This window comes from Vigna umbellata, chromosome 5 (genome assembly GCF_029865625.1).
Source record: "Vigna umbellata cultivar VRB3 chromosome 5, Vumbellata_1.0, whole genome shotgun sequence".
In the NCBI taxonomy this organism is placed as follows: Eukaryota; Viridiplantae; Streptophyta; class Magnoliopsida; order Fabales; family Fabaceae; genus Vigna; species Vigna umbellata.
The window spans coordinates 65,964,803-66,075,517 of NC_142169.1; the positions used below are offsets into that span (position 1 = coordinate 65,964,803).

The 110,715-nt window shown below is 30.4% G+C and overlaps 10 protein-coding genes across 16 annotated transcripts; 5 read left to right on the forward strand and 5 right to left on the reverse strand.

Moving 5' to 3' along the window:
* Positions 1–3,740: 3,740 nt before the first annotated feature.
* On the forward strand, positions 3,741–7,117 carry LOC124847567 (uncharacterized protein At4g15545-like). The gene is made up of 9 exons (XM_047325081.2): positions 3,741–4,181; positions 4,275–4,343; positions 4,597–4,653; positions 5,255–5,324; positions 5,408–5,503; positions 5,579–5,782; positions 5,873–5,915; positions 6,695–6,773; positions 6,854–7,117. Exons 1-9 carry the CDS (start codon positions 3,903–3,905, stop codon positions 6,944–6,946), a joined length of 990 nt encoding a protein of 329 aa, XP_047181037.1. The 5' UTR covers positions 3,741–3,902; the 3' UTR covers positions 6,947–7,117.
* Positions 7,118–8,665: 1,548 nt separating this feature from the next.
* Positions 8,666–12,442, forward strand: LOC124847569 (Protein kinase superfamily protein). Of its 3 annotated transcripts, none has more exons than XM_088115485.1 (9): positions 8,666–9,119; positions 9,403–9,527; positions 9,655–10,047; positions 10,227–10,454; positions 10,582–10,736; positions 10,928–11,007; positions 11,131–11,266; positions 11,458–11,607; positions 11,810–12,442. In XM_088115485.1, exons 1-9 carry the CDS (start codon positions 9,085–9,087, stop codon positions 11,990–11,992), a joined length of 1,485 nt encoding a protein of 494 aa, XP_087971611.1. In that variant the 5' UTR covers positions 8,666–9,084; the 3' UTR covers positions 11,993–12,442. The 3 variants fall into 3 exon arrangements, with proteins under 3 accessions (XP_087971611.1, XP_047181039.1, XP_047181040.1); XM_047325083.2 differs by having other exon boundaries at positions 8,669–9,119; positions 10,227–10,478; XM_047325084.2 differs by having other exon boundaries at positions 8,670–9,119; positions 9,421–9,527; positions 10,227–10,478.
* Positions 12,443–13,358: 916 nt separating this feature from the next.
* On the forward strand, positions 13,359–17,697 carry LOC124847570 (putative prolyl 4-hydroxylase 4). Its single transcript, XM_088115486.1, has 7 exons — positions 13,359–13,563; positions 13,642–13,804; positions 14,585–14,642; positions 16,044–16,219; positions 16,871–16,940; positions 17,072–17,397; positions 17,525–17,697. Exons 1-6 carry the CDS (start codon positions 13,427–13,429, stop codon positions 17,359–17,361), a joined length of 894 nt encoding a protein of 297 aa, XP_087971612.1. The 5' UTR covers positions 13,359–13,426; the 3' UTR covers positions 17,362–17,397; positions 17,525–17,697.
* Positions 17,698–20,401: 2,704 nt separating this feature from the next.
* Positions 20,402–22,348, forward strand: LOC124847571 (histidine-containing phosphotransfer protein 1-like). The gene is made up of 7 exons (XM_047325087.2): positions 20,402–20,575; positions 20,754–20,840; positions 20,972–21,102; positions 21,415–21,483; positions 21,740–21,811; positions 21,962–22,034; positions 22,129–22,348. The coding sequence occupies exons 2-7, from the start codon at positions 20,781–20,783 to the stop codon at positions 22,189–22,191; spliced, it is 468 nt and encodes a 155-aa protein (XP_047181043.1). The 5' UTR covers positions 20,402–20,575; positions 20,754–20,780; the 3' UTR covers positions 22,192–22,348.
* Positions 22,349–23,466: 1,118 nt separating this feature from the next.
* On the reverse strand, positions 23,467–30,755 carry LOC124847568 (nucleoside hydrolase 3). Of its 4 annotated transcripts, none has more exons than XM_088092058.1 (13): positions 30,577–30,755; positions 29,708–29,900; positions 29,129–29,308; positions 28,880–28,990; positions 28,380–28,712; positions 28,024–28,209; positions 27,645–27,920; positions 27,425–27,547; positions 26,330–26,527; positions 25,906–26,159; positions 25,461–25,662; positions 24,407–24,712; positions 23,467–23,917 (listed from the first exon to the last, which is right to left on the reverse strand). In XM_088092058.1, exons 2-13 carry the CDS (start codon positions 29,867–29,869, stop codon positions 23,624–23,626), a joined length of 2,625 nt encoding a protein of 874 aa, XP_087948184.1. In that variant the 5' UTR covers positions 29,870–29,900; positions 30,577–30,755; the 3' UTR covers positions 23,467–23,623. The 4 variants fall into 4 exon arrangements, 3 of the variants coding, with proteins under 3 accessions (XP_087948184.1, XP_087948183.1, XP_047181038.2); XR_015779913.1 differs by lacking the exon at positions 30,577–30,755 and having other exon boundaries at positions 23,881–23,917; positions 24,407–24,497; positions 24,659–24,712; positions 29,708–30,322; XM_088092057.1 differs by lacking the exon at positions 30,577–30,755 and having other exon boundaries at positions 25,461–25,599; positions 29,708–30,317.
* A 6,125-nt stretch (positions 30,756–36,880) lies between these two features.
* LOC124847577 (LEC14B homolog) lies at positions 36,881–43,313 on the reverse strand. 2 transcript variants are annotated; one of them, XM_047325099.2, is made up of 10 exons: positions 43,118–43,313; positions 42,263–42,658; positions 41,995–42,114; positions 41,550–41,627; positions 40,817–40,990; positions 40,394–40,471; positions 38,771–38,946; positions 38,158–38,313; positions 37,387–37,447; positions 36,881–37,304 (listed from the first exon to the last, which is right to left on the reverse strand). In XM_047325099.2, the coding sequence occupies exons 2-10, from the start codon at positions 42,641–42,643 to the stop codon at positions 37,101–37,103; spliced, it is 1,428 nt and encodes a 475-aa protein (XP_047181055.1). In that variant the 5' UTR covers positions 42,644–42,658; positions 43,118–43,313; the 3' UTR covers positions 36,881–37,100. The 2 variants fall into 2 exon arrangements, with proteins under 2 accessions (XP_047181055.1, XP_047181054.1); XM_047325098.2 differs by having other exon boundaries at positions 43,089–43,313.
* Positions 43,314–44,893: 1,580 nt separating this feature from the next.
* Positions 44,894–48,824, reverse strand: LOC124847576 (Major facilitator superfamily protein). The gene is made up of 18 exons (XM_088116114.1): positions 48,633–48,824; positions 48,352–48,414; positions 48,179–48,268; positions 47,931–47,990; positions 47,777–47,842; positions 47,577–47,642; positions 47,396–47,471; positions 47,232–47,296; positions 47,050–47,142; positions 46,872–46,952; positions 46,699–46,783; positions 46,574–46,620; positions 46,423–46,485; positions 46,268–46,327; positions 45,933–45,986; positions 45,769–45,828; positions 45,456–45,570; positions 44,894–45,369 (listed from the first exon to the last, which is right to left on the reverse strand). The coding sequence occupies exons 1-18, from the start codon at positions 48,789–48,791 to the stop codon at positions 45,254–45,256; spliced, it is 1,419 nt and encodes a 472-aa protein (XP_087972240.1). The 5' UTR covers positions 48,792–48,824; the 3' UTR covers positions 44,894–45,253.
* An 8,712-nt stretch (positions 48,825–57,536) lies between these two features.
* On the reverse strand, positions 57,537–67,700 carry SPL7 (squamosa promoter binding protein-like 7). The gene is made up of 10 exons (XM_047325078.2): positions 67,044–67,700; positions 66,716–66,891; positions 66,204–66,418; positions 66,033–66,107; positions 65,820–65,927; positions 65,350–65,464; positions 64,792–64,927; positions 60,746–60,908; positions 59,510–60,073; positions 57,537–58,078 (listed from the first exon to the last, which is right to left on the reverse strand). Exons 1-10 carry the CDS (start codon positions 67,496–67,498, stop codon positions 57,791–57,793), a joined length of 2,295 nt encoding a protein of 764 aa, XP_047181034.2. The 5' UTR covers positions 67,499–67,700; the 3' UTR covers positions 57,537–57,790.
* Positions 67,701–84,451: 16,751 nt separating this feature from the next.
* On the reverse strand, positions 84,452–86,856 carry LOC148198827 (uncharacterized). The gene is made up of 3 exons (XM_088115925.1): positions 85,146–86,856; positions 84,727–84,957; positions 84,452–84,662 (listed from the first exon to the last, which is right to left on the reverse strand). Exons 1-3 carry the CDS (start codon positions 86,282–86,284, stop codon positions 84,452–84,454), a joined length of 1,581 nt encoding a protein of 526 aa, XP_087972051.1. The 5' UTR covers positions 86,285–86,856.
* Positions 86,857–101,732: 14,876 nt separating this feature from the next.
* LOC124828850 (putative 1-deoxy-D-xylulose-5-phosphate synthase, chloroplastic) lies at positions 101,733–105,930 on the forward strand. Its single transcript, XM_047302240.2, has 10 exons — positions 101,733–102,055; positions 102,316–102,444; positions 102,568–102,732; positions 102,810–102,960; positions 103,459–103,730; positions 103,821–104,094; positions 104,224–104,531; positions 104,691–104,972; positions 105,065–105,349; positions 105,443–105,930. Exons 1-10 carry the CDS (start codon positions 101,909–101,911, stop codon positions 105,590–105,592), a joined length of 2,163 nt encoding a protein of 720 aa, XP_047158196.1. The 5' UTR covers positions 101,733–101,908; the 3' UTR covers positions 105,593–105,930.
* Positions 105,931–110,715: the final 4,785 nt, after the last annotated feature.

Here is a 110,715-nt window from a genome sequence, read left to right on the forward strand (position 1 = left end):
CTCAAGTTGGTTGTTCCCTGCCACCCATTTATTTATTTTCTAACCTATGATCATTCTCTAACCTATTTTATATTATTGTTATAATATTCTTTAAAACGTCTTTCGTCTTATTATTTTATACTTGTTTCTCTTAATCTGTCTCACGATGGTAACAATTTCATTGTACTAAAAACATATGTCAATCGTATAAGAATAATCCATAAAATCAAAGCCAATCTTTGTAAAATATAATAAAAAGAGGTTAGTCATGAAAAAATGGTATAAAGCAAGGGCTGAAATGGACATTTCATCTTCTTGATGGGTATGAGTGTTTGAATGATGTAGGCGCACTTGGTCAATGGTTTCCATTGCTTACTCAAACAGAAACATTTGCACATTTAATGGCCGTGGTCTCAGAATTTTTTATTTAAAAATATCTTTTAAAATATAATTTCACTTTAAAAATAAAGTTATTGAGTAATCATCAACTCAAAAATCAATACAATAATTGTTTAGTCACAATTTTATGGATTAACATCTTAATGACAAAAAGCATGAGATTATATTTATGTTTTAACTTCCTTGTTTATTTAGTCACTTTTTCTTTTATTTTATTTTAGTTTATGCGACCCTTCTTCTGAATTGTGTTATGTTCTACTGCTATAAATTGTGGTAGTTGTAGCAATTATGTCAGTCTTTTACCACCGCAGCTATCAATAGTTGACATAGAGAAAATCGAATTATAAGTCGTAAGAGATAAAAATAATAATTTCAAATTAAAAAATTTAAGAAAATAAACTAAAATAAAGTGTTGATTTATCTATTTTTAATAAATGAATGAATTTCTATTTTTCATGAGTTCAAAAAATAAGTTAAAAAACTGATGGTTGTAAAATAATTGTTTTCTCGTTTGTATTTTTCTCTTTATTTGGATATATTTTTAGTAGCGTCACTTGAAGTAAAAATAAGTTTCACAGTTACATAAAATAAACTTAACTATAGTTTTTTTAATATATATATATATATATATATATATATATATATATATATATATATATCTTCATTATAGTTGAATAAAATTCCACCTCACTAGCTTCCACAAAAAAAATGTATGACAATATTTAGAATTTTATAAAAATGAAATCATTTTTGTAAAAATAACAAGTCAACGATTACAATTTTAGAAAAATATTTGATAAACTTCATAAACACTAATATGGTTTTTCATCTCTAAACAGACAACCTTTGAAAAATAGTAATAACTATTAATTTGTTCGTATATTTTATTCTGAAATCTAATTTAGTAATAAAATATGTTAACATATGTTGCATATAACAAAGGAGTTTTCTTTATAGAACTGCACGTCTTTCTATCTTCTTTTTCCTTTTCTTTTATAACGCCTTTCCGTCTTTTCTTTTTTTTTTGTACCTGGCTCCTTTTATTTAGAGTTTATTTGGTAAAAAAAATTCATGAAATTTTTTATGAGAAAAAATATTCTAAAAAATAGGATTATTTGTATAAACTAAATAGTAAAAAGTTCTTTTAATAATTTTTCCAAATTTAAACTTTTTCAACTTATGGTAACCTTAACTTATGAAAGAAATTTATCTAGTTATTTATATTTTTTTTGTCTTAAAAATAACTATGGAAAAAGTGTCTACAAATTAACCTTTTCTGAGATCTATATGAATGCAGGGTTTTTATATTTTTTTTTCTTGAATAATTAATACTAGTAATGATATAAATGATTCTCTATTCCCCACCTGTCTGTTTCAATATTTTATACTCCAATATTTAATGAAAAATAAAGCGAAAATGCAGTATGGTTTTGAGTTTTGTATATAAGGTGTGGGGGGTGGAATAAAGGTTTTGGAGAGTAGTTAATTAATTAAATAAAAACATGGTGTGTGTTTAGTCTCCTTTTCCCTGTGCAGTTTAGAGACATGGAATGATAAAAGGTAATAGAAAAATTGGAAATATGGAAAGAAAAGACAGGTGGGTTGAAAGGAACGTGGTATGATTCAAAGGATGGGTTCTGCTCATTTGTCAATTCATTTGCTCATTCTTTTCATTATTATGCTAACTTGTTTATTTAAGGTGGGGCGGTCCATTTTTCATTTTTTTAATGTAATAATGTTTAAGTTATTGGATTAAGACAAAACATGTAATTGTTCTTCATGTGCCTTCAAATGAAAAGAAGTGGTCAATAATTATAGAAACAAGAGCTTGAAGAAGAGAGCTAAGAGAAAATCTACTTGTACATCATTCGTGTTTCTGGCTCTAAATGATCCACCAAAAGTTATGCTCATCGACAAGCTCATGAGCAACCAGGCCCATTCAGTAATTAACGATGTGAAATTGCAGCAGAAATATCAACTTTTCCTTTTCTATGTTATTAAGCTCAATCAATTATTACAAGGCTAATCAATTATTGTATTTATATATGAGGCATTGAAAATTTTGAATTTAGATTTTATCTTTAAAATGTGTATAAGAATAGAGAAAATCTATTTAAATTGTTTTCTGTATCATCATGTGAGACTAGTAGACGTACAAAAACAAGTTTACAATTATAGATTTAAAGAAAACTAGTCATCTTTTATTAGAATCATCCAACAAAATTGTAAAATCATATATATATATATATATATATATATATATATATATATATATTTAAATTATCGGTACATCAACGGTTTAATTTTTGAATGAATGGATTCAGATCAAATAAAACCTAAATCTAATTAAAAGTTAATGCAATTAAAATTCACTTCATGAAATGAATATCGAAACCCAAAAAACTTAATGGTGAGTTAACATTGTCCTTGCGGGTATATAAAATATGCCCAACATAGTGACGTTTTAATAAACTTTTGCATTATGATAATTCATTAAATTTTTAACTCTATTTTTAATATGGTTTTATATTTAAAAGGTGCATTGGAAGGTTAAGAAAATAATGTATTGAAATTATTTTTTGCATTATAGTCCGAGAGTATTGTTCTTTATTGTCCCTTAAGTCAGATATGAATGATGTTTTTACCTAGACATTAATCCTATATTTATAGGGCTTATAACAATCAAACTCATTAATTCATATTTGATAAGATAATAAATCCAATAATACTTGCTAATATACTTAATACCATATTCTTGTGCAATATAACCTGTCAATCACTCATAAATAGCGTATATTCGCATTTAATATGATCATTAAACATATTAATTGGCCATTAATGATATTTATCTTTATTGATTAGTGTTTGTCTGACAGCCGGTTGTCTGTTTTGGCTCAGGATTCTCCTTAGCCGAAGGGTCACCAGGTATACTACATGTTTATTTTTATGTGATTTGAAAATATTAGTTCCATGAATAAATATTCTAATTTAGGTATAAAGAAATGAGTATTTACTTTTAAAATTTATTTTCATTCCGCAAACCGTGTTAATGGCATGGTGTTCTAGTTTAATATCTAAATGAGTTTTGTACGTGAGAATTTTACAGGAATCTAATTCGTATGAATCTAAATTTAATCTTACCAAGATAACATGTAAAAAGAATGTCATGAGTTATGAATTTTATCCAATCTGTTTAATTACAGTAATTCACATCCTCACAGAAAAAAGTGACGTTAATAAATTATTTGATTGGGAGTTTTGGGTCACAGAAATTACAGAGCCAATATCGACCACAGTGTCTCCTTAAAGTCCTATCCTCACTCAAACGTTACCAAGCCACATGTTTTGACAACAAACAAAGACAGACCAATTCATAAGATCAAACCACACTGTCGTCTCACTATCCAAACCTCTGCCATTCCTTCTCATTCGTCAACAAAACATCATACCGCATAAATAAAATCCTAAAAATATAAATTAAACAAAAAATTCTACTACATTATACAACCAGCCACGAAACTAAAATGTTGCCTCTTGAATCCAGTGCTTCCAGTGTCGATCTTCCGGATGAGTTGCTACAACTTCTGCCGTCTGATCCTTACGAGCAGCTTGACGTGGCCCGCAAAATCACCTCCGTTGCGCTATCCACACGTGTCAATGCGCTCCAATCAGAGTCTTCCACTCTGCGCGCCGAACTCGCCGATAGGGAGCGGCTCATCGAGGAGCTTCAGGCTCAGGTGGACTCCTTCGACGCCGCTCTCTCCGAAGCCGCCGATAAGCTAGCCAGAGCCGACCGAGACAAGGTCCGAACCGGTCCCTCAACCCGGTTCAATTTTCAATGACCAATTATTTTATTTATTTTATCTGTTTGTTTCGCTTGGGATTATTAATTACAGGAGAGTTTGGTGAAGGAGAATGCTTATCTTTCCAATTCGGTGAGAAAGCTCACCAGAGATGTCTCTAAGGTGCAAATTCTGAATTTTGATTCTAACTTTCTTTCAGCTATTCTCACGAAGTTTGGTTATAATCTAAAATTAGAATAATAGATACATATTTATATTCATTTTTTACACACGTTATAAAAATAAAATAGTTATAAAAAAGTATATATTTTTTATATATTTAAAAAAATATGTTAAACGAGTGTGAAAGTAACGGACGGAATGAGGATAGAATTATTGGGCTAATGGATTCTCAATATAATTGCATGCATTGCAGTTGGAGAGTTTCAGAAGGACGCTTATGAAATCACTTCACGAGGATGAAGATACTTCTGTACGTTACTTCTATTTATTAATATTAATATTAACTATATTGTAATTATGAGATGGTCTCAAGTGCTGTTAAGGTTTTAACAAAAATATATTTTTTTCATAAATTATATATTTATTAAAATTTTTAATTAGTTTCTCTTTACTAGTATTGCATTGTTTCGTGTGAACATGTTTTTTTTTTCTTTGGTTGGCTTAATTGATCAGTTTAGCAAATATGCGACTACAGTGTAATACTAATCGGTTTATAGTCACCGTCCTGTTAAATGGGGAGAAATAATTAGGTGGTTCTCAACAACGTTAATTCATGGTTCAGATAACTTTGTGGTATATAACTAAATATTATTAATTAAATTTAAAAATTTAAATACTTCTTTTTTATAATAATACCTCTAACAAGATTTTTTAAAACAATAACCTCTTAGATTTATCAAAATTTTTATATACTTTACAATCAATACAATGTGTATGTGTGACTTAAAATAACTTTTTCTATAAACTTAAAATTTCATGTTGGATAAAAGTTTATGAAAACCATAAACAAACCATTACCTAATTAATAGGATCGATTACGAAGTTATGGTTTGCATTTGAGTTTGGCACAGGGAGGAGCAGCAGACCTTGCCGCTAAGTTGCAGAGTCAAGCAAGTATCACTTCCTCGTCGCAATTTGGAGGTATTTTCAAAGTATAATTATTTGTGAGTTCACCACCATGGTTGGCAGTAATTTTCTGATTCTGGGTTGTGATTTGAATGCAGACGAAGATGCTTCAACGCCTTCTTCTAGATCTTCTTCAATGCGATTAAACACTTTCGACACGTCAAATTACATTGCGGAGGATCGTGAGTCCGATGGTGTGTGATGGATTGATAAAAAAAGTGTACATATATTTGTGCATGCATCACCAAAACATGTTATGTTGTGTGCAGGTTCACGATCTGGAGCATCCCATAATGTCGTGTTAGCATCGCAAAGTAGCACCCCTCGCATTACTCCTCCAGGTTCCCCTCCCAGTAAGTCTGCACTGGCATCCCCGACAAGAACATCATCTAAACCTGTGTCTCCAAGGCGCCATGCAATGTCCTTTTCGACCTCAAGAGGAATGTTTGATGATAGGTCTTCCTCACAAACTGGTGACTCCCTTCAAATCCATGCCTTTCTTGCATTTCTTCCACGTTTTTTAAATTAATGCTTTCATTAACTACTTTTTTTCATTCTTTCAGGTCGAACACGAGTGGATGGAAAAGAGTTTTTTCGCCAAGTTAGGTCAGTGAGTTTTGCTTGTTTTCCTAACTATAATTTAACTATAAAAGATTTGCAAATTAACATGACATTTATGAAATGAATTCAAACATGGAAGAAAAAATAATTCAACTTTCATGTCCTTAATCACGATGAACCAACAAAGATTTTTTTAAAGTTTTTTTTTCTTTTATTAGCTGATTGCTAGTATTTTTATTAATGAAAAAGTTGAATTCACTCACGTCTATATTATGAAAAAAAATTCAAAATCTATATTAAATCTATTAAAAAAATATTACTTTCCTTAATATGTATGGAGGAAAAGTCGAATCTCATCATCTCGCTTGTGGAGATAATTAATGTATATAAGACGACGAAAATTAATATTCACTGTCGAAATAGTTATTACACCTCAATTTAAATTTTAGAAAAGTATTTTACTTCTTAAATAAAAATTATATCACTCAGTTTTTAAGGCATTATGTATTGAAATTAATATACATCACAAAATTTTGTAGATAATATTGTATATTTTCTTTTAGTTTTTAGAGTACACTTTTAATATTAATCTTATATAATACACAGTTTTTGAACTTTTTTTTGGAGGGGTTAATCATGCTGAACTGAATCTAACATTTTGTAAAGTTATATAATATAACTTTTATCTTTTGATGTTTCCCTCCTGTCTTTGAATTTGAAGCAATTGTAAGCAACGGTAGTTTAATTTATTAGCAAATTAAATTGTATTTGATATTAATTAAGTAGCAATTATTCTTCATTGAATTGGTGTTTGTTATTATTAGGAGTCGTTTATCCTATGAGCAGTTTGGTGCATTTTTAGCAAATGTGAAGGAACTGAATTCTCATAAACAAACCAAAGAGGTAATAATAGGCTTTCTTCTCTTTTCCAAGCTTCCCTAATTTTAATTAATTAATTAATTGGCACTCGTGTGAAATTGCAGGAAACACTGCAGAATGCTAATGAGATTTTTGGGGCTGAAAACAAAGACCTTTATACTATATTTGAGGGATTGATAACGCGCAAAGTCCATTAACTTTGCCTTAACTTTATCACTAAACTTTTTTTTGTTTCAACTTTGTAACAATTCATGATATTTCTTCTACTTTAGCAACTTGTTCCCACAATAAATTTCATGTTGCTTGATAAAGTTTTCTTTAAATTCTACAATTTTATTTATTTATTTAAAGGATTTGATTACATGTCATGCTCTAAAATTTTTTATGCCAAGCTTTGGAAAGTAATCTATATATATTAAGTATATAAAGTCAGATTTTAGAGCTTGGATTTTAAAAAATGCTTCATGCTCAAATCTTATAAGCCTATCTTCGACCACATTTTCTTTCCTAATATTGAATAATTTATTATCATTTTAATTTTAAAACAACTGTGTGTTTTTCAAAATGAATGATTTCATGTTCTAAATAAAATTTTTTAATATTTACTAAGTACATTAGTTCCTCTTCTTCATTAAATAATGCATTTATTATTAAATAAACATAATTTGTCTTGATTATCTTATTTATGAAAAATGATCATTTAATTTTATCAGACTCTTAATTTTTTTTTGAATAAAACATCAAGCAATCATTAAAATGTTAAAAGCAATGGTTTTTACAATAAAAAAAATGGGTTCAAAAATTCCCTGCAGATTTTTTATGAAGAAGAAATCAACATGCTTAAAAAGTAATCAACTTTTCACGATATTTGGAATCGATCACGTGCATATGAATCTTTTGTAATTAACTTGTGAGTTCCAAAAGAAGGAAGCCAAAGCTGGGAATGTAGACCTTATAATGAACAACGATCGTGATTGATTTTCCTTCAATTTTTTTTTTCACTCAGAGTTGCTTCAAACCCACGCATTTTCTCTCCTTTCTGCATCTCAAAGCGAGGTTTGATTAAGGAAAAATGGTTTTCTAACAATTTTTTTTACAATTATTTTACAAAATCTATGTGTTGACTTATAATTAGTTTCATTTTAAATATTTTTTTGAAAATAAATTCAAACGGATTAATAAAATATTTATTATAAAAAAATTGTTATGGAAAATTATTAAGAGATCGATAAATATAATTTTTTTTTACAAGTAGATTTTATCCTATACTTGAAATATATATATTGATTTGAAGAATATTGGGTATTGAAAATCACGTGCCCCTCGTGAGAGTAATTTCATATGGTAAGTTGAAATATCTGAGATGAAAGTGAATAATAATAGGTGTGGTGAACGAGGGTTGCATATATATCTTGAAAAATGAAGGGACATTAAATATAAATTCTTGAAATATTTATACACTAACTTATTAAAAAAATTAATTAAATAAGTCGCACGGGCTAGGATGAGTTGAAAATATTATTTTAGGTCCAAATAATCAAGATAAATAATGTATATATTAAATGGTTGGAGGTTGAATAAACTTTAAGAAAATTTGAAGGTTGAAAATGATGTAAGATTGATCAAAACGGAATATCTCTATATTATTTTCTTTTTTGGAAGAACTCCCAGCGTTGTATTCATTTGCAAGCTTCAATTTCTTTGGAATGGAGGAACCTAATATGGAAAAATGGAAAAAAACAGATTTCCAAAGAGATAAAAGAACTTGAAACGTACATATTAAAAGATAATATTAGTTAAAAGGACACCTGATAAGGGAAACTAACAAAATGGCTAAATTGGGTAACTATCCTTTTCATTCCAAGCTATATAATCAATTAAAGTCATTTGTTATTATGGCAAAGAAAAAAAGTGGCATGATGGGTTGGGTTGACCTCTACGTGCATGTTCATACATAAGCCTTTCTCAAACAGCCACAACATTTTTATTAAATTCTACAAGTATATTAATTTCTAACACAAATTTATTCATTTAATTAGTAATCTATATTTCTTTGTCATCGGAGAGTTCAGATTTGCATTCAGAAGAAAGGAGGAATGAGCATCTAAGCAAAGCCGTATTTTGGGCATAAAAAAACGGTTTGAAATAATGACAACGTTGTAGTGTAATCACAGGATGTAGGAAAACAGAAAAATCATGCCAACCGCTACTTTCATGTCTTTCCATCTCTCTTTCTCTTTCTCTTCTCTTCCTTTCTGACTCTACATGCGTGCACGTCATTCCCGTGGCTACCCTTTTGGTTCTCGGAAACTCGTTTTGCTCAGCCGTGGCCACCATGAACGATGAACGAGAACCAACAGCTTCCTCGAGGTACTATCATCTTTCATGCACGTGCTTTTTTGCTTCCTTCTTCAACGTTCGTATTACCTTTGCTTTCTGTTTGTTTTTCCATGCAACGTTTGCTTTTCATCTCATTCATGGTTTCTCAATATTTGTCTTGGTAATGTTTCACGTGCCAATGGCTTCTAAATTATCATATTTTTTAAACTCTGCTTCCAAGTTTTCAACCATGTTCCGATTGATGTTGTGTTGATATTTTTGGCCATATTCTTGCGTTGCAATTTAGTCTCTTTGTGTGGTTTTTTTCTGACAGAGAATTTTATGTTGGCAGCAATGGCGTCCCAAAGACAGAAAGAAAACAAGTAGTTGAAAGGGATAAATCTATTTTTAGAGGCAGGCGTCCACGAACTGGGTTTTCTGATTCATTCTCAAGTATTGGTAATTAAATTTTCCTTTTTTTTTCCTGTTTCCGACAAGTGTTAGTTTGGTTCAAACGTGTTGAATTGAATTATAGGACCTTGTTCTTTAATTTGTGTACTAATGCTGAAAATGAATACCATGTTAGAATTGGAAGCATTAGACAATGAAGAGGGAGGAGCACCTGAGCACTCTCCTAGGAGTCAAGGGTCTGAAACCCCAAGTTCAAGGACCAGCACTTCAGATTCGGAGGGTCAGGGGTCTTTAGTAGGCAATTCACCTAATGCTAATAATCAATGGCGTGGTTTCTTCAAGTTACTGAAGAAAGGATCCCAAATGCCTTTCCAAACTTTTCATCCACTTAAAAATGTTCCAAAACTCACAAGAAGAAAAAGCAAGAGAATCAGGGAGGACATGTGTCCATCTTTGAATTCTCCAGCTCTTCGCTCATCTTTTGACAGTGAGTTTGGCTACTTAAAATCTTCATGGAAAAACTTCACTCTCGCAGAGATCTTGACTGCAACAAACGACTTTAGCGAAGGTATGCAATTCTCTTATCAGGAAAAAAAGGGATGAAAAAGAATTGCTTTCTGATTGAAGAATCCAAGAATCTCTGAAAGAAACCCTTTGTTTTCGTTTTTTTCGTTTATGATGACATGTTCGCATCGTGTTTGCTAAATTGCTAGGCTGATAAGCTGTTTTAATTGTTTAATTTTGAAGCTAATTTGATTGGGGAGGGAGGCTATGCGGAGGTTTATTTAGGAAAATTGGAAGATGGAAACTTTGTTGCCATTAAACGGTTGACAAGAGGGAACCAAGAAGAAATGACCGCAGATTTCTTGTCTGAGCTTGGCATTATAGTGCATGTGGATCATCCCAATATAGCTAGATTGATCGGATATGGTGTTGAAGGAGGAATGTTTCTTGTTCTTCAATTGTCTCCACATGGTAGCTTGTCATCTATACTTTATGGTATAAATGCTAACTAACTAACATTTTGAGTGTTTCTGCAATGCCTTGCAAATTTTGGTAAAGTAGATGGTATGGTTATTTTTTTTACTTTGCATGATTTCAGGACCTAGAGAGAAGCTGAATTGGAGCCTCAGATATAAGATTATTCTGGGGACTGCTGAGGGACTCCGCTATCTGCATGAGGGTTGTCAAAGAAGGATCATTCACAAAGACATTAAGGCTTCTAATATTTTGCTCTCAGAGGATTTTGAGCCACAGGTGCCTACTTAGCCTCAATTCTTCTGTTCTAAATCAATTCGCCATCTTAGGACGTGTTTTTGTAAGAGCTAATATGAATGTAACTGACGTTTACTCCAATAAGACAAAAAATGTTACCACTCTTTCCTGTACTGGACTGTGCAAATGTCCATTTCACAACACTTAATTCTTTCATGCCAATATTATACCAGATATCTGATTTTGGGCTTGCAAAGTGGTTACCTGACCAATGGACTCATCATACTGTCTCCAAAGTGGAAGGCACATTCGGGTTTGTATATTTAACATCTTCACAAGTTTTCCATGTGTGTATTTTTTTCATTCCACATATCAATTAACACTATTATTTTCTGTTTTTTTTTTTCTTTTGCACTGACCATGGATGCCACAACAGCTACCTTCCTCCTGAATTCTTCATGCATGGTATAGTAGATGAAAAAACAGATGTGTATGCTTATGGTGTGCTATTATTGGAGCTCATTACTGGTCGACAAGCTTTGGATAGCTCACAGAGAAGTCTGGTGATGTGGGTATGTCTGTCTTTTCCAAACTGTTTGTTAAGCACTTTGAGATGGAAAATGCTTAGTTTTAATAGAGTATAGTTTATGCACTTAACAATGTAAAGCATTATTACACTGCGATCCAATCAGAATTGTCATAAGTGATGAATAAAAATTAAACTCAAATTTTGATATGCCCTTTTAAAAAATAATTGTTGCAGGCAAAACCTCTGCTATCTGCAAATAATATCAAAGCCCTAGTAGATCCAGTTTTGGCTGATGCTTACAATGAAGAGCAGATGGAACTTGTAACCTTAACAGCTTCTCTATGTGTAGACCAGTCTTCGATTCAGCGACCAGATATGAGTCAGGCATGTGCTTAATATATTCAGTAGATTACTAGAGCAGGTGGAAATGAATTAGATCTTGTTAGGCATTGATCCTGTGTCTGGATTTTTGGAAAAGAAAATAAGAAACAAAGAAAAGCTTTTAATGCTGCGAGTAATGTTTTAATGCTGTTACAATGTTGGGAGCTGATATAGAGCATGTGTGTTTTATGGTGATTGGATGCAGGTGTTGGAGATACTAAGAGGGGAAGAAGATATCCTGAGAATCATGAAAGAACGGACCAAGGTAAAACTTCAGAGGACATACTCTGAAGAACTGTTTGATGCAGAAGAGTACAACTCAACCAAGTTTTTGAATGAGAGGGATCGACATATGGAGACTATTCTAGGCTCAGTTACAGATGAATGAGATAAAGTCTAGTATATATGGCCTGTACTTGAGATAGTGAGTGTACATGAAACTTGAGAGTTGAAACTGTAGAGCTGAGATTTATTTTCAGAACATGAAAACTGATTCTGACTCTACAAGAGGATTCAGAGCTGGCGGGACATTGTTGTTGAAAGGGTTAACAAAGACAGAAAGAAAGGTAGTGGCAGAACCTCGTGTGATTATGTACCATGATGTTTGTCAATAGTTTATTTAGCTGAAATGATGGTGAAATTGCGGTATGATTTGTGAAGCCAAATTCAATCTTCAGGATGGTTGTTTTCCATTTTATCCACACACATTCAATGATCATCAGCAATTGGAAATACCATTTTCAGCAAATTCTTTTATTTTCTATTGTAACCATAAGCAGATTGTCCGACAAATTTTCTTTAATTTCTTCCATTTGTGCTAAGTGAGTTTTATGTCTCACCTCAAGTGTTGCCTTGCCACTGGGACTTGGATTCGGATGTAAATTGTTAGCTTTTAGTTTTCAAATACAGATTTCAAACATCAAAACAAACTGTCTGCTTAAAATATGAATCAATCCCTTTCAAAACACATCTAACCATCAAAGTGATTCATTAAACTATACTTCTAATTCTAATTTGTGTTTGAATGAATATTTTGCAGTAATAGAAAATAATGCCCATGTGTAAAAAGGCTCCAAATTAAATTTTCTTACTTTTGTTGTAATATGAAAACTACATCTATCATCAATCTCCAAACATGCAACAAGGCGGAAATTTTTTATTTGTATTTATTATTGGTGAGCAACATCTTTATCATTCCTACCGTCACTGTTATTTTTAATAAACCTTCAATATTATTATTGAAATAATACCTTTAACTCCAAATAGTCTTAAAATATTTTATTGAAATATTACCTTCATCGTTATACAATTAATTATTCAAATATTAACTAATTCTTCAAAAATTAGAAAACTCTTACTAGTTTAATGCACTCACAAAATTAAGCAGGAACTTTAGAAAGTTGAAAAATAAATTGATAATTAACATTTTCATGATATTCATATCCATATCCGTAGTTGGACATACATGATACACTTGATAATGTTGATCGGCAGGTAGAAGAGGTAAGAATAGCTTATCTGACATATGTTAGTCACTGATTAAGTAAATCAATATGATATATAGTAAAAAGAAATTGATATTTAATACTAAAAAGTTACTTAGATAATTATGCCTATAGAAACTCCCTTAAAAAGAGAATAGTTTATTTGTTAGATGAAATCACTAATATTTCTTTTTAACAATAGGAACAATAATGATAATAATTGATTTAAAAACGAAATTAATAATGACAAAAAGGATTCAAAAAGTCAAACTGTCTTTAATGATGGTGTAAAGGCGAAGTACAGAGAAAGTTAGTTAGGAATTGAAAGGGAAAGGAAGATGAGTAGGGTTTGGTGTGTCGTGGCATCAGCGTTGGCGTTGATGATGCAATGGCACGGAGCGTGGGGTTCCTACGCCGGGACCGCTAGTGCCATCATAGACCCTTCCAAGGTCAAACAAATTTCGTGGAAACCGAGGTCTGTTTGTGTTTCTGCACGTGTTTTTCTTATCAAACACAAGTTGGTATGATGATTGCATTGATTTGGATGGTGCAGAGCTTTCGTTTACGAGGGTTTCCTGACGGAATTGGAATGCGACCACTTGATTTCCATCGCCAAATCGGAGCTCAAGAGATCCGCGGTTGCAGATAATTTGTCCGGTGAGAGCAAGTTGAGTGATGTCAGAACCAGCTCCGGCATGTTCATTTCCAAGAATAAGGTTCCTTATCTTCATTTACTGCTATTAATTGCTTTTATAGAATTTGGTTTTTTATGCTAGTGGTAGATCCAATGTGAATCTTATGCGCGCTGTATGTGGGGCTGTAATGTAACGACAGAGGAACATATGCTTATTGTCTTTAGCTTGAATTTTTTGTGAGTGAAAATGGTAGAATGGAGAGACACTCTCAATGCTATCTGGTAGGTCCCAATAATTTGGTGGGACTACCAACAGAAGTCCATTTAAAGGATTACAACACTTGTCTAAATTGCAAATAGTTTATTCCAACTATAGACTACTCAATTGGTCTTTTCTTTAAGTGATAGCGGATCTCTATAGAGAAGTTTGCCCAGCAAGTAAGCTCTTAATGGTGTCAAGGAAAATTGAACCCGCGTCCATGGGGAAGATGAGACTTAAAAAATTGCACTGAATAATTTGGATAGTCATTTCCACCCATGAGATAGAGAACAACCTCTGGTGACTTGGAAATTCTGTTCCACCTGTGATTTGGAAAGTCACGAGTTAGGGAATAACGATGAGAACTGTTTTATAGAAGTATAACACGGAGAGTTAGGGAGATTATTCTGGTTGGTGTTTGTTAGTTGTCCTAGTTTTGAAAGGTTTTCTAGACATTATGGCGGGGGGGTTGGGCGGGAGGGTTTAGGTTTGTTATGTTGGTTGAACTTTGGTGGGTTCCTCTTTTAATTCGTATTATAAAAAAGAAAACTGTGCCGAGAACTTTCTATGAACTGTTTTTTACTCTGTTCAGTTATTTTATAGGATCCCATTATTGCTGGTATTGAGGATAGGATTTCGGCATGGACCTTTCTTCCAAAAGGTACGGTATATATAAAATCAGGATTGAAGTCTGCATGGTATTACTGTAACCTGTGGAACTTATATCTTAACTGTTGATACTTGTTATCGCGTAAGGCTTTTACTCGCACTTGATTGGTACAATTGTACTTATATGATTGTCATTTGTTATTGATTTTTTCCTCTGCTCCTATGATGTCTGGATTACTCACAATCAATTTAGTTTTTAGCCTGAAACACTAACATTACAAGTGAATGAGAAGCCATTCTTGCTATTAAAGGAAGTCTATCAAACAAGTCTCACTTGTGTAGTTATGGTAACGCAGTCTTTGGCTTTAAAGGAAGCCTTTCAAACAAGGACTTTAAAAAACATAGGAAGAAATCAGTTCTATACCAATCATGAATATGTTTACTTGTTGAATAGAACATAAGGACATTTTTCAGGACTGAGCTGTGATGCTAATTTTGGGTTTTCGAGCTATTAAGATTCACAGTTTTTTAAAGTTTTAGGCAACCCATTCTTTCTCTTCCATGTATAACATGGCCCTCCAAAGTTTCCTTTCCGGTCTCATGCTGCATGTCAGGCCAATTGTGACTGTGATGTGTGGAATTGTTTATTGCAATTCTCATTCCACTAAAATGGCAGATTGAACTTTAAACTTGTCCCAATTAAATATCGGAATCTATTATCATTTAGTAGTTGAAACAAGGAAACTGTTGGTTGCATTTAGTGACATCTTATGTGTTCAGTTCGCTTTTATTTAAATATCAGTTTAGGACATTTAAACTAACTCCACTAAATCATTCTTTGCAAATTTCTCATTTTGGCATGGAATTCTGTTTTCAAACAGTCCTACATTACTTTATTTCCTGATAAAATTTTCCACTTTTATATTCTTCCACTAAATCATTCTCTGCAAATTTCTCATTTTTAGCATGAAATTCTGTTTTCAAACAGTCCCACATTACTTTATTTCCTGATAAAAACTTTCCACTCTTTCATCCGCCTTTTTTCCTGTGTATGGTACCCATGAAGCATTCAATTGGCTGCTGCTTATATTTAATAGTCATAAACATTTGATACACCATCAATAGTCAATAAATGCTTGACAACTCTTCATACGTACCTATCCATTTGGAAGCAGCTAAAGAAACAATTTAAAGCATTCAAAATTTACCGGAGAAAATTAGAAATATAGGGACCAAAGAGTAGTTAGTGCGAATCACAAGTATCTAGTGCAAATTGTCTTCATAAAACCACGAGCCAAAAAATTTGTCTTCATAAATTAAGTTATTGTCTAATCAGTTAAATGATAGAAGTGCATTTCCAGCTTCTCTTCCCCTCCCTTAACCCACGAGACGAAAATGTTAAAATAAGGAAGCAGTAGTCAATTCCTTACAGTATTTGATTATTGAATTTCAGAAAATGGAGAAGACATACAAGTATTAAGATACGAGCACGGGCAGAAATACGACCCTCATTATGATTACTTTTCTGATCAAGTTAATATTGCTCGGGGTGGACACCGAGTTGCCACGGTTCTCATGTATCTCTCTGATGTAACCAAAGGAGGTGAAACAGTGTTCCCTAATGCAGAGGTTTGTCCACTATTTCACATATTTCCTTTGAATAAAAATACAAGGGTGGTAAGTCATTGCTGTTATTGTTTTTTGTCAAAATATTTTTCATGGTATCTCCATAATTATAATTGGCCTTCTGTTCTAGCTCAGATGCTTATTTAGTTCTACATTTTTTGAGTGTCAACTGAACCTATCTCTGAGAACTAATCAATATTTAAGTTACCCAACATGCCTTGTGAGATTATATTAACCTCAGAGTTTCACTCATCTTTTCACTAGTTGCTCATAGTTATTCTAACGATAAGCCTAGAGACTGCGCAAAAGCTTTGGTTTTAAAAGTTTGTACTAGATTGGGGCCTCTTCGGATATACTCAAATCGGTACTACTATATATTTTGATCTTACTTCTAGAAAAGGCATGCTAAGAACATTTCAGTTTTTGATACTGGTAGAGGTAGAGGGGAATAGCAGATGCAATAGTTTCTGCGATATCACATTCTGATTTTTTTTTTCCACGCCAAGAATCCCCCTCTTTTGTCTCTCCTGTTTTTTTCCACGTCATGTGGCAAGTTTCACAGAAGAGTCTGAACATTTAGTTAAGGAAATTGTTTTTTCCTTTTGTATCTGGTACCTAAATTCAAATAAGATAACTTTATAATTCTGGTTACAGGAATCTTCACATCACAAAGGTTTGGGAACAAATGATGATCTCTCTGAGTGTGCCCAAAAAGGAATAGCAGGTGGGCAATTGTACAAATAGTTATTTTCTTCAACGGTTTTTCTTCTCCACTAATGTCTTGTGCCACATTTTCTGTCTGTCAAGTTATCTAGAATAACTATTCTGTTTCCTTCTCGTCCGAACAATTTACAGTGAAACCAAAACGAGGTGATGCACTTCTTTTCTTTAGTCTCTTCCCAAATGCTATCCCAGACACCAGAAGTCTGCATGCAGGGTGCCCTGTACTTGAAGGTGAGAAATGGTCAGCTACAAAATGGATTCATGTGGACTCATTTGATACCGTGGTTGGAGGGGAGTGCAGTGATCAGAATGAAAACTGTGAGAAATGGGCTAACCTTGGAGAATGCACCAGTAATCCCGAATATATGGTTGGATCTCCAGCTCTTCCTGGCTACTGCATGAAAAGTTGCAAGGCATGTTAGAACAAGTGTTGTTGAATGCTTTCCAGATTCCACTTGGTATTATTCATTTTTTCGTGAATTGTAATGTATTATCTCTCATCATATTGACTAGCTCCCTGATAGTGTTCTATTGCTTGGTCAACTTCAAGAGGTACATTACTGAGTTATGAAGTTGTAATGGCAGGTAAAGCGGGATTCACCATTTTTTTTCTCGGATACTTTTTGTACGTAAAACAACAAAGAGAGAAATGGAAATGTACGTTATTTTCCCTATTATAATGTTTTGACAATTTTGTTATCTTCTGTTGTTGCTTTCGTGGAATGAGAATATATCCAGAACTGGAGTTAAAAACTGAACCAAGAGAAGCAAAATATTTTGTTATATACGAGTGAGAAACCTAACTGGTGATTACAAAACATAATTTGCTGAATTTTATATTGGACTTTTCTCTGCATCATTATACATTTATAGGAACTATTCGTGAACCTTATTTTAAGGAGAAGCACTTTTGGCACGAAGAAAGTAATAGTAACTAATATCGGGCAGTGAGAAATATTTAGGAGGCCTTTACTAATTTTTAATACGAAATTCTTAGAGGTATTACTAACTGGCAAGTATAAAGATAATTAAAATCGTAATTTAATTCATCACAATTAACTCTGAAAGGATGATTATAAAGAAAATATGAAATATTTTTCATGTTTTGAAAATGTTATTGTTTAATATATTCTTTGTGAAATATTAAAAACCAAAATAAAAAGACATGACATTATTGAAAGGTAGTAATTAACACCTTTTCGTAAATGAAGGAAAGAGAATATTGTTGTGGGGCAACCTCCTTGATGGTGTCCAATAATTTGTGAATAAATTGATAAAGTGCCTTTGATTAGGGTTTCCGTCATGTGAACGTGGATGAACTTGAGGCAAAATTATTTACTTGTACGTCATTACTGAAATCTGGTCATTATTATATTGGAAAAAGTGGACCAGGATTGAGGTCCAAACAAGCAATTAGATTACTAATCTTTTCTCAAAAAGTGTGTCATGTTAGAATAATTGAAAATGGTAAAGGCACTTTGTTGTTTTGTGCATAAACTGCTTCTTTTAACTGATTTTCTTACCGGGTCAATTCAAGTTTTGCTTTTGAAGGCCTGTGTTTTATTTACTAGGAAGTGCTTTTGGACATATTTAGGTGGTTAAAACATGGTATTGTATTATGGATGTGATGAGAAAAGTGTTATGGAAAGTATAAGAAAAGAGAATCACAGAAATGAGAAAATGGCCATTTTTTGTGGTCCTTCTCTTCCAAACAGATTCCACACTCACAAATTAATTACATTCTTTTTTCCTCTCTCATCTTCCTTCCTAATGCAACCCACAATTTTAAATCCATTATATCAAATTATTAAGATCCCATTTGTTTTTTCTCTAATTATCAGCTTTGTAAATTCCTATAAACCCAAATAATAATATTTTAAAAAGCTTGAAAGGCCAAAATATATATTAAAACTTTAAATAACTATATATATATATATATATATATATATATTATAGAAAATAGAGAAAATAAAAAAATATATCCATATGGATAAATGAGCTTATTTTCAAAACCAAAAGCTCAATTCATTAGTTAAACTGGTTAGTCCATGTAAATTCACACTTAAATGAGTTAATCCTAACTAAGTTTTAATCAATGGAAATTCTGAGTCACATACAACAAATTAACTCATTTATCTAACTTTAACGTCATCAAGCAATTCCTATGACTCGATAATACGTATAATCTGGACCAACAACGAACTATAGAAATATTCTCACCTATTTATGGATCACAATTTTCAAACAACTAATTTATCAATAATCTGTGAAAACATTCTTCATAATAATTTTGTCTCTTATGAATAATGTTTCACGGGAATGTCATGAATATATTTAATATATCTAAAATGTTGGTAGAGTGAGAAACATAATTATGCCTTTTTATTAAAAAATAATTTTCTACTTTTAAATTATATTGATTTTGATATTTTAAAATATGTTAACTTTTTATATTAAAATTAATGTATTTTGAAAACACGTAATAAAAAACAAAAAAGAACGGACCACAAAATTTTGCTACTGTACATGATTAAAAAATATTCCATAAATTGTTAGGTTCTGGTAATGATTTTTAAAATTGTCGTATTAAATATAATAAAATATTCCCAGTCTAAGATTCTTGGAAAACTCAAAAGAAATCCTATTCCAAAACTTTGTAGGCAAGATTACTATGAGATGTGATTAATTGGTAGATTCTTCTCTTATTTTTTTTTATAAATGATAATTTCGGATATGGGTGAATATCTTCGATCAAGTTAAATACATAAAAATATATTCCAAAATATAATATATCAAAGTTATCAATATTAATAAAAGTAAAATTATGTTATTTGCTTTTTCATACACTCACTCTTTTTTTCTTTATATCATTGCTTCATTAGTTGAATGAAACATGTTACTTTTTTTTTTCATTTAACATTAACAAAATAATATTTCTATTTTAAATACAAAATAATTCAGAAGAAAACAAATAAAAAAGTTTAAAAAAATATCAAGAGTTAAATAGAAATAATAAAAAAAAGAGAGATGTACATGAAATTTTTTCCTAATTAAACAGGATGTATTTCCATGAAAAGGTTAAATAAATAGTAAAGACATTATAACACATGACGATAATTCAAATTATCAATATTAGTAGAATCAAAATTAACTGTTTTATTTTTCTTTCTTTTTATACATCTCACAACCTTTGTTGTATAGACCTACAAATAAATTATTTTAAAGAGAAAGATAATCAATTTTGTATAGTAATGGAATTAAAAAGAAAACATAATTACATTTTTAGTGTGGAATGATAAACATGTTCAAGTACTAATATTTATTTACCTATTTTTCATCTGCTTTATTTCTCATTCCAAGAAGATGATAAAATTTGAGATTAGAGTAGAGAAGAAGCGGGAAAGAGTAATGTGGAAGGAAATGTTAGGAAGAAATGAATGAAAATGGTATAAATAAGAGAGAGAGAGGGAAAGTGGGGTCCCAAGTGCAGTGCAGAGCAGAGCAAAGAAAGCAAAGGCCAAACCTACATAACTGAAGAGAAGAGAAGAGAATAGGAAAGAGTATTAGAACAGACACAAACCTTAAAATATTTTGCCTTCTGTTTTTCTCTCTCTGTTTCTGTCTCTCTCATTCAAGGTACTATCTATCCCCTTCATTTCATTTTTTCACACTCTTTCATTCACCAATAATAAATAAATAAAGATATTTGGCTCACTCAGAAATTCACTGCTTCTTTTGTAACACAACATAATATAACATAACAACCACCACTGTCTTCCTGTTTTGTTTTGTGTTGTGTTGTGTTGTGTGACAGACAACAGAAGAGCACGCCCAATAAACCATGGACGTGGGTCAGATGCAGAGACAGTGGATCGACTACACCAAATCCCTTTTCCTCGAGGTAACCCCTCCACTCCATGCACACTTTCTTTGTCTTCTTTTATGTTCTTTTCAGCCTTTTTAAATTGCCAGTAGTAGATCTGTTGTTGGGTTGCTTTCAATTTTTGATTTTTTTTTTTTGTTTTCGAAAAGGGGTTCTTGGATGGTCAGTTTCTGCAACTTCAGCAGCTTCAAGACGAGAACAACCCTGACTTTGTCGTCGAAGTCGTCTCTCTCTTCTTCGAAGATTCTGAAAGGCTTCTCAAAGATCTCACCTTTGCCCTGTCAGTACCGTTTCCTTCCACGCTCAATTTTGTGTTAATAAACCACAATTAAAAATGGACCATGCATTTAAATAAAAGAACTTCCATAGGTATATGATTTTTTGAATTACGTTTTTTTTTATTATTATAATTTAATGGGTTGGATTTCATGCCGTCACCTTTTGTTACCTCGGAAAATCCACACTTGGTTGTGAAAGCATTGATTGGATGAATATGTGAGAAACTTTCTGCAATGTTGTTTGTTAGTATGTTTAAGTGATGAATTTGGGAAAGTGCATGATCTTCCATGTTCTTGGGGCTTTTCCTGTGCAGAGATCAGAATGGCGTTGACTTCAAAAAGGTTGATGCCCATGTTCACCAGTTAAAGGGTAGCAGTTCAAGGTATGGGGTTCTATTTAAAGCCAGCCAAAAACTGTAAAATACCGTGCAATCCGAATACGTTGGACTTTTGTGTCATTAAGCTATGTTGGTTGGGTCTGTCCTTCCAATGCTTGTGTAACTCCTCTTCCTATACAGGTTGAATTTTATTGTTTAACACTCGGGATAAAAAGACTAATTAGGCTTAATTAGGACAAACCAGTATTATGCTATGCTGTCTTCTCTTAGGCAAATTTGTTTTTGTTTGTGTGGTTCACAGCATAGGTGCACAAAGGGTGAAAAATTGCTGTATTGCTTTCCGCAACTTCTGTGAGGAGCAGAACACTGATGCGTGAGTTGTTAATCTTCAGAAAGTTGTTCAATAGTTTTTGGCGTCTCCAACGATAAGCGCACAAGTTTGAATGAATAAGCTACTCGTGCTTTAAGTGCTTAGTTTGGCTGATTTCATGGTCTCATCATTGAAAGTTTCTGATTATCGCAGGTGTCTCCGATGTCTGCAACAAGTGAAGCAAGAGTACTGCCTTGTTAAGAATAAGCTTGAAACACTGTTCAGGGTATTAACTAGATGAAAAACTTAAAAAGCTGAATATCATTCTATTTACATTCTGGATTTGTAATTTATATTTCTTTTATGGATTCTTGATGCAGCTTGAGCAACAGATTGTGGCAGCTGGTGGGTCAATCCCTACGGAATTGAGTTTCAGTGGGTGACTGGGTGGGTTTGTAGAGATGCATGTGTTATGATTCTCATCTTTGTTAAAGATTATCCTTTGTCTTAGTTCATGGTGAATGTATGGTTTTTGTGAAGATATAAGATTCCATCTAATGTACCTTTTTCTCCACAAAAAGCTCTTCATAATTTATAATCTCTTGCATGCGTTAATGAAGGATGATAGCACACCATCAAATGAACTTTGCCTCTTGAATTTCTCTTTCGAACAAGAAAGAAAACTAGTGGTGAGAGCACAACGCAATCCTTTGAACACCAGATGCCTTTGAACACAGTGCAATCCTTTGAACATACGAATAAATTGCAAGAATGAATGATGCCTGAATAATACCTTAATTGCATAAATACTTATTTCACATTTTATACTTTTCTCCGTCTGTCTCATTTTGTTACATCATACAGCGTGTCTATATTTACCTGTCAATGGACGTACACAAAACTTAACTGAACAAAATGATTCTTTATTTACCTGAAGTGAGATGGGGTGGACTAGGGATGGTGATGGAATGATCCTATAAATGACAGTATTTAGGGTGAAAGAATAATATAGTGATATAAGCCAGTTGTCACCCCATGGCTGAAAGAATGTAGGGGTATCAGCTAATGGAGTTGTAAAGTCACTTTATTTTGGAATAAGAAACTGGCAAGGACGGCAAAAAAAGTATTAAAAATTGGTGTGGAAGATAAGAGAATCTTGAGGAGATATGATTCCTTAGATGTCAAATCATGATGAGTGGCGTTGTCCCTTTTTGTCTACTCGTTAGTGGAGTAAATCACAGAAGGAAATGAATGCTCAACATGACCATATGCCTTGTTACCAAACAAAATCGTATTTGAAATTTGATGTTGATATTCTTAGGATGCCTATCTCAAACCTTAGACATGCTATCCCCACTGCTCTGTCAACTCACCAATGCCACGCTCACGCACATGCAGTGAAGATTTATCCTCGTTTCTGTTCATTGATACAATCAAACATGCCAAATAAATAACCATAACCTACATACCCGCCATATATTTTTATTTTTGTTTTGGTAGAGACAACTGCTACTCATGACAGAATCTTTAAACTTTGAATATTATACTATTCGAAAGTTTATGGTCGTTACTCGTGTTTGATACATAACATTTTTTAAGTTTAGGCATTGTAGTACACTGTTTGATCTAAAGTTGATACAATTGTCATAGTAATTACAAGATGATAGCCAAAATCAGTATAGGTTAATCTGTTATATTTTGCTTTGAAGTATTTATCGTATCCTAAGTTACTTTATTTCTTTTCCTATATATGAAACTTAAAAGTGTATACATTAAGGCTTGAATAATATCAACCACAGCAAAAACTCCAGTGTATAGAATAAGAAAACATGTTCTTTCAGAGGGGAACCATGAGGCAGTTCCCTCAAGGTTTTGTCATGAGGAATGTGGATGACTCCATTTCCTTCTCTGATCTTCAAAGCTTCCTACCTTAGCCGATTGGTTCCAGTCACCAAGCCTGTTTGCATACATCTTATGATAAGCCTTGGCATTCACATGGCTTAAAATTCTGACTAATTTTCCATCTTCCTCATCCACCACCATTTTTCCATCCATGGACACATCTCCTTCGGCCAAGACTTTAACCGGCTTCATCTCAAATTTTTCACTTAGACCTGAATACTTGTCAGCTAGGACAACAGCACCCAGAATTTCTCCTAAGAATGTATCCTATGACATTGCAAACACAAAACGTAAGTAGCAGAAACAGTATACAAAACCAAACGATAATAGTAACATAGTATCATAGTGTCATATTAAACTCAATATATTGACATTGACATTCATGACGAATGTGGTGAATTTTGCAAAAGCAACTTAAAAAAGTCATTATTAGTATGTTCTGTTGTGGATGGTGCGAATATTTTTACTATAGATTGCATGAAGATTAAATTAAACCTATAGTTTGTACTGTAAAGGGTTATTCGTTCATAAATTGATTTGTGTGAAGAGTGTATAGACTTTTAAAATAGCTTCCTTAAAAGTCATACTTATCAAATTTATGGTTTGTTGACAGTGGAAAACTCTTTAACGTTGACATAAAAACTAAGCTTGAAACCTATATGCTTTTGGTGATATTATTTTAAACGATTCTAGAGCTGATCCAATTTCCTTTCGTTTCAGTCTCAAAATATAAAGTTTTTAACATTGAAGTTATACCATATGCTGATATCTGTGGTGGCTTTTCTTCAGACGTTGTAGCCTTAAAAGCACACGATTGGAAAAAACAACTTCAGGTGTCTGTTCAATCCTACGCAACCAACATAAAATGTGTGAAAACGAACTTGCTTTATGCTGGACATTGAGTGGAATGAGTGTGATGTTAACTTCTGATTGAAACACTATTTTGGCTGCTAAAGGATCTAGGAACATATTAAATTCTGCATAGTGGTTGGAAGGAACAGAAAATACATTTCCTTTGTCATAGACATTCTTGTTGATGTGTCCTCCCACTACATAAACCTCCTGAAACATTGAAAATTCTTCTGTCATGTCTTTACTGCAAATTATAACCATCTTAGCTACAATTTTGACTTTACATGACAGAATGCTAAGGCAAAATGAAGTTAAAATATTCAGTTCTAGGATTTACTTTGGACTAATATCTATGTTTCATCCAAATGACAGCAAAAATTCCAATTTTAAGGGATTACTCTAACATATGTTTTAGTTATCTAATGTCCCAAGTTGCTTTCATAAAATTACAGCTTAATTACATCCACGAGACTTTAATTTGACTCGTGTGAAGGAAGTTAAATTTATAGATTTTTCAAAATTTGGTGAATTTGGTTTATTCATTGGTTTTCTTCTATTTAAAATCATTAAATTATCATTTTCAACAAAAGCTTAATAAATTAAATTATTTCAAACATTTTTCCACTTAAAAGTTACCACCTAAAAAATAAATTTCATTCAAAAATTACAAATTAAAAAATTCCCTATCCAAAAGACCCCAGCATTAAATCCACCAAACTTGATCTAAATTTCACTAAATTTGTTACTTAAAAACAAGTAAAATCATTTCATATCTCAATCCCTCATCAAGTTGAAAAAATTACTAGAAGAAAAATGATAAGGAAATTAAACTTTCTAATATTTAACAATGTAAAAGCTTTAGTTGACCACAATATATCAAAAGGCTGAAATCATGCACAACTTAAATTGAAAAGACTAAATTACTGATATTCTGAGATGATTGTAAAATATAACTTACCTCAATTCTTGAGCTAATGTTTTTCAGTGATACAACCTTTGCCAAAGTAGTCAAGGGTCCATTGGTTAATACTGTAATCTTAGATCTAGGTTCCATTGTTTGCAATACAGACTCCCAAATTTCCATTGCCAATGGTTGTCTGAAATTAAGGTGATCAGTATCTTGAGGAGCTTCAAACTTCATAGAATTTATAGGTGTATACCTAATCAGTCACATATCAAATTGTTAGTGTATATATTGTGTGTAACGTCTTAATAAATTTCCCACTTATCATGCACATGTTTATCTTTTAACAGATTTAAGCCATACAAACCTACCTCTTTACCATATATTTCTAATTCATTCTTCAAACAATTTTTAATTTTACAGAACAAATTTCATCGTTTTATTGACAGTAATAACTTGATCTCCCTTGTAAGCACCAAGAACATAACAACAAAAGCACCTTTTGGGACTACGTGGCAAATCACGAGCAAGTCCATAAAGAGTGTCAGAGTCCAAAAGTCCACCATTTCCATGGGGAATTGCTTTAGCATAGTTGCAATCTCCAACAAGTGGAAATTGTGGGTCTGATTCATTCACTGCAAAAACTTCACCAAGACCAACTGGGATATCATCACGACCCATCATGTGTAGTAAGTCATAAATCACATCTATTGTTGCAGCATTTGTCCACCCAGTTGGACTCACAATTATTGCCTGAACCAAAACCCAATATGAGTTTATGTCTTTTTAATTAAGTTGTTAAAAAAGGTATAATCTTTGGTTTTAAGGCTCATATAACAAGTAACAGTTAATTTTGTAACTATACCAGTTAGATAAAGCATTTATGTGGGCACCTTAAATGAATGAAATAGCATTTAAAATACCTTAAGATTTATAACTTGAACATCAACTTTAAGGAGGTAGAATAGAGCAAGAAAATCTCCTATGCTCATGTCCATATCAAACACAACAGGTTTCCCCAGTGTTTTGTTTTGAAAATTTGGCACGTAAGTTACTTCTTTGTAGTGAGGAAACTGTGTACTGAAGTTGAACCTCCCAGAATTTTGTGGTTGCTTTAAAACCTGACAACAACCATAACCAAAACAAAATTTCGATCATCATTCATTTATGAGATTTTGTCTACTCAGTGATGAGAGCATTTAAGACTTGTCAAATAGAACATGAAAGGTTGAAAAGTTTGATAATGTCATCAAATGTAAAATAAATGACAATCTTAATAATTGATTTTTCAATCAGTAATTATTGTTGCACTGTTTAAAGTAAAATATAAGCTAAATCTAATTCTATATATCCAGTAATAGTCAATATACAATTAACTCAGTGATGCGATTCATTTTTTAAATAAATTAATTAGCGATTTATTGTACATAAATATCAAATAACTGTTAGAAAAATTAAAAGTAATAATTGTGATAGAAGAAAATTTCTCGAATTGCAGCAATATTTGTGACGGATCATAATCATTGCGACAACATTCAATTAATCTAATTTGTAATAGGTTCTATGATAAAATATTTTCCATTACTATGATGATGTTCGTTATATATAATATTGATTACTTTTTATATTTTATAATTGAATAAAAATATTATTAATAAATATAAAGATTAAAGGTGTCTACAATAACTAAATAATAAATTTAATAAACACTCTGGCATAATATAAAGTTATCTTTTTATTCATGCATTCTTTCTAACAAACAAATCCTTCACAATTTGTTGGGAAAGTATATATTCGTTATCATTTGTGAAGGAATATAACATATTAAATAGGTGTTTTTATAGGTTATCTCTCACAAAAATGTTTGTGATGACTTTTTTTTCTGTCACAACTTTGGTTACTAATTGTTTTTTAAAGGAATTTTGTTTATTTTATGATGACTTTATTCCTCACCAAAGTTGGTCTTTTAGTAATAAAACAAAATTAAATAGGTTAAAGTAAAATAAAAGCAAACTTACATTTAAGAAGCTTTTGAAATATTGCTTGTCAAGTGGACTCCTAACATCTTGGTTAGGCTTTGCTTTAGTGGCAATAAGTACTTTGACTGAGTTAGGACCATCCACCTCAGATGTATAACCATCCTACATAGCACATTTTGTAATCAATAAACAAAACATAACCATTTTGCTTAAGTATTTGTATAATCTCAAAGTTGAAACAAAAGATAAAAGGAAGTACCTGACATCTACCTTTCCCATTCTTGACAAGGCAAAATTGATCTTTAAGCCCTTGTTGAACATGACCACTGTGCACTCCACCTTTCTTTAGATTGAATTTAGGTACTTTGAGGCCATCAAAGAATGGATTAGAGCCATCACATTTTCCAAATGGTTTGTTAGAAGTGATTACAGTTATGTTTCTGTACTCCATCTCAGCAAATTCATTTTTTTTATTGGAGTTTCTCATGCTTGAGATTGCTACACCAGATGTGAAAGAATCCCACATAAAATAACTCTGTTAACAATGAGTCATTATCAGTATAAACTCCTTTTTACCTTACCAAACAAAATGTATGTTTAATATGAAAAATCATAGGCACATACTATTGAGATGTTACCGTGTAAAATTGGTTGTCAAGCCAAGTATCACGAGCCATTTTGGCCATTTTCAAGGACTTGAAACAGTATTGTGCCTCGTATGTGTCTTGACTTTTCTCAAATTCATTAAAGAATTCTTCAGTGATGGGAATTGTGTTTGTTGCATCAAGAGGGACAAGTGTAATAGGTATACCAGAATGAATAACCTAAAACAACATTCACAATGAGGACAAAACTTCACATACAGTTCTGCTACAAGTGTCATTCTTCCATCAAAATTGAAAATTTATCTAAATAATTTGTATAATCCTTTACTGCAACCAACATACTTTAACTTTTCAATAATTAATGTTTGTGCATACAGTTTGAGACTAACCTGATATGCTGCAAAAGGGTCACCAAATATATTGAACTCTGCATAAGGGTTTGCTTTATAATTTGTGAATAAATTGCCTCGGTCACCACATTGCTTAGGAACACAGGAAGAGGAAGCATTTTGGGGGCAACAAGTTGGGTTTCTTGACCTTACACCACCACCCATGATGTAAATATGTTCCACATTTTTCTTCAAGTGTGGATTATTCATAAGAAAAATAGCAATGTTTGTTTGCACCCCTATCACAATCAAACTTATTGGACCTGCAGATATTTTCTCAATCAGCACTTGCTGAGCAGTTGCTTGTTGTAAGGGAGTGTATTTTCTTCTCCCCTAATTCCATTATGGAATCAACAAGAAAATCAGTATTAGTATACAGATTATAAAATACTCCAACAAATGTAATTATCCTAAGCACTTTATAGTCAAAGGCAAGTTGCTATAGGAACATCATTAATCAGCAAAGGAGCATGTTGAAATTAACAATGTTTATTATATACCTGTGGAAGGAAAGCTTTTCGTATGCCATAATTAGTATCAATATCTAAGAGCCCTCTTCGGCCCTTAGGAATGGCTTGCCTGTATCTGCAACCTCCTGTTGTTGTCATTCCCTAATTCAATGAAATTTCATTTGATCCAACATTTCAATCATGAACATGAATATAATGTTGCATAAAACTTAAATGCACTTTCATAAGTTTAGTCTTATGATGTGTTTGGAAAAGAAAAAGAAAAGCTCAGACACATACCTGTTCTATAATTGAAAGATATCCACCTACATTTGGGAGTATGGTACCGTTTGGGAGTATTCCACCCTCACCTCCCATTCCAACAGCTATGTCATCTCGTCCCATCATGTAAAGTATGTCATAAACTTGATTCACAGCATGTCCCACATTAGTCCAGGCATTTGCACTAATTGTCACTCCCTATAGTTACATGTATATGCAGACTTAAAACATCACAAAATTCCATATCTAAAATGGTAAAATAATTCTCAGAATGGTGCATGACATAATCATCCTTTCCATCATGCCATACATGCAATGTTATCTTCATTAGATCAAATTCAGCCAGTTTTACAACACATGAAATACTGCTTATGGCTTATCCAGTAAAAAGAAAAAAAAGTACACACTTTTTACCATGACAGATCCTTTATTAAGTTAATAGGAACATCAAACAGATTCTCTAAAAAGTAAAAATGATTTCAACCGAGGAGTAAATTATCCTACTTAGTCGATCAAAGCAATGACAGCAGAACAAAAATGAGAAAACAAATAAAGGAAATACACCATATGTTGCTGAATTTGCTTTGGTATACTAACCTCCAATCGAAACTCTGATCTATTGAGCTTCAAAAGGTAGAGCAGAGCAAATACATCATCAGTATCAACATCTGTATCCAAAAGAATTCGATGATGTTGGCCTTCCGTAGTAGTTGCAAACAAAAACAATACCACAGCTACACAAAACTTCATTGGAGACATTCTCTCTCTACTTTTGGAGTAGCCTAGAATTCTGTCGCATACAAAATATGCAGTTGGAATGTCAGAGTCAAAAGGAGGAAGTGAAAGGAACATAAAGAAAGAAGAAAATTCATGTAAAGAAGAGAGAATTCATTTATTCTATGGAGGAAGTGAAAGGAACGTAAATAAATTATAAGGGGGTAGAAGAAAAGGTCAGATACACCTGTTAGAAATGTAGAATTGAAAAACAACTTAATTTAGGTGTTCATTGGCTTTGTAATGCATGAAATAGCATACATGTAATATTAATCTATTCTGGCAATCCAGGGAGAAGAGAAGGATAAAGAAGAAGCTTAATTTTGAAAAGTAACTAAATGCTAAAAGAGTATAGTAGGATTGGGGTGACTCATGATCTTACTTGTGGTTACCTTTAAAGATCTGTTATTCCATTTCTTTCATGAATAGCATAGTTACAAGTGTACTTGTTTCTGTTTGGTCTACACCAAAAGACAACAACGAAAATGATTTAAAAATACATTTTTTTTAGGGTTGATTTTTACCTTTTCATTAATCTTGTTGAGTTAAGCTAGAGGGTGATTTTGACTTATTGGTAAAACAGAAAAGACAAACAAAATAAACAGTGAGAAATTAAAAAGTGTAATATATGATATAGATAAAAGAAAAGAAAAGAAAAGAGGATGATGAGAAGTGAAGGCAGATAACAGTACCAACACATGCACAGATAGAACTATGGTGCTGTAAAGGTTGATACAGAGAGCTTGTTTTGTGGTATGAGAGATGAGAGAAGGAGATGAGAGAATGGTATTGGTAATTGTTGAAGAATAATTTGGTGAGTGTTGAAGAATAATTGAGAGAATATGGATATATTAAGTTAATATGCATGTTTTGGTGTACAGAAAAGAGTGTTCCTCTGTGCACTTCACAGAGAAAGACAGAGAATGCCATTGGTGCGTGCTGCTGCAGAAATTCTGAACTCATGTTGTATTAATTTTCTTATGTAAGTGATTAATTAATTTTTGTTTTATTAATTATAAAAATTTAAATGTCTTGAAATCGGATAGATGTCATATTCTTTAATAGTTAAAAAAAATATTATTGTGTTAGAGATTAAATATACAGTTTTTAATTCAAATTCAAGTAAATGGTGTTGATATTGTTTTTATTATATGAATGAATGAAGGAATGGCTTTTTCCACTGCATGTTGGCTTAATCACCTTCACGAATATATGCCTCACACAGAAAGTCAAATTGTAGTAATACAAATAGTATAATTCTAAAAAAGTTTAAAACTTAAAGCATTTATTTTTTCATGTGTTATAAAACTTATTTAATTAAAAAAATTTATAAAATTTCAACTTATGTTACATGATTCATCATAAAGTAAACGTAGCAAAATAGGATTGGAGTAAGTTTATAAAATTTTATGTTGTATCGACTCATAGGGCAATAACTATATTCCTATTGAGCGACTATAAAATTCTATGCTATAAATATGGTTTTAAAAAGAAAATGCCTTTTCCGAAAGAGGAAATGTGTATAATTTTTCAAGTGAGAAAAGAAAAAGAAAAGTGTATTATAATTTGGTCAAAAAGTTAAGTATTTTCATAGCCACTACTTAGCATATTCTCGCCACTATATTTAGAAATTTCTCCAAAAGTTGTTTTCTCTGCTCCACCTAAATTCTTCTTATAGAGTAAAATAAATGTTTAAGATTACTTTAACAAATAAATCTTTTCTTTTTAAAGTTCACATCATTTGAAAAAAATAATGGGATAAACATATTCAAGTTTTTTTAATGTGTTTGTCTAATTTATTTGTTGTAATATGTATTTTTTTGTGTTTTAGTAAATAATTTGTTCAAAATAAATAAAAGATATATTTATAGTTGAATTGAAGTGGCCCATTGCTACACTTGTATAGGGATGGCAAAAAAATCTGCGCCCGCAGCGGATAAAATCCGCGACGGATAGTTACTATCTGCGGATATTTATTAGTCGCGGGTAACGGGTAGCGGGTATTTTAATATCCGCTTCTAAACGGGTCGGATGCGGATATTATATTATCGATATCCATTACCCGAAAAAATAATAATAAAAATTTAATTAATATTTTTTAAAATTAATTTTTTTTATTACTATAAAAAAGGGAAATTTTAATAATAATGACTTAGGATTCCATTAATTACCTTTTTTTAAAAGAAGAAAAGAAAAAAAGGGGTTACATTACTTTTGAGCTAACCCTAATTGAGATATCAAACATATGTACATAGAATCTCATTAGAAAATTTCCTCTTAACAAATGACTCTTTTCTTCTTCCTTCTAGTTCAGCTCGCGTAGGGAGTAGGCTCCATTCCCTCTTCCTCTCTCTCTTTCTGATTGGGTTTTTTTTCGATTTGGGATTTGAAATTAGGGTTTTATTTGTTTTCTGATTTTGGGGGTTTCTTTTGTACGTTTTGATTCGCGTTTTTGGAGTTTGTTTCTTGATTTCTTCCCTATTGATTGGTGACACGATTTTGGGGTTATGATTCGAATAAGCGTTTTGAGTTCTTTTGGATTTTGGTTCATTGATGCAGATTGGATTTTTGAAGACCCGAGTTGTGTTTTCTTGGAAATTCTTTATCTCTATGTTTCATACATTAATAGGTATTTGTGGGTTAACCCTGTGACTAAATTAAATTGAGACTTCAGTTACTGGTGTTTCTTCCTCATATCCTTTTTTTTTTCAAAAGTTGTTCAGTATTTGTTTTCTTTTTAATATGTAGCAAATATATTAAATTGTTCTCTTTAACTTGTAATTTAATTTAAAAAATTCATAAAATATATTTTTTAAATATTTGTGGATTGAAAAAAGTATCCAACGAATATCCGCGCGGGTTGAAAAAAATCCACAAATTGCGGATACAACTTTTTATATGTGAATCGAATTGCGATAAACATTATCCGTGTCCAACCCGACCTGTTCTCATCCCTACACTTGTACAATAAATTCACTGTTTCACGTCATTCAAAAGTGGCTAACCTACAAAAGTAGATGCGCACATTTGGCACCATTACCTTATCTGTATTTCATGTTAACCCTCCCATCAAAACTCAAAAGTTGTGACATTTTTTTAAGTGATTCTCTTTTTTAAATTATATTTTATTTTTGGTGAAATTGAATTAGAATAAAAATTCACTTATAATTATATTATTACAGTTTATTATAAATAAAAATATATAGTCAATCTGTTAAACTATTCACGTATATTTAGATGAAGATTTGAGATATTCAATTCTTAATATAAGGTGTCTCGTAAATATCACAAAATAAAAATAAGATAAAATTACTTTAAGTGAAAAACATGTATGTATTTTGAAGATGTGTGTTTACTTTTTTTTTTCTATGATAAAAAAATAAGAAATATAATTATAAAAATAAAATGTAAATAACTTTTACAATTTTATTATATATAATTATTTATTTATTTTATACTATAAAAAATTATTCTAGTTTAAAAGACGGTTAAATTGAAAGAAAATAATTATATTAAAAAAACAACTTAAAAAGTTAAAATTGTTAAGATAAATATTTAATTTTAAAAAAATTATTTTATTAAAGAATAAAATGAAAAAGAAAATCATATTAAATAAATATATAAATTCAGTGTTTAATAATTTCCTCCATTTCATATAATTTATTTAAAACTTATTTTGCGGTAGAGTTTTGTTTAATTTTGTCTTTTAAAGGTATTTAGGAGAATAGAAAGAGAAAAAAGTATTTAAAAATTATTGAGTGTGGTTAAAACAGGTTTGTTTGTTTTCTACCATAATAGGTTTTAGTCATTAAGACGATCATGAATGGAATATTTTGATTAATTGATTCAGAAACAGAAAAGATAGAAAAATGAATATGTTGAAAACTATTTTGGGAAAATTTATGGAGCAAAAGATGTTATGCTTTTTGCGACAAATGCCTCTCTTTAATTTGGGCCTTCGTCCTTCGCTAACCTCTCAGAAACTTTGTACACGTGAAAGTAAATATAACATCATCTTTTCTTCTTCTTTCTTCATCCATTTTTTTCACTTTAGAAATTAATTATCCTTTTTAAAATATACTAAAAGTATATATACATCTTTTAATGTTTTCCTAATCACCTAAACATCTTTATAAATAACATGTTCATAATCAATGTTCTTTAAAAATAATTAGTAGAAATAAAATAAAAAAACCACTATTTAGCCAACACCATCTAAAATTAATGTTAATTATTGCACATAAATTATTATAACAGTCTATATCTACATGAGAAACTATTACTAACGATATTTGAAAAAAGAAAAAACTCTGCTACTTTCAAACAAATGACACAAGATATTTTTTGTAAAGGTGTTGAGTGCTAAAAAATATGTGTTGTGGAAATGGATAGGGACGACAACCTTTTTTTCTTCATGTGAACTTGGCTATATCTTTCCTTCAAAGTTAACGCCTAATTAATTTTCTAAAATACTACGATCCATTAAAAGAATTAACTTTTTTTTTCTCTCAAATAATGTTCTTTCATATGTTAAAAATTAAGACAGTACATACTTAAAAACAAGATTATCTAATAATTATGTCACACCATGTTAACTGAGAGAGAAATTCTATTGATTAGCAAAGCTCAAAGCTAAATATCGAAAAGTTAATAGAGAAAGAAAAATGGCTTAGGATGAATAGATTGATTTATGATGTCCTTTCTCTTTTTTCATAGCAGATATCATCATGTTGGTCCCTTCATCATGGGGGTGTTGAATGTACGGCCACCACAACATTCTATCAATATCATAATTACACACAACTTAACCTCTCCACATTGGAGATACATATTCACGACGGATCTTTTCACAGATCTTCTAAAAGGCACACTAATGACAATGAATCAACTTTTAATTTAAAGTTTAAGATAATAAGTATGTGATTTTTCTTCCTTATATGTGTTGATTTTATTCGAAATTGTGAAAGAGAATTTCAAAAGGAGTTGACAATTCTTGAATGCTAGATATTGCTACTGTTGAGTAGAGTGAATTAAATTAAGTGTGATGGGAAGAGTTTAAGTTAGTCTTTGACCTAGGTTTGGTTTGCGTGTATATTATAATAGAAAATGATTACTAGAATGAAACGTATAGATGGAGGATGCACTTTGAGGAGGAAAAGTTAGGAAAAGGATATTGGAAGAGCATGCTGAGAATTATGAACCCTAAATGCAGAGACGAAGATTTAATAAGGATGATGACACATCACTTTAGGATGCAAATAAAACTCCACCCTTCATACATAATCATCTTAATCATTATCATGATTCGTTTCTTCAAACACTCCTTTTCAAAGTTGACGTAAAAAAAGTCATATCTAACCACCAATACCATGCTATATCATGTTCCAGTTATGGATGAGTCTTAAACTTTGAATAACTTTTTAAACAGATAATTTTTAGAAGAAAAATAAAATCAATTCCAATATGATTAGAAATAAAAACATTAATTACCATATGCATGAATGAGAAAAACATTTTTCTTCCAGCACGTGTACTATATATTTAAAACTCGAAATTAATAGCATTGATTAAATTAGAACAATCGTATATTAACTGATCAGTAAAATTCTCTACAGTGAACAATTATATTGTTATATTATTGAGGATAACCAACTGAAATCGTGTAATTTTCTAGCACTATTCTCATTCAAGCAAACCTATATGTTGTTGAATAGCTTTTTTTTCCAACAAACAAATGGTTGTGTATTCTTCTCCTCTTTTGTGCTCACCTTTATATATTTGATTGTCACTTTAGTTATCAACTCATTCTTGATAAGATCTTTTCGTGTAAATTGAGAAATGTATTTATTTTTATTTTTATCACATCCAATAGTTTCACGTAACTAAGAAATTTAGACTTAAGACATTTTTTTTTTTACTTTTATACGTGCTTTTTAATATCGTGATAAAACTTTTTTTCTCCAAAGCAAATAATATATTTGATGTATGGTGATTGTGACACAGTGATTTTAATATTTGAACAAATAAGAATATTTTCTTCCTTGTTTGTAATATCTTTAAACTTCTGCAATTTTTTTTATGGAGTTAGAAACATGTAGGTATTTTAAATTCTTGACATTTCAAGTTATTTGTTTTTTTCTTTGGGAGATTTAAAAGGCAATTCATTCGAAGGGGAGTTAATTGATTTACTTCGTTTTCAATTGATTTGGAATTGTGGGTATAAATTGAGAATGTGGTAATATATTACAGATGTTAAAATTTGGTTGAAACAGAAAGTTATGTTATTGAGTATTTAAAAAATAGCATTATGATGAGCATATAAAAAGAATAGACTTTGCAAGTTAATAAATAAATATAATATATGGTGAAAGAGAACTTATTTATTACAAGTGTTTCATAGGTGACAAAAACGAGGTCAATCAAATTAAAAGAAGAATAGACAAAATTGAAAAAAGATAGAACGTCAAACAAATTAGGTATTAAATTTTTGTCTTCCACACATGTCTCTTGTAAATATTTTTATTATCGATTTTTTTATGATGAAATTTCAATTGTTCTTTTATGAGTTTGATTCTAAACACCTTAATTATACTAGGAAGAACTAGTTTCGTTTAATGTTTTTTTATAAGTAATGAGAGTAAGTTGATATAAATTTTAAAAATCCAGTCTTAATATTTTTAGTATTTCATTTACTACGCTATATTTTCTTTATTTTTCACACAACCTATTGTCTTTATTTTATTAATCTTAAAAGGTAGCATTTAATTGCGATGTTTAGTTAAGAAAAGGGAAAAAACATAATTGTATATTTAGCGTAAAATAGAAAGAAAATAATATTAGATTATTTCTCTTAATTGTTAGTCCTCTTTCTCATTATCCTTTTACTATTAGTTTTCAACTAAATCTCTTGTTTCATTTTCAACTATTTAATGTTTTCCCTTCAGGGCTCATCTGATATAAATTTCACCCTTCAAAATTTCAAAAGTCAGGAAGATATAACAGCCCAGTAACGATTTGGACTCTATAAATACAGAAGGGGACAGCATTGTACAATAACTAAGGCTTCATGTTCATCCCTGATAGACTTGCAAAACGGAAGAACAAGGTATAAATAATGATAACAAATTTTTGGGACCCTTTCTATAACTGTAGGAGAAGAGTGCAAGAAGAGACACATAGCTTCCATATAGTTAATAAAATATACAAAGAGCATAAGCTATAGATAAAGCAAATTTCTCCGACGAACTCGACCTGCTCTTTTATTTGGAGGAACAGTGGCTTCATCACTCCCAGGAAATTCCCACCTCACAATGTCACCATCCCAAGCTGAAGAGATCATCATTGGATAAAATGGGTGCCAACTACAATCTCGTACAGGTGCTTCATGATGATCAAGTTTCGCAACTTGTGCACCACTTACCTGCAAAATATAAATTTATTAAGTCAAATCTTCGTACCAATGCAGTTAACTATTCATAAAATATCTGAGAAATTTCTTTTACCAGATCATATATATATACAGAGGAATCACTAGACCCGGTATAAATGTACTTTTGACCAGTGCTGCAACAAGAAATAATTTGTGTCATTCACATTCTTAAAAAAAAACAAAGAAAGGATCAGTGAGAACATGGAACATCATCACAAAAGAATCAATATTGAAATATGTTAAACAACAGGTGTCAATTATCTATTTCAATCCACTAACAATTAGAAGTAAACGTGAATATAATTTAAACTTACAAAAGTGTAACCTAAACTGGAAAAGGGTTTTATCAACTCCACCATTCCACAGCACGTCAAATGGGTATTATCTTTTATCCATATTTCCATAAACATAAAGGGTTTTAGACAAAAATTTTCAAGAATGACCACAATCATGAAAAACCAATTTGATTTTTTGATGAAAAATATATTCTCTCAGCAATATTTAGTCCCAACACCAGAGGAAACTTGTTCTACTAAATCTGGGTTTTATAATCTAATGAAACAAGATGTTCAAAATGTTGCAAATTTAAAAAAATCATGGATGCCAATGAAGCACAGCCACATCCTAGCCACTCAGTGAAACATATTCCAGTCACTAAACTAACAGCCACTGATTTGGATCATTACTATAAAATATATAGCTATTTTGATATGAAAGTAACAAATACAAAACATCATAAGCAATTTCAATTCAACTCCTAGATATGTTGGATAAGTTAGAATCTTAAATCATGTTAAAGAGCAAAGTTTGACCAAAGTAAGAAAGTTCCAGAAGTAAAACATACCTGTATGAAGGTGAGAAATAACAGCGTACTAAAGTACGCAACACCGAGTGACCTTTATATGTTGCCAATGACTGATCATGAGGATGCTTTAGATTTCTTGCGTATTCAGGATAGTCCATCCACCGATAGTCCCACTCATCATCTCCAAGACCCAGACTGTTGGTTTAAGAAATAAACATCCTTCTTAACTTAAATACACATCACAGAACCAAAGTGTTGCCTTAGCATAAAATATCACGCCAAATCAATAACCATCCAATATATGAATTGAAAGAGTAAGTTCCACTCATGCAGTATCAGTAGACTACAGAATTCTCAATCCAATTGTTCACATCAGTTCAGAACCAGAATAACATTTACAAGGGGTTAGCAATAGAATCAACAGACACAAGGTAACTTCCAAACTCAATTAATACTTCATATTTTTGTAGATCTAACATTTCAAAGCTTTTTCTCTTTTTAGATCTTATTTTTTAAAATACTGTAAGTTTATTTGTCTCTGTATTCTTTTTTCCTTCTACAGCAAAGAAATTCAGGTTACAGAGAGAAGCTATGAAATTCATTGGCATAAATTTTAACATACGTAACAAAGTGAGAGATAAAAAAGTTTTACTTTATAGCATTAGAAGACATCTTCCTTATATCCCATAATTTGGTAGTTTGATCTTTTCCATTCGAAATTAAATATCGACCATCCCCACGGCTATTAATGAATGTAATGCCTTCTAAATGTCCCATTAAGATACCAGCCGGTTGTCCTTTGGTGACAAAGCAACGTCTGTCCCAAACCTGCACAATGTCACAACAGCCATGAATATTGAAAATTATTGATAGGGTCAATGAGCAACAACTTGAGAGTTAACATTAAATCTTCAGCTCATTAGTTATGAACCAGGTCCAAGCTTCAAATAGCAGTCTTTGGGCTTGCACCTTGACATGCAACTACATTCATAAATATATACTTATTTTATATAATGTGATATTTATAGAAAACTCGTTCCTTAGTATGTAACACAAACCGAAGATATCCAATTCTTGAAAAGCTTGGCTTAAACAACAATCAACAAGTCACTAGCATAAATATTGCCCAACTATTGGGGCTCTTTATATTGCCAAGTTTTTTCTTGACAACGTAGCTAATCCATTAATCTAGATCTAACCAGTTACCACATTAAATGTTAGTAAACATGTTCCTTTTTATGCAATTAAATAATACCACTGAAATAAATATACTAATAGTCACATATCAACTAACCTCAAAAACAATAAAGGCAAGCAATACAAAGCCTATAATTTTTTTCCCAAAATCATCCATATAAAAACTTCCAAGCATTTGAAGAATACACTTACAAGCACGAAGGCTTAAAAACGTTGTAAAGCACTTTGAGGAAGTTCAACTTTCAGATTTTGATTAATTTCAAAGAAAAATAAAATGCAAAACCTTGGAAATCACCAATTGCACCACTATATATCAAAGAAAAAAATCTCAAGAAACCCCTTAATCTTGGAGAACACCTAAGTGCTGGTTTGTTTTAGACCTTCAGGAAAGTTAATTTATTTTACAGTAAAAGACCCTTCCCCATATTAAATTGCTATCAGAAACATTTAAACATAAATAAATAGATATTAAAATATTAAATTCCCCATAGTAAACACATACATTCCAGTCTTCAAGTTAGTTAAAATAGGTATGGCAGAAGAAACAGAAAAATGAAATTCAAGTATCCTAGTTCTTCATGATTATGAAAAACACACTTGGTTTTAGTAAAAGATGAAACAACAAAAACCTATATCCTTAGCTTTAAAATACACTCAAATTAATTGCATTGCCATCATCGGCTGAAATCAAATTAAATCAACTACCCTTTCACCATAACAGTTTAAGGGTCTGTTTTGACAAATTTCTCCATAAAGACTTCTAGGAGAGAAAAAACGCGAAGAAAAAATTGAAATCGACTTTTCCACAAGTTAAAAGTAATTTATCCACAAGCTAATTTGTAAACGCTCCCATAGCTTCTCCAAAAACCTTTTTTTACTTCATATTTTTCTCTCCTAAAGGTCCTTATGGAGAAACTTTTCCAAATCAGTCCTAATAGTGGCTCTAAGGGTGTGATAGGTACTATAAACTTAACTCACCAATAATGGAATAAAAGCATGCTGTAAACAAAAATATCACTGCCAACAAAGAAATCAGCAGAAATTGTCAAATTCATTAACTAAATAATATGAATATTACCTTGCAGAAACTATCATCACTTCCAGAATATATTAGATGTCCAGATTCATCAGCAAAGCAGACGGTGTTAACATCAGACTGCAACAAGAAAAGGCACATCAGATATGATCCACTTCCATGCTCACAGATAAAGGTCCACCTTGATTCAATGTACTACAATGATTGTAAATTCTACAAAGATAAAGGAAAAGGCAGAGTATTCTCGGGCTAAAAATTTGGTTGCCTTCCTAAAACTCCCAACTCTATTCCAAAATGGACCATGACTAGTTTTGACTGGTTCAGGGGAAAATATCTAAATTTAGTGTCAGTTATTATTCAGATGTTAAGCAGTCAGCCAACTTTTAATCACTATCCTTTCATATTTCAATTTTATTGTTAATTATTCAAAATTAGCAACTAGTTATACCAAATAGTATATAATACCTGATGAGCAGGAATTCTAAGGCTAAGCTTATCTGCTCCAAGATCATATACACATATTGAGCTGTCACTAGTTCCAGCCACAAGCTCTTTCCCATCCGTTGAAAACTTGATAGAGAAAATTCCAAATTCATCATCATCTTCATCAGAAGAGAAATTTAATCCATGGTGAATTTCCTGCAATAGTAGAAAGGTTCCCAAATGTAAAGCAAACTATTATTTAATGTGTGTGCAACATATATTACTGGTGGAGAAAAGGCACTCATTGCCTGCATTTTTAATCGAAAAAAGATAGAGGATAAAAGGTGGATAGCAAATGATAAGTTAAAGGGTATTTTCTATATTATCGTTATAGATATCATAAAATATTTTCGGTTGGAAGTTTAATGCATAAGAACAAATCTGTGTATGCTACTTAATATCAACAATAAATAAAAAGGATGGTTGCATCTTTAACAAAGAACGTTACAAATTTTTGCATTTTATAGAAGCGCAAGAAGCCTTTCTTTATTTTACAGAGTTGAATTGCTTAGAATAAGGAGACAACTTTTGCATTAGGCGGTGGTTGATCTCACAAGAATAGCGCAGAATACAGTTATTGCAAGTAATATAATTTTTACACAACTAGGAAAATAACTATAAACTTAACATTTGCTTACCACTCTACAACATTAAAAAGCTATGAAAATATATTTGACTGGCTATAAAGAATGAGTGAACAAGTTTCGGTACTTACTGTAATGTTTGCTATTGACTCTGTTGTTGCAGATCCAACAGTAACAATATGGATAATTGGTGACATACTGGCATAAACCTGCAATAATTAATTAACAAATTGCCAAATGTGAGCTGCAAGAAATTAAAAGAAACAAAGGGGTTAACCGCTCAGACTTGTAATAAAGGTGCTCACATTCACGAGCCACGGTCAAAATTAAATTAGAATTTCGGGTCTATGCTAGCTTTTTATATTGTGCCTTAAGTTACATTGATTTGACAATTCAAAATATATTAAAAGTATTTTCAGTAAATCATATTCGGTGTAATTTGGAGCACAGTAGAGGGACAGTACCAAAAGACCAGTGGAGAATTTGGCCTCACAAAATAGGTAGTATTTAGTTGTAAATCCTTAATCATAGTAATATCCATGAACACCACTTTCATTAGCAATCAACTCAACTTACAAGATAGAGTTTATCTGGTGACAGAGATGTATCAGTAATTGTCCAGCGTAAGTTTCTAGCAGAGATGTCCTTTTTAACTTTCCAGCCCCTATCAACATCATAGACCCGGATGTGGCTTCCCTGTTTTATAACAAAACAACTAGAAATGAAGATCTAGTGACCCTTTTTTACTGGTACAAAACTCTTCAATTTAACAGAACCATCTTTAGCTTCAAACATGATTTAAACATACAACTACATCAATTACAATGATAATGATAATAATAACCTGAAATCCAGCAATAAAAAGAGAACCATCATCAGAAAACTGTGAAACATAGGCACGGCTTTTCATCCTATCCACAACCCAAGGACCTTTGGTAGGCAAATACCGGCTTAACACATGACATCCATCAGCTGATGAAAATCTCCCTCTTCCGGAAAAATTACCTTCTCTACCAACTAACATTCTCACAGTAGATGCAGGTAACCTCATCCTACCAGGAACAACACGGCCCAAAAGCTCATGAGGACTTGACCTAAGTTTTGTAAGCTGTGCAATTTCATGATCAAGATGACTATCCCTTTCTCCTGCTATTCCACCCGCAGAAGATTCATTACTGGCACCACCGTCATTACAAGTACTCTTATTTTTGTTCGACCGACTCATAATTCTCCCAATATCCTGAAAAAAAAGCATCAAGTCCAATAAGAAACCCTGAGCCAGAAAAATTTTAAGCCACCAATATTCAACAATATACGGAAAATCTTATAATTTTGAACTATTTCAACATTCAACGCTAACATTCAGTGCCAAAGAGAAACCCTTTCAGTCTCACACAGTGAAGAAGCAAATCATATGAAATAAACTGAAAACAGTGGTTGCTCACAGCCAAAAGGTTTTCATTTGCGGTTCTTTTTGTTGGATGCAGCAAAAAGTAGGTGTAAAATGAAGAGAACAAACTAATTGAACAAAAAGAAAGGAACTTTAGTCTAATTACGATAATTAAAAGGAAAACGAATATCTGAATACCAATACGAAACACAATTGAGCATCATTGAAGAACGAAAGATCAAACAGCTGAAGTGAAAATTGAAATATAAAAAAAAGTCACCAGAGGGATTATTGGAGATTGAAGGTGACCTCTGATTTGGAACAAGAAGTGAAGTCTTGAATTGAATGAGTTGGATTTTGGTGTTGCAGTGTGAGTGATGCAATTTGGGAAGAATGAATATTAAATATTGGAAAATTAGAAATGTCAAAGGCCCTTCATTTCCTTGCCTTTGCTTGGTTTCTTCACAAATTGCTATCTCAACACGTAAGGTACTCACACAAGGTGATACAGACTACCAGCTAGTCACTCAAGCTCTAACTTAAATTAACATTCAAAATAAATATTATTTTCATATTAAAAAATCAAATTAAAAATCACTGCATAAATATATCATTATTATAATAATAATGATAATAATATCGTTTAACAGGAGGTTTAATATTTATATTAATTATCTAACATGTTTCATTAAATACCATTTATGGTTTCTTTCTTTTTTTCCGGAACTGGACATAATTGTAGTAATTATTTTATCTCTAGGAAAAAAATAACATTGTCGTAATTTACTTCATAAAAGGTCGCTGCATTTCACAAAAAACAAATTCGTATTATTTTCATCATTTGTGGAAGTTTTGTTTGATTCCTTTTCATAAATAAAAAACTAAATATACCTTATAGAATTAGAAACAAACATTATTTAATTTTAGAAACTAATAACATATTTAACTTACAATATGTTTCAAGAAAATAACATGTTAAATATGTATCTCAACAAATAACAATATTTATTATCATCTGGTTAATTTATAATTGAAATCTTATAAGACTCTAAAGTATTAAATATCTTTAATAAGTTTAGGAAAAAGGTTTCATAAAAATTCATGCACACACTAGGAGAAGTTGATGGAAGGAATGTTTCTGCATTACTTTTTCATCCTTTCTTTTCTTGCACTATATGTAATTTTACTTTTAATGGTGTCATGCTAAATTTGGCAAGTATATTAAAGCCAATTGTAGTATCATTTAGAGTGTTGTCCCATTCACAAATTGAAAAGTTTACGTAAAATATTATAATCTCAATTAGAGCTCTTAAAATTCTAAATTTTAAGCTTCATATTAAATAAAAATGAAGAAGTAAAACACAAGAATAAAAAGTATATTAATTTCTTATATGATTAAGTTATGTTCATATTAATTGTTCTAAATTATCAATATAAAACTACATTTACCTATCTACTTTTATACTTTTTTTACCTATACAAAGGTGTAGGATTAGTATTTTCTCTAACATTTTAGAAATTTGCATGAAGATGTTTATGAAAAATTTAATGTATATGATTTATCTTTTGATTCATATTAAGAAGTGCAATGTATCTATTGTGACTTACTGAATAATCAAATAATTATTTAAAGTATATATGATAAGAAAGGAAAATATAATAATCATCACAAAATCTATAGTTTTCTTTTATATTTGGTAAATTGACAACCTTCTCTTATATTGTTTTCATGTTTACACTACTTCCATCATTCTTTTATTTATTATTTTGAAAGACCTTTTTCATTTTAATTTTAAATATGTAAGATAATAATTATATATCTATTACTTTTACTTTTTTTTAAGATAAAGGAATAGTAGTATGGCAATCTCAAATTATTAAATACCAGGAATGAAATACAAAATATATGAATATTTTAGGTAAATATAAATATTAAGGGTTTTTCTTAATTTCATGCTGTAAAATTTTTAAGACAAGAACGTGGACTAACAGTGAACCTCAATCTAAATCTATGATGTATCTGGTTAAGGTAATAACTGCCATCCGTTTAAAAACAGATAAATTAATGACGAACAACACGGTAGCTTCTTAAATTTAAGTTTTCCTGTCAGTATTGCAACAAGAAGAGAAAGAAACTCAAATTAATTATCACATAGTAATTGAAAGCTTTCGTTTTTTGTATTCGGTAGAACCTCAAGTTCGAACTAGATTGCATCGAGAAATTTTGGAAGCCATTAATTACTCACAAGCATGCCCATTAAAACAATCAGAAGAGGCAGAGGCAGTGTTACAGAATATGTTTTCTTTTTTCTTATCAGATATGCTGCGATATGTTATTACTATGCAGCAGAAAAAAATGGATATGGCACAATCTGTTATTTGATGCCTTGAGAATCCTAAATGGATCCAAAAGAATTTGATAAATGGTGGTAATTTACTTTCTCTCTATGAACTAATGCAAGCCTGGATCTCTTCCAGAGTTTTTCCTTTGGTTTCTGGGACTAATTTTGCTACAAACAGAATAGTTAAGAGGGAAAATCCAGCATACAAAAACAAAGTACCTGCCCAAAGAAAAACAAAACAACATAAATACATTTCACTAATTATAATAGCCACAAGAAATTAAGAATGCATGTTTTGTGCTTACCTGGAGAACTCCAACTCATTAGAAAGTTGAAAGTATATGAAACTATCCAGGCTCCTAACCAATTCAACAAAACCACCAAGCTTCCAGCAGTTCCTTTCACGTTTATGGGAAAGATCTGTGAATATGAAAAGTAACATCAAGTTCATGCAAATTTTGGTTTTTAACTATCAGTGTGTTGGTCCCTTTAAAATTGTTACATCTCTTATATAGAACATATTTTAGGCAAATAATGATGGCTGCCATTTCAATGTTGAGTAGCAGTATATGCTACAAGGGTCTTCTATTGTAAATTTTGGTGCCATATGTAACATACCTCAGACATTATCACCCAAGGAACTGGTCCCATTCCAATTGAAAATGCTGCTATATAGATCTGATCATAGTAAGATTCAAAAGATGGGACAATTTCAGGTCAAACTAGAATTTGATAGAACATGGGGAGTGGGGTAGGAATTAATGTTGCAGAAGAAAACTCACCAACACGCCAGTAACTGCTAATATAGGTACCCACTCAAGCAATAAGCTTTGGTCCTGATCCATCCAGTCATCAACAATTTTAGAATATAGGCACACATAAGGACCATGTGCAGATAAAATTATTCAAACTGGTTTAAAGTTTAAATGACCTCAAGTCAGAGTATTCAGTGTGTTTTTTAGGAAGATTCACTTTAAAAACTCTTGAGCCTCAAAACATGGAGTGTTAGAAAACAAACTAGTAAGGTTAAAAATTTGGAATACTATAAAACAAACTCGTTCACTTTACTTTCTGTTTTATCATGACAGTACAAATGCATTTTATACTGAAGACTTGCCTTGAGGTAGAAAGCAATTCCTGCTATAAAGCAACCTAAGAATGTCCCGCTTGCAGAAACCTGCATGTTTACAAGAACTTCTGTTAAGCAACAAAGTTCTTACACCATTTAATTTTACTTGTTCTTGATAAATAAGTCCTTTCAGATAGATTTACCATTATAAGAGGTCTTCTTCCAGACCTATCCATCAAAATGGCTCCCAATATAGTAAATGGAACCTGTCAATCATTGTAACTGGTGAAGTTCAAACACAATAATGTTATTCACGCTATTGATTTATTAGAAACTAGTAGAGGGATAAACTACCTGCATACAAGCATATGCTACAGTTCCAGCTTTTCCTGAAGAAAGTCCTGCAAATTCAACAGTTGAAGAAGAAAAATAAATATGGCAAACCGAAGAAACTGGTTGTTCTGACTCTTCTGACTTACCAGCTGCTACAAAAGTCTCAGCTGTGTAGAATCCTATGCCATTGATTCCAACAGATTGTTGACATGCCATTAACCCAACCCCAATCTGAAATTGTGACAAAAATCCAATTTAGGTCTTTTGAGCAATTATGTTCGTTGTCACTAGATTTCTGCAAGAGAAGTGTGTTACTTACAACTAAAGAGCGCACATATTTGCTTTGGAACAAATCCAACAGTGTAGTCTTTGGAAGGCTTTGAAAAGTTTCAATATAATCCTATTCATCCAAAAAAAGAAAACAGTTAGCTAAGGTCAAAAACATGTCAAGTTGTTTTGAAATTTCTCTGAAGGCTCTCAATCAGATTGGAATGTACCAGAATTTCTGCAGCTTCATGAGAAATATCCACATCTTTACCCCGAAGACTCCTTAAAGCAAGTTGAAATTCTTTTTCACGGCCAACCTTTGCCTAAAATAATACATACATGTTAATTTTCATTGCAAGATTAAGAAGAAAATACTGCATTGATTTGGTCCTTAGCAGCCGAATATGCTTACCAGCCATCTTGGGGACTCAGGGATAAAGCACAAACCAATCACCAAGCAAATGCAAGGTACTAACCCTGCACAGTTCAAACCAAAGAAATAATAGTTACACCTTTGTATCCATAATTTGTTACACCTTAGCCTACAATTCAAAACTAATGTTATTATGTGCTTACCCGCTAGTGCGAGCTGTCTCCAGTTTATGACACTTCCTATTAAGAATGAAACAGACATTCCAATAACAATCAAAAGCTACAATACAAAACAATCAGAGTTAGAGTCAAAATTCAACTCACTAGCAGTTAAGTCTTAAATTTTACATAAAGAACAATACGAAAGTTCTCAACATTTCATCACCTGATTTGTTGTTGCAAGTCCTCCTCGAAGATGTTTGGGTGCTATTTCTGCTATATATACAGGAACCTGTTCCATTTTACATACTTTTATTATATATACTACAGTGAAGAGGAAACATATGAATAAACAAACATATTTAAGTTAGCCTAAACTTTATGAATAGAATAAGTGAGAGTTTCATGGTTATCAAAATTAGTTACCACGTATGAGATAATTCCAATGCCGTACCCTGTGGAAAATCTTCCCAAGTCAAGGGAGTAAGAACTCTGCAACAGATAGAAAAGAATAAAAACCTATCTAGTTTTTTGCCACAACTTTTCTTCATAAGAGCAAATATATGCAGAAAATGAATACCTTGGAGAAAAAGACAGCTAACCATCCTGTAATGCAAAAACCTGTTGAAATTCTCATTGCCTGTTTCGCATGAACAATAACAGTTTATATTTGAATGGCAATGCAGAAATACAAGTCCTTTCGTAGTATCTATATATGTATATACTATTCATTCAAAGAAGTATTAACCAACATAACATGTTACATGCATAATTAATACAAGGTTCGGAACATAGATTCTGATTTTTAGGCATTTAGATTTCACATACCCCTTTTCGGCCAATGAAATCTGTGATCCGGCCACTGGTCATAGCCCCGAGCATTGCACCAATGGTTACTAAAGAACCAAACATTGAAAACTACCAATCCCAAAAAAGAAGGAAATGAGAAAAGAGAATATTATATAAATGAGAATGTGAATGGAAAACGAGAATATACTAACCTCAGCAAGAGATAGATTAAGATCTTCCCTTATAGCTGCTTGAGTGGGTGCTGAATAGCCCACCTGTCAAAATAATAACTTCAGCCCAACATAAAAGAAAAGGTGAAAGCTTTTTTCATTTCTGTACATTTGGTTTGATTTAGAATGTTTCTTTCTCAAGTCATGCTCGGAAATTTTCACTTTCTTCTCTTTTCTAATTTCCCCTTTGAATAGTCTTGCCACTGAAAACATACACGACTTTGAACTGTAATTTTCCTACGGTTTAAGATATATATACTTACGCAAGTTCCAAAAGTGAATGAACCACAAACAGCAACAAGTGTGCTAAGCAAAACCATTGTAATGGATCCATTTTCCTCTGGTCGAATGAAGGGCTCTTGTAAAAACTGGAGCTTGGTGGCTTCACCAGTCTCCACATCCCTGTGCTGCTCAATTGCCATATTCTTAAATAAGAAGAAAAATGGCCTCAAAAAAAGAGAATGGTGTGAATGGAGGACATGCAAAAGCATGGTGTGTTGCAGGGTATTTATATTGCATGAAACATTGAAAGATGTTTTGTGGTAATTAAGAGCATGTGGGAATGAAGCTGTCACTGATGTGGCGTTCAGAAGAGAACAAATTAGAAGCTCTTCTTGGTGATGAATTAGAAGGTAACGAGTTACATCTACTGCCACTGCATCATTGCTCTTTCTTTATTCATCACACCTTACGTGGTTCCTACTCGGATCGAACAATAACAATATCAGACTTGTTTTCGATTGTTTAAAATAATGATAAGTCTTACGTAACACTTCAAAACATCTTAAGTAATATTATTTAGTTATTTTGTTAAATTATATTCAACTTTAACAATTTAAATCATTACTTGACTCGTAAAAATAATAAGTATTATTATTATAAATATTAATTAAATTTATAATAAAAAGATAAATTTGAAAATTGATTCAAATCTCTTAAAACAGATTTAATTAGAATAAAATTAAAAATAAGTTATAATGTAATCTAATAAACATTAGGAATTATATTTTTCAATATATATATATATATATATATATATATATATATATAGTGTATATAAATAAATCATAGTATTAAATATGCTATTAGGCCTTAAAACTCATTCCATTTTTATATGGTTTCCAGTTTATGATGATCAGAATGTCTCGAGGTGTGTTATTTAACGTCAATTCAATGGATTCTAATTTTATGTCATTTTAATATCTATATTTGTTTAAGTTGTTGTTGATTTAGTCGATATTAGTTTAATTTTTTTTATATTTATTTTAATTAGTGCCTTTTAATATTTATTAAGATTTTGTTAATTGATATTAATTTTATTTATTTTGATATCTATATTTATTTATGATTATTACTGATTAAATTAACATTAATTTATTTATTTTTAATATTTATTCAAATTAATGTTAATTTAATCGATACTATTATAATGTTTTATTTAAACATTTGTCAATTAAGGTTACATTAATCTTATAATTTGTGTTTTTCCATATTTTAGAATTGGATGGCAAATAAGTTTGAATTAAAAATAGAAAATATTTATGTTTGTCTTGTTGGTCATATTTCAAACTTCAAATATTCTCTATCAATTTTTACTTTCTTTTTACATTTTTTGTTCTTATTTTATAGGCAATAATATAGGTTCATCATTCTTGTTACTTTAATAGTAATACTCACTAGCATAAGTAGATTCATTGAGAAAGTAAAAATGGAACGCATAAATAAATTCTATTAAGTGATAGTAAATCTTATTATGGAAAGACAAATGAAAACTACTTATACGTCTCACTTTTACTTTCTTTATAAATTCATTTATGTTAGTGAAAATTGTTATTAAAGTGGCAAAAACGATGAATATAAATTATTATCTATGACACAAGAAGAAAGAAGAAAGTAGAGATTGATAGAAAATCTTTAAAGCGAGAAATATTACCTTATGACTAACAAGACAAACATACGCAACTTAAATATTTTTTACCTTTAATTCAAAATTATTTGTTATCATGTTCTAAAACATGAAAAAACACAAATTATAAATTGATATATAACCTTAATTTTTCAATGTTTAAATAAATATTTAAAAAATTATAATAGTATTGATTAAATTAACATTAATTTGAATAAATATTAAAAATAAATAAATTAATGTTATTTTAATGAGTAATAATCATAAATAAATATAGATAACAACATAAATAAAATTAATATCAACTGACAAAATTTCAATAAATATTAAAAGACACTAATTAAAATAAATATAAAAATAAATTAAATTAATATTGACTAAATCAACAACTTCTTAAACAAATATAGATATTAAAATTACATAAAATTATAATCTAATAAACATTTGGAATTATATTTCTTGATCAGAGTGTTCATTAATAAGAAAATTCCCTATGATCATTTTTCTCAATTATAGTTATACTCATAGTCTATGTATCTCTCTAGTCCTTATATCTGCATTCTCCTGCACCCTAAGATAGAATATATGAATGATTTATCTTAATTTATAACAATAGAAATTCATAATATTATATTTTTCTTATTTATATTAGTGGAAATACATACGTATTTACATATATGTAAGTATTTTTTGTTTGAGTCTTTATTAAATTTGTTTGATTTGTCCGAATATTTTAAAAAAATATTTTTAATTAAGCTATAGGGATGTATAATTTTTTCATTAACTATTTAATTATATTATTATGTTTTGTTGTTTTGCTTACTTTTATTTACATGTTAAAAAATTAAAAAATTATAATTAATATAAAATAAAATTAAAATTAATATAAAATAATATTAAATAACACAATATTTCTTCATGAGTTTATGCTATCACTTACATTAACTTATATATGATTTTAAGTTCTGTTTGTATAGTCCCCTTTAACTGTATAGTCTTATACCTATACAGTCTTTAGATCCCTCTCATTCCGGTGTATGTTCGATTCGTCCATGTGCCTCCGCTTAACCATGGAGTTCTTATGAGTTAGGCTACCGAAAATCAAATACATTTGGTGATATGAGTAGTCAAATCAATCCCTTTAAGTTATCCTTCAACTGTATAGTCCCATACCTATACAGTCTCTAGATCCTCTCATTCCGGTGTATATTCGATTCGTCCATGTGCCCCTTCCACTGGAAACCTGTCAGGAGCCGCTCCTTGTTAGTGCCTCTTGCACTTCGTGCCTCTTGCACCGGCGATCACTCCCTGTCCTCGTTAGTGCCCGGGTGTCACACTGTTAATATACTTAAAAAATTATTTTAGTCTCAAATTTTTAAGTCTATAAATTAAAATTATGTTTTAAATATTAAGAAAAATCATATTAATTAAACTATGAAGTATTTTTATATAGAAATAAAAATCATATTAATTAAACTATGAAGTATTTTTATATTACAAAAATGGATATTTTATATTAGAGTATTGAATACGTACAGAGAGGATAAGAGAAAATGACCAATTATAGCTGACAAACAGGTTATTTAGATCTACCTAAAATTTACGACTTTTCTTCAAACATTTTCTTTCTGTCGATGGAAACAGAGGTAAATATTAAAAAAAAAAAAAAAAAAAAAAGACAGCAAAGAACCTTGTCATTATATGAATCATTGGTTTGTCAAGTGTAGGGTATCCCAGAAAGATTTGGTTGTACTGTGTTAGGAGAGAAAACTAACATTATCTCCAGAACACTTTTTACACAGAATTTGGATTTTCATTCTTAAATAATTTAATTTTATGTCATTTTCGTCAAATTCAAAAGTCCTTTTTTATTTTTTATTTTTTGTATTTAGTAAAACGAAATATCTATAATTGATTATGAAAATAAATATTTTTTCTTTAATTTTTTCATTTATATTTTCCATTGAACTAAATATATCCGTGCAATGCAGAAAAACTTACTGCTTTTAGATGATACTTTCTTGCTTAAAAGGGACATAGTACGTACTTCATTTATTTAAAAATGACAATGTTATAAGATTCTAACAGACTGATCAAGAAATGTTTAATTTATATAAATTTAGTAAAGAATATCGCTAGTCTTTCAACTATTTTTATATTTCCTTTTAATCAAATGGTAATATATGAGTATTGTTGAAAAGAAGTACTTAAAAATATAACGAGAATTTTTTTCTTAAATAAGAAAAAAATATTATTGCCGGTATAATTCTCCTGACCAACTAATAGGTCGAAGGGTTAGTCTACAAAGAAATTATCTTTAATATTTAAAATATGACTATTATCAATTAAGTTGTAATTAATCAAAAATTCATTTCAAATTCTATAAACAAAATTTAAATTAAAGAGGTAAGTGTTGATATTTAATATGCATAAATTGTTTAAGAAAGTTAAACTTTATTAATTTTAACATCGTAATACCTTTTGTAGGTAAATTTTTAACATAAGGAAAGAACAAAAGTAATGAACAACAACGTCAAGACGAACATTTATATTTATTTAAGGTCTATATAATAAGTAAACTGGCAATTTCGATTCTCATGTCTGAAACACGTTATAATACAACTCTTTTTTGTAATTTTTAACTAATAAATCTTTGAAAAAATATATATTTTTATAAATGCACTTTTAATATTTAAGATAATATTAACATCATTCTGCTAAATATTTATTTTTCATCTAATTTTTAATTAATCTGTATAATGACGAAGAGACGAGAAGAAAAGGTAAAAATAAAAAATATTGTAACTAGTTTAAATGTGACAGACATTATGTCACAGTCTTAAAAAAAGCATTTAATTGTATTAAAAGAAAAGGATGAAATACATAATTATGATTATGCTTGATTTAAATCATCAATGATTAAGCCAGCCCACTAAAATTCAAAGCTCAAATCCACACTGATATACCTTATCACTTCATTATTAATATTGTTATTTTAATATAAGTTTTATTGTGCATGCATGCACTTGTGGATATAAGACAAAGTCTCGTATCAATTGCAGAAATTAAATTAATAGTACTATATATAGCTGTACATGAGTAATGAACTTGTGGCCAAAATGAATAAACAAATACGTGTACCTCGTCTACGTCCACTCTCTCAACTTCATACGGTATAAGGTACTACTCTACCCGTACTTCAGCATACCATTACATTTTTTATAACTGTATTATTAGTGATTTTGCGTGTATAATTAACAGAGTTGAGAATGCAAACATGCTTCTAACTCTCATATTATATAGATTTTAAGTTTCATATTAAATAAAAATGAAAATATTTAATATTTTATGATACAAATATTATAAATTTATTATTTTAAAATTTAAATTAAAAATGATATCAATATTTGGTGTGAGATAAAATAAGTTCTTATTAATGTTGTGATTGTTCGTTCAGTTTTTCTATACTGAAAATTTGATCAAATAGTACGATAAGTGTATTGTTTTATATTATAAATGTGTAACATTAAGATTTTAATATAACATTTTTCCCACTAAAGTATCAAGATGGAAGTCAACCCTCAGTTTTAAATAATTAAATATCTTTTAATGATTTTCTGTTTCAACTAAACTTCAAATTTGTTATTATTGAGAATTTAAGTATAATTTTAAATTTTATATTGATAGAATTAAAAAGCACAAAGATGAAATTCATTAATCAATTGTCTTAAAGTTTTGAGTTGAGAGTGATATCAATATCTTGTATAAAAATTGTTAGGTTCCTAACAAAGTTTCATATTGGATAAAACAAAATATAAACATGAATTTATATATACAAAAAATATACATTTGAAAGATTTTTTTGGAATAGTACTAAAAATAAATTTGTGAAAATTTGATTCAAATAAACATTTCTCCATGTATTATTTAGTACGTAGTCTTAAAACAACTATATATTGTTAATTTTATAGTTTAGTAGTATTATATATATATATATATATATATATATATATATATATATATATATTTATATATTAATGTTAAGTGAAAGTTTTAAATGTATTAAGACATAAAGCTAATGAATTTTTGAATTAATTAACAGTATATATAAAGTAATATTTAGAACATGTGTCTTAAAGTTTTAGAAAATAAAGTATATATCTTGTCTTTGTTCTTATAACACCTTTTTCTGCCTATGGCAAGGATTGGTCAACAATTTAGGTGTATTATATTATGCATAATATACGATGTCGGATTTTCTATGAGTCTTTATACCAATCATTGAGAAACATTAATATTAATAAATAACCCATTATTACTGTGCGGAAAATAAGAAAATTAAACTAGGATGTTAATTACATCGAGACAGATGAAAGTAACATGCAAAGATTTTAACAATCACTTGTCAATTTAGTTGGGTCACCTAAGAAAATGTTAAGAAATTAACCTATTGGTATGAACATTGTTAATTGATAATAACATAATAGTTTTATTTATATGTTAGAGATATTGATATACTTCATATATGTTAAGGATATCACGCATTAGTTATTACTCTCTTTTTTAACTATCAATTTAAAAAATATATTTTATATTTAATTTCCTTTTTAAAAATTCAATATAACAGTAATTTATTATTTATGTCATTTCCTCTTCATTTAATTTTTTATTATAGTTTACATTTATGTGTTTATTATTATGGGTGGAAATAAATGAGTAAAATAGAGGATCTTATGATTATTTTATCAAGATAAAATAATTCATATTTTTATAAATATTTAAAAAAATTAAACTTTATTTAAAAAGAAATTCAAGGAGTATATATTATTAGTGTAAACTTATGAAATCTTTAATAAACATTTAATTTTGTTAAATATATTATATAAAAAATAAGAATAGCAATACATAACATAAGTTAATTATAAATGTTTTCTAATTATCCCAAAAAAAATAAAAATAGAGTATGGATATTTAAATATGGATGTACGCGAAGATGGCAGGAAGTCATAAGAAAATTATTGGTAGCAGCAGTCATAAAAGAACTTAGGTCATGTTCACTTGAATGAATTTGGAAGAGAGTGATTCAGAAGATTTGAAAGTAAATTTTGTTGTTGTTTATTTGAGTGAATTTGGAAGTAAGTGAGAGTGGATTTAGAAGTAAAGTTTGTGAGAATCAGTGAAGATTTGATTAATGTGACAAATTAAAAAAAAATTACTTCTAAATTCACTCTCATTTACCTCCAAATTCACTCAAATAAAATAACAAAAATTTACCTTCAAATCCCCTCAATCACTCTCCTCCAAATCTATTCAATTCAAGTGAACAAACTCTTAATTTAATATTTGAGATGTATTTCACTGATTATTTTATTTTAGGACATTTAACTAAATGCTTTGTATATAGTTGTAAGATCTTGACAATTCAACGGAATTTTTATTTTTATTTTCTCTAATTTGAACTATGTTCACTTTTTAAATTGTAATATGTGAAAAACGTATAAATATATCACTAAATATTTACTCAAAAGATATATTATTATTTAGTATATTTGTTTGGGTTAAGACGAGGATAGAAGGGGAAAGATATCAAATTGAAAATTTAAATTTATTTGTCCAAATAAAGCACTTGAAAGTGTAGAAAAATTAAATCAGAACATTTAAACTTTTTAAAATTTTAAAATTCTGTGTCCAATATGTAAAGTTAGCATTTAACTACCCTAGAAATCCTTAAATTCAAATTAAAAAGATTACTATACATGTTTCTTTTGAAAACAGACCACTTGCCACAAAGAAAATTATTCCTTACTGTATCTGTGAATGAAAGGACGACAATGATGGAACAAACCCTTATATTAAGTGATATCATTTAATAGTATAAAATTATTAAATAAAATATTATAAAATTAATAATTTAAAATATATAGATCTAGTATATAAGGTATAAATAGAGTTATCTCGACAAAAAAAAATTATTATAATATATATATATATATATATATATATATATATATATATATATATATATATATATATATATATAAACCAACTATAATTCACATGATTTTTTTAAAAAAAAAAGAAAAAAACTTTTAAATAAAACAACTTCTAAGATACTAAAGAAAACAACATCTTCACTTTTTTACCAAAGACTTATCATTATCTAATTCCTCATCTAGTTATATCGTGAAGTGATTATAAAAAAAACGAACAAAATACAACAAATACAAAAGAACATCATGATAAATTAATGTACAAAATAATTATTTTAAAATATTTAAATTATATGAGTGTTATACTAAATATCAAGAGATGAAATTCCATTATTTGAAAAAATGAGGCTTGTTCAATTGATTAAATTGGTAGTTCTCTCTTAATGTTTTGGTCAAAAAGAGTTTTAAAACATTGAAGCTTGTATCAATTTAATCAATTTCTCGCTGATTCTCTCAATTAACACAAAATCAACTAAAATACTAAAATATGACAATTATCTAATTCATACAAATCAAACTAGTCCTACACACCAAATCAGATTCATAAAAAACAATTAAATGTCATCCCAATATCTGATAAAGCAACAATCATGCAAAACATGCAATTGATAAAACTCACACTATGCAAATCAAGACTAGCTTTTCAAAGCTGCTCAACAACCCAAAAATCCAAAATGCCTCCTACCTTGCACGATACCCCTTCCACACCTAGAGACAATAATATCAAAACAATTTCATCATGCCAACAAAAACATTTATAACAAGAAACACAAACAATGATACATTTAAACAAGAAAACCCACGTACAATCAGATGAAACAAAAAAGACAAAGAAAGAAGTTAAAAACTAATTTACTCCAAAAAAGAAATTAATTGATTAATCTTGACAAACTCATCCAAAAACAAAATCTTGATATCTCCGATCTTTAAAAAAATAACAGATAAAAGAGAGAAATCTCTTAGAAAAAAATTTCTAGAGATAAAATACTTTTAAATAATAAAACTTTTTTATGAGTTTTGTTCTTTATATAAAAACGTTTTACCATTAAAATAAAAAAATCTCAATATTTTAAAACATCATCACTTCTAAAATACACTTTTTTTAAGGTTCTCCCAACATGGAATTAGGCTTAATTTTGATAAAAAAATAAATTATATTATGGAAAGGGACTTTCTATGTTCATTAAAATAAAATGACTTTGACAGTAAAAATAATTTAATTTCATAAATGAATTGAATTTGAACATATAAAATTACATGCTTTTAATGAATGAAGAAAAGCAACCACACTCGTTCTTGAAGTCGAGGCTGAATTAAAATTTGATTCTCAATTCCATGAAAATTTTTTTACACATCTTGTCGAGAGATCTCTAGCACAAACACCCCAACTTAACAATGATATAGATTAGAAACCTTGGATTACGATTCCAACGCAATAAACTACCTAATCGTCCTGACTCCGATGCTTATTTAGCGTTACAACAAATATGTACGAACTACAAGTACAAAAAAATTGAAGCTTCCACTAATAGTTAAACAAACACCTTCTAACAGATACTGCTAACTCAGTAACCCCTCCTGGATGAAGGACGGCTACACAAACCCCAAGACAAACAGCAATCGAAACCATCACAAAAATAGCTGGTCGAGGGGTCAACAACCCCCTGCCTAAACATCCACGACCATATATTTCAGGCAACTCTTCCACATTCATTATAATATCTCTCTTTAAAAGAGGTATTCTTTCATTTTTGTCACTACAAGTTAGATTTTTCAGCACTCCCCACTTTGCATCTGCTCTTGACAGGATACCCTGCAAAACAGAAATCCATGCAGCAAATGCCATGTTAGTCGCTAGCGCAGATCACAAGATCTTAGACATAATACAAGAATACCAAGTAGGGATAAAAGGCCACATTATCTTAGGGATAAAATTAAGTCCGGCAAGAAACTACGATCTATAAATTAGTATACTAACATATACTAACAACAAATCAATCCACTGAATATTGATAGCACAAGTTGCAACTGAAAAAAAAATAGGCTTTGGCCTTGAAGTAATCAGAAACTGTTTGATTTCAAGGCACTTTGTTTATTCAATGCACTTGTTTAGCATAGAATTAAAGTAATATTCTCTATGAAACGTTATGGCACATAAAACCATCTTTTTTTAGTAGATAATTTAGAACTTGAAAAGCCATAAAATCTAATTAAGGTTTGGGGAGTGAGAATCGAACTCTGCTCTACTTTAAAGCTATTTGCTCTAGGGTCAACATAATTTAATAAGTGAAAAAGGTCGAAAGATTCATTCCCGTTCAGTTACTAAGTTCCTACTACACTATTGTAACATTATTCAACAAAAACATCCTTTTAATTTGGAACACGGTACACACTAAGGGTCCATGTAAAATGCCATGTCACCCTAACACAGTAATCAATTCGTGTATAATCCTTGAGCTAAAAATATAGACGCATGGAAGAAATTAATTTAAAGCTTAAGCTAAAAATAAGAAATTCAGGATAAATGGATGATAATGGGGTGTAATGTAATACATCGAACATAATCTCAAATACGACACATTTTCAGCTGATTCTGCCTCCTTAGTTAACCAACAAAAAGAGTGGTGATCATTCATTGCTTCTATATTTCAACGAGTAACCCTGACTATTATTTATTTTCCTTTTTCACCTCTTTTTCGGTCTTCTTTCCCTTGTCTCTTCATTCAATCTTACCCATGCTTTCACTAAAAAATGTTTTTTTTACAACCGTCTATGTGGTAGTTCGTGATTGGTCCATTTCAAATATACGAACCAATAAAATAGTGACATATGATCTATTGTCAAAAAGTTGTTAAAAAAAATTGTTAACATATCATGGTCCTTCACCACTTTTAACATGTTAACAACTTCCTTCCTACTAACAATCATTGCGACTTCTATAATAATACAATAAATTCATTTGTTATCAATGAAATCCACACACTAACACCTCAATTGCTAATTTCCATGTTATCAAATTTTACTCAACTTCTGTCAAGGCCCCAAACAAATTGATTGCAGTTGCCAATACTTTACAGAACAAGAGTTAGAACTTATACCAATACCAGATGCATCAATTTACTTTCACTATATGGCAAAAAAATGACCATTGAAGTAAAACTAAAGCCTCTTAATCTAAAACTTCAAAAGCCGATCATATTTCATCATCATGGAGAAAAAACTGAAAGAATTTATTAGTCCTAACCTGACTGTTAATAGCAACTGAGATCTTGTTATCATGAGAGCAACCCTGAGCAAGTCTAAAGCCTTCCATTTCAGGCTGCACAATAATACTTCCATTTTTCTGATGTTTCTGAAATATGGTAATTTGAGCATTATGTATGTGATTCAGGAGTTGCCTTGTATCCACATCACTAGTCGTATTAATCACAAAATTGGATTTCATGCTTTCTGTCAAGATTATCAAATTTGGTAATATTTTTTCCAACATGACTGTTGATTCATTGCACATCAGAAAATCCAACAAGTGACAATATCTTTGGATTTGTGAAGCTGTAATCACTCTGTCAAAATTTTCTGAAGTGGTGTCCTTAAGCAACCATGCTATATCTACAAGTAAGTCTGATGATGTGTGGCTAAGTGTAAATGTTTCACACGAGCTGCAGATAGAACCACCTGATGCAGACCGGAATTGATTAGAAAGGAGAGATGAATCTAATTTTTGCTGCAGTATCTTCATTTCAGAACAAGTTTCTTTATCCGCAATGAGTACAGGAATAAAGTTTGATAAACCGGATTCATTCTCCACCTACAAAAGGCAAAAGCAACATAAGAAAACATAAGGGAGTAAGAAATATGAACTGCCAAAAAAACAATTTAAAAAGTTCTTAGAGATTGATGTGAAGCATTTATAAATGAAAATTAATCAAACTTGCAAATGAATCAACAATGAATATTATGTTAAATCAAAGGTGAAAACAATCTTAATTTGATGTTATTATCAACACAATGACAATCCATGATAGAATGGCGAGATTTATATTGGCTGATCAAGTGACGTGTGTAAATGATCAATAAAACATTAGTACAATTCCGTACTGGATTTCAATGCTCCTAATCACTGTAGCCATTGTCACATAACCTTCTTACATATATTACACGTACTTTAAGGCAAGAACTAGTCAAATAGAAAGAACCAATATAACACTGCTGAATTCAACACCAGAGAGGGATTCTATAAGAATGATATGCTACCTCAGTTTGGTACGATTGCTATGAAAATCTTATGAAGCCCTCACATTTAGTTATCAGAAAAATACAAAAGTTACCAACCAAACATGACACACAAATTATATCATCTGTGAAGTTCAAAGTACGCTATGGTCATCAAAAAATATATTTTCCTGATTTGTTCGATGATTTTCCAGCACAACCTATATATGACCACATAAAGCAAACAGAACTATAGGTCAATTACTACCTCAATAAATGCAGGCCCAGAGAGACTTTCCTCTGTATGAGGAACATATATCTTGTACAACTGATTGTCAAAAGCGCAAGAAATATTTTCTTCAGTCCAGTTATGTGGGGACGGTACACAATACTCACATTTCAGATACTTTCCCGAAAACGATACAAGAAGCCTGTCACAGGGAGCACCTCAATACTGTAAGAAACACGTTGACCAATGAACCATAATCTAAATTAGCTGTATAAAGATGATACATTTGAAAATGAGAATATATCAACTAAAATAAAATAAAGTATAAAGCACAATCCATTTGATATCACGTGACATTTGCTAACAGAATTGGGATTGGAGAAAAATAGAAAAAGGTTGTAACAATGTTAGTGCCACATACTGCACATTTTCCATCCTCTGGAGCTATAACCATACACAGAACTCATTCCAAAATAAAAAATATATGTGGGGGTATAAATGAGTAGAATTATTTGTGAACCATTCAAATTTATTTTGATAAATGCTCAACCAAATTTGTTTGTTTAATTAAATAAACAAACTCAAGCTTGACATTGGGTTCAATTATTTTTTAAATGAGACAAGTTCAGGCTTTATATTGATAGCTTGTGAACTATGAAGCCCATGTACTCCAAAAAGGGAAAAGTATCACTGTCATACCAGTTTTAGACACCGATTCTCCTTGAATACTACCAGATCATATCTAAAAAGAATCCATTCTTCATATTTTAATAAAAAATAAACAAAGAAACTAAGATACAACTTAGATACTTTCGGATTTGTATCGGAAAAGTATTAAAAAAGTTTGTCTTAAAGCTTCTTGTCCAACGAAGCCCTTCCTAACTCTTGTAAAAGAAATTAGAGTACATACTCATTTATTCATTCTTTTAAGAGAAACTAAATGGATCAAAAAAAGACACGAGTTGGTTCATGTGGCTTCCAATCATTGACTTTAATGAAAGTTATCAAAAGAGACAAGGTTGTGGATCATCAGTGGAAATACACATGATCCAAAATTGATCATGGTTCTAGACTTCTTGAATTGAAAGTGTTGTCTCTTGATAAATCAAACTTAGAGAAGTTTTTTTTTTCACGGGAAAAGGAGAATGATACAATTAACATAAAACAATACTGAAGTAACGATGCTTTGGAATTCTAGGCTATTGTACAGAAACAATACTTATTTTGAATTTTATCCAAGATGTTTTTATTGATACATTTAATCAAGGTTGGCTATGATAGTGGCATACACTATTATTTTTGTTATGATATGATCACAAATATCTTTGTAAATTGTGATCACCATAGTTATGAATTAATAAGAAATAATCAATGCCTTTTTCTCTACCAATATTCTGCATATAAAATATTTTATCAGTTTTTGTTAACGTATCATATCCTATATTTCAAAAAATTGTCACATCCATTGTCACAGTAAGTATTTGGGCTTCATAGGTTATCAATAACTCCTTTATTTAATTTGTTGAACATTTTAGCAGTCTTTGTTCTTTATTTATTTATTACTCTACATACCGTATATCCAATGCAATTTTGTCTGTAGATTATCAGAAAAGCAAATTGATGAAGTTAAAATATCAATTAAGAAAAAATTCATAAATTGAAAAATATGAAAGTCATAAATGAGAACTTCATTTTTTTTAATAGTGTTAAAAAGTAGACTTTGCGTCTAACCCAATGCTACAAAATTGACTTGTAAGGTGAGATTTGCACCCACTTTTATACTCTTAATTGGTCTTGTCTCTAATCGTGTGGGACTTCTAACACACCTTCCTCACACCAAGATAATACATTTCGTGTGTGGAACTAAACATTAATAGATGGTCTGATAGCAACCTAATAACGGATGGAACAATAGACTTGACAAACAACAATTTTTGATGTGGGACTTCCAACAAATGGCAAGCCCCCTTTTACGATTTTAGTTTTGTTAAGGATAAAAACATTGCAGAAACACTAGGATGGTCAAGGAAGACCGAAACACAAACATGGAATTGACCCCTTTTGTGAGTTCTCTTTTAGCTTGTGGGTCAGGTTTTATGGCCCCATTTCATAAACCCATTTTAAACCAAAAATAAAGCACAAGCCATATGTATTATTTCATTGAACAAATTCATATGCCCCTATTCCTTCATGAAATTAATCCTTGGCTTCATCTCTTTGATTCACACTTCATCTCTCTTGTGCCCATTCCGTCTTGCTCACATCTTTTACACTAACTGCTGCAACTGCAAAGCATGTGACTTATTTTTGTTGTTTGTAGTCTCACCCATCTTTCTTGGTTGATTTGATGTAACCACAAGAATCTCATGGGTTCTCTATCTTGTGGCTTCACTGTTTGTTGCAAGCAATTACTTGTGGGTTCTTTGTTCGTGTCTCTCGTCTCTCTGATTCTTTTAATATATTTTCATCACAAGGAGTGTTTAGTAATATCCAACTTGCCATATTGCTTCACTTGGACTGTTTTGTACCTATAACTTTGTCTTGTTTTACTTTCTTATGATGTTGAATTTAAGTTCAATTAAGTGTTTGAAGGTTGAATTTAAAGTCCTATTTTCTTATTTATGCTACTTTATATGCATCTATACATGAATGTATAGCACATATATGAATTTCATGAATCTTATAAGATCTAACAATCCATGTTACGATTTCCTAATATTGATTTTAACCACTATACTTCCTACAACATAAAACAGTCTTTCTAACCACAATGAGACGGTGGCAGGAAATGGTTACATTTGATTTATGAATATTATCAAATAGATATATGTCCAAATTATAGAATATAAATCAATACAAACCTTATCTTATAAGTCAATTTTGTAAGGTTAAATTAGGTTTAAAGTTCACATTTTAAGATAATATCAGGGCTTATTTTAACAAAGTTTATTAGGCCTATCATGATACTCAGTATCGGACTAGGTGTCTAGTCCTTCACTTGAGGGGGTGTAATGGAAGTTCAACATTGAATTGATATATGGTCAAATTATACTATATAAGTGAGAGTTTTATAAGTCGGTTTTGTGAAATTGAGTTAAATTTAAAGTCTACTTTCTACAAAATATAAAGCCAAATTAATCCCAAAACATGAGGAGAAAAACAATGGTAGAAATTTACTAGAAACCAATTACAGGTGAACCGAATTTCAAGTCAATAGTTTTTTTGTTTATTCTACACAAAAAAAAAATAATTAAATTTTGCATTCATTGAGATCTAAATATGCTCCAATCCCTCTTCCATAATATTACACATCTCGCACTCCCCTTTTTATCATGGATGCTAACCCCAACTTTCGATCCTCAACATTGCTAAAACCATATATAGTGCACAGATTAAGTGTAAGCAGGTTGTGCACAATCCACGAACCTGCCCAATCCTATCGAATTATAATTTTGAGGGTTAGGTATCATTTAGTTCACCCATTTAAACTTGGGTAAGGTAAGAAATTTATGAATTTCAAACTTGTGAACTCAACCCAATCCAATTACATAGTAAATGAATACTAAAAATATTATTTGTATAGTAGCCATACTACACAAAAAAAAAAAGATTTTATGGTTGATCAAATGAATATTATGAGTAAACATTTCATATCACATATGCTATTAGAATAAATATTCCATTTCTTACATCCTCTCATAGGACCTGATTAACTGATTTCTAAATTGAATTTATGAGTATTGTTTTAATATCTTAGTATCTCAAGAATTACTGTTTATAAAATATATTTATGTTTTAAGCATTGTTGATGCCTTATAATATTAAAAATATTGATTTCAAGGTACTTTTTATTAAGAGTTAAAAAGATAACAATATTTTTTAATTACTCAAGTCGATGACATAACCTAATCCAACTCAAATATAGTTGTTGCCAAAATAAAAACAGACAAACCCAACCCAATAATTTTTAATTGGATTTGGTTGAAAACTAGACTAAACTTAACTAGCACAGATGTAGACCAACATGCTCAATTATGTGCAATGAAAACTTATTAAAATTATTAGCAGAGGCTGCCATTACATACTGGAATTTAGGCTGCAGTAAGTTACTTCCACAAGCAACAAACTCCATAGGTTTGCCAGCCTCAAAGCATGTAGGGTGAACATAATGAAGCCTAGGTGCCTGCAAGTTAACCTCGACTTTCGTCACAGAGGTTCCATCTGTAACCATTGAAATGTGCTTGTTGAAATGATATAGCTCATGAGGGAGAACAAAAATAACAAAGACTGAATATATGGAAATTGATATTGACTAGATATGATACGATGTGTTCCAGTATATTACAAAACATAAAGCAATAAAATTTACATACATCAATAGATCAAAAACCTAACTAAATAAACAAACAGACCATGAAAAATTAAGAAACTTATAAACTAACCCAAAAGAAACTAGGTATAATTTAATTTGTTTTGGAAAAATTAGAAGAGTAATGAAAATCTGCAAGATGGAGAGTAAATACCTACAAAACCCTCAGTATTGAAATAAGGATCAGGTTATAAAATACGAAAGATAATGAACCAAGAAGAAGCTATATAAAAAAAACCATGCATACATAGTGAACAAAAGAAAGAACACAAACCTTTCATAACACGGAAGACTATGTCATTAAGATGAACTAGTGCAGTCCCTCTTCCAGATAGCATATTTCCCGGGGCAACAAGTTTGTTCACATGTTCCAATGATTCTTTCCGTAACTGGTTGATCCACAACACCAGAAAAAAAATGAAATTAGAAAACATTAAAAACAAATTAAAAAATAAAATTCCTGAAAACTTTAAAACTGAGGGGTGACAAATCTTCTTAATTTTTCAGTTGAATTGTACAATTCTAGAGTTTTCAAATTAAAAGAGAGAGTATGTATCAGATAGTATATGGTAAATTAAAGCACAAATACATCTCAATCAGTAAACTTAGCAAAAACTGTCCAGAAAGCTGAATAAAGAATCATACAGTTAATCAGTCCAATATTGAGGCAAGTAACCCATAACAAGACCACTTAAACACGACACAAAAAGACATAATGAAAAGAACATCAAGGTGAGCCCTTACATTTATCCACATAATGTTAGGCATTGCAATAAAACTTGTCAAAATGGTGCACCCAGGGCGGATATAACCCTCCAACTCCACAGGCATACTTGCCAACCATTGGAATATCTGCAAATGCATTTGGCAGCCTGTTAATCAGTTACTAAGACGTATACGACAGAAGGACTTGCCACTATTCAAATACTAAACTGCAATAACAATGCTTTAATATACTTGGTGTCGTAGCCTTCTAGGAAACTCTGCTGGATTCCAATCATAAAGCTTAAAAGAAATCCGACCTGTTTGGCACTACAAGTGAACTTTCAATCAGTAAAAGTTAACAACAATTATTCCATGTACTAACATACATTTGGAACAAAAACATAAACAAGAAGGGCAACCCACCATAGACGTGTAGGCACTCTTATTGTCACAATAAGAAGGCGAATTAGAAGTGTTCCCACTATTCACTCGAGTTTCACCAGAAACAGGCAAAGACACAACGCTGTCACTGTTAACATTCTGGGCATCAGGAGCTGATACCAGAATGGGAACAGGTTCCTCTCCATGATCTGGCAACACTACTATGTCGTTGATCTCATTACTCAAATTTGAACAATCTGTGGGATGCACGCACAATTACACAGCCAATGAGCATTCTTAACACAGTATTCTTGTTACACAGCCTATATGATTTTAAACTTATGTACAGACTAGTTTTTGCTTACAGAATAACTAATTTTATTATTTTATTTCCTGAAAGCGGTTACAGAGAGGTTTATTCAAAGATGGTCTTTTATAGTTCCTACTTCCCAGTAACAAAATATAAAATTACAAGCAATATGAAGAGAGAGAAAAAAGGAAAAAAAAAAAACAAATGAAACCATTAACAGGGCACTGTAATACAGAACATAAACCTTTTCCTGCTACCGCATCATAATTGTTTTCCTCATTCTGAGTAACGGCCTCAAGTTCGGCGATAGCACCACCTCCCGATTCCACCAGGGGCTTTCTCCGCCTTCGCGTGTTATGCCGTTCTAACTTCCTTCTGCAACTTCGTTTCCCTTCATCGAAATCCGACAAAACATGAAACCTGCGAAGCGTTGACCGTCAAAACGACAACACAGACTACACAATCGCGTGACTAACATTCAATAAAAGCGCATCTCAAACGATATAACTAACTACGGAGCGAGGTAATTGAATCAAACGACGGCGAAGAGAGTGAAGGAAAGGAGATCGCACTTCCCGCACTGCTGGCAGTATCTCTTGGGCTCGCCGTGGAGGACAACAGTGGTGGCATTGGCGCAGCGGAGGCAGACCCTGTGTCGGCGGTGATAGCCTTTGAGTTCGGAGATATCGACCTCACAACCAGGGACCTGGCATCGAGCGGATGAGGAGGCACGAGCAGTGCGCGCGCGTTTCTTGCCAGGCAAACCCTCATCCTCGAGTTTGGCGTCAAGTTCGGGGCAGGCGCAGGGGACCTGACCCGCGAGAAAGTTGGAGCAGGTGAGTCGGGGATCACGCTTTCGGACCCGGTCGTTAGGGATCTCGGGAGCGTCGTTGAAGAGAGAAGAGAATGGGAGAGAATTATCGGTGTGGTCTTCGTCGAGGTTGAAGTCTAGAAGGTAGGAGAAGTCCCAAGTGGAGGAAGGGTCTTCGGAATCGTCCATGGGAGGGAGAGATTGTTGGGGTTCCATGGAGAGGGTAAGAAATGGGAACCCTAATTGAATTGAATTCAATTGAATTTGATTGTAGTTGTTGGATGGTTGTTAGCGGTGGTTGAATGTTTGGCGGAGAATGGAAGAAACGGCGGCTTCTCTCTCTCTCCCTGTCTCTCAGTGGGTTGAGTTCTAGCAGGAGAGCGATGATGGGGTCATAGTGGCGACATTTGCAAGTTTTCTCAACTACGCGCTTTCTTCTCTCACGCGCGCTTTCTTTCTTACCATTCTTTTCTTCTTCTTCTAAAACTATTAAGTTAAAGTAGTAAATTATTATTTTTAATTCCCAGTCTTCTATATAATATAAATAAACACTTTAGTCTATTAAACAACCAAATTTTAAATTCATATTTAATCGTGTAAAAAATATAGTAATCATTCATATTGTGTAATTTTCTGTTCATTAAATATATAAAATACTATTTAAGATTAAATTGACCTTTGAACACTTTATTCTATCAATAAATTGATATAAAAATGTCATTATTTAAACTTTTTAGAAGCATCAACCAAATTATTCTTTTAGGACTAAATTGTGACTTGCATATTCACAGCCAAAATAATCATTTATATTAAATTATAATTGTAAAATATTATTTTTTTAAATATAATTTAATGTCACTCATTTATTAAAAATATTATTAAATTATAAACAATACATTTAAATGTGTAATGATTAGACACATCCTTAAGAGCTAATCAATACACGTAAATCAAAAGATCTCATTCTATTTTCATCGACTCTGATATCAGAGTTGGATTTATCAAAGAAGAGGTTTACAAGGGAGACACAATACTAATGAGATATGAATCTAATCATATAAGACATTAACATCACTCTCTATCCAAAACCTTAAGGCAACGAGTTAAAGGGTCTTTCACCTCTATATAGTGATATACTTTCTCATTTCTATCCAATGTGGAACTTAGACTCACACTTGGATTTCCAACAATATCAACCAGTAATATCCACATTCATTTGATTAATCAATGTGATAAGTGCAAAAAAGTAGTAAATTTTCATATGGAATTTTGGCACTTTTGTTTTAAATTGTGTACATTTGTATCAATTCTCCCCAATCTAAGAAAAATGAAATGTAATCATATGTTTCCAAGTTGTTGATTAAAAGGAAATCATTTCATCCCTATTTTGTATATGTTCCAGGTAAATTAAGAAAGAAGAAAAAAGGGAGAAGAGTAAATCCTACAACAATTCGTCCAAGCTAGAATGATCTCGCTTAAGCAAGACTTGTCCAGGAAGCAATTAATTTAAAAGTCATTCTTGCTTAAGCGAGAATAATTTAGCTTAAGCGAGAATGACCTATCTTCTCTAGGAAGTTTCTTCTCGCTTAAGCAATAATCATCTAGCTTAAGCGAGAATTCGCACAATATATATACTCACGAGTCAAAAAGAAAGGGGAACGAAGAGAGCGGCGAAGAAAAATATCACAAAGTTATCCAAAGAGTTGTTCTTCCACTTTAGCTGTAGGATCTTCTTCTTCATCTCTTAAAATGCTAATGGCTACCATGAGTGGCTAATATTTTCTCTTGAGGTTGAATGTAATCGATTCGAACTCAGATGTAATATGGTGATATTTATATATAGCATTTGTTTTTATTCAATATTGGTATTTTTGTTCTACTCTTAGTGCTTGATTCTATCTGATCAATAGTTTTATGAATGTGGGTTTTAGACATGACTGGAAAGTATTTCTAAAATATGATCTAAACAAGAATACTTGATATCATGTGATGCTAAGGATAGATTTCAGTTTATCAATTGCTTATAACACTTGAATGTAATGCTGGACAGTTTGTTGGATATGTGAGGAATCAAAATTCAAGGAACTGATCTTATGAATTTTATACGCGAGAAATCAATATAAATGACTTTTGTGTGTTGCATCGATATTGGTAGTTTCAGTTGCTATATATTTATATTCATTCAGATTGCAGACGAGTGAGATAAACTTTCTTTAACTTATCTGTTATTACTATTTTAATTTTATGCTACGTAGTATAAATTATCAAAATCCATTGTGAATTAGATTGAATACCCTTGTATATATGTTGTTTGAGATAAATTTATCTATTTAATTGAAGTTGTTACTCGTGGGATCGATATTCTTACTTAAAAATCATTATACTACAATTGACTATTGGTACGCTTGCCAAAATATTCAACACCATGTAAAACAATCTAAACAAAAACAACTTCTTAAAGTTAGAAAGCTTAAAAGAAAACCCAAAACAAATGTCTTGTACTAGACTAAATAAAAACTCATACCTACAGTAGAGAATTGGCGCTCAATGCCCTAGTCCAGAGCTCAATGTCTAGAAGCCAGACATCTTACTAACTTTGTGGCGTTCAACGACTAGGGTGGCACTCAACGTTTTGAAGCCTATAGTTCTCGGGTTTCGTTGTGCTCATCGTCACATAAGGTCGCTCAACGCTATACCAAAAGACAACACACTCCAAAACTCATTCTCTTACACTAAAGACCTATCCAAATGACCAAATTGGTATTTTAGACACTATAATTGTTTCAAAAACATTTTATAACTCAAATTGCATACCAATTTGATTAATTGTCCACAAACAAGATCCATCAGACCAAACTAACAGCTCAAAACTCATACATTCTTATTTCTCATATCACATACCACGTTTTAGTGAACTAAGAAGCTACTTAAGTCCTAAATACCACTAACAAAGACCACCAACATTCAATTCACTCAAACAACACTCCTTATAAAAATTCATCTGTCAAACCAACACTTTTAGACCAAAACCAAGCAAGATCAATATCTAACTAAGTCCTAATTTGCACAAACTCATACCATCAACCTTAAAATTATTCAATGGACAATCACAACAAAATTTAACATATTATACCACAAATTCTATAATCGAACAAACACACGTTCAACATATTTCACATCAACAACTTTACATACCAATTTATCAAAGGAAAATGACACTTGAACAACCATTTTTGACAACATTTAGACACGCTCACACGTGTCTAAATTTGAGTGGTCCATTTTCATTTAATTTTTCCAACTGGACCACTCAAATTTAGACACGTGTGCGCGTGTCTAAATGTTGTCAAAAATGGTTGTTCAAGTATCATTTTCCTTTATCAAATTCTAATCAAATCAAGCATGCAACATAAGTTAACAAAACATTAATAACAACAAAATTTAGTAGTTAGCTTCTCTTAACTCACTGAGGATCCAGCCCAACTACTCTACAAGAGCTAAGACGACTCTATTAACTTAAAGAACTCTATATGTACTTATAACTCACGATAACATGATTAGAATATACTCTTAGAACCACTAATCATCAAAGAGTCTTATAGAAGACTTATATGACACATGCAAAAACACTAATAATATTATTTAGAATTAAATATACTTTTTAACTAAACTTTAAAATAAAATTAAAATTTATCATGCCATAAAAATTTCATATATAATTTTTTTTTTTCAAATTTTAAAAACGAATACAAGTCTTTTTATTCAATTACGTCAATATCAATTAAAAAATTCATAAAAAAACTACATCTATTTACTTTAAAGTTTAAAAATTAAAATATATTAAAATTTTAAATAAAATAAATTCTAACTTCACAAACTAAAAAATATTTAATCATATTATTTATTCTTCAGTCTAAATTTTTGTTTTAATTAAACAAATAATTTAAAAAAAAAATGTCACTGCATTTCAATATCTATTTATTTTTTACTAAATTATGAAAGAAAAAAATTATACCATTAATAGCGGTAGAAATATATATATTTTTTAATTTTAATAGCAAAGTAATAATGATAACGGTTATATTTTAATTATTTAATTAATATTGCTAAATTTCTAAATAATAAATATCTTTCAAATTTATTTCATTATACGTGTAACTAATGAAACGAATCATCGTTATCAGTTTGAGATTTATTATGTTCTATGAAACATGTTTTAAAAACTATATTTAGACGGGAAATAAGAATCACAATTAAAATTAAAACTAAAATAAGAAAAATTTATTGAAAACCAAAAAACAAAATGTAAAAAGTATGGAAGACCAAAAGTAAAATGTAAAGTTTTATTAAATGTAAAAAAAAATCAGTATTATTTATGGATGACTCAATTGAAAGAAAAAAATAATTGCAAATCATATGCAAAGGTGGAGGAGAATGAAACTAGTGGTGTAGTATGTGTTTTTTATCAAATATAAAGTTTTGGTGTGAGTTTTTGAACTAAATGTTAAAATGAATATATATATATATATATATATATATATATATATATATATATATATATATATATATATATATATTTGCATTGTATTTTATAAATGCTCTTTTATTTAAATAACACTTTATATATATTTTGAAAGTTGTATCGTTGAAATATTTATAAAGTACTGTAAATACATATTATATATATGTTTAAGTAATTGTCTGTTACTTAATACTTAATTTTTAATAATTTAAGTTAGTACTTATTAAATCGGATGTTACCATTTTAAAAAATAAAAAATATTAAAAATAACATAATTTAATTATTCCATTAATAGCACAAGTTATTTGTTTAGTCATGGAAGTCCTTTGTCTTTTTTCCAACAGTAGAAGAGATAACTTTTTAGATTAATTATTATTAATAATATATAAGCAAAGGCACCTGTCAAAGAATGAACAGTGATTTGGATAAACTCGGCCTGTTAAATATTATAATTATATTCATAATGTCACGCTGCAATAATTGAACCGAAACATTTCCTGAAAGTCACAAATGCCCTAGCAGCATTTGATGTACAGTCTTTTTTAAGACGATGAGGACGATGATAATAATAATAATACTAGTTAAATATATTTTTAGTTATTAAATTGTTGATTTTTTTTTGTTTTTGTCACTTTTTAAAATAAGGTATAATTTGGTTCTCATTTTTTTTTTAATTTTGATTTTAGTTTTCGAAAATTAACACCGTTAAAAATGTAGTAGTTTTCGAAGACTAAAATCAAAGTTTCGAGGACTAAAACTAGAGTTTCGAAAAGAATGATGACCAACTTGTACCTTATTTTGAAAGAGGGACGAAAACCAGAAACCGCCAATAGTTTAGGAACTAAAAACATATTTAACCCTAATAATAATAATAATAATAATATTTGTATCATAATGTTTTAAAAAAATAAACGAAAAAGAAATAATTAAATAATAATTAAGCATTGAGTATGTTTAGAAAGGAAGTTAAAGATGAAAAGGATGGGAAAGTGATGAAGGGAATCTTGTGATTGAATCCCTTAGAGAGTGAAGGACCATAGTTGTTGGTTATCAACTACCTCATCTTTCAAATCCTAAATCAACTCACACTACGACAAATCCATCCCACAACAATGTCCCAATTCCACATGTTAAAAACCCATTTTTATTACATTTTAATTATATTACTTATATCTTTTATTCAATTTGCTTCAACATGTTTAATTAAATATCCTAATTCAGAAAATGTCGCATTCTATTTTTTTTCCAATTAAAAGTGCAATACTTAACAAAGAAATATTACTGATTTAACATTCAAAGAGTTATAAAACAAATTCCATTAATATTTTTCTCTTATACGCACATTAAATATATAAGATTAATCAATTTCATAAATGTTTTGCATAAGGTATCTATTTATACATGCATGCATGTATAAAAAAAACAATTATAACTAAGTAAATGAGCTTATCTCAGGAATAACACTTTAGGACAAAATGTCTACAATTATAAATGATAATGATACAACAGGTAGTTAGTTAACACTAACAATAATACAAGAACAAAAATATGAAACGAAAAAATAATTAGAAATTGTAAATAAAAAAATACCCAAAGAAATGTGGAATATGTTAACTTTAATGTATTTTTCAAAAACCAATAAATGCAATAAAATTTCATTTTGCATGTTTTTATTTATACATCGTAATATATATCAAGTAATCAGTATTCAACTGGATGATAAGGATACTAATAGTAAAAGAGTATTTTTAAAATGTCCCTGAAGTTTGAAAATAATAATTATATGAAAATTATTTTAAAAAAATACAATAAAAAAGTACAATAGAAATTCCATATATAAAAATTGAAAGTACAATAAATATAATTTTGTTAATATTGAAACAATTTTATTAAAATAAAAAAATATTTGTAATAAATCCTACTTTATTTATAGCAGTGGAAACACAACTATTTGTTACGGTTGTATATCTGTAATTTTTTTTTTAATTCAAATGATATAATTATTTTAAAGATATAATTTTAAAAGAATGATTTAATTTTTTTAAACGTATGTATTATTTATTTTAAGTGAAGAAATTATGTATTATATTTAACGAAAAATTGTGTACTTATTAGGGATTTTGTTAAATAAAAAATATTTTTATTCATTAAAAGATAAAATTGTTTGATTAAAGAATTAAAAAAATCTGATAATTCTTTTATGTACTGGTATAAATTAACAAAGAATGAAATTATTTAATAAAAAGTTACATGATGAAAAAATTACATCTTTTATATAATAGTGTAAATTTTCAAAGAAGTGTTGATATATGCATGGAAATATGTTTCTATCGGGGTGTTGATAAAATAAGATGATAGTAAGAGTGTCTGGTGTCAGAAATATTTTTGTCAAGAACATTTTTTTTTTAAGAAGTGAGAGGTATTGATAGCAAAATTTTGGATAGAAATAGCAAGCAATGTTAACGGGAGACAGAAGAAAAGAGCACAAGACAATGAAACGAAGCCCATGAGAAGAATTAAAGCCCAATTTTCAGTTTTGGAAAATAATTTTAGTGCTTCTCCTTTCACCTCCAACTATTTCTCTTTATACCTCTAATTTTTAGAAAACTACACAACTAACCTTTGTAAAATATTTTTAACTTACTTAAATTTTGTTAACCTTCCTCTCTCCTAATAAACTCGTACCCTTCCAGATTTCAAATTTGAAAACCTAAATCTTTTTATTGTTATTACTATTTTTATTAATTTTCAAATAAACGAGTTAGTCTCTCTTAATTTGTAGAACTCTCTAATCGTAATAAGCTTAATTGTTTTAAATTAATATAATGTATTGCTCCCTTCGTATATGTTTAATCCTACAGATTTTAAATCTAATTTGAAATCAATTTAAAATATTCATGAATATAGTAATAACTTTATTTTTATGTTGAAAAAGGGATTTGATGTTTTTTAACGGGTAACACAATATAGTTTATTGATATTATAAAAATTATGTTGTCATCTTATCAAAATCAAATCCTTGAAGACAATATAAGTCAAACCAAGCAATAAAATTGTGTCATATGTGTGTATGCTACTTTTGTTATACTTGTCAGCAACCATGTGCATATGTTGTTAAAGTCTTTTAACATTTTCTATGTTTGGTAATAACATGTATAAGCTTCGGTTAATCAAGCATGTTTCATGCAATCATTATCTTGTGGTATGTTATGTTCTCAGTGTTCTTAAATGTAGTAGTGACAAGAGAATGAGCTAGCAAGTTTTGGACAAGCAAACTTCTCAGCTCTTTGAAGATCTTTTCCAGCATAAAACATACAAAATCAATTGGGCAAGCTTTTCAGTGTAATATATTCATATAATATACAAAGCGAAGAAACTTGAACAAAAAATTTGGGAGTGGTTTTGATTAGTAACCCTGGTGAATACATTTCATAATTTTTTTTTATTAAAATAATTACGTGTTGTAAATCTATTGGAACAAATATGGTTTATACTTATCTGTACAACCCATTATAAACATTTAATTGACTTAATAGTTTTTATTCTTATTTTGTTCAAAGTAATAATAAATTTTTTGAGGTGTTCGAAGTTGTCACAATTTTTTAATTTTATTCAATTTGATATTTTTTTTTTACAATTTGTATATAATTAACGAAAGAGTGTAGCATGAACCATAAGTTTTATAGTGATTTTCGCATTATTTCCTTCTTTTCTAACATCTTTCACTCTATCATTGTCGCATTACTAGTTACTAAACTCTTCCTCTCCACAGTTACGTCACCATAATGCACCACCAACATGCAAATAGAAATCCAAATCGTGAAACCTAATATGCAAACAAAAACCCAAACTATAAACCCTAAAATGTAAAGAGAAACTCAAATTAGGAAACCTAATAAGTGAAATATAAATCACAAAAGTCCAAATTTCCACCACAAATCTTGCACCTTCATCACCAAAAACATACAGAAGTTACTTGCGATTTAGCGGTTTCTTTGTTTTGCGATGTCGTGGTTCTATTTCTCTGTGCGATGGAAGGTGATTCATGACAATGAATGATCTTGGATATTTCGAGGTTGCACGATAACTTCTCTTAGTTCTTTTTGTAGGTTTTTTGGTTGTGAATATACTAGATCTATGGTGGAGATTTATAGCTTTTTGCAATTTGGATTTGTAGATTATTTAAAGAAGTGTTGATATATGCATGATAAAATCAAATTATATTAACAGTGTCAGGTGTCAAATTGTCAGAAACATTTTTTTTTAAGAAGTGAGGGGTATTGAGAGCAAAATTGTGGATAGAAATAGCAATGCCCATGTTGGTAATGGTAAACAGAAGAAAAGAGCGGAAGACAGAGAAATGAAGCCTATGAGAAGAATTAAAGCCCAATTGTTTAGATTGGAAAATGCTTTTAATCTGAATTGTGTATTACCACCATGATAGGCCCAAGGCTCTCTAAAAGAAAAAAAGTGCATTAAATTAAACAAAAATATTGTGTTCAAAGAGGAGCATTCTGAAAACCTTATTCTCTAAATAAAATTGGTCATAACCATTGAACAAGTGGAGAAAACATTTATTGGGTGTAATAAACAATTGCTTAAAGTATGGTCAGAAGGTGTTTGACTTACCCAAACCCATATAAAGAAGAGCATTTATTTCTCCACCTTTTTCCCTTTCTGTTTCCCATAAAACTTGCATTTTCTAAATTATTCCTCATTAAAAATATAGTAAAAATCTTTGTAATTCTTTCCTGAATTAGGTGTTTTGAAAGATATTTTAATCCAAAATATAACTTTTATACATTTTAGATGCCTGCTCCAATTCCCTGCACTGCTAAGCCACTTTTGCATTGCATCATTTAAAAAGAAAAATAAGACTTGTCTCTTTTCATATCTTCTGGCAATCCTGTGCTATCTCATTCTTTACTTGAGAGCTAAATAACCCAACATGTGAGATTATGCAGGAGTTGAAGGCTGAAATAGGTTGTGCAGCAATTTCTGATACCTAACATAGAAAAATACATAAACATGTCTAAAAGGGATATAAGTGATGAAAAGACAGAAGAAAGTGCAATAAAAGTGTAACGAATGACTGAATAGCACAGTACATTATCCAAAAGCATGGTCTGTTGCATCAGTCAAAGCCTTCAAAGCCTGCAAATTTCACCTTTGCCGAGGAATCCAGTCATTGGGCCGACATGGAACGCCAACTACAAAATTGCTCCAAAAACGATGCGATGCAGAAATAGCAGAGCAGTGTAGGGAATTTAAGAGGGGTATCATGCATTCCGGATTCCCGATTCCTTTTTCAGATTTTTTTATATATAAATATTATTAAATATTATCGATAGAAAGTAGGAAATCATCCCGAGTTCTCTCTTCAGAAATACATTTTGAAAAATATTTTTATTTTTTGGATTGATTATTTTTTAATGTACTTTTATATTTGAAAAATTAATTTCTGAAAAAAATGTAAATTTTTTTATTATATTTTTAATGAAGGAAAATTTGTAAATTTTAGCTTTTATGGAATGCAGGAAAAAGAATTCTCTATAGAGAAACTTTTAGTTTTGGAACTTTAACCCTCGTAACTATAATAAAACACTAAAACAGTAAAATAATTATTAAAAAAATACTTGTTACATAGATAATGCAAAGAATTCAATGAATACCTTTTTAAATAGTAAGAAGTATGTTATTAGTATAATTGTAGGTCTTTTTACGTATATTTTATGGGTACACCGCACAGATTCGCTCTTTCATTGGTACACTTACACCGCACAAAATCGTTCAAATTGAAAAGATTAAATAGCATCGAACTTTTAAATTGAGCATCTCCCATTAATTTAATTTTCATTATTAAAAAACAATTTAAAAATGAGAAATCACCCCCGACAATTATATATATATAAACTTAAAAAAATAAGAATTAAAAAATGATAAAGAATGTAAATAAAATGTAATATACTTATTAAACTACACCACTCTTATGTGAATATGCAACAACTGTGAATATGCAAGTTGTAATTAAAGTATCTTAACACACTTTTATTTTTAATGTATATTTAAAATCTTATAATATTTTAACTAAGAGTATAAAATTACATCAAAAACATCTTTCTAAGATACTAAAATAAAGAAGAAATAAAAAGAAACATTACAAAATAATAAAACAAGATACAAAAATATTATGTGATACTAAAGAAAAAATAAACGGCCAAGTTCAGATTATAAAGATATCTATAGTCTTAGTCCAACTTTTTTTCATATAACATGGACATATATGAAGAAATAATTGAATTAAACTATGATTATAAAAAAGATTTTGATAACTTTTAAAAAGAATCCTGCAAAAGAAATTGGAAAATTTTGAAAATAACAGTTTCCTTATAAAAAAAACACTGTAGCTTCCTATAGAATTAAACAATTTTTTCATCACTCAAAAACCCTAAAAATCAATACTTTATCATCAAATTCTAAATAGAAAAATTATACTTTCTTATACATACATGTCCGGCGAGAGAAACAAGAGGATGGCTTGTCTAAAGAACATTTATATTTTTCTTTAGATCAGTTTGTGAGAATAACAAGAGTAGGAACAAAACGGTTGCCTTTGTATGTATACTTTATGTGTATTAAGTCTTATATCTCTTAACACTTCAATTTTATTTTATAAGTTTATTAAAAGTGTGATAAAAAAAAATAATAATGGAAGATAAAAAAAATAATAGTGGGAGATAGAAAAATATAGTCTCAGAAGTTTTAATAATTATTACTATTAATGCTTAACTACCCTATTTTATCAAACAACCTTTAAGCTACTTGTTTTGCTTATTGCAATGAGTCTGCTGATTAGATGAATTTAATTAATTAAATCGTAGAGCTCAATAATGAATATAACAGGTTTTCTCAGACAGTGACATGGAAACAATTTCAATAAAAGGAAAAAAAATGAAATAAAAAATAAACAAAAAATTGACCTATTTATTGTAAGAAATATTAAGTTGACTATCATAGAAGAATACATGCATGGATGATGATTTAAGGTTGTTGAAAGGTGGACTCCAACATGTTTCACATCACCATTGACATAAGTTTGAATAGATTACAAGCCATTAACTTAAATGGGACCAAATCACTATCATGTAAAATGATCTACTTAATATTTGAATTCAAAAATAAAAAATTATCAATTTTAATTAAATTTTGAATATCATACCTATAATGTACTAGATTATACATAGAAGATATAGCAGCGGTTGTTTCAACATTATTAACATGAGATCAACAAAAATAGTGAATTTTTTACTTCAGTTTTTTACTTTACCAAAATTTAATTTTTTTAATTAAAATTTGATGAAGAGTTTTTTTTTTTCAAAAAGATGTATTAATTATGAGTTGAAGTACTTATTGTTCTTCAATATTAATACCGTGGTTGTAATAAAAAAATAATATTAATAATGCTACATCTAGAAAAATGTTAAATTCTAAACAAATAAGATAAAAGAAAAAAAGTTTGATGAAAATAAATTGTAGTCTACTAAAAGTCAACCTAGTTCCGTGTTAAAATTGGATAAAACTTTCCTTATGAGACACAAATTATTTAACTTATTATTCAATATTAATATAATCAAACTTCTATTATCTCATCATATCTTCATTCATAATAAAAATTAAATTAAATCATATTTAATATACTTTTTTTTACTCAACTCGATTAAGTTGAACTGAATTCATTTCATGTAAGTTAAATTTAATTTTGTTTTATTTAGAAACATCATTCAATGGAATTAGATTGATCACTGAATTCATAAAGGTTTAAAAAAATTTTGTTTTTGTTTATAAAATTAATACTTTAAAATATTTTTTATTAATTATAAGATAAATGCATATATGCAAATAATACTTACAAGATAATATAAAATTGTTAGATAAATAATATTTGTATGGTCGTAATATATTGCATTCATCAGGTTTGAGTTTGACACAAGGCTCTTTTATTTAATATAATTTAAATTAGGTCAACTAAATAAAATTGAACCTTAAGTAAATAACCAATTCAACCTACTGTAATTGATTAAACAAATTTGAAAATTAAGTATATTTGAAAATTAGATACAACCTGCTTAAAGCAATATCTTATATCATCAAAATAATACAATAAAACATCATGTTCATGAATTATATAACATATTCCATTATCATTCTTTTACGTTTATAGATTTCCATTTTTGTGTTAGCAGCCTAGATATCCATTTTTTTGTTAGCAAGAGTTTTAAAGAATTTAGGTAATAAATGTTTCAACAAAATAAAAACGTTGCCAAACTGTGGTGCCAGAAATAGAAATTGATTTTTTCAAAAACATCTATAGATATCATTTTTTTTTAAAATTAAAGACTATTATTAAGTTTTACATTTTAAATATACAATAAAATAATATTTCTATTTATAAAGGAATGTTAACTAGGATTAGGACACATAAGGATAAGACAAGGATTTAAGAAGAATCTTACGTATAATCTTTAGATTAGGTGGCACAATTAAATGTGTGGGACAAGACAATTGCATTTTTTAGTATTCAGTTAATCAAACAATTGACCGTATGCTGCAAATATATGTCTGAACATGGTGACTAAAGAGGCAACTCAACCTAGCAAATCAATGTGTTTAATGAAGAAGTTTCACTTAATGCTTAGCAAACATCAATGGCCAAAAAATGTTTGAGATTTATTTGTTCGAGAAAATTAGTAGTTACCAAAACATATTTTAATATATATATTTCTATTTAAAATTCGTTGAATGTGATTAAAATTAATTACTATATATGGATAAATCTTGAAATATTATCTATTTTAGAAATTAAAAAACTTAAAATAGTTGATAATAATTTGTAGATATTGTTTATGGTGGGAAGTGACTACATATCAACTTTCTCAATCGTGGAAGTTTCCTATCATGATATATACAAATTCTTTCATTCCATGGACGGAAAAATACGTGTGGTTCAATTATTCATTTTTTTGTGATAAAAATATAAATAAAAAATAAAATTTAATGAGATATTCAATGGTTCGATGTTAGTTATATTGTGGTGACATTTTGACGAGTTTTATCATATTTATTTGAAGAAAACTTTGGTAAAGTGTTGCTGTATCCACTGAATTCCATGGTTGGGATTTCAGTGAACCAAGTCCAAAGGGGAGACACAGAACATAAACAAGGTAATTTTTCTTGGATACTAGACACTGGTGCCACAGATCATGTAACACATGATAGGGCAAATTTTGTTACCTTTTATAAGATTAAACCTATCTCTGTGAAACTACCAAATAATACAGTTCTGACTGCTGAGCATGCTGGAACTGTGTGTTTTTCAAAAGATTTTGTTATTTTTAATGTTCTTTACATCCCTGAATTCTGTTTTAATCTGATATCTGTCCAAAGCCTCACTAAGGACTTGGATTGTAGTCTAATCTTTTCTTCTAAGACTTGTCAGATAAAGGAGAATCATACCTTGAAGATGATTGGATGTGCTAATTCTTGGAAGGGTCTCTATTACCTACAAGCTCTTCCTAAATTTGATCAAAGATACACTGCTAAAACTGTTTTTTCTTTTAAGAACCTGAATGTAAACCTATGGCACTGTAGACTGGGCCATCCAGGTGACAAGATTATGAAACGTATATGTGACATTTTTCCTTATGTTGAGGATGATACTAATACTGTTTGTGAGACTTGCCACTATGCTAAGCAGCGAAAATTACCCTTCTCTAAAAGTGTTTCTGCTACTACTGATTGCTTTGAGATTATACATTGCGATATATGGGGTCCTCTTAATACTGTTTCGGTTCATGGTCATAAGTACTTTCTAACCATAGTTGATGATTACAGTAGACACACTTGGGTTTTTCTCATGAATAATAAGGGCCAAACTAGAGAACTGTTGCAGAATTTTGTTATTAAAATCAAAAATCAGTTCAACAAACTAATTAAAACTATAAGATCTGATAATGGCCCTGAATTTAATTGTGTGGATTTTTATAATGTGCATGGGATCAACCACCAAAGGAGTTGTGTTGAAACCCCAGAACAGAATTCTGTTGTTGAAAGAAAGCACCAACATATTCTGAATGTTACCCGTGGCCTCCTTTTTCAATCCAATGTTCCTAATGCTTACTGGTCTTATGCTGTTGGCCACGCTGTTTATCTAATAAACAGATTGCCTACTGCCATTCTCAACCACAAAACTCCTCATGAAATTCTCCATAAATTACCTCCCACCTTTTTAGATCTCAAAACCTTTGGTTGTCTTTGTTTTGCCTCCACTCTAGAGAATAATAGAAGCAAGCTTGACCCTAGAGCTAGGAAAGGAATTTTTCTAGGATACAAATTTGGTGTGAAAGGGTATATTGTTCTTGATCTGCACAGCAAGGAATTGTTTATCAGCCGAAATGTCCTCTTTCATGAGGACATTTTCCCATACAAAGAGCCACATGACAGCAATCATGACAGCAGAGCCCACTGTGATGTTGGGAAGGACAGAGTTGAAAATCTAACTGATCTCCTACAAGATCAGTACGCTATCAGCAGTGGTAACAATGGTGAAGTTACTGACCAGGCAGCAGTAAGGCAACCAGAGGAACAGCCCTCAGACAATGAAGAAAACAGAGGTGGCATCAACAGTAGTCCCAACAGCCAGGAAAATAGAAGGTCTAACAGACCGAGAAAGACTCCCACTTACTTGAAGGACTACATTCACCAGGTGAATCAATCCTCAACTACTAAAAATAGACTGAAAACTCCCTATCCCATCTCTGATTTGTTGTGTTGTGATAACCTTTCAGAGAGACACCTCAAGTACACTATGACTGTCACTGGGAACAAAGAACCCAGATCTTACAGTGAAGCAAAAGAAATGACTGAATGGGTGGAAGCTATGCAGAGAGAAATCCAGGCTTTACAAGCAAATAACACATGGGTTATGACACCACTGCCTCCAGGGAAGTCCGCAATAGGATGTAAATGGGTATACAAAACCAAGTATAAGGCCGATGGTACCATTGAAAGATACAAAGCCCGTTTAGTGGCAAAGGGTTATACACAGCAGGAGGGAATCGACTATCTAGACACCTTTTCCCCCGTAGCCAAGCTTACTACAGTCAGATTACTCATTGCACTTGCTGCTTCCAACAGCTGGTTCCTACACCAACTGGATGTTGACAACGCTTTCCTACATGGAGACCTCAATGAAGAGGTCTACATGGAACCACCTCCAGGTCTGGATGAGTGTAACGAAGGACAGGTTTGCAAGTTAACAAAATCATTATATGGCTTAAAACAAGCCAGTAGACAGTGGTTTGAAAAGCTCTCATCATTTCTAATTACTGCTAATTTTATCCAATCTAAATCTGATCATTCCTTGTTTATCAAGAGAACATCTACAAGCTTTACTGCCTTACTTGTATATGTAGATGATATTGTGTTGACAGGGGATTCTATGATGGAGATCAACAAAATAAAGGAACTACTCCACAATCGATTTCGAATAAAGAACCTAGGAGAACTTAAATACTTCCTAGGACTGGAAGTGGCCAGATCCAGAAAGGGCATTCACCTCTGCCAGAGAAAATATGCCCTGGACATACTGGAAGAAACGGGAATGTTGGGGTGCAAGCCTTCATCCACTCCTTTCCTAAGTGACACAAGCACCTTGTACAAAGAGGACAGCTATCTGGATGACCCAGGACCTTACAGGAGACTGATAGGGAAGTTGCTTTATCTTACAAACACAAGACCTGATCTATGTTTTACAGTCAATTTGCTTAGCCAATTTGTTCAATCTCCTACTGATTATCACTACCGGGCCATTCAACACATTCTCAGGTACATCAAATCCAAGCCCTCTGAAGGATTATTTTTTCCAGCTGACTCTCCTATGCAACTGAAGGCTTTTAGTGACTCTGACTGGGCAACATGTCCCAACACTAGAAGATCTACAACAGGGTTCTGTATCTTCCTTGGATCCTCACTCATCTCTTGGAAATCAAAGAAGCAGAAGACTGTCTCCAGATCTTCCACTGAAGCCGAATATAGGGCTCTTGCAGCCACTGTATGTGAGATACAGTGGCTCAGTTATCTACTTCAAGACCTTCAGATAGAAGAATCAGGAACACCTGCCTTATATTGTGACAACAAATCCGCAAGGCATATAGCTCATAACCAGAGCTTTCATGAACGGACTAAGCACATCGAACTCGACTGCCATGTCGTCCGTGAGAAAGTCCAGGAACACTTACTCAACCTTCTACCCGTACGCTCAGACCAACAGTTGGCCGACATCTTCACAAAGTTCCCTCACCGCGTCAGATTTAGGTCAACAGTTCCCAAGCTTGGACTGACGACCATTCATCGTCCAGCTTGAGGAACTGTTGACCTAAATCTGACGCGGTGAGGGAACTTTGTGAAGATGTCGGCCAACTGTTGGTCTGAGCGTACGGGTAGAAGGTTGAGTAAGTGTTCCTGGACTTTCTCACGGACGACATGGCAGTCGAGTTCGATGTGCTTAGTCCGTTCATGAAAGCTCTGGTTATGAGCTATATGCCTTGCGGATTTGTTGTCACAATATAAGGCAGGTGTTCCTGATTCTTCTATCTGAAGGTCTTGAAGTAGATAACTGAGCCACTGTATCTCACATACAGTGGCTGCAAGAGCCCTATATTCGGCTTCAGTGGAAGATCTGGAGACAGTCTTCTGCTTCTTTGATTTCCAAGAGATGAGTGAGGATCCAAGGAAGATACAGAACCCTGTTGTAGATCTTCTAGTGTTGGGACATGTTGCCCAGTCAGAGTCACTAAAAGCCTTCAGTTGCATAGGAGAGTCAGCTGGAAAAAATAATCCTTCAGAGGGCTTGGATTTGATGTACCTGAGAATGTGTTGAATGGCCCGGTAGTGATAATCAGTAGGAGATTGAACAAATTGGCTAAGCAAATTGACTGTAAAACATAGATCAGGTCTTGTGTTTGTAAGGTAAAGCAACTTCCCTATCAGTCTCCTGTAAGGTCCTGGGTCATCCAGATAGCTGTCCTCTTTGTACAAGGTGGCATCAACAGAGGTGGCATCAACAGTAGTCCCAACAGCCAGGAAAATAGAAGGTCTAACAGACCGAGAAAGACTCCCACTTACTTGAAGGACTACATTCACCAGGTGAATCAATCCTCAACTACTAAAAATAGACTGAAAACTCCCTATCCCATCTCTGATTTGTTGTGTTGTGATAACCTTTCAGAGAGACACCTCAAGTACACTATGACTGTCACTGGGAACAAAGAACCCAGATCTTACAGTGAAGCAAAAGAAAAATTACCTTGTTTATGTTCTGTGTCTCCCCTTTGGACTTGGTTGACTTTGTGAGAGGGTTCATCAATTTTGTCTATCATCCTGAGGAGCTTTTGCATCTGCTCAGCTGTGAAAGAACTGAAAACATTTTCATTACTGGTCTGTTGTGTGCTTTGAATCCCTCCTGTCTCGGTGCTTGTCTGACAGGCATTTGCAGTGCCCCAGTCGGTCCTCTTGTCCTGGTTGCTATCCCCTTTCTTATACCAAGGAGGATATCCATGTTTAGAGTAACACTCATCCACGGTATGGTTCATCTTGTTGCAAAAGGAACACTGCTTGCCATAGTTAGGATTTCTACCCCTTCCTCTCCCTTGGGCACGTGAACCAGATCCTCTTCCCTGGCCTTTCCAGTGGCTGTTTTTATCACTAGCATTGGCTAGAACCTTGACCTCGGGAGAGCTATTTTTCTCTTGTCTCTCTTGTTGCATAATGAGAGAAAAGACACGGTTGACATTGGGTAGAGGGTCCATCAAAAGAATTTGTGTCCTTACAGTGTTGTAGGAATCATTCAGCCCTTTCAAGAAGCATATCACATGCTCCATTTCCCTGTACTTTAAGGAGACTTTAGAGAGTCCACAGCTGCACTGAATCTTACATGTGCAAGTGGGTATGGGTCTTAGAAACTCCAGCTCTTCCCATAGAATTTTAAGGTCAGTGAAAAACTGACTTACTCCTCTGTCTCCTTGTTTAATAGAATGTATGTCTTGCAGTAAATCAGAGATCTTGAAATAGTCTCCTTTGGAGAACCGTTCTTTTAGTTCATCCCACAACTCTTTTGCATCTTCAATGTATATGACGCTCTCAGCAATCTGTGGAGAGAGGGTCTTGGTGATCCAGGAAAGTATCATCACATTACATCTTTCCCATGCATCAAACAATGGATCTGTTTTTAGGGGTTTCTTTATGGACCCATCAATGAATTTAGTCTTATTCTTGGAGAGTAAAGCTCTTCTCATGCTTCTGCTCCATGAGGAGTAATTGTTCTCATTTAAAATTTGTGTAATGAGGGTGAGACCTGGGTTCTCACCTGGATGTAGGTAGTAAGGACTGGAAGTGTCACAAGATTGATCAGCAATTCGTTCCATAAGGAGTGTTTGCAAGAAACTGGCCAAGAAGATACCAAGAAGGATGAATCAGAGGCAACGGAAACAGAGCAGGCACTAGACCTGCTCTGATACCATTTTAAGACTGGCCCAACACAGTATAACTTCGTACGTGGCCCAGCCCATTATATCTCATACGCAGAAAACATGTTGGTGATGTCCCAGCCACGCTGGCAAAGTCTGGAAGGAGTGAGATGAGAGAGAACGGAGCGAAAGGAGAGGACTCTCCAGGCGATGAAGCTCCGGGACTTCCAGCGCAGATCCACGGCGGAGGAGACGGTGGTTGACGACGGTGAAGAAGAGAAAAATGAAGAACGCAACGTAAGAGGTAAGAAAAGTGTCTTCTTTTCTTATTTCAATATTTTGTCTTAGTACATAGAATCTGTAAGTCTGTGTGTTATTTTTTTCTTGCACTGATCTGAGATGGAGAGCTCTATTTATAGAGCTCTGTTAACAAACCATTAAAAGCTAAAAACAAACATAACAGAAAACATTAAATACAGTAAGGTTACTGTCTTCATTGACAGTAAGGAATCAAACTTGATTCCTAATATTTATCATATTTATTTGAAGAAAACTTTGGTAAAGTGTTGCTGTATCCACTGAATTCCATGGTTGGGATTTCAGTGAATAGCACATCAATAGACAGAGAAGGCACATAATCAGATGCATCTTTGAAAATTTTCTTTTTCTACTCTGAAAAAGAAATATAGATTCATGAACGATGGCCAATAAATTGGAATGATATCTCACTACTCAATTCCTGAAATTACAAATATTTCCTTTCTAATAAATATAGTTTATCAATTTACTTTTATATAATTAAATAACTTGTTTAGGTTAAGAATTTGAATTACAAATTTACATGGCGTAAGAAATATTAATATAAACAAGTAAAATTATCTATAAACTATTATCTTAAGATTTTTACATAATAATGATATTATGATAATTTACATATTTCACTGTTTGAATATTATAATTTTATCGAGTTTATCACTTAATTATTTTTCGTGCATTTTATATTGATTTTTTGTTATGAATAATTATTATGATATTTTTTTTATTTGCTGCTATATGCGTTTTTATATTGATTTTTTTTTATGAATAATTATTATGATATTTTTTTATTATGAAAATATTTGATAAAAAAAAGGTTTTGCAAATTTTTTTTATAGTACTTTGTGTTTAATTGGTATAAAATTTTTAAAATTTTCCTTTTTTTTTATGAATAATTATTATGATATTTTTTTATTAAATTTTTATATTTTAAGTAAATAATGACGTTTGGATTTATTTAGAACAATGTATTGTCTAAATTACAGATTCTAAACAAGACGTAGTATCATGTGATGTGATGAAAATATAAAAGAATATATTTCATTTATTAAATTAAAAAAATTTACTATGCACTATAAATTTATTTAATAACATTAACATTTATTTAATATTATATTTAAAAATAAAATAACTAATATTATGCAAAATAAGAAATTTATATATTACATTATATTGTGAAGATGTTATTTGTCTGTATCACATTATATTTGGTTCGTGGAATTGAAACATTGCAGTGCTATTTCTTCTTTTAAATTTGTTTATGGTATAAATGGTTAAATAAAAATATTGGTCTCGTTTGACATTAGAGTTAATTATTTTTACACTAAAACATTGAAATATAAATTATAGCAAATTATAGCAACTGTAAGGAGAGTGTTGTTGACCAGAGAACCATTGAAGAAAACCCAACAACCAAAAAAGTACTATCATCTATTCATTCCTCTAATTTGTCTCATAGGACCTTCGACTCACAAATTCATCCTTCTCTTTCTCTTTGTATATTAACTGAAATGTCACTGTTGGCTGTCACGTCATTTTCTTTTTTTTTTATTATAATAAAAACACATATCTAAATTATTTTATATATAAATGTTTAAGACAAGTAATAATAGGGTGAGAAAGGTAATTAAACGGGCAAATTCGTTCCGTTTAAGTCTCAATTTCGGTCAGTTTAAATCTGATCTCAATTGGTCTGTCGATTCACTGGGTTAAATTTTATAGAATTCTTCTAGTCTCCAAAACTTCCTCTCTAAACATTGTTAGTCATCTTTCTAATTTTCTTTACCTAATGTGAAAAATATTTTAGATTATTATTAAGTTTTTAAATTATTACTCATTAATATTTTATTTTAAAACATATCTTTTAATACTATAAATTATACTTCAGTTTAATTAAAACAGATATTCAAACTTCCAAAGTTAAATTAAAATGGTAATACGTTTATTTTGATTCTAGGATATGAACGTATCTGCAATAAGTTTATTTTGAATATATATATATATATATATATATATATATATATATATATATATATATATATATATATATATATATATATATATATATATATATATATATATATATTAAAAAGTAAATAATTTTTTTTTAAAATATGATAGATTAAAATTATATATATTAAACATTGTTAAAATGAAAAACTATAAATTTTAATATCGTAAAAGTACTATTTTTTATAGATTTTTTTGGTTGATAAGTAATAGTAAAGTAGCATAATTTATAAAATATCCATTGTTACCATGAATAATTTTTTACTTTTAACTTTTTAACTTTAAATAGGATTGTTTACAATTGTTTTCAAATGTAAATTGAAATAAAATTGCAAAATCAAATGCTAATATAAATAAAATCAGTTTTTATGAAAAAAAATTAAAATAAATCATTTTCAATCATGTGAATTTAAAAGACATTTATATTTTTAAAAACAAGTCTAATTATCTAAATCCAAATATAAGATAAAAGTATAAAAAAAATTACATAATTATTTGATTTTTTTTTTATCATTTTATGGTATTTAAAATACACTTATTTGATTTTGGTGTTTTAAAGTATATTAAAAATATTTTTAATATATTTGAATACAGAGTACATGACGAGATAAAAAAATATGAATAATAAACTAAACTCATATCGATACTAATGTCAATTTAAAATTCATTCTATATCTATTACCACCTAATATCTATTTGGAACGGTGATTTTATATTTATTAGGAAGGTTATCTAGAATGTGTGAGAGGGGTGTGGAAATGGTTTTAGCATCCCTAAGAGAGTGAAGGTTGTCCAGAGATTTTCCATGTGCAACTGGACCGCCATTGCTGCTATGTCAAAAGTTGAAATCAGTGATTAAATGGGATATAATTGGTAAACAGAATTCAGAAAAGGAAAAAAGGTAGAGGAAAATGATTGGCGAGTTGAGGAAAGAGAAAGAGACAAGTGTATTATTACATATGGAACAAGAAAAGAACATGCTCGGAGAGACAAGAGAAAGGCAATGCCAAAGGAGCAGCAACTTGAACAACATCAAGCCACCTTGCTTTTTTTAGTTGTCCTTATAAACACTGTCTCCTACTCCATTCACAAAGACATATAACATGTTTACAACTTTTGGAGTTTTTCACACTGTAACAACATCCACGTGAATTTTTCATTCATGGATTCTACGCACACAACTTCAAAAGAAACAACCCTATCATAAATTTGAAATAGTTATACATTCTGTAGAAATGAAAATTTAAGATAATTTAAATATTTTTTTTTTCCATTTTCCAAACATTTTTAAGGATAAAATTATGATAATAAAACTTTAAAATGGACAATACTTTGTATATGTGATAGTTAATTACAAGGATATCACTCAACAAGTTTGGAATCACTAATAATGGAATATTTGGTCCTCGAGTCCTCAATTAGAGACATTCAATTTTTTTAGATTTCAACAAAAAAACTTGTATTTTTATCACATCTAATAATTTCACATCACTTAAAAGTGGATATCTAAGATATTTTAAATGTTCCGAGACATTATTTAAAAATAAAACTATGATGAAGAAGATTCCAAAACGATTAATACCTAAGATATATTGTAATTAATCTTAACAATATTACCCAATAGACTCGAGATCGAAATAATAACATTTATTTTGGAATTGATTTCGATATCTTAATCTCTACACTGGAAATAAGTGAAAAATTTATGTTTTTATCATATCTAATAATCTATATCACTTAAAAAATCAAAATTATAGATAATTTGAATATTTATTCTAATTTTTGATACTTCTTTTAAAAATAAAACTATAATAAATGTAAGATTCATGAAAAAAAAAATAATATATATATATATATATATATATATATATATATATATATATATATTTATAGTAGTAAATTTTAGTATTTTATTAGTAATAATAATTTTAATGGATAGAAAAATGTAAATTTTGGATATAAAATTATAGTAATTTTAGAAGGAGAGGTTCAAATTTTTGGTAACTTATTTAGTAAAATTTTTTTAAATGGAATAGTAAAAAGTAAATAGTAAATAGTAAAAAGTAAATAGTAAAAATAAATTTTCAGCATTAAGATTCCTTAGCATGGAAGAAAGTAGTAGGTAGAAATTAGGATCAGATTTGGTGAGAAAATGATTGAAATATTATTTTTAAATAATATTAAAATAATAAATAATATTAAAATATTAATGAATAGTAAATTTTTTTTTACTATAAATAGCCATGGGAGGGAAGGGTATTTTGCACCAAGAAAAGAGGAATCAAGTGAGAGCTTGAGAAATAGAGAAGAAAGAGTTAGGGAGAAATTTTTAGTTGCAAGAAGAGTAGAGGTTCTGAAGGGTTTCGGGGAAACAAATTCGGAGCAGGAGATTAAGTCTGGAATAGAGGTAGGGGAGCTAACCTTTCTATGTTTATTTTTTTATGATTTAATAGTTCTATGCTTTTATATTATGATTTAGTATTATTTTATTACTATTCATATATTGAAATTCTGTGTGAATATTGTTAATGTTTACTGTATGTTTATCTATGTTGAAATTCGGTATAAATATTATATGATGTTGTTTTGAATCTGTAAATAAGAAATTTGTTAAAAACTAATTGAGGAACACTTTGGCTAAGGAAAGACTTGGTACTTAAGTTGTCCATTGTGACGCACCTCTCTTTCCTGGAAGTCTACTCGACAAGTTTTTGACTTAAATCCTATTGAACAGATTTTGTACTGTTAAATTATTATGCAATATATGTTGTTGGAATGGAAATGTATGATTAATTCATGTTATTGTGATAGATATGAAATTATGAATTATAATTGTGATTATTGCATTTTATTATATTGCAATTGAGTTTATGCGTCTGAACATGATATGAGTATTATGGGGAGATTTTGTAAGGATATAATGTGAGTTGAGGAATATGAGTATGGTATGAGTCTTGTGGAGAGATTCAATAATGTTATGGTATTTGTGTATATGTTGATGTTGAGAGTCCCGTAGTTGGGGGTTATCCTGATACTCTAATAATTATCTAGTCTCAAGTAGAGAGGGATGAATTATGTGGTGAGAGGAGCAGGAGGTCCTGGTCTATGTGCCTGTTTTGGACATAGTGAGGGGACTATCCTTGTGGGTGGTATGGAGGGCAGGATGTCCTGGTCTATGTGCCGGTTTTGGACATAGTGAGGGGACTAACATTGTGGATGGTATGAAGGGCAGGATGTCCTGGTCTATGTGCCGGTTTTGGACATAGTGAGGGGACTAAGAATGGCATCACAAGTGGGGAAGCTTTCGTTGAATTACTCAACAACATATCGTCGGGGATAAGTGTATATTGGGTATTGTGAAATGAGTGTCTATTGGGTACTGTGGTGTTTATTGGGTATTATGGGACGAGTGTGCAATAGGAATTGTGGTACGATGGTATGAGGGTGTATGACATAATTATTATATGATACTTATATCAAAGTAATTATGCATGTTTTATAAATGATTTGTTGCATGTTAGCTCACCCTACTTGTTTGTGTTTTCTTTTGTGTTTGGGTATGTGCGATGATCGTATAATTCGTTATACGGGAGCAGATGAAGGAATGTCGTCTGAAACAATACCAAGGAAGAAAGAGATCGAAGAATAAGTTAGAAGAATTCAAATTATATTTAGGAGTTTATAGTTGAAATCTGAGTTTAAAATATATCAACTGTGAATTTTTAAGTGTGAGATTACGGGATGTTACCGTAAATGTAATGTTACAATATATAAATTATGAATTATCCAATGTGGGATATTGGGATGTTACATTAATGGTATCAGAGCAGTTCGTCCTTAGGATGACCTCTGTGTTGTGGGTCTTCCGTGTCTTCTCTGTGAAGAATTGAGTCTAAATGGTATAATTTACCATTTCGTCCAAATCTAGATAGTAGAGTATTGTGTCTAACTACCATGACTTTTACCATAGATGATTTTCCTTTCTTAATTCTGAGGGTTTGAGGAAAGATATTAGAATTAGTTAAAGCCTTGATAGGGAGATATAATACCAGAGTTTAAGTTTCAAAGGATGAGTGAAGATGTTGGTGTTTAGAAGTAAAATTTTTTAGAAGTTTCTAGAACAAAATTAATAGATGAGATATCTTGCGTTTCACAGAAAGGAGTTGAGTTCGAAGGCTAGATTAAGATAAGCTTTGGATAAGCATGAATGTAGCAAGATTTGAGAAATCAGTTTGGTTTAGTATATCAGTAACGTTAGAAGTCAGAAGAAGGAAGTGTTGATAAGAAACAGAGTGGCATTGTATGAGATTGGTAACATGGATTGATGTATCGGTGATGATTGGAATCTGAAGAAAGAAAATGGTGGAAGATTTGAACATAAAGTTTAAAATAAAAAGGGATAGGAGTACTGAAGTAGATTAAGAATAAATCAAATATTAGACGAAGAAGAGTATATGAGAAGTGGTATAAGGCATAAAGAGGATTGAGAGAAAGTTTAATAGGAGGAGAAATTTGTAAGTTAAGAGAACACGAGGTCTTTAGAGAAGAATGAAGTATTGAAAGGATTTTAAGCTAAATGGATGATTAAAAAGAGATGGTTAGATTTTTTTTTTTTAGTAAAATGTATTAGAGATAAGATTTGAGAGTATGTGATTTTGGTATGAGGAGTAGTGGAGAAAATCCAAGTACGAAAATTTTGGCTTTCGGCTTATGCAAATATTCGGTATTTTATGATAGGATTAAAATGTCATGATTTACGGTTGTAAATTTTATTGATTTTGGAATGTTAAAGTTAGTAGAGGTAGTGTAGGTTGAATTGATATTATTATGAACATGGCAATATAAGGAAGAAGAAGAGTTTGGAAATAGATAAAAAGGAGGGTTGCAATACTAATGTGATTAGGGAATTAGGAATAATTAAGAAGTTGTAGGTTGTGATTGGAGCAATTTCATCAGGCATAGTTATATGGTAGTATTCAAACCTCAATGGTGATATAAAGGATGGGTAAAGATTTATATGTCGCACCTTGATCTCTATCCAGTGATGTGTGTGAGTGAACTTGTTGATACTTACTTTTAGTTCGCATAAGATAAAAATTTTAGATTTAGTTAACACTAAATATCCTGGGGATATGGTTTTGATCTAGGGAAGCACGTTATAATTGAGGTTGGTTGTGGTTGATTGCCTTGATAATCTCTCTAGATCATTTAACTTATGTGGCATAAGTGGTTTATTTAAATGAGTGGGTGCAGTACTGATAAGGAATCTAGTTAGTTTTAAATTCGGCCTTATTGAGATTAAAATAAGTGGTTTCGGAATTTATAACATTGTTGATTGAGTGATCTGTTGAGTCCTATCAGAGATACACAATTATTAGGTACTGGATTAGAGACAACATTAAGTTTGTGAATTCATATTAGCTTAGGATGTGGGAAGGTATTTTGAGGACAAGGTTTATATTCCTAAGATTTAGAGTTTATAAGTTAATTCTTGAAGAATGTTTTAACTTAGGCTAGTAATGTTTGCTAGGAAAATAATTACATGAAGGTTGAGGTAATTTGGAGTATAATCTTGAAAGAAGTTTGATTATTCTAGTTTTGTTAAATACTTCAGAAGTGTTTATCAGGGAAAGAAAATAGTGATTCAACATTTAGTGTGGGTTAAATAAAAGATGAGGATCAATATTTTAGGGATATCTGACCAATGCAAGTGAAGGATAGACATTATAGTCTAGGGTATGATCGAAAGGATGGTTTGATTATGTTCAAATATGTTTTTAGAAGTTTATGGTCTTCAAGAATTGTGAGTTGACTGTTGTAGTTAAGGGTGAAGGCAGTATTACCGAGAATCAGATAAGTTCATCAAGGACGAGTGAAGGAAATGATGCATGATCTTAAGTGTGGAAGGGTTTCTATGGATGTTATAAAGCATACTCAATATAGGTATTACTTTTGAACAAGTTCTTGATAAATGGGTATAGAAAAGAAAACATAAGGATGAATTATTTAGTAATAGTGTTTTGGACTCCGTGTAATCATCAGAGAAATTAGAAATTTTACGGAAAATAGAAGTATAAGGTAAGGTGGAGCAATCTAGTATAAAATTTTGGTAAACATAAGTGGCTTTTGGAGGCGTACGATTTCTAGGAGTGGAAACTGTGTTGAGAAATTTCTAGGCGTGCAGATGAGTATTAAATTAAAATTTTTATGTCGAATTTTCAAGGACGAAAATTTTAGTTGTTGGGGAGAATGTAAGATTCATGAAAAAAAAAATATAATATATATATATATATATATATATATATATATATATATATATTTATAGTAGTAAATTTTAGTATTTTATTAGTAATAATAATTTTAATGGATAGAAAAATGTAAATTTTGGATATAAAATTATAGTAATTTTAGAAGGAGAGGTTCAAATTTTTGGTAACTTATTTAGTAAAATTTTTTTAAATGGAATAGTAAAAAGTAAATAGTAAATAGTAAAAAGTAAATAGTAAAAATAAATTTTCAGCATTAAGATTCCTTAGCATGGAAGAAAGTAGTAGGTAGAAATTAGGATCAGATTTGGTGAGAAAATGATTGAAATATTATTTTTAAATAATATTAAAATAATAAATAATATTAAAATATTAATGAATAGTAAATTTTTTTTTACTATAAATAGCCATGGGAGGGAAGGGTATTTTGCACCAAGAAAAGAGGAATCAAGTGAGAGCTTGAGAAATAGAGAAGAAAGAGTTAGGGAGAAATTTTTAGTTGCAAGAAGAGTAGAGGTTCAGAAGGGTTTCGGGGAAACAAATTCGGAGCAGGAGATTAAGTCTGGAATAGAGGTAGGGGAGCTAACCTTTCTATGTTTATTTTTTTATGATTTAATAGTTCTATGCTTTTATATTATGATTTAGTATTATTTTATTACTATTCATATATTGAAATTCTGTGTGAATATTGTTAATGTTTACTGTATGTTTATCTATGTTGAAATTCGGTATAAATATTATATGATGTTGTTTTGAATCTGTAAATAAGAAATTTGTTAAAAACTAATTGAGGAACACTTTGGCTAAGGAAAGACTTGGTACTTAAGTTATCCATTGTGACGCACCTCTCTTTCCTGGAAGTCTACTCGACAAGTTTTTGACTTAAATCCTATTGAACAGATTTTGTACTGTTAAATTATTATGCAATATATGTTGTTGGAATGGAAATGTATGATTAATTCATGTTATTGTGATAGATATGAAATTATGAATTATAATTGTGATTATTGCATTTTATTATATTGCAATTGAGTTTATGCGTCTGAACATGATATGAGTATTATGGGGAGATTTTGTAAGGATATAATGTGAGTTGAGGAATATGAGTATGGTATGAGTCTTGTGGAGAGATTCAATAATGTTATGGTATTTGTGTATATGTTGATGTTGAGAGTCCCGTAGTTGGGGGTTATCCTGATACTCTAATAATTATCTAGTCTCAAGTAGAGAGGGATGAATTATGTGGTGAGAGGAGCAGGAGGTCCTGGTCTATGTGCCTGTTTTGGACATAGTGAGGGGACTATCCTTGTGGGTGGTATGGAGGGCAGGATGTCCTGGTCTATGTGCCGGTTTTGGACATAGTGAGGGGACTAACATTGTGGATGGTATGAAGGGCAGGATGTCCTGGTCTATGTGCCGGTTTTGGACATAGTGAGGGGACTAAGAATGGCATCACAAGTGGGGAAGCTTTCGTTGAATTACTCAACAACATATCGTCGGGGATAAGTGTATATTGGGTATTGTGAAATGAGTGTCTATTGGGTACTGTGGTGTTTATTGGGTATTATGGGACGAGTGTGCAATAGGAATTGTGGTACGATGGTATGAGGGTGTATGACATAATTATTATATGATACTTATATCAAAGTAATTATGCATGTTTTATAAATGATTTGTTGCATGTTAGCTCACCCTACTTGTTTGTGTTTTCTTTTGTGTTTGGGTATGTGCGATGATCGTATAATTCGTTATACGGGAGCAGATGAAGGAATGTCGTCTGAAACAATACCAAGGAAGAAAGAGATCGAAGAATAAGTTAGAAGAATTCAAATTATATTTAGGAGTTTATAGTTGAAATCTGAGTTTAAAATATATCAACTGTGAATTTTTAAGTGTGAGATTACGGGATGTTACCGTAAATGTAATGTTACAATATATAAATTATGAATTATCCAATGTGGGATATTGGGATGTTACAATAAATAAAACTATAAATAAATAATATCTCAAATTTATAATAATTAATCTAACTATCGACATTATTCCAAATCAAAAGAATATAAAAGATTATTTTATTATTTTTTAAATATTATCCAATCAAATATTGGATAGTATGAGGTAGGCAGTATCCTACGACGATAAGACATACACACTATAAAGGTTGATCAAAGTTTATTAATATAAAATAATTAAATTTAGAATTAAAATATTAGAAAATGAAAAAAAAAATTCCAATTTTTGGATGGTTTCTATCTGCAAATTCGTAGTTTTGTGATCTTGTATACAGAACCATCCACAAGTTTTCTACTGACCAATTCGTCCCAGTCAATTCTTAGTTGTACAAAATGCAACGCATATAAATTCATGCAAATGTCTGATATTTGTTTAATTTTAAAATAAATTTAATTTTAATTTTATGTAGCTTTGCAATACATCTATTAATTAAAAATTATTATAAAGTTTAAATGTGAGTTTAAATTTTATATTAATTAAAAATGAGAAATATAAACTTTATATAAAAATCACAATTATATAATAATTTCAGACTAATAATTTGGTAATCTTCATTATACAACAAATAAGCTAACTTTTACATGATAATTATGGCCTGAATTACTTAATTGAACTATATAGTTCACTACAATAAAACTATTAAAAACTAACAATTAAAATGAATTATTTTGATCAAAATGAACTTAGTCACTTGTACATTTGGATTTTTTATACCTCACAACAATACTGGTTTAAGTCTATTTTGTTAAAGAACAAAATAAGTGGTATTACCATTTCCTTACAAGTTGGTAAAATAATAAATGATATTAAATTACTTTAGCGTGGGTTAAAGTTTATTAAAACCTACAAATTGTGACCAATGAATAATAAAAAAAGCTAAGATGATTTTGTAATTCTCAAACAATTTCAATCAATATTTAAAATTTTGTTTGAAAAAATATATATTAAATATTTCATATAATTGAAAAAAAAAATGTTATGATATTTTATTAAAATCATGAAAATGTATTAACTCTCTTATTTTTTATAAAAAAAATAACTTTAGACAACAAAAGAATAACCAAACTATTAACAGATCATCTCTACCATGACTTCAAATGTAAAGAGTTAAAAATTGATAATCATTAAGTACTTCTTACACATAAGCAATGAATGTATTTTAAATATTTATTATCAAAAACATTATTTCATTTAATGCAGTTATGGATATTTATGTTTTATTGCAAACATATATTACAAATACAATTCTATAACTAGCTATTTTAAAATTGTGTAGATAGAAAATATGAAGCTTCACTATCTATTGGAACAATATACAATCCATAGTTTAAGAAAATGATTGACTTAACTGCTTTTATATTAGAAATCTATATTGTGTACTTTGAACTCTTTTTTTAAATGGTAAATACTATCCATATTCATTTGTAATATAAAAACTATTATTAATAATGATGTTTTTTTTTTACAAACTCTATCTACTAATGGATACAGATATGTTCATGAATAAACTAAAAAATATTGATTAAGTTAAAATAACTTGGTATATAATAATACGAATTCATATATATAATGAACAAAAGTTGTTACATTTATTTTAACTAGTTTATTTTAAAGATATATAACAAGCATTTGTTATGGTTATCTTTTACACTTATTAAAACATTTAATGTCCTTAAATAATATTATTATCATCAATAATTATTCATGTTATGATCTTTTTAATGAAATGAATTATATATAACTACATCCAAAATTTAACATTTTAAAAGGTGAACAAATATATTATCTTTATTTTTAAATTAAACTTTTATTCAGTTTGAAAACAAGTGAAAATCCACTCCTGACATGAGATGTTATTTACTTAAGAAAAAAAAATGTAAAATGAAATTCATGATTTATTTGCTATGACATGAAAACTAAAAATCATAATAGGATCAACATGACAAGTGAAAATTAGGTTATATCATAACATAATCGGGTTATTGACTTGTTTAATTCTTTAGATCATTTAGTATTATAAATTGTTAAAACTTATAAGAGTTTTATCTATTTAATATAAGTGACATATGATCATTTGTAAGAAATTATATATATATATATATATATATATATATATATATATATATATATATATATATATATATATATATATATAATAAAGAGGAAGTAACATATTTGAGATAATTATTTGATAAATTACTAATTCAATATTATATTTAGCATTTAATTTTTAAAATATCTCTATCTATTATTTTTTATCATTATTAAAAATGATTAATAAATATATTTTTTAAATAATTAATATTCTGTAATAAATAATTTATTTTATTATTTCAATTAGTTTTTTATTGAAAAATGTTTATATTTTGAAAAACACACTTAAAGGGATAATTTTGAGAACCACCTACTAACCTTCTTTAATTCAACTTAATGGATCACATCAACCAATAAACTTTCTATTGAACTTCATCATCTTTCATTAATTCAAACCACATAACTTATTATTATTATTTTTTAAAATTAATTTTCAACTTTTCCACTTGCACGACTCTTTTTATACATTCTTAATCTACCAGAACGATCCAGTTCTCCTTTTATTTACCTAAATAAATAAATAATCATCAATTTTTGTTTCTCACTTTCTTTAAGGATCAATTATTTCAATTTTTACCTTTGTATTTTTTTTAAGATGTAAATTATTTTTCTTTGTCTCAAGTAGTTGTTGTGATTTTATTTATTTTATGAAGATTTTGTAATTATGTTCATATTTTTAATTAAACTTTTTATTTAGTTATGACTCATAAATTTCATTGTCAAACCTCAAAAACATATTTCGATGAATTTAGTTTTGAGAAACAAACAAGATTGTATACATTTTTGTTTTATATTATTTTATAAAGTATTTTGGACTTTTAAATGTTTATGGCATAAAATGATGACATCAATAAAATATTTCTTATTATTTTTATTATTGTTGACTGAGTAAGAGAGATATAATATTTTTGAAATATGAGTTAAAAAAATTATTATTAAGGCATTACACAAAACTTATTGAAACAATCACTTTTGACTTATGTTCAATTACTCGTACAATATATTAATAAATAAATCTAAAATAAACAAATAGATTAAGTCAACAATATTATTTACTTATATAGAAACTTCTGCAAGAAATAATGAGGTAACATTGAAAATACGGGAAAACTAACTAAAAAACAAAAAAATTATTTAAAAATAAGAAATTTATTAATAAATGCAATTACTCGGTTAATACATAAATATATGTAATTCATATTATATATATTATTTTCATATTCATCTCCAATAAAAAAATGTTAATAATTACACGAGTATATAGAAAAAAAAAATACTGAATAAGACCATGAGAGACGTATAATCAAAGAAAATTAATCATTATGTTATCAAATTTGAATGACACAATCCACATCTTAGTGAAAAGGAATAAATCTAAAGAAAGGACAACCAATTAAAACTTTAACACTTAGATGAGAAATATAATGATTATTATCGCGTGTAAATATGTTCACTGTGGTAACATACTATATATATATATATTCAAATATGTCTTAATATAGATATAGCATAATTTAATAAAAGAAATAAATATTTTATAAATAAAAATTTAGATCATTAAAAAAATTCCTTACTTATTAGAAAGTTCAAACTAACAAAGATAGTAAAAAAAATTGTCAATAAAAAAACAAATATAATGAAAAGTTCAAGCTAATCAGTGAAGTTATTCTCGAATTATTAAATTTAAAGCGTTATAATCAATTTAATTTAAGTCCACAAACTCGAGTTTTTAATGAATATAAATTTTTTATTAAAAATTGCTTCTAAAAAATTTACAAATTACACAAATTCAACAATTAAAAAAATTATTTAAAATTTTAAAAAATAGTATAAAATTAAATATAATTACCAAATAATTAAATTAAATAAACATTAACATCACTATATTTTATTTAAAAAAATTCCTGGAAAAAATGATTTAAAAATTTAAATAAAAAAAATACTTATAAAAATATGTTGTTATAAAAAATTAAATAACAATATAACATTGCTATGAACATTAAATAAAAATATTAACATAATTATATTTATTAAAAAAATTATTTCCAAAAAAATGTTGTTATAAAAAGTAAACAAAGAAATAAATAACTAAAAATATTAATATATTTATACTCATTGAAAATACCTTTATAAAAAACTAAACTAAAAAATTTCTTAAAAAGAACTAATTTAACAAAAAAAAAGAAATTATAAAATTATTCATATAAAAAAGTATACACACAAAAGTGACAAATGAATAACTTATACTTCAATTAATAAAGAAAAGAAAAATAAAATACAGGAAGTATATTTTTAAATACCTGATAAATGGAGAGTTTCATTATTTTAGTAAATGAGAAAAGATTTGTATGTACAAGAAAAACAAGAAAATAACCGCATGACGTTTTTTTATATATATTTGAAATTTATTTGTACTGGGAGCGATATATTATCGTTCTATCCGTTGCTGACGTGGCCCAATGAGAAAAGCAAGTGCTTCCACTCAAACACAATCGACTCGAACACAATCGACGGACACATTGAAATTTGCATGTCGAAATTTGAACACGTTTTTTTGTTCAGACAACTATACTTATACCTACCAGGATTTAGTATGTTTTATACAATAATAAGAAATTTTATAAAACAAAATTGTAATAAAAATTACTTATAAATAATAATAAATAAAAAATAAGGTCCTGTTTGGTTATTCCCTTTGCTGCACTTTTTTCTCCTAAGCTCTCTGCAATCTCCCCCTCTCCTTATTTATATTCATTATTCTACACCTCAATGCCACTTACTGCTGTGAAGTGCAGGTCTTTTCTTCTACCTTGTTACTCACTCAGTCACGCGTTCATTTCTTTCCACCATCTCATTTGCTTCTACCCTTTTTCTATCTTCTCCCATGGCTCTCTCTGCATTATCATTCCCTCTTCATCTCAGACAGACAATACCTTCTGATCCCAAAACATCAACCCCTTTGGCTTTGCCTTCTTCCCACTCTCATTGGGGTGTAGATCTGCTCACACAATCCCCACGCAGACACAACCAGGTAAGGACATGCATGTCTATTGTTCATGCAAGAAACTCATATGTGTTCAAATGGCGTCAGTTTCGTAGCTTTCGATCAACTCAATTCTGTTTTAGTCACTCTCTTCTTGTCATATCACAGTCTATTATCTTTGTCTTGTTTTGTTTCATTCGTTTTCCTTTCTTTTTCCCCTGTTTTTTAATTTTTTGTTATTTTCCAAGTATCAAATTTGAAACTGGACATGCTGACGGAAATGCTGGTCATGTTTTGGATTGATGCAGGTGAGGAAAAGACGACATGGGGTGTGTGCATCTCTATCAGAGATGGGAGAGTATCATTCCAAGAAACCGCCAACTCCTCTGCTGGACACCATAAACGATCCTATCCACATGAAGAATTTCTCTACCAAGGTACAATGATTGAAAACACAAACACATGTGTGTGTGTGTCTTATGTTTCATATTATGCAACAGGGAAGAAAACTTTTATGGGTGTGTGAAAAGCTGTTTCTTATAATTTGAGCATTGATGCAGGAATTGAATCAGCTTGCGGAGGAGTTGCGTTCTGATGTTATATTCCATGTTTCTAGAACTGGAGGACATTTGGGATCAAGTCTTGGTGTTGTAGAACTCACTGTTGCTCTTCACTATGTTTTCAATTCTCCCAAAGACAAAATCTTGTGGGATGTTGGTCATCAGGTTGATTTTTTATCTTCAACTGCCTTTCTTTGGGGATGAAAGTTGGTCAATTAAATTATTTTTTATGGATTTTACAGACTTATCCACACAAGATACTCACTGGTAGAAGGGATAGGATGCATACCATGAGGCAAACAGATGGACTAGCTGGGTTTACCAAACGCTCTGAGAGTGAACATGATTGTTTTGGCACTGGTCACAGCTCTACAACAATATCAGCAGCACTGGGTAAATCTTCTATTTGCTTATAGAGTTTAGCAAAGAGTTTTTTAGGACTTGACTCAGGCAAAAAAATGAGTTAAAATATTATATGAATTATACACTTGGGAGTTGAAGCATGCTCTACTCCCAAGATATTAATTGGGAATTTGATATCGAGAATGATTTCAATAAATTGATCACATTTTTACAGATATTTCTTTCTACATCATGGGGAAAGGCCATACTTTATTTCATTAATTTAAATTCTGGATATAAAATTAAAGATTTTACTGTATTCTTAACTTTGACAAATGATTCAATCAATAGGTTGATTTAGTTGAGTCCGAGAAGTCAGAAATAGTCCCTCTTCTTGAACCTTTGAGACCCATGACTTGTTTTTATGCATTTAGACATCCAAGATTTATAGATATTTTTGTTATAATTACATCATTTTTTTACAGTAATGCACGAGGATTATTTTGTGTTTAGGCTATAACTTTTGCATGTTATTTTCTGCATAAACAGGAATGGCTATTGGGAGGGATCTGAAGGGAGACAAGAACAACGTGATTGCTGTTATAGGTGATGGGGCCATGACGGCTGGTCAAGCTTATGAAGCCATGAACAACGCTGGATATCTTGATTCCGACATGATTGTAATTCTAAACGACAACAAGCAGGTCTCCCTACCTACTGCTAATCTTGATGGTCCCATACCACCTGTAGGTGCTTTGAGTAGTGCTCTCAGTAAGTTACAATCAAACAGACCTCTGAGAGAACTGAGAGAGGTTGCTAAGGTGAGCAATACAGTTCATATGCTCTATAAGGACTTGTGCAGCTGCAAAGTCTTAGTGATACTGATTCTGTACAAAATGAGTTTTTTGCAGGGAGTTACTAAACAAATTGGTGGCCAAATGCACGAGTTAGCTGCAAAAGTTGATGAGTATGCCCGTGGCATGATCAGCGCCTCCGGATCAACACTGTTTGAAGAGCTTGGACTTTACTACATAGGTCCTGTTGATGGTCACAGCATAGACGATCTTGTTGCCATTCTGAATGAAGTTAAAAGTACTAAAACAACTGGTCCTGTGCTGATCCATGTTGTCACTGAAAAAGGCCGTGGATATCCATATGCAGAAAGAGCAGCAGACAAGTACCATGGTAAATGAGGCATCTCAAATTTTTTACTGTCTTTGAATGGACCAAATACCTCCAAGCCGTTAAAGACAAAAATCTGAAATCTAATTTGTCTGCTTTGGACACTTTCTGTTCATCACCGTGATTTTGCAGGAGTGACCAAGTTTGATCCTGCAACTGGGAAACAATTCAAAGCCCAGGCTACCACCCAATCGTACACAACATATTTTGCAGAGGCTTTGGTAGCAGAAGCGGAAGCTGACAAAGACATTGTTGGAATCCATGCTGCAATGGGTGGTGGGACTGGTATGAATACCTTCCTCCGCCGTTTCCCAGAGAGATGCTTTGATGTGGGGATAGCAGAACAGCATGCAGTTACGTTTGCGGCGGGTCTGGCTTGTGAAGGTCTGAAGCCTTTTTGTGCAATTTACTCATCATTCATGCAGAGAGCTTATGACCAGGTAAGCACTATATAACAACCCTCAAACACCTTTGTCTTTTGATCAGTCAGTGATAACACGATGAGTTACTCTTATCAATGGTCTAGACAAGATTGGTGTATATGGTTATCTTTACAATCAATGCTAAAGATGTGTTGTGTGTCCGGTGTCCGTTTCTAGGTAGTGCACGATGTAGATTTGCAGAAGCTGCCAGTAAGATTTGCAATGGACAGAGCAGGATTAGTTGGAGCTGATGGTCCTACACACTGCGGTGCATTTGATGTCACTTTTATGGCATGCCTCCCTAACATGGTGGTGATGGCTCCCTCTGATGAGGCAGAGCTTTTTCACATGGTTGCCACTGCTGCTGCCATTGATGATCGACCCAGTTGTTTCCGATATCCGAGGGGAAATGGCATCGGTGTTGAACTACCACCAGGGAACAAAGGCATTCCCCTTGAGGTAAGTTAGAGTTTTAGAGATACCCTTATGGATATAATAAGGAACACAAATGTGCAAACCACCTTAAAATTTGTGCTGTGACGTTTGAACAGATTGGGAAAGGTAGGATACTAGTTGAAGGGGAAAGAGTGGCCTTGTTGGGCTATGGATCAGCTGTTCAGAACTGTATGGCTGCTGCTTCCTTGTTGGAACATCATGGCTTGCAAGTAACAGTAGCGGATGCTCGTTTCTGCAAGCCATTGGATCATTCCCTCGTCAGCAGCCTGGCAAAAACTCATGAGGTTTTGATCACTGTGGAAGAAGGATCAATAGGAGGATTTGGATCCCATGTTGCTCAGTTCTTGGCCCTTGGTGGCCTTCTTGATGGAAAACTGAAGGTAAGATTGTGAAATACGATACCTTTATATCTTTTTATGAATGTTTATCTAGATGTAGCTGAAAAGTGATGTGGGTTTGTTTTACAATTGCAGTGGAGGCCAATGGTTCTTCCTGATTGTTACATTGACCATGGAGCACCGGCTGATCAATTGAAGGCAGCTGGTCTTACACCATCTCACATAGCAGCAACAGTGTTCAATTTACTTGGACAAACAAGAGAGGCACTAGAGGTGATGACATGAAAGAAGGAAATGCAGAGGATTTGGGTATTCAACTTTTCATTCCTCCAGGGTAAAAAGTACCATGATCCACCTAGTGTAATACAAGGATGTTTGTAAAAAAATAATACACATGGAAGATGCATTAGGAGTTTAATTGGGTAGGACTGTTCAGTGGTTGGTTTGAATGAATCTGACCAACTTGAGAATCCAGACCAAACCATCAAACCAATAAATTCTGGTTTGGATTTTAGCTTAAGTGAATCTCACCAGAATCGAAATCATTCGGACGAACCAAGCCAATTAAATTCAATGGAGATTGATTCAGACCAATCATATTCAATCATGCAGTTTTTTTATTATCAATCTCTCTGCATGGAGTTTCATACTGTTTTTTTTTTAATAATTTTTGCTATTATTTAATTTATGCAAAGCAATTTTCATCAAATTTTAAGAAAAAAAATTGAATCAATCTAACCCAATCAACTTATTGGTTTGAATTTACTTCATGTCAACTTCAAACCTATCATGAACACTTTAATTGCATTTATATTAAAAATTGAAGTTCCAACTAGTCAGTTAGCGTCTCAATTAATATTAAAATGTTAGTAACACACAATGTGTTACTTCTTTTTCGCGAAATCTTTATTATTGACTTATTTTCTTTGAAGAAATAATAAAATCTTGTGGAATTTTCTCCTTACATATATTAACCATTCCTTATAATTTATAGTGCTTTATAAATTTTATTGAATGAGATAACATGTTCAATAAATTCCAATTCCCAATTTTCAAAGAAAGCGATTGATTTGGAATCATTTGATGATAGATTGCGAATCAGATAGATAATATAACAAAAGTCAATAATATATATATATATATATATATATATATATACACCTCTTGTTATTAAAAAATGATATTAACTTATACATGTTGTCATTATGTATAGCATCAAGCATATATTATTCACAAAGTTTATACTATTAGTTTATTTATGACACAACAACATAGATGCTTTAGGCTCCTCTTTTGAATAGTTTTGTAAAACATTCTGTAAAAGAAATTAGGCTTAAATATCATTTTAGTCTTTCAATTTTGTTTAATGAAGTATTATTTTTTTTCGTGATAATTCAATTCATATTTTGATCAGTTTTGTTTAATTTATTTTGATCAGTTTTGTTTAATTTGGTTCTTTTTTACGATGACGTTTAAAATGTCATGTCACAATATACACCTCACATAAAAAATCATCGCGTCATAAGAATTGTCAAATTTATACACTATATCATTAATAATTTAAACATCATTATGAAACAAGATAAAATTAAATAAAATTAACTAAAATAGAAACTAATTGAACTTGCAAAAGAAAATGAAGATCACATTCAACAAGATGAACGAAAATAAAAATAGTATTTAAACCAAAAGTTATACAATAAATATTAATAAGTATACAATAATTCAAATGCTTCCACAATTTTAAATAATAAAAAGGTATCACTACTTGAAATAAAATAAAAACAGATGGAATGTTATGAGCAAGTTTAAAAAATCATAAAGGTTAATAAATATAATATATATATTTTATATTATTTAAATCTTTTTATCATACAACAATATATGATTATTCACCTTATTTATTCTTTATAATTTTAGGTATAATTTTAGGTTGTAAGTTATCGTTGACTCTTTCTTCTCAATTTGTAATATTTTTAATTTGACTTTTCTTTATATTGTCATCCACTTTTTTTCTTATGCAAGTGTCACCATCTGGTATAATTTTTCTGGTTAAATGAATTTTACTCACTGATTTTATGACGCTTAACCTATACCACTGAGTTCAATTTAATAAAAAAAAAAATATTTTTTTCCTGTTTTATTGTTAGAATACAAGTTGAAAGTTTAACATGAAAATAAGAAAGTTAAGTGACGTATGAAAAAAAACTCACAAATATCAGTTTTAAAATTTTAGACCGAAACTATTGTCATATTTTAGTATGTGGACAACTCATCATAAATCTCTTTAATAATTTCCCCCAAAAAATTCCAAGAATAATACTATAATTAAATTAATCTTAATGACCATCTAAAACGTTATAATAACAAATTAATAATAACAACTCTTTCACATATCAACATTAGTTCATTAATGAACAAATAAAATAACTGACATAAAAGTCCATACTAAAATAGGGAGATGTTGATAAAATTGTTGGTAGTTGATGAAGTGTGGAAACATGTTTCCTCTTGCTTATGGAATTTATTTTGAAATTGTGTTCTAAACAGGAAATATTGAAACTAATTAATTTTGGGAGACAAACAAGGAATGGTTGGTTGCCTGGTTGGACATATGTGGAAAGAAAATGGTTTTGACAGTGTTTTTCTCCATTCAAATAAAACTATTTCTCAATATAATTTCCAATTTTTTTTATAAAAATGCGTCTATAGATAGAAAATAATGTACTAAAAAGTTCATTTTTTAAATATATATTTACTTCAATATAACTCTACTTTTAAATCATAATACCAATAATCAATTTATATATAATTTAGAATTAAGAAAGAAATTAAATAAGGATAGAGGAGAATGAAAGAGACCTATGGAAAGAAAAATAGACCACAAAAACACGCTTGTAAACTTCAATCAGCATCCTAACCAAATCTAATTAATTCAATTTAAAATAAATCCACGTAACTGGATCAAAACTGATATTAAAATCAAAATTAATATAGCACAAATTTAAATTTATTAGAATTAGATTAATTGTTATATTTTTGTACTAAACAATCAAAATATTTTCAAAATTTATTGTTATTTAAAAAATATATATATTTTAGTAATAATTAATTCAAACTTCATGAATAAAAGGTTTGAGAATTTGTTGTTTTATTCAATAGACCAGTCAATTTTAAATAGATACAAAATTACAATTTAGTAATAATTAATTCCTACAATGAAAAATTTGTTTTACGAATAAAATAGTTGTAAATTGATTTACTAGTTTGTTCCATAAATCTAAGAACATATACATAGTCAAAATCTTAATAAACTAGTAATAAAAATTACTTAGTTAGATATAGATAAAATAACAAGTGTTTATCTATTAATGAGGATTGATAATGTGTTAAATAAGGAAATGCCTTACCAATTTATCTAAATATTTGGGTTTTAAAGACTATTTCATAAAGATGTAGTAACTACAAAAATGATTTTTTCCCTTAATTATAGAAATATTATGTGAAAAAGATAATTGTGGTCTAAAAATTTATGTAGAGTATTTGAATTATTGTTAGATATCAAAGTTTTCAGTTTGAAAGACTAAATTATTCCTTAAAATTTCTTGAAATGACAATTTTTACGATGTTGTCAATGGATGGAATCTACTAATTAGATTACTTATGTAGATTTAAGTGAATTTTTTAAATAATGTAAATATGGTTCTTTAATTGAATTTCTTTTATCCATTTGTAATTCAAATAGTACTTTAAGGGGTGTGAGTAGTAAAATCCAAACTCACTTTATCAAGTCCCACAGCAGTTAGTGGGCTCATGTAGGCCTGTTTAATGGAAATACCAAACATGTTTACGGATCTATTTTACTAGATGAATTAGTGCATTTTTGTTGACCCATATGTTTTCAGAGTTGAAAGATGACAAACTCTAATTAGCTTTCTAGGTTTGACCAAAAAACAGTAAAAAAAAAATCCCAAATAGATCAATCTCTTTCGACCTTATTTTCTAGATAATCTAAGTTACCAACTTACACCTTTTCTATATGAGTTTCAACCTATTCAATGATTATTGAAACTCAATTCTATATTACAATCATCACTTGGTTGTGCTTAAATGTTAGGTTACAAACAAGACACCCGGAAGCAAATTATTTTAGTTTATGATGTAACAAGTAATCATGCTTGTCAGTGACAGATAAACATATTTGATTATGCTAAACACCCGTAATTATTCAGATTTCCCTAATTTATAATGTTAATGTCAATCTTTTCTTCTAATTTTTATAAGTTACGTTAAAAAGTAAATTTTTAAATCTAATTTAATTTTACAAATCTGTTTATTTTTATACCTAGACTTCTAACATAATATAGTATTAAAAACCTACTAAGTATGAAATTGGAGAGAAAGAAGCTCAAGCTAAATATACTAGTGACACCACATGCTAATCCAATATATCCACAATAATTTCCACTCACTAGTCATTTTCTGATGTCGGCAGATCCTAGGATGTATTGTGAAGAGAAGATCACTGTGGATAAACATCCGCATATATGTATATCCTTAAACATATGTTTCAGTTCAAATCCCGAAATCTAAGGTTGTAGTCTTTGGCCGACCAGCAACCGACATTGGCATTTGTGTTGAAATGATAAGAAAATGAATGTTCTGATGAGACCTAATAAAATGGAGTGGAGTGATGACTTGAAATCCACCGTCAACATGGAATATCAATCAAAACCAACCACCTTTTTTCTTTGAACAAGAAAATGACACATGTAATTGCAACAAATCTTACCAACAACATGGTTTGAACAAAACCCGGACCAGTTTCACACTCACTTCACAGCTATTAATTGTACCAGAACGTGCTAAGTAGTAGGTGAAATTGAGCACATTGGTGACAACAAGTTTTGTTGTTCATATTTGTTTGAGGAAGAAATGAAAGGCATAGATGTGTCATCTTGGTTGCTCGTTGAAGACAGTGGAGACTCTGAAGGAGATACTGGCTTCTTTAGTCTTCTATACCAAGTAGTTTCTAACGACGATGATGCTGAATCTTGTACCTGTGACACTGCTGGTACATGTGGTTTGTCTGAGGATGTTGAAGGTGGTGAAGATGAAATGTGGCTGTCAGATACATCGTTGGAAATAGAATGCTCTTCTTCTCCTTTGGTAGTTGAAGATGAAGTGGAAACAAGGATTGTGAAAGTGAATGTGAATGATGTGGAAGATAAGATATTTTGGGAGACATGCATGGCAGTAGGGTATCCTTGAATGATGAGATCTGATTTTAGAATATGTATGTTCATTTCACAGAGCTTGTTCATATACATCAAAGGATACATACACACACGTTTACTTTTCCTGTTCCAGTCTGCAGATATGTACCTTCAGTCTCATCATTTTCAGGT

Excerpts from the sequence above, each read along its gene's own strand:
- LOC124847567 (XM_047325081.2), top strand. The coding sequence starts at position 3,903 with ATGTTGCCTCTTGAATCCAGTGCTTCCAGTGTCGATCTTCCGGATGAG. Across the intron at positions 5,325-5,407 it reads TTCCTCGTCGCAATTTGGAG|ACGAAGATGCTTCAACGCCT; the intron begins GTATTTTCAAAG and ends ATTTGAATGCAG. Across the intron at positions 5,504-5,578 it reads GGAGGATCGTGAGTCCGATG|GTTCACGATCTGGAGCATCC; the intron begins GTGTGTGATGGA and ends TGTTGTGTGCAG.
- LOC124847569 (XM_047325083.2), top strand. The coding sequence starts at position 9,085 with ATGAACGATGAACGAGAACCAACAGCTTCCTCGAG. Across the intron at positions 10,737-10,927 it reads CAGAGGATTTTGAGCCACAG|ATATCTGATTTTGGGCTTGC; the intron begins GTGCCTACTTAG and ends ATATTATACCAG. Across the intron at positions 11,608-11,809 it reads AGCGACCAGATATGAGTCAG|GTGTTGGAGATACTAAGAGG; the intron begins GCATGTGCTTAA and ends GATTGGATGCAG.
- LOC124847570 (XM_088115486.1), top strand. The coding sequence starts at position 13,427 with ATGAGTAGGGTTTGGTGTGTCGTGGCATCAGCGTTGGCGTTGATGATG. Across the intron at positions 14,643-16,043 it reads ATGGACCTTTCTTCCAAAAG|AAAATGGAGAAGACATACAA; the intron begins GTACGGTATATA and ends ATTGAATTTCAG. Across the intron at positions 16,941-17,071 it reads TGCCCAAAAAGGAATAGCAG|TGAAACCAAAACGAGGTGAT; the intron begins GTGGGCAATTGT and ends AACAATTTACAG.
- LOC124847571 (XM_047325087.2), top strand. The coding sequence starts at position 20,781 with ATGGACGTGGGTCAGATGCAGAGACAGTGGATCGACTACACCAAATCC. Across the intron at positions 21,103-21,414 it reads AAAGATCTCACCTTTGCCCT|AGATCAGAATGGCGTTGACT; the intron begins GTCAGTACCGTT and ends TTTCCTGTGCAG. Across the intron at positions 21,484-21,739 it reads TTAAAGGGTAGCAGTTCAAG|CATAGGTGCACAAAGGGTGA; the intron begins GTATGGGGTTCT and ends TGTGGTTCACAG.
- LOC124847568 (XM_047325082.2), bottom strand. The coding sequence starts at position 29,962 with ATGTTCCTTTCACTTCCTCCTTTTGACTCTGACATTCCAACTGCATAT. Across the intron at positions 27,921-28,023 it reads TTGACAACCAATTTTACACG|AGTTATTTTATGTGGGATTC; the intron begins GTAACATCTCAA and ends CATTGTTAACAG. Across the intron at positions 27,548-27,644 it reads ATGGGAAAGGTAGATGTCAG|GATGGTTATACATCTGAGGT; the intron begins GTACTTCCTTTT and ends TGTGCTATGTAG.
- LOC124847577 (XM_047325099.2), bottom strand. The coding sequence starts at position 42,643 with ATGAGTCGGTCGAACAAAAATAAGAGTACTTGTAATGACGGTGGTGCC. Across the intron at positions 41,628-41,994 it reads CACCAGATAAACTCTATCTT|GTTTATGCCAGTATGTCACC; the intron begins GTAAGTTGAGTT and ends TAATTATTGCAG. Across the intron at positions 38,314-38,770 it reads ATGTCTTCTAATGCTATAAA|TCTGGGTCTTGGAGATGATG; the intron begins GTAAAACTTTTT and ends TTAAACCAACAG.
- LOC124847576 (XM_088116114.1), bottom strand. The coding sequence starts at position 48,791 with ATGGCAATTGAGCAGCACAGGGATGTGGAGACTGGTGAAGCCACCAAG. Across the intron at positions 48,415-48,632 it reads CATTCACTTTTGGAACTTGC|GTGGGCTATTCAGCACCCAC; the intron begins GTAAGTATATAT and ends TTATTTTGACAG. Across the intron at positions 46,621-46,698 it reads TGAGACTTTTGTAGCAGCTG|GACTTTCTTCAGGAAAAGCT; the intron begins GTAAGTCAGAAG and ends TTGAATTTGCAG.
- SPL7 (XM_047325078.2), bottom strand. The coding sequence starts at position 67,498 with ATGGAACCCCAACAATCTCTCCCTCCCATGGACGATTCCGAAGACCCT. Across the intron at positions 66,419-66,715 it reads TGATGCGGTAGCAGGAAAAG|ATTGTTCAAATTTGAGTAAT; the intron begins GTTTATGTTCTG and ends TGCATCCCACAG. Across the intron at positions 60,074-60,745 it reads CTGGGCCTGCATTTATTGAG|GTGGAGAATGAATCCGGTTT; the intron begins GTAGTAATTGAC and ends TGCCTTTTGTAG.
- LOC148198827 (XM_088115925.1), bottom strand. The coding sequence starts at position 86,284 with ATGGAACGAATTGCTGATCAATCTTGTGACACTTCCAGTCCTTACTAC. Across the intron at positions 84,958-85,145 it reads AATTTTTCTTTTGCTTCACT|ACCTTCTATTTTCCTGGCTG; the intron begins GTAAGATCTGGG and ends TCGGTCTGTTAG. Across the intron at positions 84,663-84,726 it reads GCCATTCAACACATTCTCAG|GCTTTTAGTGACTCTGACTG; the intron begins GTACATCAAATC and ends ATGCAACTGAAG.
- LOC124828850 (XM_047302240.2), top strand. The coding sequence starts at position 101,909 with ATGGCTCTCTCTGCATTATCATTCCCTCTTCATCTCAGACAGACAATA. Across the intron at positions 103,731-103,820 it reads AACTGAGAGAGGTTGCTAAG|GGAGTTACTAAACAAATTGG; the intron begins GTGAGCAATACA and ends AGTTTTTTGCAG. Across the intron at positions 105,350-105,442 it reads TTCTTGATGGAAAACTGAAG|TGGAGGCCAATGGTTCTTCC; the intron begins GTAAGATTGTGA and ends TTACAATTGCAG.